The 144,179-nt window shown below is 38.8% G+C and overlaps 4 protein-coding genes and 1 long non-coding RNA gene across 7 annotated transcripts; 3 read left to right on the plus strand and 2 right to left on the minus strand.

The window, feature by feature from the left end:
- Positions 1–4,079: 4,079 nt before the first annotated feature.
- Positions 4,080–22,757, minus strand: C3H18orf63 (chromosome 3 C18orf63 homolog). The gene is given in 15 exon segments (XM_085219928.1): positions 4,080–5,535; positions 8,975–9,061; positions 10,299–10,418; positions 11,597–12,643; positions 14,015–14,192; positions 14,736–14,771; positions 14,773–14,819; positions 14,920–15,016; positions 15,799–15,908; positions 17,316–17,392; positions 18,358–18,399; positions 20,122–20,233; positions 21,334–21,390; positions 21,890–21,968; positions 22,624–22,757. Coding segments are annotated over 14 exon segments (2,193 nt in total). The 3' UTR covers positions 4,080–5,535; positions 8,975–9,004.
- Positions 22,758–25,982: 3,225 nt separating this feature from the next.
- CYB5A (cytochrome b5 type A) lies at positions 25,983–37,758 on the plus strand. Its single transcript, XM_003204918.5, has 5 exons — positions 25,983–26,232; positions 32,159–32,287; positions 34,125–34,154; positions 35,750–35,784; positions 36,631–37,758. The coding sequence occupies exons 1-5, from the start codon at positions 26,089–26,091 to the stop codon at positions 36,707–36,709; spliced, it is 417 nt and encodes a 138-aa protein (XP_003204966.1). The 5' UTR covers positions 25,983–26,088; the 3' UTR covers positions 36,710–37,758.
- Positions 37,759–48,188: 10,430 nt separating this feature from the next.
- On the plus strand, positions 48,189–79,627 carry LOC146544665 (uncharacterized). The gene is made up of 2 exons (XR_014882409.1): positions 48,189–70,478; positions 76,674–79,627. It is a non-coding gene; the product is annotated as an uncharacterized LOC146544665 (long non-coding RNA).
- Positions 73,964–79,709, minus strand: TIMM21 (translocase of inner mitochondrial membrane 21). Its single transcript, XM_085220690.1, has 6 exons — positions 79,448–79,709; positions 78,410–78,472; positions 78,214–78,311; positions 76,921–76,994; positions 75,686–75,791; positions 73,964–75,593 (listed from the first exon to the last, which is right to left on the minus strand). Exons 1-6 carry the CDS (start codon positions 79,707–79,709, stop codon positions 75,501–75,503), a joined length of 696 nt encoding a protein of 231 aa, XP_085076816.1. The 3' UTR covers positions 73,964–75,500.
- Positions 79,710–82,485: 2,776 nt separating this feature from the next.
- FBXO15 (F-box protein 15) lies at positions 82,486–104,255 on the plus strand. 3 transcript variants are annotated; one of them, XM_085220691.1, is made up of 10 exons: positions 82,488–82,669; positions 84,339–84,452; positions 86,340–86,444; positions 90,499–90,741; positions 91,011–91,220; positions 91,361–91,490; positions 93,836–93,918; positions 95,073–95,218; positions 100,658–100,782; positions 103,659–104,255. In XM_085220691.1, exons 1-10 carry the CDS (start codon positions 82,539–82,541, stop codon positions 103,926–103,928), a joined length of 1,557 nt encoding a protein of 518 aa, XP_085076817.1. In that variant the 5' UTR covers positions 82,488–82,538; the 3' UTR covers positions 103,929–104,255. The 3 variants fall into 3 exon arrangements, with proteins under 3 accessions (XP_085076819.1, XP_085076818.1, XP_085076817.1); XM_085220692.1 differs by lacking the exon at positions 84,339–84,452 and having other exon boundaries at positions 82,487–82,669; XM_085220693.1 differs by lacking the exons at positions 84,339–84,452; positions 86,340–86,444 and having other exon boundaries at positions 82,486–82,669.
- The last annotated feature ends 39,924 nt before the right edge of the window (positions 104,256–144,179 follow it).

Below are 144,179 nucleotides of genomic sequence, written 5' to 3' on the forward strand. Positions count from 1 at the left end.
TCAGGTACTGCGTGAAACTGCAAAATAAATGAGCATCACTGTAAGTTAAACAGATACCAGCTCTTCAGAGACATGAAAATAAGAATGTTGTGCTGGTAAAATGTAGCCCTGGCAAGTGTATTACACTCTTCACAAAGTCTAATCGTTTCTTTCTAACAGGAGCTGTCTTAAAAATTAATGATGCATACTTTCAATATTATGCCGTTACTGATGAACAGCTAAGTGAGCTCAGTTGAGACTGCAGCTGGGCGTGTGGGTGGGTACGTCCTTGATGTATGGGGGGATGGGCTTGGCAAAAAGCTTTCCTGCTGCACCTTTGTTTGCCTATTTTGTCTATGGTGATGTTTTATCAGATCTCCCAGTCTGTGTCGTCCTGCTCAGTTGCCAGCAAGGCTGCTTCAGATCTCCATCTTGAGTCAAAAATTGTATATGATAGGACACAAGTGCACCTTCTTGACTGAAGTTCAGGAAAAATGCACAAGTAATTTCAGTTGCAAAGCAGAAAAAAACCTTCCATAGCACCTTCCAAACTTTCCAGTTTGAACACTGAATGCAATACTTAAAAAGATGTAATCAGATGTCAACTTTTCGCTATGAAGATGCAAAGTCATACAGCGTTAAGTATTGAAATTCCCATAGTATTTTCCCTGACTTACAACGCAGAAAGTAAGTAGCTTTTAATTTGGGTTTACTTAAAATTATTGATCTCTGCAGTCACACATCAGACACGTACATCAGTTTTCTAAAGGGCTCTTTGCAATTTAGTACAGCATGTTGCCCACTCCCACTCCTCCAGACCAGCAGCAGTCTGGGAGAGGCAGTGAGAACCATGCTCAGAGCCACAAGTTGCAGGTTTGGCTCTTCAGGACGTGAGGGTCAGTATCCCACACCCTGCTGTGGCCTCAGAACTAACCAGACACTGGCATTACAATGGCCAGAGACTGCAAGCATACCATTGCTAACAGTTAGGCTTAAATCCTGAAACTAGTTTTTCTCCTCTACCTCTGAAGGGTGGCTTACACTATTTGAGTTTACACTGCTAGCATCAATCAATTCCTCTCTAAATGAGAATTAATGAAGATGTATACTTTTACCATGCTGAGCTGGCCCAGTGCCCAGGGAGCCACACATTTTCCATTACTGGATGCATTCAGTTTCACTGATGGGCAGAATCCTGATTTCATTGTTACTCTTTCCAAATTACAAAATCTGCAGAGGCAGAATATCCAATTAGCACTAGAAGACTGAAAAAAATAACGCAGGTTTGGCCACCAGACCAAGTGCTTGGCTTCTCTGGGTGGCATTTTGGTGAGGGCATTCCTACAGGAACTGTGAGGTTTGATATAAGATGAAATGCTTTTCATAGAGTCACTGAATGGCTCGGGATAGAAGGGCCCTCAAAGCCCACCCAGCCCCAACCCCGTGCTGTAGGCAGAGCTGCCCCCCCCACTCAGCTGCCCAGGGCCCCATCCAACCTGGCCTTGAGCACCTCCAGGGATGGGGAATACAGATTTTTGTCAGCCTTTGAAGTCTGATCTTTCAGGAAATAAAACTTCTGGAACTGAGTCTTACTTCAGTCTTTCTTTCAATGAAAAGAGCACTACACAAGGTATATGGTTAACAAATGTTTGAGTTTACACAAATTTCAGCTCTTTACAATGCTGGTCATATATGCTACAAGATGCACAATGAGCTCCAGGAGGATATTTAATTTATAGAATGTCCGTTTTTCTTTTTTCCTTATTATTTTCCACTGAATGAATGGCAGAAAAGGAAATGAAATTCATCTTATAGTATTTTTTTTTCTTTTGAAGATAAAAAGTACACAGTATCAGTTTGAATTATGACATCTCACCCTTTTCTGCTCTTCAGCAAAGGCTGAATTTTGCTTCATGTTTCTCCTCCAAAGTATCCCACAGCTGTGTAGCTCCGCTTACAATAAAAACATAGAATCATAGAATCAGTAAGATTGAAAAAATCCTCTAAGACTGTCCAGTCAAACCATCCACCTTCTACCAATATTTGCCCACTAACCCATATCTCTCAGTAGCATACCTACAAGTTTTTTGAGCACTTCCAGGGACAGTGACTCAACCACCTCTCTAGGCAGCCTGTTCCAGCATTTCCCCACTCCTTAGAATTTTTTCCTAATATCCAACTTGAAATATCAATGCTGCATAGTAGAATCCCAAGTGTAACATAAAAAGTTAAATAGGTATCTTTATCTATTTTGACTGTGAGGGGACAGGTACCTTTGTAACATCTCGCCATGGGATGACTTTCTTTCATTCTGGAAGGTGCTGGAGCATATGAGCGACTTGAGCCAATTCTGCTGGAGCAGGTTGAGACGAGTCAAGTGGGCAGCAGCTCTGTAAGGCCAGTCTTAGCACTTGCTTAAATCTGCTACAACACCTAATTAAGGTAATTAAGGAAAATGCATTTCACTGGGCCAACCTGTGCTGGTTAGTTACAGTAAAGTTCAACTGCAGCACTTCTACCCAGATGGCCACTTCAAATAGTTTAAGAGTATTTAAGTAAATTCATACATTGATATGCAGTTATAGCCAGCTGAGCTGGGCTGCGCTCACACCGTCTGTCTGTCAAAGGTATTATACAACAAGGAGATCCAGAGTAAGCTTAAATCTTTTTTACATAGAGTCTAGAAATAAATTTGTCACTCTTTTGAAAAAAAACAGTAAGATCATTGCAAGAAGCTACGTGTGTTCCTGATAGAATTGGGAACAATTTGCACATATTTTCCAGCAAAGTAAGGCTGTTTTGTCCTGGAATCTAATGCTGCCCTGGGGGGATTAAGCTACTCAGAGTTTGCATCCAGTTCTGTGCAGATCCCAGGGAAAACATTTATGCTCATCCTGGCTGCAAATTTTTAGGTGAGAGGTTGAGCTGCTGCTCAGCATTATGCAGACTAGCAAAACTACAGCATTGCAATGAGATAGAACAGTGAATCTTTTTCACAGCTGCAACACATCGTTTTCCTGAACAAATAGGAGAGATGCCATGAAATTCTTCATGGTTCTCCACAAAGTGAGGACCAGCATGCTGATCAGCACGCGGCCCAAAGTCCTTGAATTACTCCATTCACTCCACTGCTCTGTGATACAGCGAGAGGGGGCTTCAACCTGGCTGTTTTAAAACCAACTATTAACACAAGCTGGTACAAACTCTGCACCAAGGGAATAAATAGCAAGCTTCCCTGCCTAAATAATTTGTAACTTTCTAAGTTTAGATTTGACATGGAGTTTGAGCAGAAGCCAGTTTAAAGAATGTAAGAAGTCCCTTCGGCTTACATCTGTTACATCTGTGGAAGAAAAGAACACTGTCAACTTATAAAAATATGCACCAGACTGCTCTCTGGAAGTGTGTATTTGCTAAATAATGTAAACTCATTACAAATAGTTCAGCTGTAGACCTCTGAATCCTTCTACTGAAGACAGAGAAAGCTTTGTCAAATGGAAGTCTGAATTGACTTAGACATAGAAAAACTGATGAAAGAGCCATACAAAATGATAAAACCCAGCAGCCATCAAAGGGTGGGCAATATTTTCTGCCTTTTGACCTCTGACCATTTTCTGACTCCCAAGGATTTCTTTACCTTTTTACAATTCCACCTGTTACTGATGCACATCAGGATATTTTGGGGCAGGTGAGTGAGTCTGTCTGTTCCTTCCCCCTGAGAAATCCAACCTGCAGACATCATAGACGGAGGCACCAGGTGACCCCAGGCAGTGAAGGACTGCCCAGCTAGTGAGAATTCATTATAGGAGGAACTGAGAGAAGCTTTTAACACTGCTCCACGTATAGCAAAAGGCAGCAGTGAAGATCCCTTCAGCATCAATAAACCCCTGCAAAGGCAGCCCCAGCACTAATCCTTCCTCCCCAGCAGCAGCATTTCCACCACCACTCCTGCACCCGGTGCATTTTCACTCTGTACCAAACATGTTGCTGCATATTTACAAGTGCTGGGAGGGTTAGAATAACAGGTTCCCACCCACAGCACAGGCTAGAAAGGATTTGGCCATTTAGCACATATGAGTTATTCAGTAGTTTATTTGAAGTGGAACAAACTGAATATACAATAATTGTGTTTTCTCTCTTTGGAGTATTATAATAGATAACACAAAGTGATGCAAACATTTTAAAACATGAGAACGATGCAGAATGACTTCTGTTAATAAGGAGATACCAGGCAAATGCTGGAAACAGGCGGCACTTAAATAGCTACTACGACAGACAGACCAGATGAAGCACAAGTTTATATAGCATAGCAGAAAGGCAACTTTTCTATGAGCTTTTCCACATTTTGAGAAACAAAAAGATAGATTACATCTAAACAAACCTATGAAAGAATAACTAATCCATAGCATTTGAAAAGTGGCTATGTATACCAGTTTCCAAACTGGATGTAAATATGGTTTGGTTTCTTGATGAGTTTATTGCTCTTTTTTGTCTTATTTGTGTGATGTAGGTTTGGTGTTTTTTTTTTTTTTATATTGTATGCAATAAATTTACAAGTCACTGAAGTGCTCACTTTCTTTTAAATGCTGGCACCATCAAATTAGAGCTATGCCAACATTTTCCATTTGAAATAAATAACGATAAAAAAAACTTGTTATTGCAGGAGAGAAAAATCCTAACATGAAACATGAGGCAAATAAAAACACAACCATGGCAATATCCAAAGTTCTCATAAAGCACGTGAAGTCTCACTGTACCAAATCCTTTAGAAAAAAAAAAAAAGGTTTTGGTAATGTATTACCAAAGCAAATGCTATACTACAGTTTTATATTGTTTGAGTTTAGAAATTGGTGTTTGCCTCTTAATTTCCACATAACACAATAATATTCGCTTACAAACAACAATAACGGGATCAAAATAATTCATACATAAATTTGTAACTACATTTAATTTGATAAAATTACTTAAATGCCAGCAACATATATTCTGCATAAGTTGCTCAAGAATGGTGTTGTGAATTGGACTTTAAAAATCCTTCATACCCAATGGTTTTATCTGCGGGAATGGAAATTCACTAAAAGACATAAGAGGAGCTAAAGAAGATATAATCAAATCCAGCCTTGAGATTGTTCCCTGACTAAGAAAAACTACAGTGTTTATTTCTGAACTATTTGACAAGAAGAAGTTATTTAGGAATGTCTTACTGGTGAAACAAAGAGATGCAGATAATATAGCAAATAATTGTGTCATAATTATTTGATTATGACATAAAAATTTGAAACTTCAAAATAACTTGGAACAGCAGTCAGGCGTGTAAGCAAGTGCTAGGATAGGCATAATGTGATTAAAGAATTCCAAACAGTTCGCTGAATTTCCAAAACCATTTGAGGATTATTAACCTAAACAGTCTGGGGTAGGTAGTGACATATGGATTCACTCGACTGTATGTATTTAACCTTCAATTTTTCATCCAGAAACAGGTAGCAGTGACATGACATAAACAGAGTAAAGATCACAAAGCTCAGAGATCCTCAAGTACGTTAATGGTCTCTTGGAAGCCTGAATGAGGAAAACAGAAAAAGCTGAGATCACAAAAGAAATCAAAAGGCAACTCAGAACAGTACAGCTAATATGCAAACAAAAGTTGGTGTATCTCTGTATTTGTGTTTTCCTTAAAGAGTTTGTATCTAGAACACTCAAGTTGTTTTTTTTATTTTTTTACTTTTTTTTTTTTTTTAATTTTTACACAGAACAAATGAAAAAGCTGTCCTTCATACATACTCAACCTTGTCTTTCCTCTAACATTTGAGTTTTTAAATTTAAATCCCTCAAAATATTGTTTTTGTGGTTCTGGAGGCAGCAATTTCCATTGCAGAAGTATGTTCACAGCTTTTTAACTAGCTGAGATGAAGTCTTAGCTCTACAGAAATGTAAGAGACAGAATCTGAAGAAACCATTCTCCAGCATTTTAAAATAGTTGACCATGGAGTAAATTGGATTAACCGCAATTTGGAACAAGCCTGCAGCAATGAAAAATAGTCAGGATAACAGCAGTAATGTGATAACATCTACTTTTTGGAGCAAAGCTCTAACAGTTTGCTAATGCATACAGACCAAAGGTTATTTCCAATCTGATTTGGAAATAAGCTTTCCTGCATTATAAAATAAATTGCTTTATCTTTGACTGATTAAAAAATATTCAGAATCTTTTTTTCAATGAAAATACAAATATTTTCACCACGTATAATTTCCATGTAAATGTTTTCAAATTTACGTTGTGTTCCTTCAATAAACAGATCATGCTACGTTTATATAACAAAGTTATTACTTCAACTTTATATTTTACATCAAGAAAGCACTTGAAAGATGGCTTTGTTTAAATTTCATACTGTATCTTTACAATTAGAAGAGAAATTCCTAAATGTTGGCTTGGGGCAATCCATGTTTTAGAAGAAACAATATATGTGATCCAGCTCTCATATACAAAACTGCTGAGAATTTTTACTTAATTCCAGTTGTGTGGATCCCCCACATTCATTGTGTGTACAGTATCCTTACATCAATGGTAGAAATTAATTTCATGTAAAATATTAGTATTATTACTCTCTCAGACGAGTTTTTAGCTTCTCATTTGCTAAATGGAATTTGGCAACCATAACCAAAGGTCAGTATCATACAACAACACAAGAGTAGAGCTACAGGAAGAGTTCTGTAGATGAGTGGCTTGGGAACTTCAGCTCTGCTATTTTGAATATGTTCTTCCCCAGAGAGGGGGAGATTGTCTACATACAAACAGAATGAACGAGAATGGTTTAGTGTTAGAATTAAATGTTAAGGATCTTAAAATATTACGTGCTTCTTTCAGTGACACTTTACATGCTTTATCAACGTATCCCCTTTTTTTGTGCAGTAAAATTGGGAAGAAAATTAGAATCACTCTGAATTCTTCAAGCAGTTAACAGGCTGTGAATGTGGCACATTAGTAACAAACCAACCCTTTTCAGAAGCTAACTGTAAAAAAAAAAAAAATAAAATGTTTTTACTGTCATGAATTATGAGATCCAAGTCATTCTTCTCAACTACATCACTGAATTTCACTCTAGGACCTTCTCACCTACAGCTGTTGCTGCACAGTAAATTTGAAAACTTAAAAGTAATTCTCAAGTGTTGAAGAAAAAACATGTATTCTTAATGCAAGTGCAGTAATACATCATAAAGAAAAATCAAAGCAAAATTTTTCAGAAATGAAATTGTAGGCACTGATCCAACAGCAGAAGTTATTTTAGCTCTAGTTTTGTTTTTAAATCACCAATGCCAATGATAAATCCATACCAATGGTATTCTTAGAAATCATATATTAAATATGTGATAAGACAAAGAGGAATGGTTTCAAACTAAAAGAGGGAGGATTTAGACTGGATATAAGGAAAAAAGTTGTTCTACCATGAGAGTAGTGAGGCACAGACACACGTTGCCCAGAGAGGTGGTGGATGCCCTGTGCCTGGAGACACTCGAGGTCAGGCTTGAGGTTCTGAGCAACATGATGTAGCTGTAGGTGTCCTGGTTCATTGCATGGGACTTGGACTAGGAGACCGTTAAAGGTCCATACCAACTCAAACGATTCTATGATAAACACTTCATGGATGACAATTTGTTATCCAGCATTTATGCTTTACCTACAATAATCAACTTGGCCATTTTGTGTCTAATCCATAAATAAAAGAAAGTTGTAATGTTAAAAAGTTAAAGTTCTGGCCATTCTCAGGAACACTATCTCTGTCAATTCTCAACAAGTTAGATATCTATGCTCAATATGCTGAAAAAGATCACATCTGTAGAAGGGTCATGCCTCAACTGTCTGGCTTCGAAACTAAAGCAGGGCAGATGAAATGCTAGATACAGAAACAGATCTGCTGAATAGCAGAATACAAAGGCCCCATACGAAAATCTTCTATGCATACAACAGACTTCCTTCAGGAAGGAAGACAATTGATAGTAACATCCACCTGAGGGAATTTATCTACACTAAGAATAGAAGGACAAAGTATACCTCGGAGACAACATGCATACTTGGCTACTTGTTAGCATTTATGTTGTAGCCAAAAGCCAGATTAAAAGAGAAACAGTTTGTATTTTGCTTTTTTTTTTAATTTTTGTATTTTCTATTTGATTTGTATAATGCTTATATTTTTGTACTTTTGTGTCTATGTGACCACTGTTCACACACCAATGTTTTTCTCTGAATAAATATACTTCTACTTATCTCTAAAACAGTGAACCAGAAAGGCTTGCTCCTTCCTGCATATTTTTCTCCTAATAATGTGCAATATGCTACTAGAGCAACAAAACTAGTGGTTTTCATACGTTATATGTATCCTTAATATTCATAGAAAAAGTTTATTCTATTATGCAAGACAGTTATCAATAACAATCCATTCTGTGGGTTCAAATATCTGGCCTTAAAACTAATTTTTTTCATTTTGTATGGCAGGCCATTTTGTCCTTGGATTAGATCTTGGCACCACAAAAGCATCTAGTTACCCTATTTCATGTAGTGGTATTAAATAGCATTGATAGTCCCACTGTAATGGTTTATAGTTTTAACTTTAGCTGAGGTTCAAATGAAACTCAGCAGCAAAAAAAAAAAAAAAAAAAAAAAAAAAACAAAGGTTTATTTTAGTTTAAAAGAAAAAGAGTAAAGATACAAATTAAAGCCAAGTACTCAGTACTAGAATATGCTTTTGTCTGTTACAAAAAGAAAAAAAATAAAGCAATGCTTTATTTGGTGGTGTCCAAAGAAACCAAGGGCTTTGGCTTCTTGTTCCAGTTAACCTTGGCTTCTTCTACCTCCGTATTCTGTTCTAGAAGCCAGTTGTTTAGTAAAAGTGATTCCTTTGGAGACAGTTGATATCGTAAGCCATAAAATACAAAGGTTATTATAGACATGTAATATTATTTGAATAATGAGAAAAATCCTTTTACTTCGTAATGAACATACCCTGAATTTTCTTCAGTACTCCATTATATCCTAAATAAAAGGCTTACTTCTTTTGACTTTCTTTAATTTTGAGTAACCTTCTTCTCTCTGTTAACAAAACAAACAAGCAAAAAATCAGGAAAACAAGCAAAGCAGTAATACAGGCTAATAGCTAAACTAAAAAGTTTATTTGAGTGTTCCCAAGCCTCCAGCCGAGGCTCCCCTTCATCTCTGCATCCACTGTGCAATTCACTGGTACCAGTAGTAGTGTTGCTGCAGTGTGGGCACGGCAGGCAGCCAGTATGGACTTACTGCCACCTCCCTAAAGCAGCTTGCAGGGCTCAGGTTGACATGCAAAGTGCAAAGACCCTTCGTACTGTGCATGGATAATGAGACCTCAAATGGTCATTGATTGCTTGAGATAAAACATAAAAGGCAAGGGTGGAAACAGAGAAAAGTATGCAACATATGCGTCTTCTGACTTATTTTATAGAGGGATTGCACAGTATGTTCACAGTATGTTCTGTTGGCTATTAGCACAGATAATACTCACATATCTATGTAAGAAAATACAACTGTACTGAGCTTTAGAGGCTTTAGACCCGCTCCTTACTGATCAGCCTAATTTCTAGACAGTAAAAGCATTGAGAATGTGACTGTAAAGGGAAAGAAATGGAAGATATAACAGAGTTTTGAAGGACTGACATTGAGAAGCAGAAGTATAGCCTAGAGATAAATGCAAGTAATAATTAAGAGTAATGAAAAAATTAAGAGGATTTTAAATTACGCACTATTGTCACTAGAACAGAATTTAGAGAAAAAGGTCAAAAAACACAATTGGTATTAGAAACCTATTTAATTGCTGCTGCCCTTTCTATAATAATACATCTGAAATACATTAAATAATTGAGAAAATACACCTTTTAAAATTCCACACCGATTCATAAATAGCCTTTAGGAGTTCATTTCTACCCAAGTAATGCTGAATTCAAGCATGTAACATGCATATAATATTTACACAGCAATAAGAATACCCATAGTTAAGTAAGACAAGATAGAACTTTTTTCTGTAGAATTCTACTTCAGAAACATATTTACATTATGTGACATCGTTAAAGCTTTCATTCTAGTACTATCTTTTGCAGGAGACAAGAGTGTTAAATGCACATTTGAAGTAATAGCAGCATAACTGATCATTTTTACCAAGAGTGGGCTCAGTAATATTTCTTTATTTCCCTGTTTTAAATGGAACATGATAAAATGATAAAACTTATATTTTCTTTTTTATTTCTTAATTTGAGTTCTTGTAGACTGGACTAAGGGTGTATGTATGTAGGTCCTTTACCTGCCTTTTTCTGGCAGAGCCTTTCTTTACAGAATCTTCCCTGTTGCTCTCCTTCGTTGAACGAGTCAGTTTTGAGGTCACTGTTTCATCACATATCAGATATTTGTTCCCTGCAGACATCTTAAAGTATAAAGTTTATACATTCATTGGAAAAAACAAACACACACAGTATTTTGTCAATCAGATCTCACCAACACAGTGCGTGGTGATTTGTAATGTCTATCACTACCAGTGTGAATTATAATTCTCGCTACTCCGCAAACCAGGTTTCATCTTGATATCCTGACTAATCCTGTTTAGCAATTGCTGCATGTCTTGTCACTCTAGAAGTTAAAATCTGTCTGTTAGATGGCAAAAATCTTACGCCCCTTAATTCCCAGTGGTTTGGTATTTAGGAATTAATAAATCCAAAAAACTGTGCACATGGAACGGCAAAAAATGCCAGGACATAACACATCATATCACACTTTAAAGGTGAAAACAGAAGCACAACACATTTCATCCATGTGTCCTACCTGCAGGATATCATGCCCAAAAAAATTGCACTGAAATCAGCTCAGCTATTTGTACTATCAAAATGCAGTAAGAATCACAGAAAATTCAGATTGTAGAGAATGCCTTGAGGTCATCTAGTTGCAACTTTTACTTAAAGCAGTGATAACTTCAAAGTTAGATCACATTACTTTGGGCCTCACCCAGTTGTGTTTTAAGAAACTGAACAGATAATAGTTCTACTTTTTCATGCAACTTGTTCCAGTGCTTAACTACTCTCACTCTGGAGATTATTTGCTTATACCAAGGAGGAATCTTTTATGTTGTCACTTGCACTTTTATCAAAATTTAGATTAAACTTGTACTCGCAAAACCTTCCATGTTTATCTAACAGAACACTGCTTTATACACTATGCAGTCAGCACCACACAGTCAATGAGATTTGAGATTCCTTCCAGAGACTGCTCATTAATATGGTTTTACAGTGACTGAACACTGAAAAACTCACCCTTAAAGAAATCTTGATAGACTGATAGAACAAACTGTTTTAAAGAAATTAAAACTAGTTATTCCACCTTAAAAGCCTGAAATAAAAAAATCTATCTCAGAGGACAAAGTAATTCCTTCCCCTCCTGAACACTGGTTCAAAACATTAATACATGTGGTAGAAATTTTAGACAATTTTAGACAATTATATTGATAATGATGGTTGAACATGGTAAAAGTCATCCTCTTTATTGCTCATTGTTGTTTCAGAATATGCTGATTTTGTGAGAACCAGTGATAGTGACTGCTCTTTACTGTACCTGTTCACAGACAGAGTTGGAATGAAGACAGGTTGTCTTAACAATACAGTTCTTAGAACAGTAGGATGCTTTGCTTTCATCATTTTTGGCAATGCACACTGTATCATTTAAGATGGATTCATGAATATTTAACCCTTGTCCTTCATTTGGTTTCTTTGTTTGCTTTGTTTGTTGCTGTGATAAACTCGAATTTGTCATTTCATTCTCTAATTTACAAGTCTGCAAATGTGCTTTCTTTGACTGGTGTTGTTTCCTGAGAACTTGTGAGGTATTTTGACTTGCAAAATTTTTTCCCGCTCTTGAACTGGAAGTGGGAGATGTAAATGTATTTAGGTTTGGACTGATGTCAGATTCCTGAAGCACCGGCCTAACATTCTTATGCAGGGAAGGAGAATTTGCCTTATTGTGACTGACTTCACATGAACTCCAACCTGCAGCTGAGTTACTGGAAGAGTCGGAATTAATCATTTGTCCACTAGACTCTGTTTTCCACTGAAGTACATCTTGTTTTATATATGCTTTCTCAGTAATTATCTGAAGTGAGCTAATATGAGTAGCAGGTTTATAAACCTGAGTTAAGCTGGACTTGCAAACAGTCAACATAGAAGATTTAACACGTTTTACCGGTGATTGTCTTTCAACATTTTTTCTTTTCTTCCCATCAGTTTGATTTGTGGCGTTTCCATTCATCTGCATCAACCTTCCTTTGAAAATTGGTATAATTTTGCTGATCTTTTTTGGATAGAGTTCAAAGGCAGAGCTTCCAGGCACGCCTAAGGACTTCCAAAGTGGTAGCTCTGATATTCCTGGTATTTGCCGATTGATTAATTTTTCAGTTGCTTCAACACAAATCTCTTCTGCACTTTTATTGCTACTTGAAAAAGTATGCGGTTTTGGCTCTTTGATCAAATGCTCCATCCAGTGGCTGTTCTCCTTATTGCATGAGGAAGAAACGCTAAACAAAGTCTCTTTCCTTGGAGGTGTCTGGGTCAGGGACACCACACAAACCATCTCACCAGCCAATTTCATAGACTCAGATTGTATTTCCTGCAATATAAGGAGAGCTGCTAAACTCAATTAACTGGGTTTAAAAATCTGACCACTAATGCATCTCAATACAATATATATGAGATACACACCACTATATATATATATATATATATAAACATACAAAATCCTGTTTTGAATTGTAACTGTCTGTATTTTTAAACAATATTTTGTTGTAACCATAACTGAAGATCCATTTTCTCCTTTTTTTTTTTGTTGTTTATAAACTACGCTGGAATATTGCATTTCTCAGAAGACTTAAATTACAGATATTACCATAGAACCACTGACTCAATCACAGAATGGCATGGGTTGGGAAGGGACCTTAAAGTCCACCAGCACCACCCTATGCCGTGGGCAGGGCTGCCCCCCACCAGCTCAGCTCCCCAGGGCCCCATCCAACCTGGCCTTGAGCACCTCCAGGGATGGGGCACCACAGCTTCCCTGGGCAGCTGTGCCAGCACCTGAGTGAAAAACTTCCCCCTCACAGCAAATATAAATCTCTCCTCTTGTAGTTTAAAATAATTCTTCCTTGTCCTGTCACTACCAGACCATGCAAAATATCTGTTATTATTTTGGTTTAGTGATCCACAATTGGGCAATGCCCTTTCAAAGGGGTCTGCAGGGAGTTTGTCTGATAGGCTCTTAGGACTGATAAAGGCATCTGTGTTCTGAACAAAATATGTCTGGATGCCTATAAAACTGTAGATGACAAGGAGGAACCATCCCAGCTTTGATCATTGAAGAGACATAAATAGGAACTGTGGATAGGAAAGAGGATTATAGTATTTTAGAGTCTCTGCAATTTGTCAGCATTCTTTGTTGAGAATTAATTACTTTACTTTTTCACATACTGCTACCCAAGAAATTCATGTCTCAGTCTTTGTTAAAACTCCAATTAAAGGTGTTGTGCCTCCTCTCCATCACCAGCCAGATTAAGTCTAACAGCTGGAGTACTTTTAAATGCCTAAGTTCATACAACTTAATTTTCTCCTTAGTTTGTTTTTTAAAAATAATTTGCAGAATATTTTTAAAACTGTTATTATTCTGGAAAGAGTGTGGGAAAGTTCTGGAAACTTGGCTGTAAAATAAGGACGATAGAACAGCAAATACTGATGGCAACAAATTAATACTATAATGCTAATTCTAATGCTAATTTCCTTTTTAATGTATTTTTCAACTGAACAACAATATAACAATGTAAAATAATGACACATTACACATTTATTAAAAATAACTTGATCATTGTAAAAAGTATGCATTCATGCTGTCACTGAGTTCTGAATATGACAAAGGTTATTTCAAATCAGAAACAGAATACATGCCACTAGTATTTTTATTAAGAAAAAATAACAAAAACCTTACACACGCTGGGGTCCGGGAGAGTTCCTGTGTAGCATAAAGTGCTTTCCTTGACATCCTTACTGGAAATCCACACAGATGTGAAAACTTAGCCTTCACATCAGAAATAAAAGAGTTCAACACACTTCCCGAGTCTGTTCTAGGGAAATACTGCACTGGCTGACTTCGAATGCATCTTAGAGGGTACCTGAATAGTGTTCAGGGATACATAACAAGGGTCTTTGTATTTTCACAATTACTAATCACTTTCCTTTAGAAAAAAACACATTTAAAGATTTTTTTTTTCCCCCCAAAAAGGTGAAGAAAAGTATCTACTTTAAGTGACCAAAGCTTACAAAGTTACAGGACTTCAAACATTCTACCCTACTGCAATAATGGTACATAACCTTCAGTGTAGTCTTCCCTAGCAAGAAAATCTCTTGAAAATAAATATTTGCTCACCACAGTTTTACAGAAACATAGTGTTAATGTAACCGTTCCTTTTAAGTCACCATTTAGATTGGCAGTATCATGTTTACAGAAGCTGAGAAACAACATGATCTGTTTGACTTCCTATTTTTCAATTCTAGCACAAACAGATGTAATGTTTTATTTCAGTTTGACTAACGAAACAATTCCACTGATTTCTATGAAGTTGTAGAAGAAAATGTGGTGCATTCAATAATGAAAATTTAGGTCTCAGCTAGGAGAGTGATAGAGAACATGGAACAAATATATTCTCAAAGGATACGTAAATAGCCTTTCCCCTATTGGCTTGAAGTAAACACAAGTATATTTCTTTCTCATCAATATCCTCAGGAAGAATATATCCATACTAAAAAACAAAAAAAAAAACTCCATAAATGCACATTACAACTATAAGTTTATATTAAACACATGGAAGAGAGGAAAAATACAAAAACAGTGCTTCTTACCAGATTCTTCCAGTGCATCTGAAATTCTTCATATGAGTGGAAAGGAGATTCTGGAGGAATTCTACGGCTGATGTTTATGATCTGACCCATTTTCATGCTGTGCACAGGTGAAAAAAAGATGTTTATAAAGGATGTCATAAAGCTCATTTGAAAATACATTGGACTTTCAAAAAAAGAATCAGGCACTGGAATGGGCCCAGGGAGGTGGTGGAGTCACCAACCCTGGAGGGGATCAAAGAATGTTTGGACTTTGTGTTAGGAACACAGGTTAAGTGGGAACTATTGGTAACAGGAAGATGGTTGGACTAGATGACCTTGTAGGTCTTTTCCAACCTTGGTGATTCTATGATTCTGTGATTATTTGGCATTTAAAGCACGTATGTATTATTCTTAAGTTTTGAGAACATCTTTAGTTCATAAGATTACAACAGAGCAAAAGCAATGTTTGCTGAAATATAGAGAAGAGCTTGGAACCTACAAGGCTGATTGCTCTCATCTGTAATACCCACTACCACTGAGTGTAGAGCAAATGAAAACATATCATTACTTCTGACACTTATGATGAAAATCATAGGTGAGGATCGAGACAGTTTGTGGCAGAGACTGGAAATATTTTTATCTTTAAATTTACACTTTCTTCTACAATTATACTCAAAGAAAAATAACACTACAACAGTAGCAAAGAGCACTAAAGTTGAAATGATGTTTAAACAACTTGTGATTTACTCTTTTTTTCACATTTTCCGTGACACTGAGACCTAGAAGGAAAATTTCCTGAATGTAAAACAGGTGTTCTTATCACTAGCACTGAATTTACAATTTGAATGGCAAATGTTCCAAGAAATATTTGTTTCTGCTGGAATTTAAACAAATGCCTACCTTGGCAAAACATAGCACCAGTTAGTTAATATGGAATGACTGTCAATAACTGTGTTTTCATTGCTCTCAAACAGCTTTAGGATGTTAGCCGAAATATCAAAATCTTCCAGCTTAAAATAGAAAAAAGTTATTTGCAAATATCTGTATAGTAGTACAAAATTTAAATATAAAAACTGTATAAGACAATATAATGTAGTTTATACCTTATTCATTCATCTCAGACTCCTTATGAAATAAGCAAATTGTATGCTATCTTATGTTAGAGCCAACACTTCCCAAAGCATAGGTAAAAGGCTTAAAGGTAAGTAAAATCAGTGAAATTTAAATGTTAATTGTGTTAATAAGAATACAGAACAAATTTCTTAAACTAAGAATTGTCTCACTTTCTTGCAGTTTTTTTAAAGTTATACTCAGAAACTCATGTTTGACAGCCTAGGAACTTCATATGCCACTCTGCATAATCAAGTGATTTGAGGTTGTGGATGCCCCATCCCTGGAGGCATTCAAGGCCAGGCTGGATGTGGCTCTGGGCAGCCTGGTCCATTGGTTGGTGACCTTGCACATAGCAGGGGTGTTGAAACTAGATGATCTTTGTGGTCCTTTTCAAACCAGGCCATTCTATGATTCTATAAAGTGCCAAGATCCCAGCAACAGGATTAGAACACATTCTCACAAAGGAAAAATTTGTCTTTTAAATCTGTTAGGTTGGCCCCAACAGCCATTTTCTCTTTCCATGTTCAACCATGGTTTGCATTTCTTAATTGATAAAAATCAGTCAACTTCTGTTTTAGAAAAATATTCAAATAGTCAAATTGATAATGAAGCCACACCACGATCCCTTCCATTAATCCAATTTCAAAATAACGCAAGGACAGCTTTAATATTTATGCTGTCCAATTAGGTCACAAAAGAAATCTTACTTTTTCTGTTCTTTAAAATATTTTCCAAAATAAGTATTTTGGAACCGAAGTAATCAGAAAACCTAACAAATATGCCTTTGTGTGTGTGGATGTACTGACATGGCCAATTTTTAGCCTCAGTCATTACTTCTTAAGCCATTTATGAAGCTGCATGACACAGGCTGCTCCTGTATTTTGGAAGCTGCATAGAAAACACAGCAAATTCCAGAAAAAAAAACACAAAAAAGCCAACATCCATTTACCTTATACACAGTGCTGACATATTACCTGCAGCTTCACTTCTAATATGTTACTCAAAACTGGTTATTTATTACAGTGAGATTGTGACTGGCTTTTAGAATAGGCTGTTAGAAGGAAATTTAGAAAGTAGTCTAGAATCTGTATGACAAAGATACTTGGTATGCTTGCCTCAATATAAAAAACCACAGGTGTTACACACTTAAAATGATTGTATAGAGTTAATCAATGTGATTACTTCTTAATACATCAGAAATAAGCTGTTCTAAAGCCATTGTGCTAGTTGTAAGTCACCTAGCAGAAATGAAGATAAAGATTAGTAAGGTAAATACAGCCATAGAAAATAGAACTGTGTTATACCTTGGGGGGCGGTAACCGAACTGAGCAGGCCTCCACACTGATGCAAAGCTGTGCCTCTGATACATTGATGTCTAGAACTAAAATAAAGGAAGTCCAAAGTCCTGTTCCAAACTATAACTTAACTGTTAGATTGCTAAACCAAATGATTATTTACAGCCATTGTCGGTTAAAGTACCGAGTTTAAAAAACAGATCTCAGCATGGAAATAAAAGTTGCATTTTAAGAATGAAAATAAACCCAACAACTAACTGCAATCTATACATCTCCCTGTGAACTCAGGGCCATCCATGCAACTGGGAGCTTGAAACCTATACATTTGATACAAAAATACCAATTTGTAAAGCAAACATATTTAACATAAAAATAACCATTGACTGTACTGAGTCATCAAGCTCAGTATTATGCATGCAGACATGGTTAATATCAAAGACTATATGACCAGGGCAAGCACTTATTGACTTTTTTCTGGAACATCGACCCTCCTGTGGTGCAGAGTCTGAATGTATTACACTCCCAAATATATATTCGTGCTGCAAATTGGATGTCAAAATATGTATCTGTTGTAAGTTGGGTTCAATACCCCAAAATGTAATCTTTCATTTTTATACTAGAGTTTTAAAAATAAATTTAGTTTTGTATTTTCTGCAATAATTAAGCAGCACACTTTAATTTTGCAAACTTCAAACCCTATACAGTCACTTTTGTTTCTTTTCTTATCTATTATTATTGGGCTTCCACACTATAATTTTAGGCCAGTGCATTTAATTGTAATAATCATAATGTTTTAATGGTAGGTTTTAATCTATGGCCATAGGTTAATAGTAGAAAAAATACCTTTCTGTGGGTAATTTTTCAAGGGTTCAGACAAATTGACAACAATTACATAGAAAAAATAGTTTGCCATCAAGTCTATTGTGTCTGATATTACTTTAGAATGAAAAAATATTATGCTGCAATAAGATTGAGGCACCATTTCAATCTTAAGTTCACATAATTACACCTTATTCACACAAGCTTATTCCTAACAGAAAGCTGTACTTACCGACTGCATTTTGCCTTCCCATTTGAGACAAAAAATCTCTTCCTTAACAAAACAAAATAGATAAACTTTATTTTCTAAACCATTAGCATCTTAAACAAAAAGCAAGCTAGATGAAAGTATATTAATAGATAAAAATTCACAGATTTCTTTTTCTTCTAGGAAGGAACTTATACAAGGAAATATTTTTAATTGAGTAAAGTGTTAATAAGTTTCTCAAATTCAAAATCGAAGCTGTATAGTGCTACTATATGTTTTAACATATATCATGAACTTTGCCAGATTTAGCAACACATACACGATTAAGCAAGATGCATGCACCAGGAACATGTTGTTGTTTGTTAAAGTTTCACTGAAGTTATGTTTTATGTGAGCTACCATCTGGCCTTCTACCTGTTATTACTCAATAAGCTGATTTCACAGACTTGTACGTTTTGAAAACATTAGAAAGAAAGATACTGCTAATGCTATGGCTGGAAATAAGATAACAGCACATGGTACTTTTCTCAGTGTATATTTTGAATGATCTACACAACAGCTTTGCTTAGTAGGAGCACACCATAGTAACTGAAATGCATCTATTGTTTCACTCTTCTGTAATTTGCAACTTTAGTACACAATATGGATATGCCAGGCAATAGAACTTCTATTTAGAAAGACAAAAATGATTAGAAGATTGCATAATCAATGAATGCACAGATATTAGAGTTATGAAGAACACCAGAGAATTTGGCTATACAGGTTATTATACCCAAAAGAAAAAAAACAAAAAACAAACAACAAACTTACCCTTGACCTGGGCATGCTACAAAACTCCAAAGAAAAGATCTCCAGGAAAAGATCCTGCCCTGCTCACAGTCAGCTCTTAAATGGGTCTAGGAGAGGTGGAGCCAGGCTCCACCCCTTCCAGCAGCACAGGTGAATTGCCTTCACCTGTGCTCCCATACTGACTCATTGCTTGCCTCAGGTGATCAATCAGAGGTTCAGCCTGTGATTCAGCAGCCCCATACAGAGATATATGATAGAAAAATACTTCTATACTAGAAAAACATAATCAAGCACAACAGTTCCATTGATGAAAACACAAATCTGAAAAGCAGACAAAGTTCTTAGAAGACATTTGCTGTTGTAGGGGAACTGTTAGGTCACAGCCTGAATTGGTGATTGAGCACCTGGTGAAGAGGTACGGCTGATCCAGGGAGCACAAACTGTTTGCATCTGTGCTCCCCACATGATCAGAGGGAGTGGACCCAGGATGGAGCCATGCTGGGCTCTTATAAGGGCCAGCCATGGAAGGTAGAGCATCTCTTGGGTTTAGGCTACTTCTTGTGAAGGATTGCTATATAGCTGGAGAGTCTCTTCCCTACCTGGGTGAGTCTGATTTATTTATTTTTTTTTTCTCCTGTACATACTTATTGGTCAACCTGCAAATTCTTTGCTAAGTATAGCTAAGAACTTGGCAGCAATGATCTCATTTCTTTGTGAGCAGAATAGCATGTGACAATATCTGATTTGGAAATGATTAATTTTCTATGTTGCATTCAGTTACAATAACTGTTTAGTCCATTATAAAGAGGAAAAGATAAAAAAAAGTAGATGTTTTTTTTTTAGGTTTGAAACTTGAATAAAGGAGTAAATAAACAATAAAAATGTAAATAAAGAAAAGAGTTATGGAAATAAGATAGAAGTTAAAATAAAGAAAGTAAATGCAATAATAAAAAACTGAAACTCTAAATGCTTGATTCTTAAGCTGAGTGAGTGGAATACCTTGCACTAGGAGATGACCAGCCTTGTTCCACCTAGGTGTAAGTCTGGCTGTAAGTGTGTAGGAGAGACAGGTTTGGAGGATGGCTGGATTAACTTTTTGCGGTGCTTCCAGCTAATAACATCAATGAGAAAAGGAAAAAATATATATATTTAATGTACATTTTGTAAAGACTTAAATCTGAATCTTAGCAGAAATACTGTTACTATTATTTTAAAGTTAAATCTCAGTGTAAATTATGCCTCTTTTCGTCTACAAAGCTACAGTATTTGTAAAAGCTATAGTATTTGATGTAAACATCTAGGTTTTTTTGGCTTGTTGGAGTATGGTGCACTACTATTCATTTAATGTTTTCATTGGAATTATAACTCCATATACTTAGGGGTTTTTTTCCCCCAATGGAGTTATCTATTAAATATTTTCCATACGATAGACACAGCTTCCAAAACTTAGGTATATTAAGTTTGTGTGAAATTGAAGACCTCTTGCAATCACTGAAGCAACATGTGCATAGAGCTTTACTCATCTGCCATACTATTAGTGTGTTTGACCTACTGTATTTCATTCTGGATGAAAACAATACCTACAACTGGCTGTGCAGAGCTACTGGCTTTGACTGCAATTAGTTTTTGTGAGTTAGCAATTTCAGTACCTCCACACATACATTTATAAAACCCACAAACAGTGCATATTAAAAGATAGTAAAACATATGCAGAGTGGCCTGAAACAGGAACTGTTGTTATGCTTCTGGGCTCTGTTTCTTTTCTGTGCTTCAGTTTTGCTTCTGAGACACCCAATCCTGTGTGGGCTGGGGAGAACCAAAACACGAGTGGAGAGATTCAGCTCTCTGAACACCTCATCAACAGAATCAACAGGACATGCAGGTAGCTTCACACCACCAGAAGGACTCTTTGGTCTGTCTTTGCCTCAAGGTCAAATGTTAATGCTTTTGAGCAGGATTAGGACCTCACTATAGCAGAGGAATTTAGCGAAATTTCTTAGGGAGTTTCTTAAAACTTTTGACTGATTGAGTGCAGTTATTGTACTCAGATTAATGAGATACATTCTGACAACAGAATGGGTTTTTCTTTAAAACTTTGAGACTTCTCTTCTGTAGAGCAAATTGCTTGCCCTATGAAAAAGATTTGTCTTTGTCAACAGCAATCACAGACAGATGTAACTGTCTGAAGAAGTGAGATCTTCCAGCACTTACAGTAGCTCCTTGTCTCTCTACATATGCTTCACATAATCCTGATTTGTAGAATGGTATCTAAAAAAGAAAATTCAAGTGTCTGAAATTGAAGAGAATTTTATCAAATCATACATCTTGGCCCAAAGATATCCCTGCCTTAGAAAAGCATACTGAGGAGTACTTAATTAAAAAAAAAAAAAACCACACATATCCTATACTTTCAAGGGGAATAACAGCAAAAATGTATTTAGGTGTTTGCCATACAGCACTCTCATTTCTTGGTGAAGATGCATTGCCAAGTGAGCAAAAAAACTGCCCAAAACAAAGTGGCAGAACATGGCTTTGCTGTTCTCTTTGTGGCATCTTACCAAGTCAATTCTATTCTACAAGAGGTTCACTCCCTAAGAAGATCATGTCATCAAAAGAAAAAATTACTTAAGCAGTCATCTACATTACTAATGCATAGTAGAAGAGTGATTGAATTTATGTAACTTATTCTTGGTGCTCAAACAGAATCCTTTGTGAAGATGTGTGGTTATATGTAACTACATATATTTATTTATCAATGATTACTGACCGCCATGACAACTGAAATTTGATTTAATGTTCCAATAACAGGTGCAGAAAGGATGTCTTGATACAGGAATATTAGCTGTCTGTAGATTTAAAAAATAGGAAAATTTTAAAAATAAACTCCCACTTCTAGTTTATTTTTTTTCTTACTATTAAAAAGAGAATACATTGATTCTGATTTTTTTTATTCAGTTTCCAGTGGTTCAGTGTAATGTGACAAACAAATGCAATTTACTTACTCTTAACCCAACCACAGTGGTCTAAGGCAAAGACTACAGGCCTTTGGGAAATTAATGGATCTGCCTCAAAGCAGTCCATCTGGCAGAATTTCTCATTTCTTCCCTTTACAGGGATTGGGATAACATTTTCTGAGTGCAAGGAATGTGCACATTATTTCTGAGTATTCTGTCTCAACCTATAAAAAGCATTACAATATCTCAAAAGATGCACCTAAAGCATTCCTAGTTTGTAAGTTTACAGAGTAACTTCAAATATTCATCAGTTTCAAGTAGGTTGTTCTGTTAGTTTTAAGTGATGGCATTTAAAAACGTAATAGTATATTTTTCTCCAATAGCCAGCACATCACCCATCAAAAACACAAATTACTTTGAAAAATGTCAGTGTTTACTGCTAATAAGAATTGTGCTGATCTTGTTACAGCTAACTCTAGTTGCACTAATAAAATTGCTGAATAGCAAACACCAGTAGCTTCTGAAAATAACTCTGATAATTCATTACCTGCAGACTTTTATCTGAGTGCTCCTCATCTCGCTTTCTGATAAATGGGGGCTCAGTGTTATTGTAGCAGCACAGAGTTTCTGCAGATCTGGCAGACTGGCAAAGAATAGAGACTGATGCCTTCTGTCATTCATGTTCTACTGCTGATCTCACTGAAACGGAACCGGGATCTTACAGGAATGAAATATGTTCTTTAAAGGTAAGCATTTACAGAACTTTGTAAGGACATGATATCAGGTAAACCACTAATCAGTTAACTACCTTCTGACAAGATTAGATAGGTAATATACGTGTACAGTGAACAGAAGCAGACAACTCAACATACTTTTTTTTATAAATAATGTATTATACTTCATTCTCTTTTAAGAATCAAAATATTAAGACTAAACACAAGGGTGAAAATATCCTTTACACCTTGTGAGTTTGTTTCGGCTGGAATCTATCTGGGATCCAAGTGCTGAGGAATTCTTCGGTGAAGTTTGTCGCCTACTGGCTGGAATGAAAATCAAAGTGCCAGGAGTTCAGCAGAGAGAGACACCCTAGGTGAAAGGCAATATTTTCTTATGCAATACTGCAATCTCTACTGATTGTTGTTTTCCTATTCTCACACTCAAATAAGGTATGCAAAGCAGCATTTTTGTCTCAGTGGGTATCTTAGTTACACACTAACACAGCTACAAAAAGAGAACAGCCTTGTTCTTTGGAGTGGAAGGTGATTTGACATATTGTGGTCCTAATGAAGCTGTATCTCAAACCCTAAGCTTTGCCTTAAAATAGAAACTGACTGTTCTTTGTGTGCAAGAGTATGAGGCAGATTGGGGCTCAGGCTACAGCATTATCTTGAAGTACATGTGACTGGATATTTAGTGAAGAGTTAGAATGCAGAGCATGTGTATGTAGATTGCCGTAACACAGACCAGGCCTGCTGCGACTCCATAATTTTTGGAATTTTTCTAAAAAAAAGCATTGAAAAGAAGAACCAAAATAGCCAGAAGTTCAGACAGAGGACAAGATCCTACTATTCCTTCTTGCTATTTCTCCCACAAACGGGCTGAGAGAGTAGTCAGTGTAAACTGTTATCATTCCACAATGTTTGCACAATTGAAAAAGCAATAACTATTTCAGGATTATACACTGAGCAGGGACAGGAATTTCTTCCTTGCCCCAAACTTGCTTTTCAAAATGTATTGTCTGTGAGAAAGAGCAACACTAAAAAATTTCAAGAGTGTGAATAACAAAGTTACAACAGAAAACCAGGTAACAACTGTATGCCTGCTGTATGAGTCTATGTACTGCAGCACCGTCCAGGTGCAATACAAAGGAAATAGAATGTTTATGACAAAATGTATATGTAAAATTTAATTATTTGAATAAAATACGGTCCTTTACTACAGCAGGGATCTCGAAGTGCTCCACTGAGAAAAAGGCAGGTTGAAAATCTACTTTATATCCAAGGGGAGCCACCAGTGCTACATACCAAAAGCAGCAGTTCTAATGGTTCTTCTACTTACCTCCAAATAAGAAACCCCTTTTTGGAAATGGCCTTATCAAAGTGGTGAAGTTAACAATAAATAGAAAGCAGTTTTGTTGTCTAAGTGTTATACAGTCACAAGATATTGTCTGAAAAGCAGATCGTGTAAATCATGGAATCCTTGAATCCTTAGAGTTGGAAAGGACCTGTAAGGGCCATCTAGTCCAACTCCCCTGCAATGAATATCTGATATTGTATAAATCAGAATAAAAAATGATGGACTGGATAAGCTTTTTGAGGAACTATTTCAACAGTTTTTGCTAGTTCTGATAGTTCTGCTGTTCTGATTTTTTTTTTTTTGCATTACTTACAGCGTAACACTAAAAACCTTTATCTCAAATTGTAGAAAAATCCCAAGATTGCTGTTTTGAGACAATTTTTGAGAAAATGGTGTTTCCTTGTTTCTTATCCTTAAAGTAAAACACATCTCAAGCTTCTCCTTGCAATCATGAAAAGTGATATGAAACTTTATCAGATAATTCCAAAACCTACAGCTTTAAGGCAAAGCACCATTCCAAACAAATGAAGAGAAAAATCATCAGATTGTGAACACAAAAGAAAGGCTGGGTCCTCTGCTTTCACTGAAATTTAAAAGTCTTCTGAATGGACAAACAGGGATTTTTGTGATAAAGATGTTGTAAAGCATGTCACAGTGTTCCTGGGCTTGTCTTTCTGGCAGAGGACAACTCTCCTGTGGGAGCTACTTGCGTGTCTTCTGAGTGATAATGTGATAATAAAAACTAATGGGGCAGAGCACTGGTAGATGGTTTGTTCCTTCAGGGGAAAGGAAAAAGAGAGAAGTACCGGAGACAGAGATTTGCTAATCAGGAATCACATAAAACAAACCCAAGTGCGTTCTTTATCAGTAGATCTTGACTGTGCAGGAGGGATTACACCTGTAGATGCAGTGATTGTAACACACCATCTTAAAACAACACAGCTCATGCTAAGGTGATCTTCAGTCAGAGAATGGCTGTCACTGTTCTTCACTCAAAACAGGCAATCACAGAATTGGTAAGTAGTATTTATTATTTTCATACCAGCCTGGGCAGTGGCACAGAGGGCCTTCCTCATTAGTACTGAAAGCTACACAAAGCTTTGGGGGACTGCAGGGACTTGTGCCCTTGGGTTTGCTGTCATAAACTGGGGGTAGAACCTGAATCGTGCCCTGTAAGCTTTACGTCACTTAAGTTACTTACGTTGGATACAAACAATCTTTCCTCCCCCAAAAATAAGCAAAAACAACAAAAATAAAAGGCAACCTAAAAATCACACTGGAAGCAGTGAAATCAGGACACTGCTGACCTGAAGGAGTTGACACACATAGAGCTGCTCTGGAGCTGGGTTTTACCTCAAATAAAACTGAAGGAAAACAGGGCAACTGTGTGTGGAAGATCGCAGCCGAGAGAAGGCGAGGGAACCACTCCTGGCCCCCTCAGAACGGCGGGGAGGTGCTGAGGAACGCCGTGAGGGCGCACCTGCCGCAGGAGGACGGGGAGGTCCTGTGAGGCGCTTTCCCCTCACGGCCACAGCGCGGCGCCAACAGCGCCTCCCGCCCGAGCAGCCACAGCCGAGCACGGCCTGACGGGAAGATAGCGGGGTAGAGTTCGTGCGCCTCTGGCTGACTGAGGGGAGGCGGCGCACGTGACCGGGTCACGCGGAGAGCGCCGATCGCGCCCGGGGAGGAGGGGACGGGGAGCGCACACCCCTCATCTGTGGCGACATCGTTAGCCCCGCCCTTTACATGGGATCCGCCAATCCTCAGCCGGCAGCATGATGACTTTTTTGAAAGACATACCCTTCCGCCAATGAGAGAGCATGAAGTGGAGGGGGGGCGGGCGGTGATAGGCTGTTGGCAGGGCTGTATTTGGCGTCCGCGCGTGAGAGTGGGGCTGTGGTGAGTCGCGGCGGCGTGCTATCTGTCGAGCGGGGACATGGTGGGCTCTAGCGAAGCCGGCGGTGAGGCGTGGCGGGGTCGCTACTATCGGCTGGAGGAGGTGCAGAAGCATAACAACAGCCAGAGCACCTGGATCATCGTGCACAACCGCATCTACGACATCACCAAGTTCCTGGATGAGGTAGGTGCCCGCGAGCGGGAAGTGTCCGTAGGGGACGGTCGGCGGTGGGCTCCGGGCGGCTGTCGGGGCGGCGGCTGTCCCCGGGCATCGCCTGGGCAGCGACAGGAGCCGGCTGCTGCTTGAGTTAGGCTTGCCTTGTTTGCAGCACAGCCCTCTCGGCGCAGCTGCGTTTCCAAGGGAAATTCTTAAATATTGGGGTGTTCCACATGTTGGCGACTCCGGGGAATGACATCTTTGGGTTAAAATGGTCCGTAGTATGCTTTACTCTTTCCTTCTCTCCATGCTTTCGGTAGCTGGCTGACTTCAGAAGTGAAGCACTGATTTTTGTAGACCATCTAAGGCACTCTGAGGTATTTACACGTGACGGATAAGGAGAAACTCATGCTGGCCTCATGCTGGTGTGTTCTGGATTATGGCAAATGCTTCGCAGCAAAGCAGGAATTACATTAGCTGTTTCTATAGTATTACTGGTCAAACTCTGTTCCTCCTATGGCTTTTTCTTGCATGAGCTGAAAAGCTTAACATATTTCAGTAATTATTTGTAGGCTACTAAAGTAAGGCTACTGGTCCTTCTGAGAGAGTGCTGCTAAAACATCATCTCACTCTTTCCTGATAGGAGATTACACATGACTATCAGTTTATCAGGGAGTGAAGAACTGGGAACAGCAGCAAGCTTCACCAGTCTTATTCCTTAATTCAACAGGAAATCCCTCTAGCTGCCGCCTTAAACTATGGAAATATTCTCTTAATGCTTCTGGAGTTGAACGCTTTCCAATGCTTCACTGTTAAAGACACCCTGGATGTTCTCATGCTTAAGATGTGAATGATGGTGCTGCCTTTCCCTATGTTACTGTAATTAGAGGGTATGTTTTGTCTGTGCAGCTGCTGTCTCTACATAAAGCTTGTAGATGCTTCGTGGAACTTGGGTTTAGGGAACCATCAGTCTTTGTCAATACTGGATTGAGTTTAGTAGGTGGTGTGAGGTATACACAGTGTGACCACATTAGCTTAGTTTCCTAAGGCCAAGGCTTAATAAGATCCTTTGAAACATGGATGAAGTGCTGGAAAAGAAGAGTTACATACTTTGGTATCTTACTGCAGATAAAGACTTCAGCAACTGCTTTTTTTTTTTTTTTCCCTCCGAGTGGAAACTCTCTTAAATTTTATAATTTGAATATATATCTGAGTTTTCTTTGATATCAAGGTGTATCCTCTTAAAATGGGTAATCCAAAGAGCTCAATTTTTGGAGTGTGCTGTCTGAACATGTTTGACATGAAAGATCGTGCTTGAGACTAGGAACTTTGGTATCATCTTCTTCATTTAAAGGCTGTTGGAACCCATATTACTAAAACTTTGGAAACTTTTTCATAGTTTCGGGTCTGACATCCTCTAGGAAAAATTAGCTATTAGAAGTGATTGTGTACTCACAGTAGGATATTATGGCTATATCTGTACTGCAGATAATTAAACACATTTATAACATTAAGTGTAAATTAATGAGTTAAGCATGGTGGTAATGTTGGTCATGTTTTTAGGTAAGTAAATAAAGCAATTGCACAGGCTTTGACAGCAATCTAACAAGCTAAACAAGTAGTTTAGTATGTTTAAAAAAAAATAAAAACCAAAAAAAACCCAAAATAATCAGTGTCCTGATCTCTGCCTTCTCTTGCAGTAAGAGTCCTCCTAATTTCTTTGATGGGATCTTAGTTGAATTGCTTAAGCTTGGCAGAGAAGCCAATGTGAATAAGAACACCTCTACCTCAGAGAAATTATGTATTCTGGAAGCACGCTATGAAATGTGTTGAATATTCACCTATTGTTAATTTCATGTTTAAGTTACTTTAGTCATTTCGAAGATTGCTTTGGAAACACTGTTGAGAGTGAAAATATTATTGGCCAGTGTAGGCTTTCTTCATAAGCTGAGAACTTGTGCTTTCATAGCACTTCCTAAACGGGATGGAATCTCAAAATAGGTTTTGGAATGCTGATTGAATTAAGTGCAGAAAAAAAGAAATACTGTTTTACTGTGCCAGAATGAAAAGTGGTTTCTCTGCCATGTGGCAGTGAATTCACAATTGTGTGATACGGTGATATTCTGGAAGATGGGTATAAGTTAATGAATAGCTTGCATCAAAAGGTGCCAGTAGTAGCACACTGTTAAGTCTGTCAGTGTACCATGTGAATTCTTATTGCAGGACCTCGCAGTCTAGAGATTAAAGCCAGTGTTATGGTGAAACTTGCAGGAGGATTTAAAAATGCTTTGAAATAGAGCAATTCTTAGCATTCTTCCTGTGAAACACTGCAGGCTGTAACTGTTTTGGAGAAGTGGGTGCTCAACCAGCGAGTGTTTTCTTTGCACTGTGTATAAAATCCTAATGATGGCTTTCACAAATACAATTCACAAGGAGGACTACTCTCCTATGCCCCTTAAGTCTTACATGATTGCAGAATTTCTGTTCTGCAACTCTGACAGTTGATGGAAGTGATTTGGAGGACTTCTGTGTGAAAGTGTCCTTAAAAGACTAACAGCTGTTTGCTTTTCTACACAATAGAGATGAAGGTTCTCAGGGCATTTCTGTCTCTGCTTCTGGTGTATTTTGTAGATACAAAACTGGTGGAGACTTTCAGTTATCTCTTCAAAACTTAAATTGGACTGAAAACTCAATTCACCCCTCAGTATGGGGGCGGGATGGGATGATAAGGATTGTGAATTATGGTAGTTAAACTTAATCTTGAACTATGACACTGGGGAAGTTGCGTGACTGTGGCAAGAGGGAGAAGATCTGATAGGTGTTCTGGATGAAGTAACTGCAGACTTTTGACCCACATGACAACAGTGAATTTAACTGCTTAGTTGCTTTATCTAAATCTGAATGTGCTGCTGTAAGGAATTAGTCTATGCTGCCTTCCTACAAACTTCCATTACACGTGTAACATGTGTAACAACTGTTGTTAAATTGGGACAGGCTTTGGAATGAGCTAGAGTAGTTTAACAGAGCAGCAAAAACCTTTTCATTTCGGTTGAATCACAAATTTATCTGCAAAAATACTTAAAAGGATTTTGGTTTGGGGGTCATTAGTGGTATAGTCCATGAGCTTCTACTTCCAGAAAGCTTTTCTTATTGCAGTGGAACTTCTGGCAGCAAGTTTTTTGCTTATCATGTGGAAGTGTGAGCAAAGGTTGTGCACAGACAAACTTTGAGAGGACTCATTGAACCACGGAAAACAGGGAGCTTTTGATAGAGAAGTCATTTCTTGTCATTTGTGAGGCTTTACACTTTCCCTTTTTTGTTAGGGGAAGTCAAGTCTTTTCATTAATTGCTTGTTTGCAGGCGGGTTGTAAATTTTCATTTTTAAGCAGAGTTATTGTCGGAACGAGATGTGTGGAGTATCAAAGTACTTTTGTCTAGTAGCTTACTAGTAATGTCTTCTGCTATTTGGATTAAGTTGGAAACGTGTTTATCTCCAGTGTAGTCCTGCTGATACAAGGGGAAAAGTACCACTGGTCCAGCTTTGGTGGCAGAGGTCAGAGTGAATTTGGCTCCAGCAGCTGATGTGTGGCAGGGCATTGGTCATGGTCACACTTCCTCTCTGATGACACTGACTACAGAACCATGGTATTGGAGGAATCAGTTGCTGATCAAACTGAAAACAAATCCATCCGAGAGAGGCCAGAGTGCCTTTTGGAACTGTTCGTGTAGCTCCATGATTATAGCAGTGCAAGGGAAGGATTTGGGAACACAGTAGTGGATGATTGTACCGCAGGCAGCAGTCTGCAGGTGGTTTGTTAAAGTACCTCGTGGAATGGCTTTAACTTAGATGCAGTTGTACTACTAGGAATCCACTTGTTTGGCAGCTAGCTGAAGTTAATGGTGTTCTGTCTATCTACTTGTGTGACTGAGTAGGGCTTGGATTCACATCAGTGCATGAATTTGAATGTACTTGGTATTAGCGCTTTATAAACTGCATAACTGTGCTTCTTTTTTGCTAGTTGTTGATGACTTTGTTGGCTAGCATGTTTTCCAAGACATTCTGCTACCCTTTTCTGCTGAAGGTGTACATATACTTGACAGTAGTCTTTCCATGTGGTTTTTCATGATCAATACAGCATGACATGCCTCTGTGAATAGTGTATTTCTGAGAGCACAGTTCTTAAACATAGTATAAAAACACTGTTGAATCAATTCTGTGAAGACTCAGTTACAGCAATATCTAGGAGAACCTGTTAGATCCAAGTTCAGCATTTTAGACTTGGATTTGAACGATCTCTAAACTTTTGTTCACTCCTTTCCCTGAATACTTATCAGGCTGCATTCAAGGGCAGGATTGTAGTGAGCATGCCATGTTTGCACGCCTGTTTGCGTAATCTTTACTCTGCATGCACTTTCTTAACCTTTTTTGGCGCAGCTACTATGGCTGATAGCTCTATCAGTTGCTCAATCTTGCTTTTGCTGAGTCATGTTAAAGATCCTTTGCCATTCTAGCTTTTTTCAGGGAAAAAAACCCTGCTTTTGAGCAGCTTTCTCAATCTGTAAAAATAAACATGTGCCTTTGTGTGAAGATGAATTCAAGCTTCGGGGTTCTGGCATAGCTGGAATACTGTCGTCTTAATCTATATGAACAAGTCTTCTTTTGTGAAAGGATTGATAACAAGGTAACATGGAGGATTTGAAGTAAATGCTAACTTCAATTCCTTAGACTAGTAGAAATGTTTGTGTCACTTTAATCTCCTGTAAGAATGGCTTTTCTGTTCAGTTATACACTAGGCAAGATAACTTTAAATAGAAGTTTCGCATACATTCGTCTTCTTAGATTCTGTAGTCAGGAGCCTTAATAATGGAACTAAGGCATCAACACCTTATTTCCTCTGTCCATTCTCAAGTAGTAAAACTTTATGGATGCCTTACTCCAAGGCTAAAACAGTCTCAACTTGTTTACCTAACAACTCCTAGTGTTTATGGAATAGCTCCCTGCTTCCAAGTTGAGCAGTGCATCTTTTTGGCATGTTGCTTATCTGATAACTGATGAACTTGTTTGATGCCGAGAACCCGCTGAACTAGACAATATGTCTTGCTGTATATATGCAGTTGACTAATGGACAAAAATGTAGAACTGCGTGCAATTCCAAAAGTGCATCCTGGGGAAGAATAAAAGTCAGTGGTTAGCAGGGAGTTTGGTTAAGGGAATGGTGATGAGTTGAGGCACTGAGAGGTGTGACTTCTTGCTGTCTCGCTGCTTTACCAGCAGTGGAGTCTTGGGATTCCATCCTCTGCTAGGATGAAACTGTTTGTTTGTTTTGTGTCTTGTATGTGCTTCCAGCACTGCTTAAGCTGCATCAAAGTAGCTGGCTTACTGGATAATTATGGAATAACTTTTGGGAAAGAACGCCTGGAGGTTAGGAGAGGAGGCTCCATCCTCAGGCTGAAGCTGGGATTACGTAGGTCAGGTCAGGTTCCTCAGGCCTTTGGTGAGGCAGGCTTAAAAGGTAGAAATTCTGCATGCTCTCTGGCCAACTTATTCCGCTGTTTGGTTACTCTTTTTATGTGTATCTTCCTTGCTGCAACTTATGTTTGGATAGAAATATTTCTATTCAAATTATGGAATTGTGAACACAGAGTGTAACTTTAGATAACAGTTTGGCTGTGAAAATACTGTTTCTGTTGATGTTTTAAATGCTGCTTTAGCTGCTAGGGTAATGCTTCTTGCTGGTCTGTCACTGATGATGTAGAGACCTTTCTTCTTTGATTTTGGCCTCTGAGAAAGCTAAAACTTCCTGGTTATTTAGAGAGTCTTATATTTGCTCTAAGAAGTCTAGCAAGGACTTCTGTTTATTTTTGGAAATAAATAAATGAAATTTATTTATCTAAAATATTTAGAATGGGGGATGGCTTTCAATAATGAATTCACACTGATTAAAAATTGCAGCACCCAGGTGGAGAAGAAGTCCTCAGGGAGCAAGCTGGGGGAGATGCTACTGAGAACTTTGAAGATGTTGGCCACTCTACAGATGCAAGGGCACTGTCGGAAACATTTATTATTGGGGAGCTTCACCCGGTGAGTATGCAAGAATACCAGTACTTCATGTTTTTGTGTGTAGCTATTTTGCTGATATTTTGCTTCAAAATGTGGAGAGTTCCCAGTTTGGTTGGGTACTACTCTGTAGCTCTGGACAGACCTGGTCTGGAGAGAGCCCTCCCTTGTGAAGTGAGTTGACTAGTGCAGAATCAGGATGGTCACATCTCAAACTTGGCTTCTTTGGAATATTTCATAGCTCTGTTTTTGAATAAGTTGAGTATGGAATCATGCTGTTTCTGGTGCACCCTTTGAGCTTTATAATGAGACTCTATAATTCCTGAAAGTTAAATATCTAACTGTCAAGAACCTTTCTTATGTCAACCTATAAGGGCTTACTCAGCCACTCTCATGCATTCATCATTGTAAATGGTGTGCCAGGCTTCCATCTCGGCCTAGAGCTTTGTATGTACACTTAGAAGACTGCTTCAGCAGAACTGTAGAATCACAGCATAGCTGAGGCTGGATGGAACCTCTGGGTCCATCTGGTCACACCTCTGCTCTAGCAGGTGCCCAGGCCCATGTTTAGGTGGCTTCTGGAGATGTCTGAGGAGGAGACTCCACAGCTTCTTTGGACAAACTGAGCTATTGCTCAGTCATTCGCATGGTTAAAGAAGTGCATCCTGATGTTTAGATGGAAAGATGGAAAAATAAATCTGATTCTTTGTCTATTTTCCCTGTCTCTGGTTCCTTGTATCTTGTGCTGTGCTGATGTTGCCTACTTCTTGTCAGTTCCTGCTAGATCATGTCACTTTTCTTTTTTCTGTACTCTTCATATTTACTGTTCCTACAACAAGTTTGCTGCCTCAAGCTTTGAAGGGTTATTTCTAGCAACAAAGCTGCTGCCATGGCTGCCTTCTCTATGTTGTTTATAAGCTCTCCAATGGCAGTAGTTGAAAACCACTGACAGGAGACCTAGTCAGATAGCATGCAGAGAATTGTACTTTCCATCCCTACCTGTTCTCTTGTCCTCACTGATATTTTTTGTCTTACATTTGAGGTGGATATGTACTACCCAAGACAGTGGTATCACGCTGATCTTGGGATCAGAGTCCTGATTCTGTACCTATCTGAGGTTCTCTCTTGATGAATATTACTAGTGTAAGCCTCTCCTAATAGGAAGTAATTCAGGTCTGGTGCATGTTTGCAGTCCTGCAGATTTGCCATCTGTTTCAGGTGGCAGCTGATACCAGTAAAATTATTTGTATCCTGGCTGCCAGTCCAGTTCATTCTTGTTTGACAGGTGCCTGTTTTTGTTTGGTACACAAAACTATTGAAATGTTTGTTCCATACACTTAACTCAGTCCTTAAGGTGCTGTTTCCTTTGTAATGAATATGACTGTCCCATGTAAAGCTTCAGGAGTTTGTGAAAGATCCATAGAACTTAAGACCTTTGCATTGGAGATTATAGCAAACTTGTAATTGTGCTCAATAATATGAGTAGGTTTGGTAGGAGTAAACTAGTGCTATTGCAATCCATGTGTTAGCTTAAGGAAATGTGTACTATACAGAGACAAAAGAAATGCGAAAACACTGGTAGAAGAAATAATTGAGTGCAGAATCAAGTTTCACTTCTTTACTGTCTCGTAGCAAGTATTATACGAGGAGGTGATTTGTTTATAGTAGCTGAACAAAATATACTGATATCTCTTCTGCAAGTCTCCTTCCTAGCAGAAAAATAGATACACATTAACAGATGAGAATTGTGAATTGAATTGAGTAAATGTATATATATATATTTTTAATTTATTATTTTTATGTCCTGGGTGCTCATCTAGATTTTTTTATTTATTTTTTTTTTTGCTTTATTTTCCTGCAGGATGACAGACCGAAGCTTCAGAAACCAGCAGTAAGTGTGTTGTGTGTTTCTTGCAATGTCACATTATTTCTTTTGGGTGTTAGGTGGTGTCTCTCTGTAAATGGTGTACTCAGCAGCAAAAATAACAAACTTTATTTAAGTGTGGTGTTTCAGATCATAAGCCTCTTAAACCTATTGATCTGGCCTTATAATTTATTTTTCCTGTTAGCTGTTCTTTACTGTAATTTTTGTGGTTTCTGACAAAGAAGTTAAGTCTTGTGACATTATGCTACAACAAAAAGATGAGTTTAGAATCTGCCAGTGGTTATCTTGTATCTAGTTTAAGAAAAACATTTATAGACAGGATAGATTAAGCCTATACTTCCAAACCAAAAAAAAAAAAGCAAATGGGTTTTTAACATAACATATGTTAACAACATATTGGCAACACTGGTACATAAAGAATTCAGACATATTTGATAGCTGTAGTATAGATCAGTTAATTTACAATTGTGAATCCTTTTCAAGATGCTGTTTGCTTCCTGACTACTGCAGCAGACTTTGGTGTCCTGTCAGTGCAGTAGTGTATTTGTTCCAACATATTCTTCTGTTGTCATTAAAGTTGTGTTAGCTTGTGAACTCCTAAAGTTAGTGTCTTTTAAAGAAGCAAGTAAATCAGAAATGAAACTGTACAGTTGTTGCTGCTGAGCAAAAAGAGGCTGGTTGGCTGGGACCATCTTCTGGCCTTGGCACGTCTGTTTATATGAGGTGTTACACTTAATAGGACTATGCTCCACGTGGTTTGACTTTTGGGTTAGTTCTTCATGGAGGTATTCACAAAATCAACAGAGATGTAATTACTGAGCCTTTTTTCTCTAAACTTAGCATTTGTTGTGCATCAACCTGTGACAGGCTTCTGAAAAAGTGGCCTGTTTAGACCGTGGAAAGATGTGAAGAATCTTTTTCACTTTTTGAGAATGTTTATTGTTCAGTCATACTGAAGGAATTCATTTTTCTGTTCAGTTTTAATCTTAGATCTTCAGGGCCATGTGCAATTGCTAATCCAGAAATGAATAAGTAGTCTTAAAAAAACTGTGCAGCCAGCGTTTGGTCTTACAGTGATTCCTTTTCTGTGAAAACTGAATTTTAAAAAAGTGCATGTCTGTATCAAAAGATATAATAACTTGCCTGTAATTCTAGCACAGTCTGAAATGCAACACTAACAGACTGAGCTTCATAAGCCTCATTTGGATGTAAATCAGGACCTTGCTTCTGTGTAAGAGTCTTATGTATTCATTTGGAGTCCGTTCAGTTAGATTTTCAGCAAGCAAGTGATCTTTGTCTTTTAGGCCACTAAAACTTTTCATATGTAACCTGAGGTTGAATTTTCATGGAAAGCTGGCAGCAAAATTTCTTGTGGCAACTTTTTTAATGAATTTTGTTGCAATGTTGACTACAGAAATTGCTGCTATCTAGCTTCTTGTTCAACAGTTCTGTTACAGGAAATCTGAGAAACTTCCAAAGGGAGAGCATTGAGTTGTTCTGAAAATTAGTCTCCCTTGATCAGTTTTGAGAAATTGAGGGGCCAGTTAAGTATGAACAGGAATATGTGCTTGATGTAAATCTCTCTCTGCTTTGCTTTTTAGGAAACTCTTATTACCACTGTGCAGTCTAATTCCAGGTACAGTATGGCATCTGGTACCAAATTTGAAATTCCTCACAATAATGTTTCTGAAGTTCAGAATCTTACAGCATCTCTCTGGAGGAAACACAGATGTGGAAGGATGCTGCATAACAAGTTCCATTCTGTGTGTACTTTAGTTCAGCAGCTGTGTGCCATTTTACATGCATGTTAGTGTAATATCTGGATTTTTTTTTTTTCTCACATTGATGTTTATCAGGCTCTACCAAATTGCTTATGCTTTACAAGCCCTCATTTCTGGATGCTGTTGGCCGAGTAGAAGACATTTGATGCTATTAGTGATGTGTCTTCCATTTTTAAGATTTGCCACAATAGTTGTATCTAAGGGAAAGAAGAGGATTGTCTACAAGAAGGAAATCTGTCAGTGGTGTGGGGGGGTGAGCTTATGTTCAAACATCATTAAATCATTATTTTTAAAGTTATACTTTGCTTACTGTTGCCCATTGCTGAAACCTCAGAGGAACTTTCTATACCCTTTGGAATGAGAAGCTGGGTGTTTGGAAGTTGTCATATGTTGTTAAGTCCTAAATTTCTATGAATGGTTTTGGAGTGAGTGATATTTTTGGGCATGATGCCATGACTTTAAACACATCTGAAGTCTTCCTCTTTTCTAGCAAATGAATTTGTTGTAAGCTTTAGTGCACAGTCTGAAGAGGACAAACTTTTTTTTTCTTGGTGAGAGTGTTACTGGCCTAGGTGTTCTGCTCTTGTCTTAACATTACGTATTTCTTGGGGTGGGAGAGATGGACATTATTGAAAGAATGAGTTTTCGAAACTTGCGGGTTGTCACTTCCTAAATTACTTGTTTCAAAAACTTCTTCCTAGTTCATGGTCCAACTGGGTGATCCCGGCAATAGCGGCAATTATTGTGGCCCTGATGTATCGTTCCTACATGTCGGAGTGAGCATCTTACTGAGAACTAATGCAAGAAGAGACTGATCTGGGAGAGAATAGAAGCAATCCTAACCCAATATATTTCCAGACAAACGCCTGATGTCTGAAGATAAATTCAACTTTTTCAAAAAACTGAACAATTCTTTTCTGCTGCGCACTTTTCTTCATGTTGCCTTCTTATTTGCTGCACAGAAGTAATAAAAAGGCAGCATTTCTTTTCATATAATGACATATTCTCTAATGAATGATTTGATAACTGTATTAGTTTCTGTATTAAAATAGTTTTGCAAGTAGCATTCTGATTCTGGTTATATCTTTTTAATCTGTAATGGGTCTGTACGACTTCCTTTGCATATAAATTTTATAGCTTTAAAGTACTACCAAAATTTGTACATGTATTTGTCCATGTACACAACTTAACTTAAAATCATGTTGTCTTCCTAAATGTAGAATGTTAGAGAAAGAGGCTAATTAAAATAAACATAATGGAAAAAGCTGAGTATAGTAATGAGTACAGGTGCCTGTAAGTGGGTGGGTCCTCCCAGCTGGGCTATAAGAAGGTAACTTTCCTTCCCTCTTGCCATGTGCTCTTAGAGTTGTTACAGGTACTCCTGCTGGCAAGCTGTTCTGTTTGACTGCCGTGGGAAAATTAAAAGTAAGATATGAAATCACTGGCCCAATTACATCTGTCTCTGTATTGTGAACTGTTGAACTGTTCTGCAAAAAAGGCAGAAAGTGCTCTGTAAATTTCACTACAGGTTATATAACTGCTACTGAGTAATACTGTTCTTGCCAAGCACTCAGGTGACTCTGAAACTTGTTCTGAAACTTCTAGACTTGTCTGCAATCTTCGACTTTATCATGGTATGCCGTGAGGGGAAAAAAGTGATGCTCAGAGTCTGTTTTTGACTGTTATGTTATATGCTCCTTGGTGCTTTACTACGGAGAGATGACCATTTTCTGTGCTAAATACAACAAAGTCTGCATTTTGTGGTGAATTTTTTTATTTTTATTTTTTAGTCATATATAAATGATCGTGAATAAAAGTTTAATTGCTTACTTTTTCCTGGCTGAAACACACTCATTTCAATCTTCTGTGAAGTTCTTGGAAGGGATGCTTTTGCCTTTTGGGGCCCTTTTCAGGTGAGCCTGTTCAATAATGCATCCTGCAAGTGAGATCCTTTATCAAGTAGGGAAGTTGCATGTAAAATGTGAGATAGTGTGAATAAATGATTCTAACCCCTCTGAGATAAACAGCATGTCCTCAACACCAGCTAGTGACTGTTAGCAGTGGTTTGCCTTTGTAAACTCTGACAGTCACCAGCACTTGTAGCCCTATTGCAGCAACTGCCCCTGCGAGCACCATGGAAAATGCATTCAGTGTAGGTCTTGTATCAAAATGAGAGATAGGAGTTCTGTGATTTCAGATGATAAACACATCTCTTACATATGCATAAGACAATAATATGCCAAGAATTCCTTATTGGGGGATTCTTTTTATCTTTAAAGCAACTAAGGATCTATTAAAAGCTCTATTCTTGCAGAAGACCTCACAGTTGACTGTGCAAGTGCTTAGTATCTTACTTTGGTATTCTTGAGTTCTTGTCTATGAGACTTGATTTACAACTATTGGCATTTACATTTAAAGTAGATCCCATCACTGTATTTGCCTTGGAGACTTGACTTGCACTATGAACGTCAGTGGTTGGGATTTTGTCTAGTACTAATTTCTTATTCTGTCCTGTTGCCCCAGCTTTTTCTCTCAATGTAAGGTGAAGCTGAGTTGAAAGTTCAGACATTGTTGGCTTGTTATAGATTACCTTTAAAAAGGATATATTAACTCTTAAGTTGATATTTAGACTCATAAACTAAGTTTGAAATACTGAAGCTTCTGTTAGTTTTTAAAGTAATGTTTAAATTCACATCTGAGCAAGAAAAAAAAGTTTCAGAAAGCTTAACCTTTCAAACAATTTTGCAAGAATTTCAGAAGGGGATAATTATGTCCACATCAGCAAATAGGGTAATGCAATCAAAGTGGATCCATACAGCAAAATGCTTGTTGAAAAAGGTGCTTTTTTTTTTTCCTTTTGCTTTAGGAGCTTTACTATGGTATTGTTCTGTTTGCATCCCATATAGCAGATGCTTTCTGGAGGTTGGATTTTACTATGTTATACCATAGAGTATCTTTTCAAGCTCAGCAGTGTAAAAGCAGTCCTGCTGGCACAGAGAATTTCCATAGTGTGAACTAAAAATGCAGTGAGCGCAGATAAGTAGCAGATGCAAGTTAAAGTGCTACTGTAGGTGCACTGAACTTGTTCCTTGTAGTTAGTGTGTTTGTGTCAGTGCTGGTGTAAGTTGTTCCCGAGAGAAGGGCATTATTGTAGTGGGTTTTTAAATGTAAAATGATGAATGTCAAAAATATATTAATAATCCTTTTTAATATAGTAACGTTAGATGTGCATTCCATAGGGGGTCACAAAGGAATTTTGATGTGACTTCAGCTATTAATTATGAATATGAGAGAGAGAAAAAAAATTGGGTGCGGTGAGGAATGAATTACTTTGCTATTGCAAAACTTTTCAGGTGAATTAAGGGTAGTTAATATTCTTATGGTCTGACAGCAAAAAGAAAAGAGTGGGCGAAGATCAATTTATTTTCAGAACGAGAATTCTCATCTTCAAATCCCATCAAAGATGCTCTAATTTGCTCTATTTGTCCGGTCATGTCCTTTAATACTAATTTTTGTTTGGACAAGCTGGTTTTGATGATCAATATTTTAAATCAGATGTCTTCCCATGTTTACTTGTACGGCAGCACTATTTATACTGCTCTTGTGGCCTGAAATCATTCATTTGTGTGCTGCATTTTTGGTCTTAATTTGACTATGTTCTGTTGTTCAAAAGAGTGCATAGTGAGAAGAGAGCTCCTTTCAATGGGGACAGCATTGGCTCCCTCTTGCTTTGTGTGGAATAAAGCCAGCACGCTTGTTTGCTTTCTCCCTGTGCTATGTTGGGAAAATTAAATACTGTCTTTTTCTCTGGCCTACTTGCCTTGGCTCAACAGTCTAATGCCTTTCTCTAGGTTTTGGTGCTATGCTGCATTCAGAATTTTGCAGAATGCTGGAGAGGAACTGGCTAGGGGGTAAAAACTAGGCAGGTGGAATCTAGTCACAAATCTGTAAGTCAGTATGTTGGCAGAGACAACAAGAAAAAAAGTCACTACTGTTTTTGTTTTCTGAATCTTTGATGTTGAGGGTAAATGGGTATTTATGAATTCAGAGTCATGCTGACAAACTTGTTGCAGTGTTTTCTGCAAGGCTGGCAGTGAGGATTACTATTTGAAACTGTCAGAATGAATGAGCTAAACATACAAAAGGATTTTAGAAACCATGCAGAAGAAGGGGGAGGAAGTTCATACTCCTGTATCCTTAGCTCTGATGACTGATCAGATGTAAATTGAAGCTAGTAACCAATAGATCATAAATTTGAGTTTTGCTTTCCTGATTTTACTTTACTTTGATGTTACATTACGTTCCTTCTCCACAGTTAATTCATTATTTGCTGAAATATTTCAAATTGTGGGTGAGCAGACAAACACCTGAATTCATGAGAAATGATGAAATACTACATCTCGTAACGTGACTAATGCTGAATTTTCTGTTCTTTCTGAAAACTAGTTAGGCTTGTTCTTGATCACCTTACAGGTAAGAGTGTGCATAAAGCAGTTCTTGAAATTTTCTTTCCCAGGTTGCTAAAACTGGGATATGCAGTGTAGCTACTGGTCTCTATTGATGGTTGCTAAAACAGAGCTCAGAATGGGCTAGATTGTACTGTGGAGTCTTATATATAAGAAATAGATTTTGACTTCTGTATAGTATAATTTCTGCTCCTGTTTCTTCCAGTCTACTGCGCTTAGGCAGAAAGCATAATACCAGAAAACCTTAGGGAAACAGTTGTGGTATCCCTGGACAGAACACCACAGAAATCATGTGGGCTTCCAGAGCCTACATCCCAGAACAATACCCAGTAGCATATTCTCTGCAGAAATCTATCCTTTTTCTGAAGATCCTGGTCCTTGCCTAATGCTTGATGACCAATTCTATTACAGCACTACACAGTATCTCTGGAGTTCCACCTACTAAGTCCTGGATAAATGCAGCCTTGTATTGTTTGAAATCATGAGGTTGTTAGCCATCAGCTGTGGGAAAAGGACTGCCTTCAAGCAGAATGTCTTTTGGAAACTGCTTCAGGGGCTAGGAGGGAGGTAGACTGGAAAGTAGTAAGCCAAGCAGGTGGAGTATTTTCCAATGACATCTTGAAAATAGGGAAGGTTGGAAAAGACGTCCAAGATCATCCAGTCCAACCATGCACCTAGCACCAATATTTCCCAACTAAACCATGTCCCTCTAGACACTGCTGCTCATGTTCAGCTGAGCGTCAACCAACACCCCCAGGTCTGTTTATTCCATGCAACCTTCCAGCCACTCTGCCCCAAGCCTGTAGCGTTGCCTGGAGTTATTGTGGCCAAAGTGCAGGACCCAGCATTTGGTCTTGTTGAACTTCATCCCATTGGCCTCTGCCCAGCGATCCAGCCCATTCAAATCGCTCTGTAGGGCCTTTCTACTCCCTGGCAAATCGACACTTCTTTCCAGTTTGATGTCATCTGCAAACTTACTGAGGGTACACTCAATCCTCTTGTCCAGGTCATCATTAAAGATACTGAACAGGACAGACTGCAGTAGCAATCCCTGGGGAACAGCACTTGTGTCTGGTTGCCAACTGGATTTAACTCCATTCACCACCACTATGGGCTCGGCTCTGCAGCCAGTTCTTTACCCAGCAAAGAATGTACCTGTCCAAGCCATGGACTGTCAGCTTCTCCAGGAGAATACTGTGGAAGACAGGTGGGGTCTTTGCATGGGTCAAAGGAGTACAAACATTTTACAAATAGTACTGGAAAGTTGGTTTGTCAGAATGAGAACATCTTACGTTAATTTCAGGTGATTCTGTAGAATTATTTTTTTACCCTATTTAAGTAGCAAAGATATGGGAGTAAGGATACAGGTTGTTTTGTATGTATTTTTTGCCTTGGTGAGGACATCAGACCTGAGCATATTGATTAACAAGTTACTAGACTACGAGCTAGAGTGTGTAGATTTAAAGCTAACTAGCTTCATGACAACTTCTGGTGGTGAGTTGCTCCTATTATTGCATGCATATACTTTCACCACCACAAATAACTTTCACCATCTTCCCTGAGAGATTTATGATCATTTGCTTGAGAAGCTTAGCATCTAGTAGATATGAAAGTCTGACTGAAAGAGGCTTACCTGTCTCAAGGCCTGATGAGGCCAGCATGTGTCTCAGAGCACACATTCTCACGATCAACCTCTTCACAACTGTCTGTTTTTTTTCATACAGAAAGTTGATGTCAGGGAAATAAGTGTCAGCAGGTGAGAAAGAAAGGGGATAGTCACTGGAGAAAATGGAAATAGCCTTTGAAGCAAAGAATATCATCCAGGGTTTCCCTTTTGAGTTGTGTAACCTAAGTGCTAAGCTGCATACAGCCTTACTCTCTTCTCTTTGCCATCAATCTGGCATTGTGTTTTCTGTCACTGGAACAGATGAACTACTTGAGCGTTGTTCATGGACAAAGTTTTACAGCTTGAGTGAACTCTGACCCAGTGCAGAGTGAGCTTGGCTTTGGAAGCACCCTTCTCATAGGTGTCACCACATGGGTGCGTTCTGTGCCATGGGTTTGGGCTGTGTGAGGCACAGCAGCACAGCTCCAGACTTGTCACAGGTTTCCAGGAGGACAAGTTTTCGTTTGTTCTTCAAATCAGCACAAGCCCATTAGGAATCCCTTAAAAATAGATGATCTTCCTCCTTGCTCATGTGAATTCAAGAAAACACACTCATAAGGTTAACATCAATAAATCAGCAAACTACGTACTGCTTGTCCTTTAAAAATCTGTGTATTTTAAACTCATCAATGCAAGGACTGTGCTTTTGTGTGTAAAATGCCCAATACAAACAGAATGTGATCCTGTGTGTAGTACTTAACTGCTCTAATAACATACTGGAAAGGGTAAGTGTCAATAGCAGGGCGAGCAGGTAAGCTGATGAACCTAAATTCCCTTATAAATACTAATCTCAACATCTGAGAGTTTTTCATTTTGTAAACTACTAGAACAATAAAAATCTGAAGTACAGAATGGAGACTATAAACATTTTCTTGAAATTGAGAATAAAATGAGCAAATACTTGCAGATGTGCTGTGGAATATTATTTTAAGTAAGCAATGGTGGTATATATGTCTCCAAACACCAGTCATTCTATCCCTGGGGTAAAACTCCTCTTAATAAGCTGATTTTCAATCCACTCATACAATACCACTAGAAGAAAGATAAATTTACTTTCATTTTTCTTTCAGTAACACAACAGAAAAGGACTTCAAAGGTGTTAAAATGTTATAGTAGTTTGATGAGTTTTAGTATTCACTGATCATGGGGCCTGGCTATGGTGTTACCTTTGGAGACCAGCGACCAGGAAATCACAAAGAAAATAGGATTTCCAGAAGAATTTGATTGCTACATAATGAAACTGTGGGGTTTGTTTTCTTTTTAATTAAATAAACTTCAAATTGAAACAACTGCATTTATTTTAGAGGGATCAGCCCAGTCCATGCAACAAAGTACTGCCCAAATGCTCTGGAATAGGCATAACCTTAATCCAGAAACAAGTTTCCTTAGTCAAACATAATTTTTTTAGTGATTTGTTTCATAAATCAGCCATATGTAGATGCCAAATCCATTCAAGCAGCTGCTCAGCACGTGAAAAAATTTCTCTCCTAGGAGTATAAGAAAATAGGCATTATCGTCATCTGTGTGTTGCACTATAAACAATGTAAACAGAAAATACTATCAGAACAAGTTTTTTTTGCTTTTTAGTGGCTAAGGCTTTATTCAAAGATACACCATATACCCAGGCTGCCATCCTCCTCTGGATTTCTCCATTTCGCAAAGTAGTTTGAGTCTTATTTTTACAAAGAATGGCTCCAAGCAGGTCTGCAGGCATTTCATATCTCTGCCCTATTGGTAAAAATGTCACCGGGTACATTCAGAGACTTGACAAGTTCATAACTTGACATGATTTCTACTCTGACTCACAAAGTAGATCAGAAATTACGAGTGTAAAATACAATTTGTATAAGGCACTCATCAGAGGTCTTTAAATTACTAGCAATATACAAGTTTAATGAAATGAAGTGCAAGATAGCATGCCTCTTGCTTCCTTCCTGTTGCAGAAGTAGCTGCACCTCAATGGTACAGCCATGAAGGAGACACAGTCTTTATTAGAAATACTTCAGCAAAGTAAACAGATTTACTGAACTAAGGCATCAAGGTCTTTACGTTTGCTTAATGACAAGAACTAGTTGGACTCTAGTTACTCTGTGCTGCTCAAAAGGACCTACATATCTTCCTAATTGCTTATGTAGCTGCAGATATATAGATGTGTGTTAATTATTGAAACAGGAAAGCTGGTATAGAGAAATCAACTATCAAGCTTATCTGCTCACCCGTGAGAAAGAGGCTCTGGAAAAAACTTTTCTCCTTGAACATTTCTGTTCACATTTTTACCTAAGAGTGAGTAGCTCTCTTCCATCCGTTCTTTCAAGCCCTCAAAGCCTTCTTCTGGGGGGCGAAATTTGTGTCTGCACTTTGTAGCTGTACAAAAACACAGCATTCAACCAGGCCAAGGTCTCAGCCCAAGCAGCGCTGCTTTGCTGTCAAACACAATCAGCAAGGAACAAAAGGTTTTCTAAGAGGTTGAAGTGATCTATTTTTTTTCCTTGTCAAGATAAAATTACAGAAATGTGTGCTGTGCAGCGTTACCTTGCTTTTGTCAGCTCTGCTGTTGCATTCTCTTCCTTCAATGCCAACTCATCCCACTGCATGCACAGCATGCCATAGCCAGGGGCTGCTGGGGATTTGTATGGGTCCTGTTTTCAGGCCCTGGTGTGCACTATACCTTTAATTCAAAGCTAGGCAGAGGCAGATGAAAACTAAGTGCCTTTAAAACATTATGGAGCCAAGTGCTTCTGGAACATGAGTTCAAACTAACACTCTCTAGCCTTCCTGAGATGAAAGGGTTCTGGGTCACACAGGAGCTTGGTCTGCTCCTACGGGAGTTTTTGCATGATTCTCTAGAACTTGGCAGAACTTTTCTTTTTTGTTTTCACTATTCAGGATTCAGTGGAAGAAGAAATACTGCACACCCACATCAGAAAAGGGAATTTTGTATTTGTTTTTAGTGAATACTTGCCAATGCTGCCAGCATGTTGGCTTAAAGCAATTGCTGACTCACTCTGAGGCCAAGTGTTTAATTAACTACAGTTGAATTTTTTAAAACAAATGTCTAGCTGTAGAGGACTTGGGTTGTAAAGGTGAAGTTTCAGGGCTGCTTATTGTGTTTTTTTATTTTCTGTGAAACTATGCATATTTGCAAGACTATGTTCACAGGCACCCTTGAATACCATTAACCTCTCAGCACACGCATTTTCTATGACTTATGAGAGTTGCAACGGAGCTTCTCTTTAAGGTGTGCCAGGATCAGCTGTGTCAAATGAGTGCATGTTTGTGAAATGAAATCTGTGACCTTAGAGGTGTGGCTTTGTGAAGCAAGGATTGTAAGGATCTTCTTAAGTTGAAAAATTGTAAAAAAATAATTAAAGAAATGCCAGGATGTGGGTGGAGAGTCATAACAAAGCTGATGAGTTGAATGAGAAATAATGAGGGGGTTCTTTGTTTGTTTGTTTCCTGTAAAAATTACCATTTACAGAAACATCTAAAGCTGAAAGAAGGTGAGCAGAAAAAATCCTTCAGGTTTGTTTTTCAGGGTGATAGTATGTCAAACTATCTCTTGGTTTTAGTAAGCTATTTGTAAATATGAAGTGGTTAAACAGGAAAGTAAGGTTTTAAATAAACAAGATTTTCAAAACACTTGGGTTTTGATCTCTTCTAAAAGGGAGAGAAGAAAGTTTTTCCACTTACCCATAGAGTATATTTCTCACTGCTGATGTGTAGAATAATTTTGATAGGAATATAAATGAGTATGGCTTTGGGGTTGTTTTGTTGGGGTTTTATTGTTTGTTTTTGGGGGTTTTTTTTGGTCACTTGATTAAATGTTTCAGTCTGTATCATTGCCCTGCAATAGTAACACCAATCAATCTTTGCATGGTTATCCAAGCAATTTACTTTATTGCTCCTCCTCCTTCCAGTTGCCCTAATGGTCCAATAATCTTTTGTTTGCTTGAACTTCGCCTGTCCTTCTGGGTATTGTGGAGGCAACAGTCCTGGGACAAGAGTTCAAGGCAAAAGAGTTAAATCGACTCTGTTGCATGACAGTTCCACTCAGAGGCTGACTGCTTAATTAACTGTTTTTGTTGCCTGAGAGCTATTGCTGTTGTCTCCTATCCAAAGTGTATAGAAAAGCTCTTTGTGCCCGAAGGCCTAAGCCCTGGTCCAGGGAGACACTAGAGAGCAGGAGCAATAGGGAAATATGGGACTTTACAGGGAATAGTGAACTGATCTGGCCTCTTCACACACAGCGTCTCTCCTTTTCCCCTGCTCACTGACAACCTGACCAAGCCTCAGCCCCCTAAATGCAGGCAACTGTAGCAGGGGAGGCTGTTAGAGAACCAACCAGGCTCACCTGTGGCCTGCTCCTTCTGACAAGTGTCTGCAAGCTCAAGCCATCATCCACTGCCAGGATTTGGGAATGCACTGAGGCAACTGGTGGGTTGAGAGAGGCAGTAGCAGGCTGAAGTCCTAGCTGATGTCTGTATGGGTCACTGAGCTCTGCCCTGCACTGGATCAGGGAACAAAGATCAGTGCTTTTGTTGGAATTAGGAAATACAGCTACAGATGCAAAAGGATCACAGTAGATGACCCACTTAGCTCAGCCACAGCTGATGGATCTTCTGGAGGCCAGGCTTTGCATTTTGTTAAAGAGTCCTGCAAACTTGAGCTTTGACCCTAACCTTAAACCAAGCTGACTCCAGCCTTAGCCAGAGTCCACCTATCCTCATTGTTTTTTGTTCAAATACTTCCATGCTTATGCAAGTTCAGTCACAGACAGAATCTTGTTATATGAGGAGAGCAGGGAAAGCTGAGAACATAGCATTAGCATAAGTGATGTCAATCTAAAAAAAAATTAAAGCAATGATATGCAGATAGATTTTCTTTTCTTTTTGAACAGAAAAGAAAGAAGGAAAAAGAAGGAGCTATTTATGGAAATAGATCTCAATAAGCAATACGGTTAAAACTGTTATGCATGCGATGTGTAGTATCTACCCTTTTCCTTTGGTGTCCTTCCACTGCTTGTCTGAGTAGAGTGAGTGTATGGGGCAGCTGAATGGGCCTAAGCCGCTGATTAATCACCTGAGGTGAGCAATGAGTCAGCCACGGGAGCACAGGTGAAGGCAATTCTCCTGTGCTGCAGGAAGGGGTGGAACCTGGCTCCACCTCTCCTAGATCCATTTAAGAGCTGACTGCCAGTGGGGAAGGATCTCTTTTGGAGATCCATTCTGCTGGAATCAATCTTATGAGCCCAGGGTAGGGTGAGCTCAGTTACCTTCCTGCTTTGGGCATGGCAGGTTCTGATCCCTTATCTCAAAACCACAGGCAAGTGTGTGTCTTAAAATTCATCCTCTTCCTTTCTCTTTATATGAGCCCATGCTTCATGGAGTGCTGGTAGAGATGTGAGAAAGCAAGCTTGGGTTTCCATCCACAGCTCTCTCCTTGGCCGAGACCAGCTGTGGTGGTGGGGACTTTGCCTGAAGCTAGGCCTTTACCTCAGCTGAAGGTCCATGGAGGAAGCCCTGAAAACTTGGGCTGTTGCTGGGAGGAACTGCTTCACAGTAGCCTCAAAGAGGGCTGAAGGTTGTTAAAATGCTTGGCTTGGTTGGAGGTAGCAAAGTGAATTTTGACTAGGCCATAACAGAGGAGGCCTTTTTCTTTCCCTCTTGGCCTATAAATTGACCTGGGTCATGCTCTAGACTCCCCTTGCCACATAACCTTTGCAAAGATCCAGCTTTGAGATCCTTAATGGACTTGGTGGCAAAGTTTTGCAGATGTTAATTTTTAATCCTGTTAGGTGAATGCATTTATTTCATAATTGAATTGCAAAGCACTTGGCTGTATTTTCAGTAAAGTACTCCTAACTTTATCCTGAGTCTTGTTCCTTGATCAGCCTCATTTCTAAGTGAGGGATATTTTGGAGGTCGTTTATGTTTTGGAACTAGTTAGAACAAATAGGACTCACTATAGAGCTTGTATGGGAATTATACAATTTTTAAGAAGAGGAAGATAATGCTGGTGGGAGTAGCTTTTATGTTAGAGCTCTGGCTTGAGCTGTAGATTGTATGTTTTAGACTCTGGGTTTTCTGAAATGAGGCTTGATAGAGTGCTTCCAATACATGTCAGCTGCCTTTTTAAAAATGGCTACCTGAACCATGAGTTCATGGTAATTCTTGGAAGATTCCTGTCCTCAGAGTCTCTTCTGGAAATATTACACCTTTCTCCAGGGGAGCTAGTTGCTATAAAGGACAGCTACACCAGGTTGGTGTACATTAGCATGTCCAAAGAGCAATGTTTTTTAAGTCTTCACCTTCAGAAGGCAATTTATTCAGGGCTCAGGTTAACACTTGTGTATTTTGGGTTGCAGTGATGGAACATTAGATCAGAAAAAGGACGAATAGGGAGCTGATTCATATATCAGCACAGGTTGATTTTGTGTGAAAGATGCATGCTTGAGTTTACTGAAGAAAAATAAGGTCTCACTTATCTAATTCCTTAGGGCTTTTTCTAGGACTTCTTGTCATGTTCTGTCCTACAGTTTACTGGGTAAGATTATGGCTGCATTTGTTTTAACTTTTGGAGGCTGGAGAATGAGCACAGGTCAAGTGTTATGGTCAATCATGGTAGCTTTCTGATGTCCAAACATAAAAATTGGCTAGGACTTGGGTTAGTCTCTGAATAAGGGCTGCCCTTGCTGAAGTAATGAAAAACTGGGCTTAGTTAAAGCATGCATTTTAGATTAAAGCATGCATTTTAGATGATGCTTCTCAACTTACTGACACATTGATGTGTCAGTATCTCTGGACAAGAGGAGCTGATGGCAGTCCTAATTAACAAGAAGATAAGGCTAGCAGAAGGAAGTCGGCTGGGGTTGTTAAAACAAGTCCTGGTTTGTGGTCTTTGCATGATCATGTCTCATATACCTGCTGCTCTGTGGTCCCATGTTGGCAAGCAGAGACCAACCTCTTTGGGCATTCTCATCCTCTGCATGGGATCTGCCACCTGCTGTGTGTGATGTACCACCCACAGCCCCTTAGCTGTGGAGGACTACCTGAACTAGGTCTAAGCAGTGGAGATCTGTGCCTTCGTCATGCTTTATTTCCAACTTACTGTAATGTTAATGTCGTTGCAGGAATAATGATGCTGAAAGCTAGATGAAAATATTGCCTTATGTCCAAAACTAAAGATCCTGAAAGTCACTCTTGAGATTTGTTTAACTATTGAGGCTCTTAGTATCCAGAGAAGAACCTTTGTCTGAGTTAAATTTCACAATGAGTAGAATAGCATGATGTTCAGAGATGTCCTGGTGTTAAATAGGCTGAGCAAATTGGTACCTTTGATCACATGAACCATAACATAGATTTCCTTCTGCTTAATGTCCCTGAGGGGCTTGATCTGAGAGGAATGGCTTTGGAATCCTCTGAGTACAAGCAGGCTGAGTGAGGCTCAGCATGCTATGCAGGTGGGGCTAAGCTTTTCTTCTAAGATATGAGGAGAGGGTAAAGGGAGAAGGAGCCTGAAGTCTGTTCCTCATGTGAGGAGAAATGCTTTAATGTTTTGTGATGCTGAGCTCAGTAGCTCTGACAAATTCGTACTGGTGGATGTAGCCCTGTTCAGGTGGAAACTGCTGCTTTGTGCCACTGGTAGCTGGTGTGGTGGCCTAGTCTGTAACTCAGTGTACTAGTGCAGGGCTGTTTTCTTAAGTGGCGGGTTTGCAGTGTCCATGATTGTAATGGAAGAAGAATGGAGATAGGTGAGCTCAGCAAACATCAGCAGCAAAAACAGCCCTTCCATAGGGTCAAGATCATCTGAAATGACTTTTGTTTAAGCAACAGCAACCCTTTTTTTTTTTTCTTGTTGCCAATTCTTTGTTTCGCTTGGGTCCCACCTAGCTGAGAAAATTCATGTTGCTATTCAATGTGTTGAGTATTTAAAGCATTGTGTTAGTGCTTTCTGAAACAAGTGATATTTTTGAGCAATTATATTTTATGATGCAAAACGTTAACATTTTGCACTGCCTTTCAAAGTAAATGTGTAACACTTCAAATACTGCAACATTTTGAAACTTATCTTGAAATGGACATAGATTTTTGCCAATTGATTTTATTCTTTTTCTTACTGTCAAATCTGAGCTGCTGAAAAGGAGCATTTTTCCCTCAGAAAATTTATTAAAACAATAACAACATAACAACAACAAACCAATTACTTTTACAGCTCTTTGAAAAAGTTGTCTGTTGAACAAGTGCAAAAGAGTTCAGTACTTCCAGTCAAACTTTGGACTGTTTGATTACCAAATGTCTATTAATCAGTAAAGGAAGTTTTCAAACTGTGTGGGAGAGAACCTAAAAGGAAACATCTTGATACGATTTTAATGTTAGCCCTTTAATTACATAATATAATGCAATTAATGTTTTTATCCTCAGGAAGAAAATGCACCATTTTGATGATATGAAGGTGAAAGTAAAACATTTGGAATAGAAAATAAATTAATCAGACAATAGTAGATTATAATCCTAGATCTGATTCTGGTGAATAGGATGAAGTTCTTACTTTTACTTAATCCCTTCAGTTTGTTTTCTTATTTCATTTTGTTGATAAACTCTGAAAGTCCTTGATCTGCATGTGCTCTAGACTTATGCCACTTGTTTGTTATGGAAAGAGATGCTTTTCTATCCTTGGAAATATTAAGAGCTTGACTAGACGTGACCCTGAGCATCTGATCTAATTCTGAAGTTGAATCTAATTTCAAGGTTGGTCCTGCTTTGAACAGGGATCAGACTAGATGGGATCAGGAGGATCTTTCCAGCTGAGGTTTTTCTGTGATTGTGTGTGTGTACACAAGCAAGTACTGAAAGAAGGTAACCCCTCAACTCCAAGACATCTTTTTCACTGACAAAATCAGTACGAAGTTTGTTTAGTACTCCTGCTGTATTAGTGAGTAAAAAAAAAAAAAATGATAGTCTGTTATATTGGTCTTCCAAAGCATAGAAGTATAAAAAATGAGCTATATAACAGCCAGGCCATTTGAATAAGGGGCTCCTGCAAGTTAATTTAATTTTCCAATAGATATTGATTTCTTGAAGGAAAAAATTCTGGAAACAAGCTGGAAGCCCTGCCTGTGTGCACAGCAAAAAGTGACCTGCAGTAGCTGGGCAGAGGTAGTGGTCAAATGCAGGGCAGAGGCAGGACGTGGGTGTCTCCACCATCCTGTAATGATCAATCTTTGCCGATAAACATTCTGCTATTTCCACAGTATTTCTTTTCCACTCTCTGTCTCTTTTACTTCATCTTCTCTTTTTCTCTTCTAGTTGCTGTTGTCTAGGAAAGACATTTAAATTCTATCTAAATCCTTTCTCAATGGCCAGAACTTATGTTCTGAAATACATGGTCATCAGAAAAGAAAATATTGTTTGGAGAGAGCCTCCTAGGAGACATGATGTATTACTCTATCTTGGTTTTTCTGCTGTTCAGTATGCAATCACAGCTACTCCAGCTTTTGGAACAGACTTAAGAAGCTTTGAAAGTTAAGTGGATTTTGATAGCAGTTCAAAACTGAAATTATAGTTGGTATTTCTTCAGTGCAGTCTCTGAGGGTTTGATGATTCTTAGATTCAGGCATTCGTCTGTGAAGACTGGAAATGTTGCAATCTAATGCTCACCCACAATGAGAAAAAGTTGTGCAAGTGGATGAAAATGGCTTTGTAATGGGCTAAAGGAACAATGTAATTGGGAAATGTACTATATAGAGATCAGAGTTTAGGCTGTTGCTGGTATAAATGAGCATAACCCTGTGCTAACCTGCAGATTTACTCCATCTTTCAGCATCTGTGCATGGGACATTGGAGCAGTGAGGGAGTTACTAGTTATACTGCTGGAGGTGAAAATAAGTGCAGAAAGCATGGATGGCAAAGTGAGGGTCTGTCTGCCAAGAAACTTAGGTTCTGGCCTACTGACTAAAGTATCTTCGTTTTTCTTTCCTTCGGATCCCAGAGCTCAGGGTTTAAAGTAGCCTGGTATTTAGGTGTAATATTTGAATGGTAAGGAGCATAACACTAAAACAGAAAATAAAAATTCTGGCAACTATATTTCATTACAAAGGAGCTTTCAATTAAAAGGAGCATCATTAATACAGCTATACACAAGATTTCCTCAGTACTTTACCACAGAAGGTTGCTGTAAAGCAGCATGAAATGGTGTTTCTGGAGGTGGTTTTCATTTGAAATGAAAATGAAATGTTTAAACTCGAAATGGACAAACAGTCATACAGAATAATAAAACAGCAGTAGCTCATGCAACCTGCTTCTATTCAGGGGCTTCAGTAACTTCCCCTGACTTTTCTACCAAATGAGGTCAAAGATAAAATATACCATGAAATCCCTAAAAGCCAGGATTGAAAATTGAGTTGGCTCTCTTGTTAGCCAATCTCCTTTATTTCTTCCTTTCTCTTAGCAGTACAGCCAGGTCTGGAGACCATCCCTAATGATATGACTCCAGTGGAGAGGACACATACATACATGATGTATTCATGTAATTTATAAGCATTAACTTGCAAATGGATTTTTTGATCCCAGGGACATATCCTTTAAAACTGGACAGAACAAGGTGTCTTCAGTGTCTTGATTGATGGTCGACAGCCAAGGGAACACCGGTGTAAGATGGAGACCAGCTACGGGAAGAGCAACAGAAAGCAGTTTTTACAAATGTCTCCAAATGCTGTTGTTTCTTCCAAATGCCTATGGTTTGAGGACTGGTGTTACAAATAGGCCTTTTTACCTCCTTTCTTGTACTCCCCTAGCTGAGATAGCTTTCTGTCCCGGTTTTGGTTTGCAGACACCTATAGTGGGATACCAGAGATGATTTATCTGGGCATCCTCAGAAAGGAAAGGAACAGTCTTCTTTCTCTACATGCTACTTAGCTGTTACAACTTCTGCATCCAAACTCAAGTCTGTTGCTCTGGAGAATAGTCTGCTTACCTGTGTTACTGACGAGCGCTGTGATGGATTTCCCTCTAGTGATGAAATATGTCAACTACAGATTATTCCACAAATCTAAGGTTCTGGTACAATAAAAGTACATGTTTCTTCTTTCCTTTCACAGATGTTTTGAGAGGGCAGGAAAAGAGAATCAGATATTTATTGTATCTGGAATACAATGAAATCAAAGCATAAACAACAGGACTCTTTACTATTGGGGGGGGGGGGGGGAACAAAAACACCCAACCCTTTCCAGATTTAACACAGAGTTGTACATTAAATACACATTCTCACTAGGTTTGGTTACTCTGGAGAAAATCAATATTTCTGAAAGGAAAAATGAGTAATATTATGCATCTTCTGGTAGAACAGATAACTCTAGTCCTTTTTTGAGGGTTTAGAAAATACCTTGTCTTCTCCAGTCCTGACCCTATTTTCAGAATTCTCACTTTGCACCAAGATTTTAAAAATGTATCAGAAATAGAACCTCCAAGGCTCAAAACCTGCGTATTATATTTGGTGTGGATTCATCTAATTTTGCTCAGCCAATGAAGGAATTATTTACTTAATCTGAGTGCAAAATATAATAATGTATCTTTTGCTGTTATTACTTTCTATACAACTGTCACTTTTAAAACCTAGAGTGTGTGTTATTGAACAATTTTGAAGTTACTGGTTATTTTCAAATAAGCTCAGCAGTAGAAATAAGTTTTGGAGTTATTAGAATTTGATGCTGCCTGTAAAAACAGGGCCAGCCACTGAACTCAGCTGCTAATGCCTGCTCTGAGGCAGCAGTGTGTGAGCAGCATCTGTAGGGACACAGAGTGCTGTGGGAAGCTGATATTCCTTCTGCCCAGCTATACCTCTGCTCATGCCATATTAGAAAGTGAGCATTCTACACCTTGTTTGAGGTGTCTATTATGTGGATTTTTTTGGATGGAGTAAGGGGAACAGGGTTAGAAGTCATGGTTTTTGAGAAACTGGAGATAGGGATGAGTTTTATCATGGAGACGAAAGAAAAGTGCTGTGGTTGGGCAGCAATCATCGGCTACCATTGCTGCATTGGGCGCAGCCCTTTCTCTACTGCAAGAAGAGATCAAAGGATGTTAGGGAGTGGCAGGCCAAACAGTGCTGCACTAATGTAACTAGGACAGGAAGCAACGGAGGAGGCTGTACGAGTTGTTATGGAGCTGCCATAGCCAAAGCTCTTCAGTTCAGATGAATGCCTATTTTTAGGTGTAATTTTTCCTGATGTTAGAGTGTAGACTAACTGACCTCTTGTGGTCTTTAAGAGTCTTAGGGGCAAATAAATGATGTTTCCTGTGGTTCAATCAGAACGTCTGATCCCTGAGGCAGCAGGCTTGCATTGCAGTCCCAGACTGACTCACGTAAAGAGTCAGTAAAAAATGAAATGTAGGGAAATAGAGCATCTCTAGCCCTGGTTCATGTGATGACTGCAGAGAACAAAGTGATTAGAAAATGGTTTAGAGACCAGAATTTGTAAGGAGATAAGTCACTAAGTTGCTACCCTTTAAAATAATGGATAGTCTGCCTTTGCTTTGACAGCATGTGTGCTTATGAGAAATACTTCCTTGTATATTAATATCCTTAGTACTGTTCTGCAGGAGAGGTTCAATGCAAAGTGTTAAAGAGGGGTCAGCAGTGAACAAGTCTGTGGATGCCCCTGAACATACTGTCACCACTGGGTAAACCCTGCCCCATGCTTGTGTCCACTGGGACAATCCAAGGGAGGCAAAGCAGGGCTGAAGGAACCGCAAGTTTTCAGACTCCTCTCTGAGACATAAGCCTCACAGTTTTGGAGGGTAACATCCAGCTCTGGTAGGGGAGGTCCACATGTGATATGTCATTATATACCTTATCCTCCTTTTTCCTGTTCCTTGATCTTTTCAGCTGCCCTTTTTCCACTCAGATGAACAGTTCTTTGCTCACTGCTCCCGGTTTTGCTGTATTCACCTTCAATTTTGCTATTTCTTATACAGTTACTGAAATTGTTTCAGCTTTATAGGGCGTAGCTGAGGTGTTTTCCTTAGCCCCTGAGTCCCCATTCAGCTGGCTGTTGCATTTGGCCATTTCTCCTGCAAGACTGAACAGATCCAGGTCACCCAGCCTTCCCTCATAAAACATACATTGTATTATAGTATTTTTTTTAAAGATAATTTTAGAGTTCAGATTTGTTGTTCTTGGGAACACATAATGTTCACAGCAAAGCTATTTCCCAAAGCTGGAAAGGGTGCAGAATCTGAGAAATAATCTACATGACTTTAGGAAGACCTAAAAATCATTAAATATTGAAACTAATCTCTCTGAGAATCTTAATTATATTTAAAGAGCAATTTTTCTCTTACGCATGACAACAGAAATGGTTTATTCTGTGTCAATAAATCTGCATGCAGGCTGTATGCGACATCACTTCTGCATATTTTAGAAATTAAAATAAATGATTTCTGTCTTTTGGAGTTGTTAATGTCACAATGCTGATATAAAATGATCCCTCTGTAATTAGATCCTCTTCATTCCCTCTGATGAGATCAAATCCTGAAATGTTAATTTTAGATATATTACCATGCAAACCTTTGGGGCTCCTTGCATTTCTTTTCAGCTGCATGTTAAATGCATGTCTTCCCAGCTTTGTTTCCAGTAACTGGGGATTTTTGTGTAAAAATTCCCTAATGTAGGCAAGACCTGTAATCTAAGAGCCAAACTCAAATAATTTTCTTTCCTGCGGATGTGCTTGGAACAAGAATTGACGTTATTTTGCAATCAGGAAGCCAATCAAAAATCTCTCAAGACACTTCACAGTTTTCAGTATTGTTAAAACAGCTTAATGAAGGACATAGTCAGTGATGTGGGAACATGAAAACTGTCCTGTGAGACTTCAGTTACTGAAGATACAAAAGAGGGAAAAAGAAAATGGACCAAAAATTCAACTTAATTTAGCCATTATCTGGCAGGCTTTGCAGTGCTGACAACAATCTTTATGACCTTGTAAACCAAGCATTTTTAAGATGCACTTGACAAACAGTGTAGATACACATCCTCACTGCCATACCTGCTTAAAGGTGTCTGTTCACAACAGATGTTCAGGCGTATATAATCCTAAACTAAAAACTGCTTCAGAAATTACATTTGAGTAGATCTTTATTTTTCCTTTCTGATTTGTACATACCTGCTTTGTGTCTATAACTTTATTTAATATACCTATTCAATGCTTTGTGGTTTTGGTTTCTTTAAGGCAAGTTCTCTTCTAACTGTTTTGATTTAAGGCACACAGTTGCATTTCTTAAATCAGGAGACCCAGACAAACTCCTGAATGCTTCACAGCTTTCCATTTTAGCAGCAAGGTGCTGAAATAGCCATGCTTGGCACATCGATAACTCCTGCATTAGGGAATGATAAGAGGAACAGACACAAAACCTGAGAAATACAAGAAGCAAGCTGCTAAATGCCTTTTGCTGGACATTTATGTGTGTCAGAGCGCTATAGAACAAATAAAACTGACTGTAAAAATAAGCAGCTCCTGGAGATGAGTTTATCACTACATCTGTTTTGGCAAAGGGTGCAAAACAAAGCAGCACTGAAATGTCCCAAAGGAATTAATCATGACCTGTTCAGCTGGTGGGTAAGATTCCAAATTCTTCTCATCTAAACTCAGTCCCGGTAAGTAAGCTGAGAAATGTGACAGACTTCACTAGGAAAGTAGCTCGTGTAGCAAAGGAAAGGGACTATTCTTTTTCTGATAGTAGCATACAAAAGGATAAAGGATAATTCTTTTTGTGTCCCCCGAAGTACCAAATCAATCCCATACAGAAGCAGGCCATCAATTCTCTCTCTTCAGGATTGATTCCCTTCCATTACTTGCTTGGTGCTGTCTCAGGCCTCAGCTGCAGCTAGGAGTGAGCCCTGGGTTTTATGGCAAAGTCAGTACACAAGTTTCTGTAGTGTGAATGTTTATTAATGCCTAGAATTTTATCTTTTGAACAAAGAATGCATTATTTGATACAGAATAATGTGCAAACTTTCCTGCAGACTTCTTGCCAAGAAGGCCATACCAAAATATGTGTTTTGCCAGACCTGTGTTTTTTTCTATCATGCAATTATTTGGCTGCTGTCATCTGGTCACATTTGACTGCGTCCTTCTTGTCATAAGTCTAAAAGCTCAGACACTAGGTAGTGTTGTCCTATATTTTCATTATTGTATGTATGTTTTAAATTAAACAAAAGGACAAATAGAGGAATCCAAGAAAGTAAGAATTTCTGGATTTGCAGCTCCTCAGAGTTACAGAATTATTGTTTGTAGGAACAGGCTGGAGAGGGATGAGCTGCCCTCTTTGCATTCATCACATCGGGGAAAGATGTGTAGGGCTAAGCACCACTGAAGACAAGATCCTCGTCTAAAGTGTCCCTTTGACCTGAATCAATACAGCTTCTGCTTGAACTTTTCCCTTTGTTCTGAAGGGGGAAAAAAAAAACTCATTGCTGCGAGAAGTGGATGAGGAGGACAAAGCCCTGAGCAACCCACTCTGACCTCAGAGCTGACCCTGCTGTGAGCAAGAGTTGGACAGATGTCCCAGCTCCTTTCCAGCTGACAATATCCTGTGATCCCAAATGGCATTTTCCTTATTAATGTGAAAGTACTCTTCAGGCGTTTATTTGAAGATAAGCTATATGACAAAAGTTATGTGAGGTTAACTTTGGACAAAAGAAAATTCAGTTGTGTATAGTCATTGGTTAAGAACTTTCTCACTCTTTAAGAAAATTAAATTTTCTTTAAATTCCAATTAAATAACTTCTGGTGACCTAATGCATCTTGGGCATAAGAATCCCCTAATTTTTTCCTGCCCTTGTTTAGTGGTTTCTCAAGGAAAAAGATCTTCCTGTTTTAAATTTCTGGAAAGTCCCTTGCTGTTGTTCACAAAGATGCTGCAGATATTTTAATCGTAAATTATTTTTTCCTTAGTTTCTGTTTCATTTGTTTTCTTCTACCAATTGTTTGGCTATTGGTAGTGCTGGCTCTTAGTCTGGGATGTGTTAACTTCAAACTATTCCCATAAAAGTCTGTCTGTCTCTCCAATAACATACTGGACCTAATAGCAGAGTTTGCAGTTTTGTGGTACAACTGAAGCTGAAATCCTGCACATGTGTGCAGCAGCTCTCTTCAACATACAGTTGCCTTTGCAAACAACTGAATTGTATTTGCGCATGTGCAGAGCTAAATAAATGCATGTGGAGAAAAGCTGTGGCGAAGAGACTGAGAAGTCTCATTTATCTGAGAGGAACTGGTGCTTGCAGGGCAGAGGGAAGGTGATACTGCAGGGGAAGAGGATACACGACCTGGGAAGGGCATTGCATATCTTATGATCTTGTCAGTCTTATTTGGAAGCTGTTTTTCCATTTTGTTTTTTGTTTGTATCTAGGAATGTAAAAAGTGATGCATGATGTAGACAAAAGCACTATGAAATGTTATATCTGCTTTCTGTAAAGATCAGCCAAACAAGTTGGGTCATGAACAGAAACAAAATATTGCTGGTTCAGAAAAACAACCAGAGAAATTGCATTTTTGGCTACCTCATCTATTTTTCATTCAGGATAAAGTGCCTGTCACTGCAGTGCTGCCAGGTAGCATGAAACATCAGATAACCAGGAAGTGGTTTCAAAGCACAGACATAATTCACAGGTCTAACATTTTATATGGTGAGGAATCCCAAAGAAAATGGAGCATGAGTGGATCTGAGGCAATGGGCATCAGTGTGCAGCCTGTTGATGTGAACCCTCCTGCTGTGTGTAGACCTCAAGCCGCCTTCTACACATCTTGAATTCTAAGAAACCACAAAAGGAAATAAGATTTTCCATGTCTAGGGAGAAAATGAGCTTAGAAATTTTCTCTATTTCCGCAAGAAAGCAGAAAGCCTAAGCTCTACTTCTTTGGAAACTGCCACATGTTCACCCACACGCTGTGGCCAATTATACTCTCATTGAACCAAAACAATGAAGATTAAGCAACCAAACTTTCAGATAGAAATATCCCTTATATTGGCTACCTGATATAAAAATGAAAATCTGAAAGTATCTAACCTACTTTTCCTACTTTATTTCCTTGTTTACTCTTTGAATTTGGTAAAACTTGGGTAATAATCTCCTCCCTCTGGTTATCAGTGATAGAACCCAAGGGAACGGCATGAAGCTGTGACAGGGGAAGTTCAGGTTGGATATCTGGAAAAGGTTCTTCACCAAGAGGGTTGTTGAGCACTGGAACTGCCTTCCCAGAGAAGTGGTCATGCCACTGATCTTGCAAGTTCAAGCAGTGTATGGACGGTGCTTTTAGCCATACGGTCTGATTGTTGTGTGTTCCTATGTGAAACGAGGAATTTGACCTTATGATCCTTATGGGTCACTTCCAACTTGGTATATTCTATGATTCTGTTTAATAAAAATGAACTTTTATTTCTCTTCTGATTGTAGACTTCCCCTTTACAGTTAATTTTAATTTTTGTGGGTTTAGAGCAGGGATAGTCTTTTTTGAAAACATAAACATAAATCTGTTTCAGTAGTCAAGTAATTTAACTGAGATTCTCAGTTTATTAGTTTGTAGAGTCTGACTGTGATAAAAATCAGAGCATATTGAAGCATAATTCAAAATGTAAGGAGATAAAGTAAATAAAATGCTTTTCAAGAGGCTTGAATCACAATTTATGTATTCAAGGCAGTGTTAACATCGCAGATTGTGATATAACAAAATAACCATTTTTAAAAATCATGTTTTAGAATTACAGAATATCCCGAGTTAGAAAGGACCCACAGGGATCATCAAGGCCAACTCCTGGCTCCATACAGTACAGCAACAAAACATTGAGATTTCTTATGTGCCTTGTGCACGACCCAAAGTGACATCAAGAGACACCATTTCTACAGGGACACAATGATTTTGGGAACAGCTGACACTAGAGCTAAGAATTCTATTAACATACAAAAATATATCACATAATGAGAGATACTGAAACCATTTTCCTTTCAATATAGGCCACGGAATTACTGATATTCTAGAATAGATAAGTTCAGGATTGTTATGTTTACAGATCATGACTAAGCTCTAGAGGTCTAGAAACAATAGTACAATAATTATTAATTATAGTAACTATTAAAATATCATGTAAAAAAAGTCTGAAAACAAGTTACCATAGTAGTCCAGGCAGTCACCCAGAGGCAGCCAGTTCTATTACAGATCATTAAGGAGCACACAGGTGAGTACCTCAAGTGCTGAATATTAACCACACCAGGAAACCTGGCCCCTTGCACTCCTGCAGGAAAGTGTTAACAGGGCAAGTTGGAGCAGCAGAGGGTAAGGAAGCCAATTCTTTGGGAAGTGTGATGGGATATTTTGAATTTACAGTATGTGAATAGATCAGTAATGTGTAAAAATGCAACTGCTGCTGCTAATTAGAGATAAGTACTGAATATGGCTGCTCTTTCTCAAAAGAAAGCAATTCCTGGTATGTTTTGTTCATCATCACTCAGTTGCAAACTGGAATCAGAAGGACTAAAAAGCTGGGAAGGCAACAGAACATCATGCATGGGATAGAAAGTCTCAGTCTTTACTCTAAAGTCACTTCTCTCTAACATCTGTGTTTGTGTATCTCACTTCTACTGGCTGTTTTCTGATGGATGTCATTTCCTGATGTTTGTTTTATAGTTGTTCAGCACTTTTATTACCCTACCATCTGCTCTAAGCAGTTAAAAATGCTTTTATTCTCAATTTTTCTTCAGGGATTTAGAAGAGGCATCTGCCTCCAAACGTTTAAAGTCTCCCAATATCTTTCTACAAATTATTTATGTGAAATAACCCATATATATTCAGTATGATTTACAGATGAGTGAAGAAAAAGTGCATTGCTTATACCTTAAAAAAAAAAAAAACAATGTTGAAAACCGGCATGCATACCAATTGCTCATTTTTTCTAAGAAGTTAATAAAGTTAGGTTTGAAATCAGTGGGGTTCTTAATCTGAAATTCCATTTTAAACATGATCTAAAGTATTTTGCTAAATGAAGATCCTTAAGTAACTTCTTACTGCATTTTTTTTCCAATCTGTAGTCCTAACAGTGCTAAATCTACAGGACACATTATAGCAAAGCCCTATGTAAACACTAATTAATCTAGGTAGTACAATGGGGACAGTGAAACAGAAAAAGAGACTTCTTAAAAGCTTCGGAGCAGAATTAGTGAGTCTAAGCTGAGCTTAAAACTAAGGATTTCTAGTTGTTAGCCCATGGAAATAAATCCCTTCCTGACCCAAGTGTATCAAGTAATGAGGTGATGGTTCTTTCAGTTTTTTTTTCAACTCCCCCAGTGTATGGGGCTTTTCTCATACATTTATTAAGAGCTGTTGCTAAACACGTTGGGAAAAACATGCTTTCCTATAGCTACAGGCCTCTTCTCCAGCCTGTACTTATTAGTGTTTCCCAGGTGTTAGGGAAATCCCGAGTGTGTATGGACGTATCCACATCGGGGCAGCTGAAGGAGCTGCCCATCCCCAGTGTGATGTGAATTGTGGGGATTAAACCAAATCTGCAGTCCAGGTTGCGGCTCTCAAGGTATAGGAGGATACAAAAAGACAACCCCACACTGGAATAAACTTCTGAAAGTCTTTTTACTTACCGATATTCTTCTCTAGTATGACCTCACAGTTCTGTGTTAATCTAGCAGCCATCTCCTGGGTGCCTGCATGGTGGGTCTGAGGCCTGGGTCCAGGCTCGCCATGGCACCTACGTTGGATCTGGCCATGGGACGCTGGCCCCACAGCCACAGTTAGCCCCACAACTGATCTCTGCTTCAGACTGGAGGTTACTTAAACTGCCAGAAGAGTGTCTTTGTATTTCACATTAGGCAGAGGAGAGGTTTTTGTTCAGCCTTGACCCAGAAACAGGCAAACTTTCTTGGCTGAAATTTTCTTGAAAGAATGTGGGGAAAAAACGGCTGAAAGCAGATGCTCATTGTGCAAAAAATAATTCCAAGTTGTTAAACAACTGTAAACTGGTTTTCTATCTTTTAGAGTTGGCGCTGTCACTTTGTATAATCAAACAATAATTGCTAATACATTGAGCCTTCTGCTCTCTCTGGATGCTTTTCATTCTGTTCAAATTTCTAATACCATCAAATTTGAAGTGTAGGAGCTGAAACACAAACAGAACATTGCCAGTGGTACAGTTCTCACACATATGCTTTGTTCAGGGAGCTGGCTTTGTAGTTTGGTTGCCTGAAAGATGGAAAATGCTTGGCAAACAAGGGTGTGTTTGTGGTAGAAATCTCTTACTGCCCAGAATACTTTGACTTAGTTATCAGTTACTCACAAGGGAAGGTGGATTACACTGAAGAAAAACATTGCACTGAAGTGACTGAGACCACAGATCCCATTTTATTACCTTTCTGCTTCAAACTACCACTGATTTCTCCCGAGCAGTCCTCAGACACTACTCCATGCCCCTTTCAAAAGACCCAAAAGTTCATGTTTGCTTTCTGTGGTCAGCAGTGCCGAGGATCATGTATAAACTACCTTTTTAGGATACAGCTCAAGACGGAGGAAGGTGGAGAATCACTGCCTATGCAGGTTAACCGGCCTGATTTGCCTGTGGCTTTTGGCAGGCCGGAGTTGTCAAGGGCATGCTCTTCGGTGATAATACCTCTGAGACAGACACTGTCTTATCTGTAGCTCTAATACTTTACAAAGTGAGGTCAGAGCCTGTCCAAATCAATTTCATGAACCAGGGGTATTAACATTACGACTGGAAATCATCATGATGCTTCTCCATGGCTTTCTAAATGGAGCTGCCTATCCCACATGCGACTGGTTTTGATCTGATGCTAAGGAATCTGAAAGGGGCTTTACAGACAAGAGTTGGTGTCTGAAAAGGTCTGGAGAGCCAATGGAAGTACATTCATCTAAAAATGGTCTGTCTTGCCAGCAGGAATAAATTTGTTTCTGTTTTCATGCAGACACGTTCAGTGTAATTTCTGCGCCTGTGAATATCACATACAGTTAAAAGAACTCTTCTGATATAATACTTTTTCTATGCAAACTCCAGATGACATTAAAATCAAATTCAAATTTTAATAGAAGCATCAAATATATGTGCCAGATCCACTTATGCAGTTTCTCTATTGAGTAGAAATGTCTCTGGCAATATTTCTATGGTCCGTTAATTGGGACAAGAAAATAATATATATCTGTTTAGCACTACATGCTATCTAGATACCCTTCAAACTATAGTGCATTTGGTGTTTGCCTTCTCAGGGGCACAGTGAAAATGCAGTCCACACCAACTAAAATGAGAACTGAAAATACATGAATTAAACTGCATTACACAGAATTATGTGGATGTTGTTTGAATTACAGCATCTTTAATTCTGTCTGCTTTTGTTCTTCTTGGAAAGGAAGTAAATTAAATTAAGATCATTTAAATTTTTGAACTCTTAATGAGAATATCGACACAAAAGTGCAGAGAAATTAAAGTAATTCACCTTAGAAGACTCATTTACATTCATTTTCTTGAGAGTGTCTCCAGAAAGGGTATGCTTATTCACATGTATTTTAAATGACACCTGCCATTGCTTTGCTCTTACTACTGATCAGACATTTTTGACAGATGTAAATGTGCATTCACTTCATAGCTTACTGTCATTACTGAAGCCATTGTCAGTTGGCAATTTAGGAAATGAAGGTATGTGATAGAAGGATGGAGACCTGGCAGGGATGTATGTGATAGTTGCTATGTATGCAGTATCTTTTTCATTCCCAGAAGAGACAAAAATGAAGGGCTGCTTTATATTCAACATCAGCTCATTCTCGAGTAGTCACATAGGCAAAGAAACTAAACCACAAAACACTTAAGAGATTTCCCCCATAGAAAAAGCATTTATTGGGGAGAAAACAATTTCACAACTGGAGAGGGAAGCAAAGGTTTAAGAGGAATGAAGCTTCAGCATCCAGCCTTGCATTAAGTGGCTTAGCCACCGGGCTGTCCTTTGAACTGCAAGCACAACTGCCACAATGTCACCCAGAATTTTGTGACCTCTACCTGGGATAGCACCCCCTGTGAGTATCTGATGCTGCATCAAAGTGAAGGACTCAGCCAAGTAAAGGTCTACTCGCCTCTTGTTTTTGAAGTAACAGCAAATGAGACTTCCATTAAAGCAATCACATCGGAGGGGGGGGGGGTCATGAGATAAGGAGCTCAGCCTAAAAGTAGGTTTTGTACAGGGTGAATGTAAGGTAACTTTGTGATTAAGCATATTCTTGGTTAGCTGATCCTAGACATGCCCCATGCAAGTGAGGGCAAGCTGGGAAACATGCCAAAGAACATGTTTTTTTTTTTTTTTAAATCTTGATGCTTGGCTTGAATTTTCTTTGAGGTGCAGGCTTGTCTCTGAGACTAATGTGGTCAATTGCCCCTGTGTCTGTCACTTTCTGTGGTTTTTATATAATCTCCTTGGATTATGAAAGTACTTCTATTGTAGTACTTGTGCCAATGAAGTAGTTTTCAATCCTGTTTGTTTTTAAAGGAATCACTGAAGCTTTCCATAACAGTTGTTTATGATGAAGTGTAGAAAATGAATTGAAACGTTACCTTGAATGCTGAATAAATGTTCAGATCAGACACTTAAAATTTCCTTTTCTTAATAATAAAATATGCTAAAATCCAGTATAAACTTCACCTACAGATTACATTAGAAGTGTCAGTTTTCATAACTAAGTGACGGGTCCTGAATCCATGACAGCACATATCCGCAGCTTTCAATAGGGCTGTCGTACCTGAAGAGCTACAGGGAGTATTAATGGGACAGTGTCTAAAAATTGCTGGGGACAGGTAGCTCCATCTACTTATTAAACATGTCTGGTACTTAGAGCAGGTCAGGACAAAACCACCTCTTTTTGGGAATTCTGCATATTTTTTTGCCAAAAGATATGGCAGTGCAAAGCTGTCATTCTTTGAAGCCTAGGAAGGTGGTGCTAAACTACAAATGATGGCAAAAGCCGAGGGAGTGTACACTCTATGGATAGAGAGACTTACTGATGTTGATTGCAGTTCCTTGAAATCTGGAGAGACTGTTGAGGGCATGTTGTGGTGGGCCAAAGAGACAAAGAAAAGTGAATGGGTTTAGAAATGGGAAATATTATTTATATTCTTCTAAGAAAGTACTCAATTCAATATTAGGAGATCTCAATCCTTTCCACCACATCTGTTATTTTTCTTCCAAGAACAGGATCAACCTCAGAATTCAGATCTGAGGTCTGTGGCTTTTTTTCATGACCTTTAAGAATATTATAAAATCCCTTTGAGAAGCTTAATGTGCATGGACATGGAATTGTGTAAAACTTTCAAATATGGGCTAAAGTATTCTTTGAAAACATAAGTGTTCCCATTTCCTTCCTCCAGCTTTTAAACAAACATTAAATGAGAGCCAGGTGTGATGTGGCTGGAGTTGCTATTTACAGTGAATAGATTGTCATTGGTTATTGCTGTCCTTTTTGCTTGTGAACTACAGATGGGCAGATTATTACTTAATTGTTCCCACATACTTGTTCATGCTTACATTGCCCACTGCCCTCACGCTTGAGTTTGAGGATAGCTCCCCTGCTGTTTGCTGCAAGGTGCCATTCAATTCAGGTGCACAGACTGCAGGGAGCACCTGTGTAATCCTGGGGCCAAACAAGCTGTAGATTAAAGTCTTGAGATGCATGTTCAAGACACACACCTGCAAATTTCTGTTTGCAAATGCTTCACAGTATCCACTAAATTTAGACAAGGGAACAAATTCCCCACAGTCTACCATTTAAAGCACTTGTGTTGAAGGGTAATATGCTCACATTCAAGTAGATCATGTTTCCAGCTGAACGTTTGTAAGGAGTTCCTGCTCACCAACTCCATGCTGTCCCTGAGTGGAGGTGAGAAGCTGGGTTACTGGAAGAAAACTTTCTGAGCCGTTACACTATAAAGGGGCAAAAAGAAAGCCCTGTGGTTCTGTGTGATGGTTAGGCCTAACACGATCCAGTACCACATTTTGAAAATCACAGTTTTATCATTTGCAGCAGATGGCAATTCCATAACTTTCAATTGTAATTATTTGTGCCGGTCATTATATTCTGGAGTGATGTGTGTGCTCCTACTCACGGTTTGCAATGCTAAGCTTCTTCTTCTCATCAGTAGAAAGCTGCACCCAGCCCAGAGAATGTGTCTTTATATGCATAAAAAATCCCTACTTCCCTAGAGCAGTGGGTTTAGTTTTGTTATGCATAAAACTCTTTGGATTGTTCAGTGTTTTAATCTGAGTTTAAAAGTTTCTGCTTCTTGTCAGTCTTTTCCAGCTCCAAAGAGGATGTTATTAAAACTGGAGATTAACTGCAGTGCAGGAACATGGTATATCCAGGATAAAACAAGACTGGGCCCCTGAACACTTCAGCCCTTCATCATCAGAACTAACACTATCTGTTTTCTGTGAAATTTCCCATATAATCATGCATTTAGTGATGTATGATAAAAGAAAATAGGTTGATACCGTGATTATTTTTTTTACCATGTCAGGACACATATTACTTAATTATTCTATTACTTATCACTTTAATAGCCAGAAGCAATGAAATTTTCTTTCTGGAAAAATGCTCTTGAGTATCTGACTTGAAATGTGTCTAATAAGGATGCTGAAGAGTTTCTGAAAACTGGTCCCTCCGGGCTTCTGAGGAGGCTGTTTTGTCTCAAAGGCCTTGCATACCTGTTCAGGCTTCATGGAGCCTGAATTCATTAACTGACTCTTGCCGAACTCATATGGGGCAGGTGATTATTGTAGCAAAGAAAAAGACAAAATTATTTATTTCAGGCCCACAGAATTGATGACTTACAGAATTTAGCTTAGAATCAGTGTTTCCTGAGTCCCAGCCCTGTGCTCATTACTGATTTTTGGGACGCAGAAAATATCTGTGTCATTACTGACAAGTCCTTATTTCTACTGAGTAAGTTATTTCAGTGTGAAGTGCAGTTCTCATATAAGTCTGTATACTGCAACGCTGATTTATAGACAGTTCCTAAAATTCGTGTGCTATTTCTTGTCTTTAAAATCCCAGTGAGGGCTGCAAAGAGTCGCACAGTGCTTGCCTGCAAAAAGTGTGACCTAAGGAACCTGAACAGCACACAGAGATCTGAAGGAGCAGCCTGCAGCCGGCCTCCAGCAAACTAACTCTTATTCCCAGAAAAGAAATGAATGACCCTTGACTTAGAGTCAGGAAAGCTTCACCAAGGCTCCAAATCTAAATAAAGCATGGATTTCAGAAGCCATCTGTATGGGAACTTTGAGTCACAGCCTGAAACACTGATTGATCACCTGAGGCAAGGACTGAGCCAGCCCTACAGCTGTGTAACCAGAAGGGGTGGAGACTGGCTGCACCTCACCTAGACCCCATTTAGGGACTGACTGCCACTGAGGAAGGATCTCTTTCTGGAGATCCCTCCTTTTATAGTTTTTTACTGTGAGCCTAGGACATGGGTGAGCGTTTTGTTTTTGATTGTCTTTTTCCACCATGATAATCTTTCTAACTATAAACTTGTAAAATACCATCCTAACCATACTACTCTTCTAACTGTACCTTTCTTAATTGTACACCATCTGATGTCTGCCATTTTGAAGGTGGTGATTTTCATGGGTGTTATATCAATAGGTCTGTATAGGCATGAGCCATTTATAACTCATCACAGTGATCTCAGCGTGGGTATATGTGCTGGTTTCTCCTGAAATCTACCTACAGTGCGGCAGTGAAACTGTAAGACTGGGCATACAGTGGAGGTATTTAATGCTCACACAGGAAGATTGTTCACCGATTATAGCACTGCCAGACAGCTTTCAAAGATGTACTCTGCAGAGTACGTATTTGTTTTATTGACGTTGTGGTGACTTCATTTTTAAGAGTACTAGCTTTTCTCTGGGAACTGGGAACTCACTAACACAAGATCATTTCTTTATGAAAATTCACAATGTTACATTACTCTCATGGGTGGCAAGGCATGATGGCTAACCTGTACAAAAACTAGTCTGACTCCTTGAACCTAGTTTAGAACTAATACTTTCCAGATAGGAAGAAAAAAAAAAAAAATAACCCGCGAAACACAAATTCAAATACTTTTCATGTTGGTATTCCATCCTGAAGGCTGGCAAATGCAGCAGTATTTTTCCAGTCTTTATCATTATGATTCAGGATGGAGTGAAGGATTGTCAGTGAGAAACTGCAGTCATAATTTACTTAATGCAGGAGAAAATATTAGCATTGACTGGCTCTGATCTTATGAATCAAATAATGGTAGTGTTTATTTGACTGCTTTTTAATTCTTCTTCAAGCATTTGCCACTGAGGCTCATCTGGAGCTTTTCTAGATGTCAGTGGTTTGAGATTTGGATGGGGTACTGGACATAAGACTTCAGAGTACCTTTAAAATGAATCAACATGATGGAAGAGTTGGAGAAAGCCACAAGAGGAGAGTTGCCAGCTTTGTAAACCTTGGAAATAGAAATTCTATTTCTTCTTCAGCTTTCATTTTGCTAAGTAAAATATAGGTAAAGGAGAGAAACAGACATGGAAGTTAGGCATAATATTGTGAAGAAAAAGAGGAATATATGTAAAAACTGGCAGGACTCTTGAATAAGTGTTTAAATAGAACTTCTGTGAAAAGAAGTTGGAAGAATACAAAAAACCACCAAAGTAGAACATTTTTGATGGATGTTTTCAGGGAAAAATAGTTGTGACTTATTGGCATTTATGCTCAAGTAGTTGATAGAGGACTACTTTCTGGTGCAAGTCCTGAGATGCCTCAAGTGTTTTTCTGACACTTTCATCATTTTCAGTGTAACACAGCTTAATATAGTAACTTTGTGGATGCACAACTTACTAAATATCAGGCCAAAGAGTGACAAGTGACATTCTGACAATCTGTGCTTCTTCACTGGGGTTTGGGTTGGTATTATTAGATGTAGTGAAATGGACAGCCTCAGACAACAGCATAGGAAAGAGCAATTCTTTTCCAGCTCCAATATGCCTCTTTTAATACTACTGAACCAAATCAGATCTCAAGGAATATAGCCGTGTATTGAATATGCGTGTAAAACAGCCATAATAAGACATTGTTATGACATCAGTTTTTTTTATCATTATGTTTTTAGAGGAAAAATGAACTAGGATTGAAATTGCAAAACAATCCTATTACTATATAAAGTGAAATTGCACTTGGATAAATGAATGTTAATAGAGTTTATTATGGTGAGTAATACAAGAAGGCAATTCATGCTAGAGAATCTAATTATGAATCAGAATTGTAATTAAATGGAGGCTGGATGAACATGATAACTCTACAAAGGTTTCCCTGCGCAGTACCAGGAGGTTTTAAGATATGGTGGCAGAGGCATATGTGCTTTGGAGCAGGAGGAGGCATCAAACCGGTCAGATGTTACTGAACTATTGCTGGGAAGGAATAGATAATGATCTGCACTTCCATGTGCATGGCTGCCCTGCAGCAACACCATCTTCAGCACTGTGCAGCAGCCAGGTCTCCAGGGTGTTTGGGGTTTAAGTCCTGTTAAATTTCAGCCAGATATTTGTGTGTGTATCTGGAAAGTAATTTCGGGTTATGTCTCGAGCTTACAGAAGTGAAAACAAGCTCTCATTTGGTAGGGCAGGGTTGCTGTGCAAGGTACATTAGTACATTATTTCCAGCACTGATGCACAACATCTTTGTATCCCAACTAAAATTCTGGTTTCCTTTGTATGAACTTATTTTTACTGAAGCCTAATTTAACAGTGGCCAGGTAGTCATTTTTTCTTAAAGTATTAACAAAATTAATTTCCGGAAAGTGTATTTCTTTTTGTCACAATCCAGCACGTACACAAATGTGAAGCCTAGACTCAGAGGCCATGCAGATAATAGCACAACTTTACTCTTACTGTGAAGGATGTTGGTTGCCCACATTGTATACACAAAGATGAGAGATGAAATGTTAAGACCAAGTCATACACCTGCCTCAAATAAGTTTTGCATAGTATGACATACAATTTCTGAAAAAAAACCACCATATAACTTGTGAGTGACATTTCCATTTCCTTAAGTAGAAAAAGGTTTTGAGCATATCTATTTTTACATACTCTGCAACAATCAAAACTTAATGACATTTTCACAGAAATTAAATATATTGTTTTGGCTCTGACTTCATGGCAGTGATTTTTTTTTTTTTTTTTTTTTTTTCCCCCCACAGTAACATGACAGTTTTGCATCAGAAAATGACTGGCATATGTTATAATTTTATGCTTCCCTAGAGAAGAAGAAGAAGGAGCTTAAAAAAAGAAACACTGAAATATTTATTACTTGTGTAGGTGCAACTCATCATGCCTGGAACAAAAAGTAAGATTGAACCTCCCAGTCAACACTCTCCATTTAGCCAAGCCAAGAAATAACTAGTTCCTAGAAGACTTCTATTTTAACAAGAACCTAACTAATTTTTGCAGCTAAACTAAATTATAAGTTTTTAATTACCTTAATACACTTGAAATCTTATGGAGTTTAAATAATCTCTCAGTGGTGAGATGTAGCTAGCTGGAACGAAAATATCTTAAGCTATAAAGTTCCTTTTCCTTCACTGAAGTGATTTTATTGGAAAAAGGGTATTTCTTCAATGAGATTGGAAACTTTTTTATCCATGTTTGTCCTTTGTCTGAGTTAAGAATTAAGATAATCTGTCTACGGCCTATGTAAAGATGGATTTCTTTTGTTATTTCTTTTATATTGCCTTAATTTTCTCAGACTTTTCACAAAGCAGAAGTGATTTTCTTTAGATGTGCCTTGCCACTATGGAAATAAGTATATCTGCACCTCTGCACCATTATCTGCATCATTTACATGTGATAGTGCAGAGCAAAGTATGTTTTGCTTACTCAGGTGGTACCACCTGCTACACAGTTTGTTCTGGGACACAACCAACTTCACCGATTAGAAATATGCAAATGCCAGAGGCTGATTACAGGTAATAAGGTCTTCCTCTCTTTTCTCTGATAGAGAGATGTTTCTGAGGATGGCATCCAGGAGAAAATATGTCAGGTATATGTTCACAAGTGCTATTACAGGTCTGTGAATAACTATCAGACTTAAGCACGGTAGGGTGTGGAATGCAACCTTAACTTCAGTTGCATGTGACTGAAGGTACCTTGAGAGGGCTGACTTTGAAGAAAAACATTGCCCTGCTTCTCTAGTGTTCTGCTATTTACAAAGCAGGATAATAAACAAAGATGCTTTATATATTCCTCCTCTGCAGTTTCTTTCTGTCCTGTGAGAGGCGTTTTGCTAGTTACTAAATATATGGAGGGTGCCAGCATGGCTGTGTATCCTGCAGCTTTGAGTAAATGTGCTCAGCCACCTGCTTTCCTCTAACTTCACACAAGAACTTTCACGATTTGTGAAAAATGACAACAGTTCCATGTAAATACAGGAGGAAAAAAACATTTTCTTAGTGGTACTGGGGCCATCCTAAACAAAAATTGGCTTGAAAGTAATGACCTGACTTGATTCTCCAGTTTCTTGAAATGCTGTGCATAAAGTAGAGGTTTGCATACTGCATTTAAATGAAGGTCAGCTGCATAGTAAATATCTCTACCTCCACCTGTGTCTCTTAAACAATACTTTTGCCATTCTTTTTAACGTTCTGTCTCCATTTTTCTCATAGGGGTTTGGAATGGTTGCCAAAGTGCCAAACAGCAGCATTATTTTGACTTTGCAAAGACTTCTTCAGAAATCTGTAACTGTAGCATTTATTCCCAGCTAGGAATAGTACAGTGGTACACAGTACTGGTATTTGACACAAATGCTGAAGTATGACAAGTGTATGGAGTACTTTACAAACAACTTTCTTCACTTCTGTTCTGATGTCTCACAGTGACCAGACAAACAGGGATCTCATTCTCAGCTCTTTCACACGACCCTTGAAATACACTGTATTTTTGTGTATGTTAGGAATTCCTTGCTATTGGAAAAAAAAACTATACAGAAATCTGTTTGCAAATAAGTTTGGAGTGCGTTTTCACTGGCTGCAGTCAAATGTGGACATTAGCCCCAGTGGCTCATTTTTGCTGCTTTACCTAAGCCTGGTATTTCATATACCTCCGCTGTTAGAAAAACATTGTTATGTCAGGTCAGCATCTTTTCTTTCCCAGAAAGCTTCTAGTCCTGACAGTTTGTTTATTCAGTGCAAACAAGGCTCTAAAATAAGACAAAAGTAAACCTAACAGCTGGCCTATCCTCAATGTTTTTAATTTTAGTATTTCTTTTGAAGCAGGCCTGATTTTATTATTATTTTTTTTTTTCCCCATGGACTGGATTTAACACATTGTTTTTACCACCGCCTTTACTCTAAAAAGTTTTTCATGTTTCCCCAGAAATGTAAAAAGAAATTGTTGTGAAGAAAACAAGCTATAGTCAGACTAATGAGAGAGCAAAACTGGAACACGTATACAAGAAAATCTAGCTTGTCAATTCCATTGTTGACAAGGAATTTTACAGTGGCTTTCAGACAGCTTGAGAAGGAAGGATTGGCAAAAATATCAAGTTTTCAAGACCAATCTGTGTATTTTTTGACAATCTTGTTTCATAAAAAGTGAAGAATTATTACATTTTTATTGAGGTACAATACAGGTTTAAGGTTACTGAGTTTAGTATTGGATTATAAAATTACACAGCTTTCAGTATTTCTAGTATGTTCTAACTTGCTGTCTTGCACCATTGACAAAGCACCATTGACAAAGCTCTTGCACAGGTAGTTTTCATTAACTGCCGTATATCGCATACACATGCTTATAGCAACTGGATGTAAACATGGCAGTCAGTACTGCAGCAGCTTGCAGTGCAACAATGAGAACCTCTGAGTTTCTTCTTTCTGTATTGGGTTAGAAATCAAGTTGGTTTGAAAATCACAGAATCACAGAATTGTAGGGGTTGGAAGGGACCTCTAGAGGTCATCGAGACCAACCCCTCTGCCAAAGCAGGTTCCCTACACCAGGTCGCACAGGTAGGCGTCCAGGCGAGACTTGAATATCTCCATAGAAGGAGACTCCACAACCTCCCTGGGCAGCCTGTTCCAGTGCTCCCTCACCCTCACCGTGAAGAAGTTCTTACGCACATTCGTGCGAAACTTCCTATGCTGCAGCTTATGTCCGTTTCCCCTCGTCCTGTCTCCACGTACCACTGAAAAGAGACTGGCCTCACCGCTATGGCCGCCACACCTCAGATATTTATAAACCTGGATCAGGTCCCCTCTCAGTCTTCTTTTCTCAAGGCTAAAGTTTTGGTAGAGTGCAATGCTGAGAACTGGGAAGAAGAAGAAACACCAGGTGGTTTTATTAACTATTGCTTTCATGAAAATAATATGGGAGTTGCTTTCATTATTTAGAGATCTTTCCAAATTGACATTAATGTTGCCTGTAACTGTAGATAAGAATAAAGTTTGTTAGAGCTACTTCTTAAAAAGTATCACGATTTCTCATTCTTACAGTTGGGAGCCATGCTGACTTCAATAGCTTTTGACTGTGAGTAAAGTTGTGAACTTGTTAGTCTTGATAAGTATCCATTAATAGATAAAAGAAATCAGAGAAGTTTTTTACTCTACCAAAACTGATAGATATGGAATCACTTTGGCCAGTCTCAACTAATGCTTTAAGTTTTGTAAAAATCCCTTAAGTTGGAATGATAAAAGTCAGTTATATTCTATATAATGCAGCAATTCCAAAATACCTTGCACTTTACTGCAGACTGAGTTGGTAGCTGCTTTGCTATATGTGCTGTTCTGCTTTACTAATCTCAGTTTTGCTTAATAAAAAACAAAACTATCCAGATATAAAGCATTATGTGTTTGGACTGTGCAGACAAGTTTATTGAGAGTTTGGTGAACAGGAGGGCAGTAAAGCATTACATACATTTGTGGTATTGCATAAGGAAACACTGTATGAAATTTAGAACACTCCAAACCCACCATTAAAAGAACCAGTTTTAAGGGCTGATAACTGAACTTCAGCGTATTTACTGACAAATAACTAGTGAACTGAAAAGCTCAGGGCATGTTATAAAAACGCATTAATTGGTGTTCAAAAGTGATTAGTTGTAGGAAGCTAAGGCTTGGATGTTTTTGGATGGCTTTTGGATGGTGCTGCTTGACAGACACAACTGGGTCTGATCATTACTCTACGAAGACAGGCTAAGGGCGCTGGGCTTGTTCAGCCTGGGAAAGACTGTGGCGTGAAGTCATTGCAGGCTTCCAGTACTAAAGGAAGCCTACAAACAGGAGGGGAGTCAACTCTTTACAAGGGTAGATAATGGCAGGACAAGGGGAAATGGTTTTAAGTTGAAGGAGGGAAGATTTAGGTTGGATATCAGGAGGGAAGTTCTTTACTGTGAGAGTGGTGAGGTGCTGGAAGAGGCTGCCCGGAGAGGCTGTGGATGCCCTGTCTCCAGAGATATTCAAGGTCAGGTTGGATGGGGCGCTGGGCAGCCTGGTCTACTATTGCATATGGAGGTTGGGGTTGGGAGTTGGAGCTTGATGATCCTTGAGGTCCCTTCCAACCCAAGCGATTCTATGATTAATACAAAAGATTATGCTTGGTAACTGTCATGTGGCACTAATGAAGAAACACAAGTGATAAATTTAGTCATGATCTGTGTTTTTCATTTGGGATAAAACTACATGAATCAAATTCATGGAAGATGTAGATTAGTGATGTTAATGGAAAAACTGTTGGCAGTGTTGGGCAGCTTCATCACTGCCATTATTACGTAGTAGAGCAGAGTGGCAGACCTTGAAAGGAGCAGATAATACAGATGCTGTTTATTTCGAAGATATCAACTCTGAAGTCTTTGTTCAGTCATTTGCCATGGATGTAGGTCTCCACAATTCATATTCTTAGATGCATTTGAGCTAGATCTCCTTTGCATCACTAACACGCATTCTTATTTTAACTAGTTACCTATAAAGGCATCCAGAATGGAAACAGTGAGTTTCTCTACACTTAAAATATCACTTTCTTTAACAGCTAGTAGAAAATCCAAGCAAAGGAAGACAAGAAACTCCCCACCTAGCCCTCAGTTATTGGATGTAGAAACACTGTCCAGCATTAAACAGTTTATTAAGAGACATTTTCCTATGTCGTAAGTATTTCCCTAAAAAATGGCTGCACTGTTTTTCATTGGTTTCTCCTCAAATGCTGGGTCTGTTGTTATGAACTTTAATAGAGGCCCTGAGAAGTTACTTCCTATAATAAAACCCCAAGCTGCATAGATAGAAAGCCCCAAAGATATAATCGAGAACACTAAACAATTCCTGTGTAGACTGGCTACATCGGTATCATTAAATACTCAGTAAGATGTGGCAGCAACTTTGATCATTGGCTATCTGTTGTCTTCTATGACAATGGTTCTTCTAGGATAGGAATCAACATCCACAAATATGTAACGGACATCAAATCTTCCTCTCTCGGGATTCTGTAATGAGGAAAAAAATTCAAGCAGTTTTTTTTCTTAGATAGTTTAAATCTAAGATTAGCCTTGTCAGCTTATCAAGCAATTGTACATACCTCTTTGACTTCCACATGGACTGTTCCCTGCTTTCCTGGTTCAGAGCCCTCAATATAGAACTTCAAACGCATATGTTTCAGTCCATCCTTTACATATTCAAAGTGACTAAAAATAGCAAAACAAATAAAAAAACACAACCCACCCAGCAAGGATAGGTATTTAAACTTGAAATTTAATCTTCCTATTTAGAGAAGCTGCTTCATTACTTTGTGAGAAAGCGCATTCCAATGCAGCCCTTACGCTACCATGGGTTCTTTCTTGACTTATCTTCCCAAGCTTTACTGTGGGCAATAAAGAGTAGTGGAAAGTCAGAAGAGAAAACTACTTAGCAGTTGATGGTTAAAAGATGAGGTTCTTAAATGTTTTCACTGCAGTCCTCCCCTCAAAATTTTACAGCAATAAAACAGCTGAAGATTCTCAAATTTCTTTGTATTTGTTCTAAAGAACCCTCTGATTCAGAATCTGACATCTAGGAAACAAACGCTCAGATCACCAAGACTGTCAGGGTTGGGTTTTTTTTAGGCACTTTCAGTTTTCCAAGCCAAAGCATGTCATGAATGCTTTGTCAACTTCAGGTTTGTTTAAACCGCACCAAGATAGTTTCCTATGTGCTTTACATTTTTTTGGCAAAAACTGTTCCATATCAGTTGTTAAATACGCAGCAAAGATGTGGCCTCAAGTATTAGAAAGTAATATAAATAGTGGTCACTTAGTGTTGCATGCATGTTGCTCAGGACAATGGTTTCCACAGTGACTACAGCCTCTGCACAGCAAGATGCAGCCTAGCTTTAAACTGCGTAAGTTAGATTCCTGAAAGTCTCTTCTGTGCAGAAATCTCATAAGAAGGAAAACTTTTTCAAAGAACAACCTCACACTATTAGAGGACTTCAGCCTATAGACGTCAGTCTCACCTCTGCTCCCCGGATGCAGGCCTGTGCCTCTACACTACAATCTTGAGCTCATCTTGCTTTTTTTTTTTTTTTGTAGGGAGCTGCTCCATGTTTACCACACTGACCACTGCTTATTCTGAGGAACAAGAATTGGTATTTCATATTCTATGTGCACTGTGTTTAGGGGTGTATGCCACACAAGACATACAGCAAAAAAACTCAAAGTAAAAACAAGGAACGTGTCACACAGTTCAGTAGCCTAGCTGTAGCTTTCTATGATGTGATCCAGAATGTCTTTTGTGTGCAAAAACTATAATCTGTATGGAGCAAACACCAAATGGCACCTGACAAACTGTCGTCTTCCTCTTCGTGTTGCCTCTCCATAACCTTTAATGGGTTCACCAAAAACACCAATTACCTACAAGAGAAAAGAGGTCTGAGTTGTCAGAAGCTATCACATTCAAATGGATACTCTAGCATCAGCTCACATCCCTTCTATGAATACATCTTCTTTCAACAAAATGCCCCTTGTGAGCCTGAAGAATGCAAGCATTTATGAAAGAAAACAGTGCATGGATAAATTATTTCAGTGATTTCTTTACAATTGCTTATAAAATGTCTACAATAAATCCTAGCAAACAGCTATTGACATTAAGACATCTCATTCTCTTTTTTTACTGTGTATTTTATACTTTTCTGACATTTTGTGTGAAAAAGAGAAAAAAGCATGAAATATTTGCTCATGTCTCTTCCAAGAGAATATTTTACTGTTTTAATTTTAAAATGCAAATGAGTTCCCCTTCATCTTATTTAAAAACCACTACTGCTTAAGAAATGCAAGCTTTTTATTTATTTTTTTTTTTTTTCCAGATCTATAAAGCCAGACCAAATTATCCTAGCTTTAAACATAATATTGATTAGAAAGGAAAGGTAGTTTTATAAGCACTGGAGAGAAGTTTAATTCTGCAAACTTGTTCTACAGTAGTTGTTTTTATTTTTCCTAGTAACAGCTTGTCACTTCAACTTTAGTTTAATCCCAATAGCATATGTGGCAATTTCTTTGAAAGCTATTCTGTCTTGTTTGAGGCATATTTTGGAATCTAGTTTTGGACTTTGTTCTATTTTTTTTTATATCTACCTATCTTATGTAATTGATCAGATGCCTATTCCCTTTCTCCTTTCCTCTTAACCACAGCAATGTTAGCCTTGTTTCAAACGAAGAGTTTAAATTTGCGGTTATTAATGCAGTGCTTCATACAACAACAGAATCCTACTGAAGTGTCACAGTAGAATAATCATGTTGAGGGAAAAAGTCATCAATCCAAACCTATAAATTCTGAGTGGAACCAGGTGCCTCCCTGATCAGCAAATCTGCAAATACCTCTGTAAGTACATGCTCTGACGTGGCATCTGTTGTTGTGCTGCTGTACACTCCCTTGACTTTTGGCAGGTTTAATTCATTCAGGCTCGGTGCCTGTATTAACTTCAGTTAGTGCAGGTCTGCATTTGGAGCTGACCCAACTGGCAGATCTTGTTGGCATTTACTAAGAACCAAGGCGATGTTCCTGCAGGTTTGCTTGTGAGATTCCTGGTGCAAATTTGTGATTTGGAGAGAGGCAGTGAGTTCTAAAACCCACCTCAGGATGAGATCTGCATTTCTCTAAGGCATCTCCATAGATCTTACTTGGACTGGAAGAAGAGAATAGCTCTTTAAAAATCACATAGAATAAACCACCTGTAACAGAATCAAATACAAATGGAGTAAGAACTAATCTAACTAGATGGAATTTATGACAAGTATTTTCTGATAAGGAATAAAATTTTTAAAATAACCTGTAACACCAATTCCAACAAGCACCACAATCAAGTAGGTAAAGTCCCTTCCAGCTTCTTTAACTGAAACAGACACAAAACAACGTGGGAGTTAGCAGGATGGAAAGTAGAAGTGTGAATACTTTTATTATATAAAGACCCTTCTGTTAGTCTACAGTTCAAATAGCACATTGGCAGAAATAAACATTCCAACCGTGACTTCCATTATGCCTCAGCACTAAAAGGTCATGGAATGCCCCTGTTCTCCAGAGCATATTTATATCTCTAGATTCAACTTTTTTTTTTTTCCTGAATAATAAAAAGGAGAGTATTAGACCAAAGTGTGTATTTCATTTATTGAGATCATCACCTGCAATTTGTAATGTAATTTGATCTAATGTAGAAGAGTTAGTATATACTGAAAAAAAAAGTCACGAGATGTCAGTTCTTTAAAAACTGAGGAGGAGACTGCTGATGTGACAAAGTGTGCCTTTTAGCAAAGTGCAAATTACCGAGGGAACATTAGAAAACATTTTCCTTGCAATGTTCCTACCAGTTGAGGATATTTTCCACAATTATTTTTCTAATTTAGAATTTCAGAGGCTGCATAGTAACAATTTCCTGCTGAAATGAATGCAAAGAACCAAAATGACAGCCACCTATAAAGATATAAGGGTCAGACAGAGCATGCTGCCAATTTACTGGAAGTAAACTTGGTTTAACAGGACCAAAACGGGCTGCATGTGATGGGTTTTCAGGTTAAAAAGGGATCTGAGAGGTTACTAAAGTGATCCCCTGTGTAGATGTAACCTAAGCAGTAAAATCAGCCAGCTGTTTTGAAGTCACAACATTTCTGTTCTGCTTGCGCAACACATACACTGAAAAGTATGACAGTGTGAAAGAAAGACCTGCTGGTGTTCTGAAAGTTGCGGTTTAACCAGTTTCCAAGTGTTGGGTGCATACTGGGGCTCTAAAACTTCAACCGCAGCACGGATGTCCTCCGTGTCAGGCTCTTTAAACACACTGGCGCGGCACTCCGCCAGTGTTCACAGGCCTTACCTCTCTCAACAGTGGACAGAAGCGTTTCTTCTTTCTGATCTGTCCGCACCGACACGTGCTTGCCGTCCCCGCCGGGTTTCCCGGCGCTCAGTCCCCCCGCCCGCGTGCAGATGGCGGCTCCCGGCCGGAGCCCAGCGGGGCTCACAGCCCGCTCCCCGCCGCGGGGCTGCGGGCGCCACCTGACGCACGGCCCCGCCAGCAGCCACCGCCCCAACGGGGCCCGTAGCCGCCCGCAGCCCCGCACCAGGGAGGCGGGAAGCATGCTGAGCGGGGGTGCTCTGCGGCTGTTGCTTCTGCACCCCTTCTCCTAGGGCTCTGCTCCCCGTTGGGGCTCACGCACAGAGGCGGGGGAGGGAAGCGCTCCCGCCTCTCAAGAGCTCCCACTGCCCTTCGTTAGCCGACAGCTGCACCCCGCCATCATTGTTGCGGAAATCTCTCGGCCTGTGAGGGGAGTCTTCACGGCCCCTGGGAGCTGTAGTTCAACCAACCCCCTCCTACGCCCGCCACAGGAGACGACTGCAGGGAAGGAACTACAGCGCCCGCCATGCCCAGCGTCCTGCCCGCCCCCGGGCGGAGCCCTTCGCTCCGCCGCCGTGGTATGCAGCGTGTTGCTTGTGTGCCCGGCCTCTTGCGCTCTATCTTCCGTGTTAGCGCCAGCGAGACAGGGTGCAGAGGGTCTTGTGTGTGTGGGAGCGATGTATTTGGTATTTCAGCCAGTAAACAGAATCACAGAATGGTTTGGATCGGAAGGGCTCTCAAAGCCCACCAGCCCCACCCCGTGCCGTGGGCAGGGCTGCCCCCCACCAGCTCAGCTGCCCAGGGCCCCATCCAACCTGGCCTTGAGCACCTCCAGGGATGGGGCATCACGGCTTCTCTGAGCAGCTGTGCCAGCACCTCACCGCACTCTGAGTAGAGTTTCTTCCTGACATTTAAGTCTCCACTTATTTATTGTAAAGCTATCCCCCCTTATCCTGTTACTATTAACCCTTGTAAAAAGCCTTTCTGCCTTTAAGCTCCTCTCAAGTATTGGAAAGCCACAATGAGGTCTCCCCAGAGCCTTCTTTTCTCCAAGCTAAACAAGCTGAACTTCCTCAGCTTTTCTTCATAGGAGATGCTCCAGCACTCTGATTGCAGCCCTCCTCTGGACCTGCTCCAACAGCTCTGCATTCTTCCTGCGCTGGAAGCTCCAGGCCTGGACTCAGTACTCCAGATGTACAGGGCCTCATGATGGCAGAACAGAGGGGGATAATTCCCTCCCTCTTCCTGCTGCCAACCCTCTTTTGATGCAGCCCAGGATACAGTTGGTGTTCCAGGCTGCAAGCGCACACTGCTGGCTCATGTTCAGCTTTCTGTCCACTGGGACCACCAAGTCCCTCTCCACAGGACTGCTCTCGCTGTGTTCTTCTCCCCATCTGTACACATATCTGGGATCACTAAATTCCAGAATATCTAGAAAAATCTCTGCTCCTGCTTCCTAGGGAATGTATTGTTGATATGGGGCATGAGAATAATTTCTGATGCAAATAGTAGTTAGTCAAGCTGTTCTGTAAGACTGAGCTGACATAGTGGAAGGAAGGGATGCCATTCAACAGACTTGAAAGGTGGGCCTGAGTGAACCTAATGAGGTTCAAGACAGCAAAGGGCAAGGTTTTGCACTTGGGCCGGAGGAATCCCAGACATTTATACAGACTGGAAGAAGCAGTCCTTGGGAGCAGCCCTGCAGAGAAGGACCTGCAGGGGGTCCTGATGGATGAAAAACTTAACATGAGCCAGCAGTGTGCTCTTGCAGCTCAGAAAGCAAATGGTATCCTGGGCTTCATCAGAAGAGGGGTGGCCAGCAGGGACAGGAAGGTGATTGTCCCCCTCTATTCTGCTCTTGTGAGGCCCCATCTGGAATACTGTGTCCAGGACTGGAGCCCCCTGTACAAGAAAGACAGAGAGCTGTTGGAGAGCGTCCAGACGAGGGCCACAAAGATGATCAGGGGGCTGGAGCACCTCCCCTACAAAGACAGGCTAAGGGAGCTTGTCTTGTTCAGCCTGGGAAAGGCTGTGGTGTGAAGTCATTGCAGCCTTCCAGTACTAAAGAGAGCCTACAAACAGGAGGGGAGTCAACTCTTTACAAGAGTAGATAATGGCAGGACAAGGGGAAATGGTTTTAAGTTGAAGGAGGGAAGATTTAGGTTGGATATCGGGGGGAAGTTCTTTACTGTGAGAGAAGTGAGGTGCTGGAAGAGGCTGCCTGGAGAGGTTGTGGATGCCCCATTCCTGGAGGTGTTCAAGGTCAGGTTGGATGGGGCCATGGACAATCTGGTCTAGTATTAAATGGGGAGGTTGGTGACCCTGCCTGTGGCAGGGGGGTTGAAGCTTGATGATCTTTGAGGTCCCTTCCAACCTGGGCCATTCTGTGACTCTGAGTTCAAATATTTGTTCCATCTGGAGGAGAGGAGGCTCAGAGGAGAACTTATTGCTTTCTGAAACTCTGGGAAAGGAGGCTGTAGTAAGGTGCAGGTTGGCCTCACACATAACAGTGATAGGATAAGAGGAAATGGCTTCAAGTTGTGCCAGGGGAGGTTCAGGTTAGATGTTAGGAAGAAATCCTTCTCATAAGGAGCGGTGCTGCAGTGGCACAGATTGCCAGGGAGGTGGTGGATGCCCTGTCCCTGGAGGTGTTCAGAACCGTGTGGATGTGGCACTGAGGGACATGGTCAGTTGGGATGGGCTGACGCTTGGACTAGATGGTCTTAGAGTATTTTCCAATCTTAATGATTCTGTGATTCTATGACTTCAGAGCCCATTTTCCCTGCTCTGTGAAGCATCTGTAAGAGGCACTGCAACAACAGCGTTTAATAACCTCAGCGCAGTTGCCGTGCCGGTGCATACCGGACCCACGGAGAGCCCGGCATTAGGCTTTCCCACAGACCTCGGTTTGGGCGCTCAGATCGCCGCGGCCGACGCAGCGCGGTACCCCGAACCTGCGAGCTCTCGTTGCCATTCAAAACCAAGTCTGTACGAGGTATAGCCGCTAGCGGCTCCGCCCTACCCCGCCTCGGGGCGCGGCGCTCCCTATCCCTCACCGCGTCAACCCGCTGCCATGGCGGCAGCCCGCGGCTCGGCCCCGCTGCAGTACGGCCGCAAAGCGGTTCCTGCTCCAGCCGGGCTTGGGCGGCTGTGTTCCTTTACCCCGGTTGCTGCCTCTCGGTCCGGCCGGGCCGCCGGGCTCAGGTAATGGTCTCCCTATTCGGTCTGAGGAGAGGCCGCCGAGGGTTGTCTGTTCCCCCAGAGCTGCCCCTGGCACTTCTCGAAGCGTCTGCGGCGGCGTGGGTCGTTGTCCTTTCCGTTGTTTCCCCTTGGAAACGGAGTCTGTGAGGTGCTTAGGGGACCTTGTGCCAAGTGTGCGTGTTGGAGCTTGTGTAATAGATGGGAGGATTTCTCTGTGGAGTTTGTACTGAAGTCTACCTCACCAAGTTCAGAAGCAGGGTTGAGAAGACGAATTTCTACTAACACTGTTGTGTAGTTCATTCCTCCCCTGTAGTTCATGTTGCTGGTTCATTCCTCCCCTTTTTAACCTGTAAACAGAAGGGATAATGCCCGCCTTTCATGAAACCTTTGGAGTCGTTAGCTGAGGAGCAAAACAGAAGTCAAAGTATTGCCGTCATGGGTGTTGATCTACACCTGTACTGCTACATTTGGAGAAGTAGACAGGTGTTGTCACTACTCTCAGCTTCTTCTGTGTTTTCTGAAGTAGGTTTGTTCCCTGGCCAGCTGCAAAACAATAAAGGGCAGTGTTCACATTGCAAGTACTACAGGGTATACAAGTGAAAATACTGACACAGAACTGAGTTCTACAAATTGAAAGCTAACGGAACAGCAGTTGAGGTTGTTGTGCCTCTAGGGTAGAGTGTCTCCATTGGTAGAGAGCGAATTCAGCTGCTGTTGAACAGAATTTGGCTCTAAATCCTTTTAATGGCTCTTGAATAGTGTAGTTTGTTACAAACTGATTCACAGTGGTACTTAATCTCATTTTCTAAATGTACTTGATAATAATAACACACATCCGTGAAACATCTACTTGACCTTCAGGGTATATTTGACATCTGGCTACTTTTTTGTTGCTATTAATGTTGCTAATCTATTAGATTTTGGCGTCCAAACTGAAATATGTATGTTTTTGTGTAATATTTCTAACAATTTCATTCATTCTTCCAGAAAACTAGGAAAAAATGCATTGCCAGTTTGTTTATAAGGTTTTGTATTAGATTTATGCAAAATTGCTTTTTTTTTTTTTTATTAAAAGAAAGTAATTTCTGTCCAAATTATTTTTGTATTACTGAGCAATAAAAACACTGATAACTTCTGTTGAATTATCACCTGCAGTTTTGCTTGTATTTTAGCAGGGGAAAACCTGAAATGAGAGTGTAGCTTTGTTTCAAATATGGTTCTGTTTTACAGTCAAGGGAACTCTTTTTGAGCCTTGACAACTTTTGAGAAAATCTCTAAGTACTGTTCTATTTGATATTTTTTAATAGCTTAGTAAAGCTGTATAGTTCAGAAATGTCTGTAGAATAATGGTGCAAACCAGAAGATTAACAGAGCGAGTTTGACTTAGTGTAGGGATCTGTCTGGAGCTTGATTCTGGTGCCAATAGTGATGTGGCTGTCTAATAGATCTCTACTGACTACTATGAGAGATTAATCAAAGGGAGAGACCTGTGAGTTTAAATCTGCCATCTTCCTGATGTCAGGCATTTTAACTTGGTGATAATTGTTCAGATTATTTGATAATAATGAGTTACCATGTGATGTATTCCATCTTGCCTCAGCTGAGATGTGTGTGCCCAATATGTGTATTTCCTCATTGCATAATGATGTGTCTAAGAGCTTTTACTTTATAGGAATATGTCACAGAGCTTTGCTGCTGGATCTAGGAAATATTCTGAAACTGTAAATGCTGACAGTCTGTGTTGGACACCTTCCATAAATTCAAAACCTAGTGTATGCTTTGAGAAGTAAGTATATCTTCAGTTTAAGAGAGGTAGAGTTCTTGCAGACTATAAATCTTAAATTTATTAAGTTCATACATTGAACATGTCAGATGTTCAGAGTTGAAGAGATTTGCTTTCCTGACCTTCTTTGTGATCCTGTGCTAACATTCTGATATTTTCAGGCATTGTTCTACTTCATATCCCTTTCTAAGTTCCCATGAAATATTTAGGTCTTCCAAATGATATCAAGCCACGTTTTCCAAGTCATTCAAAGCCTTCAGTAAATCCCTTGCAAATCAGGGGATGTGATGATCCTTAAAAATAAGTGTTACTGTGTTACAGTAAAAAAAAAAAGCCAACTTAGTGTAAAACTTCTGATGTTATTAGTTTGATACTTACTGGTTTTTGTAGGGAGCCAAAATGGTGGAGTGAGTGGAAGGAAAATAGCTGCTGCAGTTGTGCTCCAAAGTAAATGTTTCTCTCCTTTCTCGACACTGAAAGAGCACTTATTAATTACTGTTTTTGAAAAATCTTTCAGGTTTCTACAAAAACATCTAAGAACGTTTTTCATAAAGGATTGTTTCTTTGTTCCTTCGTTTCATGTATTTTGCAGCCTTCTGTGTTATTTTTTTTTTCTGTTTTTCATTGTATAACCAGTTCAATCCCTTGAATGCCTTAAGTTATTAGTTTGATATGAAAGGTGAGGAAAAAAGCTTCCTTCAAAGGAAAAATAATGTGGGTGTAGAAACTACTGTTGAGAACTCTAGATCAAACATATTACTTTAAACAATTTGTAGCTTTTCAAGAGATCATTTCTATGTTTTCTCCGGAATAAATGCATTAGCTGTTTTGAATTGACATGGTTTGAATCCTTTCACTTAAGTAACCATGCAAGTTTTGGTGTGCTTGCTTCTCTTTTAGTATAACTAAATTTTTTAGTTTTAATACACACTGTGGAGTACTGGCATTATTATACTTAAATGCTTGAAATCTGCATATAAATGGAATAAAGTGTTATAAATCAGCAAGTGTTTTAAATGATACAACCGGGGAAAAAAAAAAGAAACATGGCTGAGGTGTTTATTTCACAGGATTGTGTATTATTATTATTATTATTATTATTTACTATTTTGATAATATCGTACTGCCATGCTCTAAAAAGTAAGAGTATAAAATACTTTTTAAAACTTATTTAATGAACTCTGTGCTGTTACCAGATACTACTGTAAGGGTTCAGGGTTTCTGTCTGTTAAAGTTCACTTGTACTTAGACTGCAAAAAAACCAGTGCGTGTGGAATTTTGCAGCTGGCACCTGCAGTTCAGCAAGCTGCCTGATGGACAATTAATGTTTATATGGTTTTGCACAACTCTTATTTTGAAGTTCACATCTTTCTATTGGCATAAATTAGAGTTGTGTGAGGCTTCAGAGCACACCTGATTTGAATATTTTGATGAGGCTTAGCATGATTCCACCATTGGACTGGGACATTTCTGTGCAGGTGCATCCTACCAGCACAGTTGGGGTGGGTAGGTATACACAGTTCTGGTGAATGTTCATGGGTTAAATTGTAAAATCATGATACAAGAAGTGAGAGACTGAAGGAGGTAGTTTTGTGTCAAACTGGGTTAAAGTTCAATTAAAATGCAAACCCAAAACTTCATGTAATGTCTGATACCACTTTATTAAGTTGTTAGAAACTGTTGTAAGCAAATATGATAGATCAAGGATGAATTGGAACCCTGCAAAACTCTGAAACTCTGCAAATTAATTCTTGAGGTGAGGCTTGGTCTTGGGACTCAAGCTGGAGTTTTGTTCCCCTTTTACTCCAGTTGAGTGTTAAAGTTCTTTGCTATTTCCATTTCTGGTACTTGCAGACAAATCTAACTGGGTTTGTTTCTTCTGTTTTCCAGCATGCCATCAGAAATGCTGATAAAGGTATTTTCCTATTTGGATGCTGTATCCCTGCTGCACGTTGCTTGTGTGAATAAGCTCTTCTATCAGCTGGCCAGTGATAAGTAAGGAAAGTGTGCTAGTCTTACTTGTACATCAGTTGAGTTTACCTGAGTTACTAGTCTTCCTAATCTAGTTTCATTGATGCCAGAGCACTGATGAATGGTACCCACTGGCAATTACTCTGCTGAAAGTGTACTGCGTAGCTCACAGTACAATGTGTTGCATGGAATTTTAGCTGTGCATGCCCTATTAACTTTAGTGGGAAGTATCAGACAAAACCTAAATACGATGCCTTGAAATGTTGTTGTTAGCATTTATTTTTTTTGTAAAATTTGCATTTATTTCTGTTTGTATTCATAACCACCTGCACTGGATCATTAGCTCAGGCAGTCTTTAGTGGTGCGTAGACAGTAGCTTTGTGGAATTAAGCTTTTATAACTGTAGAAGTCCAACTACTTTAGCTCTTTTTTTGGTCTGTTTGCAGAGGATTTGACTTAGTCAAGTGATTGACTGGTGGCTTTTATCTGTTCTGTCTATCCAATTTTGGTGACTTTTAAATGAAAGGCCAGACGTAAATATTGGCGACTGTCTTGTTATTGTTTATATTGAGCTAATTTCAACATGACTTTATGAAAGGATCAAGAGCTTTCATTTGTACAGGTAACTAGCATACATAGTAATCATTTCTTTCCCCATGATTCTGCTGTATTGGTATTATTTAAATGAGAAAAATCTCTTCCTGTACAGTAAATTGCTGCAACCAGTAGTCATCTGTATTTCAGTTATTTGCTAAAATTTGATCAGTTAAGAACTTACGAATTTCAAGGGAAGGTCATAATCCAGATTTACTTTTTTTTGAGGCTGTCAGCACATGTATACATGTAACCTATGTTAACTATACAATTTTTACGTGTCTTATAGCTTTTTCAACTTCAGAGTAGTAAAACAGGATTAAACTGTTGTAATTTGTTTGTTTCCATCTCAGCATTTCCATTTTCTAATCTCAGCAGTGATTACTATATGGACAAAAATATGATCTGTGGATAAGTTGCTTTTCTTTATTGAGGAGACCGTCTGGTTCAGTAAGATTGGGTCACTTTTTTTTCTGTTGGATTTCTATGGGCCTTCCTGATACCCTAAATCTTTTGGTGCTTTCAGAGAAATTTCAACTGTGACAAATCTGGTCTTTTCTCTGGCAGAGTATCTTCTTGAGAATAGCTTTGCTGTCCTGCATGTACTTATTGTTAAGCAGCTTCAATAGCTCAGCTGAGTCAAGAGCCATCAGTCTTTCTGTACGGTGCATCTGTGATGCCCAGTGCTGTGTTTTGTCTTTGGGCTCTGTATGGGGCTGCTGAATCACAGCCTGAACCTCTGATTAATCACCTGAGGCGAGCAATGAGTCAGCCAGAGGAGCACAGGTGAAGGCAATTCTCCTGTGCTGCAGGAAGGGGGAGCCTGGCTTCACCTCTCCTAGACCCATTTAAGAGCTGACTGCCGGTGGGGAAGGATCCCTCTGGAGATCTGCTCCGCTGGAGTCCATCTTGTGAGCCCAGGATAGGTTGAGTGACTTTCTTTCCTTACTCCAATATAACAACTACATTAGCCAAGCTCCTGGATATACCATACCATCTGTATACCCATTGATTATACAGGGTCTTCACATAATGTCTCCATTCCTTGGTATTGAAGTCTTCAGTATAACTGTTGAAGGCAGGGAAATGTTTCTGTCCCCTCTTTCTGCTCTACCCCCAAGGTCAGCATGTAGTAGTTATTCCTTTCTGTCATGTGATATTTGATTGCTGGTAGAAGGTAACTGTATAACATGATCTAAGAAGATAGAACACCAGAAGATCTTTTAGATTTGCCTACACCATTTTGCTGGTGTGGTCAAATGGTGAATGACAGTGCATATCTGATTCTGGCACTTGAGTTAGCATGAAGAGATTGATTTGGTTTATTGTGATAGTGTCCAGTAAGAGGTCTTGAGGTGAATATTGCACTTAACACCATGAGGCAAAAGCCACATATAATCTGCTGTCAGAGGCAAATTCATGCTTCCTTGTTGGATGTCTTTATGATTTGTGAGACTGATAGGTGGGTAGTTCCTGGGGTTATCCTTTTTGCCCTTCTTAAGAATGGTTATAATGTTGCCTTTTTTTCAGTTGCCAGAGACTTTGTCTAACTACCATGACTTTTTCAAGTACCCTTAAGAGTGTCTTGCTGACTATATCAGCTATTTCCCTCTGGTCTCTGGGATTCATGTCCTCGGGAGCCATAGACATGTGGATGTTAAAGTTCCTCAGGTGATCACGAACCTGATCTTTGCTCACAATAGGAGGGATGTTGCTTCCCCAATCCCCTCCTTCCAAATCTTTCATTTGAGGGCTGTGTGAGCAGTTGTCAGAGAAGATCAAGACAAAAAATTTGATTACCTCAGCCTTCTCCTCGTTTCGTTGTTTTTGGTTTTCAAAACTGAAATCTTTGTGTTGTGTTGTTTTTTAAATGAGATTGTTCTCAGTAGTGCTTTCTCTCTCCCTGACCTGGCTGTTAACCTTCTTTTACCATTCATAGAAGCTTATGTTGAGAAGCTGCAAGGTCTATTCAAAATTCCTGAATATTTCTGCATCAATAACAGAGTCTGGTTAAAGGCATGTTGAGACTTATTCTCAGCTAGGGAAATTGGAAGGGTTTTCTTGGGTTAGAGGTAGAGGAATACATTCAGTCCTTGAATGTTTTAATTCCTGAAGGAGGGGGAAAAAATGCATTGCAAAGCACATTAGTGTAAGTTTGTCCTGGGATTAAGTGAGATCTGGCAAAGGTAATTTCTCTCTTGAGAATTTGATTTCTGTTATTAGTTTTCTTTAGCAGTTATGTAGACTGTGTAAGTTCAGAATTAGCAGTCTAATTGGCAACAGTAACTTGCAGATTATTGTTTGAATTCGTCTAACATCTTGTACTCGGTATCTCTGTACTACCCTAGAGATAATTGAGAGTTGGGAGAGAAATAAATCCTCTTGCCTTTCCTAGCAGAAAAGAGGTGAATCTGTCATTTCTCTTGGGTAGTTCTTTGATCTTGGTATCCAGAGCTCTTGGGGAAAAAAAAAAAAAGTGCAGATGGGTTTGACTTGTCATTGATATTTCCATCATATATACGTAAGTGAAAAGCTTGAGGATTCTGGACTATTTTTCTTAAGTAACTTTTTTCACTGGTTATTTTTGCTTGAGGAGGATGCATCATTGTTTGGGGGTGGAATTTTCAAAAGCAACTACTTAAACTTGTACAGTTTTCATTTAAGTCATGGTATGGCTATGTTATCTCTGGATTCTACCTTTTCAGGAAGACAGACAAGACTTTTCTTTCTTTCCTGTTGGTAACTTTTTCTCAAATTTGTACATATTTTTTTTTTTTAATATCAGTGACTGTAAGGGACAGCCTGTGAAGAAAGTAGCAGAATAAAGCAAAGGAAGACTTAAAAATTGCTTATCTATTGTTTTATTGAAAGGCAAAGCACAGTGGAAAGTTCCCAAGATAAAAAAATTCTACTTTCTAGAGCACTAGCCTAAAACTTTATTTTAATGTATTTGTGATATTTATCAACCTTGCTGGCAAATTTTAAGAATGAATTGGGTAACTTTTTTTTTCTTTTTTTTTTCTGTGATAGAGCAGGAAGTTCTAAGTAGATCTCACTTAGTATGTATACTCTAGAAGAAAAAGTATATCCAAAGAGTCTGTATCCTCTGAGATGGCCTCATAAGCTCATGAGGCATGCTGACTGACATATACCATCTTTTAGATTCAGGTTTACACTTGATATGAGCTATTCAGAGATCATAATATGGAAAACTGTAAAACCTGTGCCTTTGCAATGACCGGTATATGGGAGGCTACGCCTTCATGTCCTCTTTAAACTTAGATTTAGATTAAGCCCTATTTGCTGATACTCTGAGACTTCATATTTTCTACCAACATTATGCTCGGTGATAACCGAGATCTGCCTGTATAAGATGGGCTTTCTATTGTATTGCTGAAGTGATTAGATGGTTAGTGCTTATAATTAAGTAACTTGAAATTTGTGTGATTTTCCTCTGTTTTCTGTTCTTTTTTTTTTTTTTCAGTGGAATCTGGCTGAAAATCTATTTCAGTTGTTTTCCAGCAAAACGGAGAATTTGGAAAAATGAGTTATTACAGATGGAAACTGTTCCTTCGAGCTGTGCTGTTGTAGAGGATAGAAAGCCTGGATACTGGAAGAAAGAATATATCTTGAAACAAATAGCTGCTGTCAAAACTAGAGTAATGCAACTTGTTAAACCTGTAGATCTATGTACAGGTCTTCCATGTAAAAACCAAAAAGCTATAAAGTAAGCAATGCCTTGTCACAAAAGACGTTTACTCAAGAAAAATGTACAGAATATTAATGGCTTTGGAAAGCTGAGGAAATGTGAAAATAGATCTATAAAATGCATGTTGTGTTGTGAAGGTACATTCATAGCCTATGAATGATCTAAACGAATAGCAATTAATTCAAATTTAGAAATATTATTGGAAGCATAGTGACTTTGAGAACCTTTGTGATTGGTTTGTTTGTTTTTCTAAACACTCCCATTCTCTCTCAATTCCTGAATAACAGAACCTCTGGCTTGAGTTGGATAATTGTTCTAAAGGACAAAAATGAAAAGGAACATGTGATGGAGAAGTCACACCTATCATTTAAGCACACATCTGTTAGTATCTTTTGGTATGGTACAGGTTGGCCATGCTTAGACATTTTGTCAACCCTAAAATTATTTGGAGTTATACCACTGCTTCCTGACCAAAGCACAGCTCCCAGCAAGAATGGGTGAGTTTTAAAGTAGGATTTTTGACATTTTTATTGTTGTTACTTGCTGTAGGAGCTATCTGAATTTGTTTCTTTCCTAGAAAGCCTATCTGTATTACGTCTATAATCTTGTTACTATATTCTGTGTGTTCTTATCACAGTCCTCGTCGACGTTCCCTAATTGCTGAGTATTCTCTTTCTCACTTGACTGAAAGCAGTGTAGCAGTTGGGTCTGATAACTTTGTCCAACTCTTCAGTTTGAATCCAGGAGTTGTTGTAGGACTGTGGAAGGTAAGGAAACATTTTGCCTTTTAGTTTTATTGCATCTTTTCTGTTTATTTACTTATTTATTTGTTTACTTTGGATTTTAAAACTCTTGTCTAAACTAAAAGCAGGAAAATACGGATAAAAACAGTTATTTGATAATTTACTGTATTCTAAAGAGCTGTCACAAGTGTATCTGTACTTTCCAAACAAAAAAGCCTCTAAGTTAAGAACTGTTTTATATCAGTGTATTAGATACTGTAAAAACATTATTTCTGTGTTCAGTTGTATTTATTTTGCAGTCATTGTATGTCAAATTTTGATCACTCAAAGACATTTTAAACAGCAGAGTTTGAGGGTGACAGTGTTTCTCAGCCCCACTTCTTGACCTGTTCCTTTCATTTAAAGCAATACATTCCTACAAAGCACCTTGGAAGCCAATTTTGATCTATATCACCAAGTGGTTGTATCCTATTCTTAGCAGTAGTAAGGCTGTAAGTAGCCCCCTTGTGGGGATGCTCTGTGATATTCAGTGTCTAACTGAAGTATCTACATTAAGGGGTTAATCTCTGTGAGCTGTATGTAGAGATGAACATCTTTTAGAGAGCAGGGTAAAACTTCGAAAGCAGATATCTGCTTTAGAAGGAGCCTGCACCTTTGCACTGGATAGATATGCTGGGACCCAGGTGACTTCCTGAAGTGGTTTAAAGCAAGATTCTGTGGAAGTCTGGCTCAGACATTCTGCTCTTGGGTTGAGTTCAGGGGTGGCAGCCATTTCTTGTTCCCCCTGCCATGGCGATGAGGTAGATTTAATTATATTATTTAGTATTGGCAAGGAGGTTTGCTCAGGGAGGCTATGGACAGTAACTCAGAACTAGTTTTATTTTCAGCTGGGAACTCTTGCCATCTCAAATACACACAATTACCAGAGGAACTGTTTAAAACCACATAAAAGAATACATGCTTCACTATTAGTTAAAGGAGTCAGTTTCCTAGAAATCTTTGGACTGGCTGACCTCTGCAAGCCTCATTGACTTTCTTAATCTTTGAAAAGCTCAGATAACTAAACAACAATTTCCTTTGATATTCAGATGTTATTTAGTAGATTGGTGTCCCTGTGTTGTTGTCCCTATGGTTTTGTTGATATGTTACCTCTTCTTGTGCTTGGAAGAACAACTTCAGCACCTGGAAATGGTTTAGATATAAGTTCCACAAATTTGTTAACAGTTGATTGTCACGGTCTAGTACACTTTTCCTGCTTAATCTTCTGAACAGCTGCTCTTGCTTGCTATGTGGGTAGAGTTATGTGGGCAGAGTAACCATAGGCAGTTAGTTGTAGATGAATGTAATAGTCATAGATGCCCGACATCTTGGTTTTTAGACATAGCTTGGCAACAGAACAGAAATGGTTGATGCTAGCTGTCTTGACTACCAGAAACAGATTATGTGGGCTTTCTGGTTTTTGGAAAGAGGAAGATGGGGAGATGCCATGACTAATTAATCTATCTCGTTATATCTTTTATAGTTTTAATTTTACACTACAAAAGTATGAGTATAGCTGAAAAAAAAAAATTGTGGTTGGGGGTGTAATTTTCTATTTGGTGACCCGGAGAGATGAAAACAATAGTTGATTGCTTTTTAGGAGTATAATAGAATATTGACAGTGAACACTTTTACCACTGATGTTTATGCAAATGTAGGACTTAAAAATGCATTTTTTTTTTTTAACAAAGTGAGAGGTAGAATCTCTGTATTCTCTAATTCTGTAGATAAAATATATACCTTTGGCTCTGTTTAGCTCTCAACACGAACTTTAATTTTTCTTTGAGCTATTCAGGCCTATAGAATGTATGTCTTACCATTTTCCCAGGAGTATACAATCTAGTGAAGACATCTAGGGTTTTACTTTGAAATTCAGTTTTTCTGTTGAATAGCTCTGTATTCCTCACTGATGTTTACCTCTTTGCAAATAGTTCCTTATGGATGTAAAGCTTGATGCTTAGGTATTCAGTATTCAGTAGCTGAGTGTAAGGTCTGTTTAATTCTTCTTTGGTATCATCTTTGAAGTGGTAAGTAGGTGCTAGAGAGGTAAGATTCACAAATTGTTGGTGCTAAGTTTTACCTTGGCATAGCTAGTTTCCTTGCTTTTCTCCATGAAACAGGAGTGCAGTGATCTTTTACATACATTCTGTACTCTTATGAAAAGAGTAGCAGTATTTGTTCATGTGTTAAATGGTGCCATTATTGCAATAACAGGCAGGGTAATAAGCTCAGCATTTATCAATGAATTTTAATGCTCAGGAAGACCTTGAGGGGAAAAAAAATAAGAGTATTTCCGGATGAAAATGCACCTACTTTAATTATCTTTGCAGGGAAGTAATGAAATTGCTTTTGTTATGGTGAGTCTTCATTATCATCAACTTCTTGAGAGAAGTGCTTTGGGTTCTGCAACAGTGTAAGTTTTTTTTTTTTTTTTTTTTTTTTCCCCCTTTGTGGGCAATAAAGATAACCTTATGAGTAAAACTTTTAGGTTTCCAATTAGAATTGGTTGCTGATAAGAATTTGTATTTAGGCAGTAATTGACCATTCTAGTTCAATAGAAACAAGTTAGGGTAACTATATACAAAGATGCAGAAGTATTTTGATTCTGAAATGTTGCCATTGTTGTGCTGTTAAGGAGATAATTCAATCATACAAGTACTTGCTATTTTGAGAAAGTTAGAAATATTCTCTTCCTCCAAATACTATCTCGCTTTTCATATGTAGGTCTTTCATTTCCTGCTCTCAGGAGACCTAAAAGAAGACATTTTAGGGTGTGGGAAAATAATTTTAAATTGTGCAAGAGGGGAGGAAAAAAATCCTGTATATTGGTAAGGTGCCTTTCAGCCTGGTTGGAAAGCTGACTGAATTTCCTATCAAGTGTTTTTGTCCTGTGTAAAAAGTGTATAATATCTGTAAATGGAAAAGGTAGGAACGTTTTTAGCTGTAGCAGATTATTTTAGAAATTTATTCTCCCCTGCTCCCACCTGCTCAGCTTGCTGCTCAGACACAGTTGTATATGCTAGTGGTAATCTTGCCTGCCTGCTATAACTTGGTATGACTTTTTTTTTTTTCATTTAAGGTAAGACTTAATATGATCTCACTGAACAGCAAAAGGACACTATGTAGGATTTGCTCTGGAATCTGGGCTCTACTGATCATTTGTATGCAATAGTTTAGTACTCAGACAATAACTGATATTCTAGAGAAGTCTATCTCACTGGCTTTTAGATTTGTAATTAAAATGATGCATTTTCATCTTATATGAACAAGTCTGTACTTAGGAGTGTTACAGATGTCTCTTAAAGTTGACTCTTGTATTTTCTGCTTTTGGCTAGACTGGACAGTTTACTAATAAACTGTTAGAGAAACATGATGAACTGGAGATGTTTGACTTTTGAAAGTATTAGCAAAAAAAAAAAAAAAGCAAATAGGTATGTTCTGAATTTTTTTTCTCATTACTTCTCCACAATTATCCTTTCAGTGTAGGCTGTATATTGTATCTTTTTGTATTAAGTTCTTCCTTGTTGCTTAACTCAATTGCTTTTTTTTTTTTTTTTAATTTAAAAGTCAGTACGTTCTTCCACCTGATAAACCTGTGCTGGATGATATTGACCCAGAATATGGACTGCATGACTATGACCTACATCTTGATATGCACAGTGGAAAGCATACTTACATGTGTGGAACATTCAAGAGTCTCTTCTGCAGAAAAGGTTGTGTTCACAGAACAGTAATGTCTGTTTATAAAATTATCTCTACTGTTATGCTTTCTCTCTTATATTCAGTTTGCCTCTGGTTTTAGAGCAAGCTATAATTTTTTGTTGCATTATTTCTTTATATTTGCATGGTGTTTCATAAGGTTTTGTAAGCTTGCTCTGTGTGAAGTCTGTCTGCTATTACATTAACATAATGTCGGGCCTGAGCTGTACATCCTGTAGATGATCAGGATGCTTTCATTTGGTTCAGTGCAGTGGCACAGCTTTTTGCTCAGGTTGGTGTTCTTGCTTATTCTTACAATATAAGGGACCTACTTGTGCGACCTGTAGGGAACCTGCTTTGTCAGTGGGGTTGGACTTGATCTCTGGAGGTCCCTTCCAACCCCTACGATTCTGTGATTCTGTGACAATGAGGTTTTTCTCAATCTGGAGACACACTTCTGTAGAATTCTTTTCAATCAGACTGTAGGTACATGGAAGGATGCATATGTAAATGTATTTATAAGATATACTTCAGACTTAAAGATTTACAGCTTTTATATAGGTCAGCTTAAGTTTGTCCATTCTGCCATTCTTTTTTTTTTGTGTGTGTGTGTGTATTAAAAAATTTCCTTGATTATTTTTAACTATATTGTATTTCTCAATTCTTTTTTTTTTTTTCTTTTAATAGGGTTGTTTATGTACAACCCAACTTAATAATTCACTGAAGTTTTGCAAAACCACATGGATAATCTTTCTTTTGGCTTGGCTTTAACACTGCCCTGCCTACAGCTACACAACTGTTTGACAGAGCAGCAGGAGTCTCTGGGAACAAGTGGCTCTCTAAGAATCCTCCTGGAATGACTGTTACATTCCTGAGTAGACTTTACCAGCAAAGATCTCTTCTGCTGGCATCTTTCATTCACAATATAAGTTAATATGGTGACAGAGCCCCTTTCTGTTTATTTTTCCATCCTGCATATTATTCAGTTACAACAGTGCCAACAGATTCTGTGAAGCTGGCCAGAGATGTGTTTTTCTTGAAGACAGTTCCTACGAAGTATTTATATATATATAGCATGTTTGTAAGTAAATACTGTAACTTGTTAAAGTTAAGCATTAACGATATAATATGCCCACTGAACTCTCCAGTGATAAATGCATGAACAGTGAAACTGCAGAAAATATAAATACTAGCTCGTTTATTGCATAAAATTATCTTTTTCTGCCATCTTTTTCTTTTTAAATATAAGGTCCTGTCTAATCTCGTCCTTTCCCTAGCCCACAAAGCAAATGTATTGATTTAAAATGCAGAAGATAATTACTTAGTCAAGCTTAAAATCGTTTTTCATAAATCTCAGATCTTAAAGTATGAAACACCATGAATTAATTATTACTTCTTACTGTTTTTCTAATAGGAGTACCAACAAGCCTTCTGTTGATTTCTGAAAATACTGTGTTTAAAGAAGACAGCAGAGGGCACTGTTATCAGGCTTGACTGTTCTACTGTGTTGGAAGAACTCAAATTTAGGCTAAAGGCTTTTATGTAGCATGCAGTGTTGTAGTCCTTTGAATTTGAAACATTTGAAACGTATACATTTTCAGATTCCTTAAAAGGTCTGAGCTTGAAATAAAGAAACATGAGGAAGACTAAACATCAGTGAATTTGTATTCCATGTAGCAGTAGAAATCTCTACTGAGATGCTATTATTACAGGAGTTTCTCTTTATACCTTTAGAAGATTTTTTTTTTTGTGAATTGGCCAGGGAATGTGGGTGGTGGTTTTTCTAAATTTTTGTTTGCTTGTTTCTGAAGTAAATGCCATGCTTTATTGTCTAAAATGAAAACTTGAGGCTCCTGGCTGTCCAGCTGCAAAAGATAAAGCAATATGTGGCACACCTACTTTATTGGTATCACTTTTTTGCTGCTTAGAAGTTATAAGAAGCTATAAAGAAAGGAGTTGAAGTTTTGATCCCATCTAACTTTGATAGTTAGAGGATGTTTTATGATCACCAGTATTTTCTTGTCTATTTTGACTTTGTGTCCTTTAAATGCATGAAGAAGTCACTCCATTCTGCTCTCAGAGGATATCAGCCAGCTGAAGCTGTGGTTCTGCAGGCAAATAAGCTCATCTGTCATCTTCCATGTAGTTGTACAGTAATTCCTTTTGGAAAATGCTTGGTTTCCTCCTTAGTTTCTGTTTGAAAATAATGTAGTGAGGCTGTTTATGGCTCTCTGCTGTAACATAGCTTCACAGTGATTTGTTGTCTTTCTTTTTGCTCTTTCTAGTTAAGGTGGTGCTTCAGAAAATGTAGGTTAGTCCATGTATTTCATGGTTTGAATTTTGTTTTTTAGGTTCTTTTTAACAACAGTCATTTCTACTTCCATGGGATGATTCTGAAGCATGGAGGATTCCAACATAGTGAGAAGTCTTGTGTTGTCTTAAAATTCTCTACCCATCCACTCTTATCTTAAAATTATGAATATGATGTGCTAAAGGCAGTTTTTACGACCTGAAGCACAGAACATTTTTCAGATGTTATACTGAAGTTTGACGTAATTACTTTTTTTACATTGTGAAGCTGTAGACACTGCTGGGTTACCAAGTATGTCCATTTGTTATTCTGCAGAATAACTGTTTTATTTGTTCTAATTGCTTTATTTATCAGTTTTTCATTAGTATCCAATAATGCTGTGTTCATTCTTGCTTCTCTGTGTTCAATTCTTTCTGCAAAATTCATAGCATAATTCATTAAATTAAAAAAAGTTATATTACACTTCACTGAACCATGCGGATGGACTAAGTGTGACTTCAGTTTTTTTTTTTTTTTTTTTTTAATTCATACTTGTGCTGCAGTAGCTAGCTTTTTCAGCACCCTGTTTTGGCTGTTGTTTAGTATTTTATTTTGTTTCCTTATGTTTAAACAGAATCGCTAATACATTACTGTTGACAGATACTGTAGGAGGATATGCTAAAAGATTTCAAATTGAATGTATTAGAAAACTTCCCTTGTTTTCAGAAACCTGTCACAAACTTTTACATCTGACTCATCCAAAAATCATAAATAGTTCATCTAGCTTTTAAATAAACATTCTTGAAATGCATTTACCTAGCTCTTCAACTCTTCAAGGATAGCTTTGTAGCCCTATGGTGGCCTAAGCTTCAGGTTTGTAGTTTATTAATGCTCATTGTCACTTGATGTGTTATGCCTTGAAAATGTAATGAGGTGTTTTTTTTGTGTGTGTTTAGAGTGCTTGTAAGATTTGTTTGTAAAGCATCGCATTGTGTGTTTGGAATTTTTTCTCTTGAGGATTAATTTGCAAATTTAAGTTATTTCAGCTCTGTAAGGCATGTTATGGCCACCAGAATTGGTGAAGCACAGCATTGTCTATGAAAATAACAGTTAAGTCATCACTTACAATTAAGACATGGTTAACAAACTCACTTGGCCAACTACTGAGTTATTTCTTTCTTTCCCTGAGATTTGACTACACGATATATGTTCTCTATGTTGGTATTCTCTTTATTTGGAATTACTTGTGCCCTATAACCTGTACTGACTAAAAGACTGCTCAGCTGCTATACCTGTCTTGCATAAACTGAACTACGATTTTTATGAGAGGGCCAATGAAACAAATGATAGATCAGTTTTAAGAGGGCACTGTCTTACTTGTTTTCTCCATGTTCCCCTGGATATGTTTAATATTCCTTGCTCTGCTTTTTGTTTCCTTTCTTACCTGATTGGGATGAGGAAGGTGATGTACTTAACACTTTGACTACTTGATAGCTTCTAGTAGTACATTTTCTTTCTTATGGCTATGAGCATAGGGATGGAACTTTTATACCTTAAAAAAAAAAAAAAGTTATAAAATTGAATGAAATGACCCATCTGTGTCAACATTCAGATTCCTGTTCTGTGCTGCCTCTTCCCAACTTGGTTTGTAGTTGAGATGTGTCTGCAACAGGGAATTACTAAGTTACACCCTACCCAATTGGCCTATCTAGCAATGCAGTACTCCAGGTTATAAATGTTGTGCAACAGTAGCAATATCCTGGGCTTCATTAATTTATTAGTGGTATATTTTTTTCAGTCTGTCTGTGAGAAGAATGGCTGCTTCTGTTTAAATCTGAATTGTGGATAACTGAGTAGCTCTTTCAAAAAATGCTTGTTGACTGATGTTATTTTACATTTCCTTTATTAAAACTCATCTTTAAGTGCAGGCTTTTAATATTCACTCTGTAGAGCCTGAATATTTATCTTGAATGAAATCTTGTCATTGGATTTGATTTACTGAAGTTGGAAACTGAATCACTTGGGTAGCTACCAGGTATACTTAACGCTTTTTTTTTTTTTTTCGTGTTGAACTGGAACCTGGAAGGGAATTCTGCTTGTTTTTCCTCTTTGAGTTGTCTAATGGGACTTCACTACAAGGATAATGGATGTCTTGTGAGGAGTGATGCATTTGGCCTGGAGACATGCCCTGGCTAAATGGTCAGGCCCACAGGATGGTAGTCCATGGCACAAAGTCTAGCTGGGAGTCAGTAGTGGGACAACACAACACAGTGATCAGTATGGGTTTCAGTCTTATTAAATATCTTTAAAAATGATCTAGCAATGGGTCAGAGTGTTTCCTTAGAAGCTTGCTAATGACAGAAAACTAGGGTGGAGTGACAGATCTTTCTTTGGTCATTGTACTGCCATCCAGAAGAACCTCAACAGGCTGGAGAAATGGGCTGATGGAAACCTCATGAAGTTCAAGAAATGTGAAGCTTTGCACGTGATTCCAGGCATCAGTACTTACTGGATGCCACCAAGCAGCTTTACAGAAAATAACCTGAGGGTCCTCGTGGGCACCAAGCTGAACATAAGGCAGCAATATGCCCTTCTTACTAAGAAGGCTAATGGTATCCTAGGTTGCATTAATCAAAGCATTGCCAGCAGATGGAGGGAGGTGACCCTCTTCTCTGCTCTAATGAGGCCACACATGGAGTGCTGTGTTTGGTAGCTGTGTTTCCTGCTTTTCAGGAAGCAGAGAAATAATAGTAAACAAAAATGAAGGGAAGATATTTAATCATTTATTTCATGTATTACATGTTGACCTTGACTTCTGGGGGCAGGCAGTGATGGAGGCACTTGCTGCACGTGACTGAAATATTAAAGTGTATTCCTTGCATCTTGCATAACTCCTTTAGGTAGCCATCAGATTTGTAAACTCAACATTTTTTTTAGCTGCTGTTTCTACTTTGGATCATGGCATCAAAGCTCTGAATTGTGACTTAAATTCTCTGTGATGTGCTGGGTAGTTAGCTGGTGGTGTATGTCTGAGTTGCTTTACAGGTGAGCATGTGGCAACTAAAGACACAGTGGGAAGTAGGGAGAGAAGAAAAATATTTACAGTGTATTTGATTTGGTTTTATTTGTGGAAGTATAATATTATGTGTGTTAATATTTTCAGGTGACATTGAAAATGGATATTTGAAGCTCACAGTTGTAAGCTTAAAGGATAATACAAAGCACATACCTCTTATTGGGACAGTTGGCTTATCCTGGGAAACAACTGCCTTTAAAGGCATTGTAAAGGTCAGTCAGAAATACTTCTCATTTCTGGAAATGTTCATCTCTAAATAGAATTATGTATATACGTTCTAAGTATGACATTATTAAAAAAATTCTGGTTTAGAGAATAGACTCATTATGCATGTTTGCTGATGACTGCAATGCTTTTGACATAACAAAGATGCAGTGTCTGACTAGCACTGTTTGGAAGCATTGGACCAGCAAGGCACTGCAGATATGCAAATGCCTTTCTTTTTCCTTGTAAGTAATAAATCTTGAACCTTGGGGAAATGCTGGGCAGTTATGTTATAGCATGTATGTGCAATGAAAGTTAGAAACTTTTGAAGAATACTGAAACGCCAGTGGACACGGGCAGAAAATACAGCCTGCGTTCAGTCAGAATTTAGCTCTTGAGTCATGCAAATGGGATCAGCTGGATTAAAAGACTGTATTATAAAGGACTCCTCATTTGTTTTCTTGTATAAAATTCCTAAAAGAATGGTTTTGAAGAAAGATCAAGAGTAGTTCCTGTAGACTTTGCAGTAGTGCAGGCACACATTTCTAAATGTACTTTAGCTGCTTGAAATTTCAGAAGTACCAAAATTCCTGCAAGTCCTACTATAAAAAAATTTTGTTCAACATTTTATTTCAGTTTTGACATTTATTTTGAAAAGAGTAAAACAATTAATAAAACTGCTCTTCTCCTAATCCTGCATAAAGTGGGATGAAGCACAAAGTTTGATAGCATAGTGGTTTGTTCATAGGCATTAACATAAACCACTGTTTATGTCAAGCAGCTTTCTTGTGCAATGAAGAATATAAACTTTATCTTAAAACATAGTAACCAATGTGTATCTGTTGAGAAGATTAACTAGAATTGAGCTTGAATTAGAGTTTCCATCCAGTCTTTTCTTTCTAATTATTTGTAGCAGTTTTTTTCCTTGTTTACATGGTGACTGTGATGTTCAGTTGCATATTTTCCCCTCAGTTTGTACCAAACTGTTTTGAATTAAGTGTTTTCAAAAGAACAAATCCTTCTCCCCTTGATGTTAATAAGAATACTGTATGTTATAGTAGAAGGAATTCTAGCTAAGGAAATATTTCTTAAGACAATTCTGTCCTTTGTGTTTGCAGCATAAGTTATTCTGAATATTTGCTTTTAGGAAAAAAGTATCAGTCTTTTTTTATATGCCTCATTTTATGCTCATGTTGACACATAGCTGTGGGTAGAATTCAATTTGTCTTTTAACATAAATCTCTAAAATTATTAAAACAAGTGAAGGCCAAATAAAATCAGCGACCAGAGCAGAGTATGACACTATTTTGAATTTATTTGAAGTTTAGCTGATATTCAAGAAAAGAAAGCTTTCTTTGGCACTTCTGGATATTTGTTTCAAAAACAAGTTATTGAATTGCTTCAGAATGCATGGAGAAAGAAGAGCTACCAATGGTCAGGATCACTCTGCTTTACTTTTCACATTTGGTCTTTGAAATGTAAAGTGTCAGATTAGAAAATAGTAATTCTTAGAACTGCAGAACCATCCAATTGCAAAAGACCTTTGAGATTATCAAGTCCCAGGACCAACCTGACCTACCATTCCTGTCTCTAAGCCATGCCTTCAGAAGATACTGTATCTTCTGAGCCTCCTCTTTAGCTCAGTAGCAATTGTAAACACAGAGCCACTGTGTGAAATATCCACCAGATTTTATACAGGTAAGAGCAAAAACTCGCTCCGCTAACAGTGACTTGAATGCTGCTGATACCATCTCAGTGGGGAGGTGGGTCTCTTACAGTACGTATTTTTCCCTAGGATTCACTTAAGACTACTGTGTGTCAAGTGCATTTATACCTAATATAAGTTATTAAATGATCATCAAATTTAGTTTGAATTGTATATTTCTCAGTGTAGTCTATATTAACAAGCTTAAGGAAGCTTTATATGTCATTTAAGGTTTTGCCATCTACTCCGTGTTTGTTTGTTTGAATTACAGTAACACTGAAGAAATTGTTAAAGCAACAGAAACACAGCTATATAGTACTGAAAAATAAAGCATTCCAAGTTATTTCTTGACATGGAATGTGCAGTGTTGTGTTGGTTATGCTTTTGGAACAAATGATGCTTCTGGAAGTAATGCATATTTACAATGTAATTAAGACAGGCCGATTCACTTTAATGATTCAGAACTGCTGAGAATAGGTAACAACTGATAGTAACAATGATAAACAACCTGTGTGCTGTGTGCACATATGTAAAACCTTCATTTTTTCAAGTGCCCCAGAATTGGCATCGTGATTTTAGCCTTAGAAAGTGATGTAACTGTGTAGTGTTCTAAGGAAATATTTTCAAAAAATTTTTAGCAGGAAGAATTATTTGGAGGGCAGAACAATGTATTAAAATAATATCTTTTTGGGAATTGATGCTTGCAGCCATTGAGAAAGTGGCCTTTCCTTTATAGCTGGCAAATAGAGTAATTGTGTGTGTTGGCTGCCTGAAGGGTGGTTTCCTTATGTGTTTTTGCAAGGATTGCTTCATTCATGGAAGTTGAGACTTCAGTTTAAACTTAAGTTTATTTCTCACATTGAAAGGACTATCCCTTTTTGAACCTCAGATTTTAAAGGCTTAAAAAGTCTTCAAGAAATAACATCTGATTTAGGGTGGCAGTGCAAGAGTTTTTTTGATGTTTGTATGATGCAAATTTGATTTCTGTAAGAAATCTCTAAGTACGTACCTTGGTTTGTAGTAGTCAATGAAAGATTATCAGTCATATTTTGAATTTTTTTTCCTTCATTCCAAAACTTGCTGTCTGCTGAAACCTTTGTATTTCTCCCTAAAATCAGGGATAGAGCTGTTTACTGTGCCTTGGTGTAGGAAAGTAATCTCTTCTGCTCTTGTTTGTAGGACTCTTACATGATGGATGTTACTGTCTTGGATGAAACTCAAAAACCCTTCTGGTGCTTCAGTGCCCCAGTTTGCATGGAACTCTCTTCCAAAGTGTCCAACCTTTATGATTACATGGGTCATATCTATACCACAGTCTATGCAGATTCAGAAGGCAAAGTCTGTGCTGAGTTGGTGTGGTTGGAAGAAACCAAAGAGTATTTCATAGTCAGTCTCATTCTTTACATAAGCACTGAAAAGGTTAATAATTGGTATGGAACAAAGTACTGATATATTGTTGCTTTCCTTGCTTTAAAATAATAATAATAAAGTGAATCCTATGTATTTCATGTTTAAAATTTAATGTGAATGGGTAATACTATTTGCAAGTTTTGCACTTCTGGCTTTTCATTAACAAGTAAAATTGTGTACGTTTGTTAATTGACATTGGATAAATTGAAAAGGATATTGATAGAAATTGTGGGTTTTTTTTTTCCTGTTCAACATCTCATTGTTAGCCTGTTGCTGGTACTGTACACACTGAAAATATTTTCAGGAATAATTTTTTTTTATAGACACCCTTGAGCATAGTTAATAAATTACTTCTTGTGAGTGCCATACTGTGAAGAAGCTCTGCCTTATTATAAGATGCACTGGATTTGAGAGCATTCACCGTTATGCCTCCGTGGTGGTTTCACACTGATAGGTAGTTAAGGTCTACCAAGCCACTCTCTCACTCCCTCTTTTTTCCCCCGTTCTGTTGAAGAACCTCATGGGTTAAGGACAGAGAGATCTCTCACCAGTTACTATCATGGGCAGAAAGGACTCTGAATAGGGAGATGAGTGTAATTTATTGTCCACTGCTAGCAGACTAAAGCAGCAAGATCTAAAAGCAAACTAAAAATACCTTCTCCCTCCACACCTGCTCCTTCTACCTCTACCCCTTGTGCTACGCAGGACAATAGAGAAGAGGGGCAGTCTGGGGCAGTCAGTCTGTAGTGCTTTCTCTGCCACTCCTCTGTTGTCACTCTCTCTATGCCTGCTCCAACTGTGGTCCATCCCACAGGATGCTATCCTTCCTGAACTGATCCTGTGTGGGCCTCCCCCAGGCTGCAGCTCTCCAAGCACTGCTTCATCTGGGTCTCTGTTGGCAGCAGTTTCCCAGCCCTCCTGTCCCATCCTGGACTCTTCTCCGTGGGCTGCAGCTCTGGCCTGGTACTGTTCCAGTGGAGGCTCTCCGTGGGCTTTATTTCCTTTAGGCCTCGTTCACTGCTACACTGTGGGCTCCTCCATGGGCTACCTGTGGAGATCTACTTTGTGTAGTAGTGCCTGCCTATGGGCTGCAGGAGGACAGCCTGCTCTACTGTGGGCTGCAAGGAGCTTCAGCTATGCACCTGGAACCACAGAACCATGGAACGTCCTCAGTTGGAAGGGTCCCACAAAAGGATCATTGAGTCCTATTCCTGGCTCCACACAGCACCACCCAAAATTCAAACCCTATTCCTGACAGCAATGTCCAAACTCTCCTTGAACACCAGAATGCTTGGTGCTGTGTCCACTGCTTTGGGCAGCCCATTCCATGCTCACGGCCCTGTGGTGCAGACCCTTTCCTTAACCCCCAGCCGTTCCCTCAGGCCCTGTCACTGTCACACAGAGCAGAGCTCAGCGCTGCCCCTCCGCTCTCTGTGAGGAGCTGCAGCCACCATCAGGCCTCCCCTCAGCTCTTCTGCTCTGGGCTGACCCAACACAGGGACGTCAGCTTCTCCTCATACATCTTGTCCTCTAGACCCTTCACCATCTTCATAACCCTTCTCTGGATGCTCTCTGTGACTCCATGGTTTTTGGTATTAGTAAAGGATTTCAGTCAACATTTATATTATAACCCAAAATGAAGAATCCTGTTCTTTTTTGTTTAATTAATTTTGGGTCTGCTGTTGTGACCTCCTGTTCTCTGAACTGAGATTAGTACAAAATACTAAATTTTGAATTGGATGTCCCAGAGGTGTTCTAAGTCAAAAGGGATTAACCAGCTGTTTTACTATGAAAAAGGAATGCTTGCAGTTTTACCTCTGACCCGCTCTATTCTGATGTTTTCCTTTGTTTTTTTCTGTCTCAACAAAGGTAAAAAGAAAGATGGTGAGTAAAACTTATGCAAGAACACATAAAATTGCAAAAGCAAAAAAGAGCTTTGTTGCACAGCACCTCCTCCACTCCTCCTGCACTGACCTTGGTGGTTGCAGGGATGTCTGTCTTGCATTTTCTCTCACACCCTATCTTCTCCTGGCTGGTTTTGCTCAGCAGTTTTCCCCTTCCTTTTATCTGCTCTCCCAGAGCACACCCAGTATTACCCAGCTCAGTTCTGGCAGAGATGGGGCCTTGTTGGAGCAGGCAGGGGCTGGCTTTGATCTGACATGGGGCCACAGCTGGGTTCTGCTCACAGAGCCAGCCCTGCTACCAAAACCTTGACACGTTTGCCTAATACAGCCTACTAGTAAAATAGCATATGTCCTGTTCATTAGAATGTTACTGGTAAATAACGAGTTTTGGCAGATTTTGTTAAATGCAAAAATGTTTTTCAGAAAATAGTTTATGTAAATGTAACAAAAGATGGCAGAAAGATTGCATGCCCCACTCAAGTGCAACATTTTTATCCCATAAAAGAATTATTCGAACAGGAGAAGTAGTGGGCATCAGTTGAAATTGGATCATCTAAATATACAGCTGCTGGTCACACTGTATGAAATGTGACATTTTTGTCTAATACTTCAGGATTTGTTGCAGCTGCTTTTAATGATTTTGTTGATGATTTATACTGAGGACAGGATTTAGCTGTTTTAGCGTCATAAATCCAAATTTGAAGACCATTTCTGTGAATGTATAAGTACTCATAAGTGAGGGGAAAAAAAAAGTTAGAAGATTTTGTTTGTATGTGCTTCTAAGAACAACCTCTTCACATTAAAAAAAAAAAAAAAAAGGCAACCACTATCAACTTCTTAATGTGTGTGTTTAACTACTCCGCAACAGACAAAACTATAATATCTTTAAGAGGGTGATTTACCTGGTAGGGAAGCATAAAAACAGTGCTTGTGTTTATTTTATTGCGCATGTAATAGTGCTCGATTAAGTTAACGAGCTTAAATTGCATTGGAAAGGAATCAGTATGAAAGAGTGATTTAATGAAAGGCTTTTTATGAGATTACTTCAAGAGTTTCTCCCTAATAGAACTACATCACAATGTTATTCCTACTGTTTGTCATTGCTTTTGTCAGATATCTGCCGTATTCTGAAATGCTTCTATGGTCTTGATTTTTTTGTATTTATTTTTGAAAGAGTTACTTGTAATAGAAAATGTTTTTAGTGAACAATTCATTAATACTCCTGGGCACTTTATATGATTTTCCATTAATGTAAGCTGCAACTATGTTGGTTTATATCACCTGAAGAATTGCCCTTAATTATAAGAGTGCCGTTCTGGAGTTGTTGCTCTTTACTGCGGTCATTTTTTTCCAGCAGGGAACTAATAGCAGCTATACGTTTCCAAGGTATTTATGGAGAAGGGGAATTATTATAGTATTTTTCTTCAAACTGGCCTTACAGTTGTTTTGCTTTTTCTTCCTATCTTTTTGCAATCACTATTAGAAAAAACAACTCTGCTTTCATAGTACATGCCTGTTCCTCATTTGGTTTTGTATGCATGGTTTAGCACATAAAACAACTGTATGGTGGATAGTCTCTGGATATGTATTTTTTCCTGTCTGTTCTGTTTCTCTGTTTAGCAGAAAGGTTTTGATTTGCATTCATATAATCACGGAATGGTTTGGGCAGGAGGAGACCCCAAAGCCCACCCAATCCCACCCAGCCCCACCCCGTGCTGTATGCAGGGCTGCCCCCCACCCATTAGCTCGGTTGTCCAGGGCCCCATCCAACCTGGCCTTGAGCACCTCCAGGGATGGGGCACCACAGCTTCTCTGGGCAGCTTGCCAGCGCCTCACTGCCCTCATAATGAAGAATTTCATCCTTATATCTAATCTAAATCTACTCTTTTTTAGTTTAAAACCATTGTGCTTTATCCTGTCACTATATTCCTTGATGGAATGTTCCTCTCCAGCTTTCCTGTAGACTCCTTTTTAGTACTGGAAGGCTGCAATGAGGTTTCCTCCAGAGCCTTCCCTTCTCCAGACTGAACAACACTAACTCTCAGCTTGTCTTCATAGGAGAGGTGCTCCACCCCTCTGATCACCACTCTGGCCTTCCTGTGGACCCACTCCAACAGGTCCATATCCTCCTTTGTGCTGGAGGCCACAGAGCTGAACACTGTGCTCCAGATGGAGTCTCATGAGAATTCATCCATTAGCTATTTATGATACGGTCTTGATTTCATTGAAACTCTGTCCATTATCTTCATATGGTTGCTTTTTGAGACAATGGCTGTTTCTTTGTATTCCATTACATGCCTATCAGATGCTTAACACATACACAAAAATAATAATGAAGAAAGGAGAAAAAGTAAAGTAGAGTTCAGCATGAGCTAAATTGGATGAATATTGGCTCAGATTAGGGATTTAGACAAGTAATCAAGTTACCATATCTTAGTGAGTTACAATCAAGCAAGTTGTGCAATAATTCACCTTGTATGAGCGTAGCAGATAGTTCAGCACATACAAACAGAGTGAGATTTAGGTGAAAAATATTTGATCTTCTGCCTGTCTGACATGTTAGTACTGCTCAGCTAATATGTAATGACGCTCAGAGATGTGGAAACTGAATCTGAGCTCAAATATGCCTGTATTAGAAACTGCACAGATAAATGTTTCTACAAATTATAACGAGAACAGCATGTTTTAATGTCTTCCTGTATGTGGTGGATTAGAAAGGCATTACTATGAAAAGTTAAATTCCATTGTCTCCTGCCTTTTTCATCTACCATGAATCAAAATGCGATGTGATGGCAACAAGGATAACTAGTGAGTTGTATGTGGAGACGATATGTTTATGATACTGCCAGTGCATCACTTATTCTATTCTTACTGTTAAACTTTGTTTAAATGCATAGGCGTCTTTTGCATGCTGTGTCTCTTTTGAATGTCTGTGAAAAAGGAGCAACGTCACTCTGTATTAACGCTACTTAAATTGTAGAAATTTTATAATCTAGAAAACTGGAAGGCTTTAAGACACTCTGAAGAAAACCGAAATGGGAAAGTTATTCTTCCTAGGCTCAAGTTGTTTATTGCTTAAGAGCATGTTCTCTATATCAGTCCTCTGGACCTTTTGAAGGTCTTGTGAGTCAGATATTGACCACACGTTATTAGTAGGTGAGATTACTTTTTTCTACATACAGGTCACTTACAATACAAGTTAATAATTTTTCCTATCCTGTGTTAGTCATGCACAAGGATAGATTCAACTGTCTTGGTGAGATCTTACAAAACAAAACAAATAAACAAGGTGGAGAAGAATGTTCTGTAGTGTGCAGTGTTCCGTTTAGTCACTACCATAAGTTAGTTAAGTCCTCAGAAATTAGGAAGTATTTAACTATTGAACAGAAACCCCATTACCACCAAACCCTTGAAGCTCTGAAGCAAATGCTTACCTTATCAGAGGTGTCAGTATCATCAATATTTCTTCTTAACCAAGATAAAATAAATAAATAGATAAAGCTCTTCAGAAAAATCTAGGAACAATGAGTGAATTTGGTGTGCTGTTTTGTGATTATTCATGGTGGGTGTTTTTGTTCATGATCTCTTTATAACATCTTGAATTACTGCTTCCTTTATTTTAGTTTCTTTTAAAATAAGACATGTTTGTATATACCTAGTGAAAATATTTAATGAAACCTTAAAGGAAAGATCGTAACATACTCCAAAACTAAGTTATTCTTTTCTAAGTTTGCTATTGGTATGATGCAGTAAGTAAAATTATAATGAAGAAGAATAACAATGGCAGTTACGCCACATATCCACCATGTTTCATTCTAGTTTTCTTCAAGTATATAAGGATCCTAAAATTTCATGTTTAGTATCATTGTACTATAGTTTTGTAAGAGTGGTGTGCTCACGTGTGAGGCAAAGTGGAACTTCATATTCTAACACTGATTTTGTGCAATCCTGAAAAGAGATTTCATGAATAAGAAATTCAGTAATACCATTAGTTAAAAATTTTTTATTTCAAACTTTTAATCTGCTTTCACATGCTGTTGGACATGTGATGAACACTGAATTGAAAATACATTATCTTTAGTAAGTTGTAGAAGCGAATGACATACCTTTCTTAATCTCAACGTATCAGTTTGAATTCATGTATACATTTAAAAAAAAAAAAAGGTGGAACCGATGTGCTTACATGGACATATTGTTAAGATGCTGGATATGATCAAGGTTTTGTTTTTGGACCAATACATTTACATCTGAATTTTACCTCCTGTGGATCTTAAACAGATGATACTCCAGTGTTAACAATCCATTTTTTCTTTCATCTCTCTCCGTGTTATCTGGAATAAACCAATTATACACATTATACACACAGTCCTAAGTCCAATAAATGATTTGAAATGCTTTGCAGTGTAAAGATTCATCTGATGTGAAATAGTTGGTTTAGTCAATTGGGAATAATGCATGTTACAAGTCTGAGACCACTGAGAGTGAAGCTTGAGATTAAGGTACTATAAGAAAATGTAAGGGAAAGGATGGGGAATGACATAGCCATAGTTAGTTTCCCACAGATAAATTCATGTAAGCAGACTTTGATATGTACAAAGCATGTGCTGAAGGCAGCTGTTTTGGACTTCATTTTTCACTAACTTTTGTATCTCTCTAGGAATTTGTTACTGTAGGACTTTGGCCCAGTTTACCTGGTATTCCTAAAGGACCAAAGCTTAAGAACTTGGGCTCCATTTTTATGCATTTGGATAAAATTTTTCTTCTGCATAGAAATTGGAGAGTTCGTTAACTTTTCTTCTAAATGCTATGTGATAAAATTTGCAGTGTTCTATGTAGCTCACTCCATTAAAAGTCAGCCTGCAAACATTGGATTCTTTCTCAAAAACACAAATGCAAAAATTTATTGATTCCTGCTGAGTACAGTTGTACCTTGCCTAACTCCTGTTATCCAGCAAATGAAACGTGGAGACAAGGAAACTCAACAGTGCCACAAAGTTGTTTGTTCTCGAGACACGGAGGTTTGTTTTCTGGCATCTCCTCACAGTGATTAGGTAAGTATTATGTAATTATATAATGTGATCTCTCATTTACTAGGTTCAATGTGCTACATTCAAATTATTAATGTGGACAAAATTGTATATGGAATTTTAAATTACTGCCACAGAGCACTCTAAGACTTCTACTGTGCCTTGTACCTGTGGTACAGGTAATTTTGGAGTAAAAGTAATATTTTGGTGAAAAGAGGAAATCATCTACAAATATAAAGTCAAAAGAGACCTATTTGCAAGTCAGGCTTCACACCAAAGATTACGTTACATAGGACATTAATGCAAGTATTTATTAAAATTGGAGTTGGTGCGATAGCTCAGCTCTTTATGCTTTCCTATTAATTCAGAAGTAAGAGTTTCTGGTGTAGATGTCTTTTGTAATCTTGTATCTCTGCTGAAATGAGTTATCTTACAGTGAAACTGCGCAGGATTATATTCAGTAAGAGAAAGAAAAATTTGTTTCCTGATTTGTGTTGATAGCTTTTTTCCTCGACTATTAAAATCTGGTTTAAGCAAATAACCACAGTTTACAACTGATAACTTGAGTATTGGCATAGAAGCAGGCTTGATTCTTGCTCTTTTTAATTTTTCATGTATATTCTCAGGTATTAGCAGGCTGTACCAAATTTGTCTGCTTAATCTGCCTGAAAATAGTGCATACCATTTGGCATTTGTAGCAGCAACTTGTGCCTCTGAAGTTCAGTAATTTCTCCTCTTTCATAGACAGGAATAATGGTTATCAGTTTACTCCTTTTGTCCTTCATTAATGATTTTGCAGGATTTTAATTACATTTATGAGAATGTAATGTGGGCATACTTACCCAGGTAGACAATATGTGTCTATCTGGGTGCGTGAACTTATTTATAGCTCCATCCAGTCATAATACATTTTCTAGCTGTGAATAACCTGCTGCCTCCATTAAATCTGCAACTTATGTCTTATTCAAGGACTCAGGTTTCTGAATAAGATTTAAAGGCAGTGAGTGGTTTTTTTTGTTTTGTTTTGTTTTGTTTTTTTTTTTCCTACTGATTCCTTCTTTTTTTTCCTAGTCCCATGGAAGCACACACCACCTTTTACTACCCTTGTGCATTTGGCATTCCAGACAGCTCGTATGTAGAGATATTTCATTTCAATGTTATGTATACTGATATACATATATACAAAATACCGCACACAACCTTTTGCACAAAATCTTGTTTGTAGTGAATGGCCCATGATAGGTCCCTCTGTTCTTCACAGGGGGAGGAACTGGAGTCTCTGCAAGGTCACCTGCAGTGAAGCATTCATTTTGTTTGCTGTTAGGTTGCTTTTTCTCAAGGCACCAATATAACGGTAGTCTGGTTGTCCTTGTAATCAGTTTTCATGGAATCGATCTGTCTTGCTTCTGCTTATCTGTTCTCTCCTTTCCCTGCTCTATGTATTTCTCATAAAGGTGTTTGTATGAGCCATGGGAAAAACTGAAGGTTGGTAGCACAAATGTAGCCAACGACTGATTCTCTCTGCAGCTAATCCTTGGAAGTGCAGGAGGAGTTTTCCAGAGAATGGCCTCTATACATAATGATGTGAGCAAGGGGAGCAACTGAAGGGGTGGAAAAATATACTGTATCTCTGGCTTCAACCTCTACCTTTTTCCTTTTCCTCGCCTTGCTTTTTATTCTTTACCTGTTTCTTTCTACAGTTCTTACATCAGAGGTTGCCTCTGACTTCTTGCACCCAAAATGTCATCAACTGAGGGGATTGGGGGATGTGTTCTGCTCATTTATCAGTTGGATATTTGGCAAGTTTGCTGCTGGGACCTGCACAAACCTTTCAGAGCTTTCTTAGTGTCAGGTGAATGATCTGGCTGCATAGTGCTTGCAATAAATCTTGTCTGATCTCTTTCCACAAGCATAGAACTGAATAACTTGTAGCAGCGTGAGGCAGTTCCTGATGTCCTTGATACAACAGTAGCTGTCTTGTAATCACTCCAGTGTCTAAAACAACATAGAAGAATCCAGCTGTAATGTAAACTTGTCAAAGAGTGATGTTTATGCAGAATATGTCTCTCAGGAAGCATTTGCTTTCTACTGGTAGAATAGGACAGGATATAGAACAAGTTTTAGCTATTTGCAAGGAAAATGTGAACTGAAGCTTGAATTTAACATATATGTTAGCTGCTAACATGGACTTGGTGAACTTTCCAGCTGTCTTTTCTATAGAGGATGTAAATCACAAGCCAGTCCACTAATGCTTGTTTTCACATCACGCTCTTGCAGCTTTGTGATATGCAGTAAGAAGAAGCCATGCAGAAGTTCGAGATTTGTTTTGGTTAGTACAATTTTCTGGGTGTAAAAGAGAGTAGGGGGAAAAAGAAAAATGCTTTTGTGGAAATATTCTGCTTAACTTTTCTTGCAACTTACAGATTTAACTGAAGAAATTGCTTATTAATCATTTAGCATGGAGAGTGTTAGTATGTAAGGGATTTTAATGAGTTAGTTAAAACTGAAAAGAATTTTGTAATTTGCACTGAAAATGTTTAATCTTACTCATTTAGATTTAGGAAACCTCCTGTTGATATTATAGGCAATGCTTTTCTTAGTTTGCATTTTGAATTAATTTAAGTCTATGGAAAGTGCTTCCTTTAGGGAGAAATGTTCTAAGCAGATCGAGAATGGTGCAGCATCGATGGCATTAAGAATTTGTCAGCAGCTTCCTCCTGGGAAAATAGCCTCAAGACATACACAAGTAGTTCAGCAGTCATGTCCTTTCAGCTTTGCCGCCTTTAGAGGCACTAAAGATGATGCAGCAATTTGGTGTCATCATTGTTCAGAAACTCCTGCAGTTGCATAAACCTGCAGCTTGGTTGCATTCTTCAGTTAACTGTGGGAACAAAATGGGCTTTGACATGCAAACAGTTTGTATTACCTGCTTCTCAGTTATGTGGCTGATAATGAGTATGCTAGCACCTTGAAACATATGTAAGGTAACGTATACTACTTATTAATGAAAGAAGGATGTGTTTAATTTCTTTGACTGGATTTTAACTGGTGGCTTCTGCTACAAAATCCTATTTGAAGTGTCTATGTGTACATCTGGTTTGGTTTTTTGGGAATCAAATCACTGCCTGTTTCTGTTATAGCCCCATTTTATGTCTGGTGAGAATATTGATAAAAACATACCTGTGTGAAAAGGATTGATCCCAACAAACCTTATGTGGGTGATAGTGATTAAATATGGGAGTACATAGTTGTAAGTTCTGAAGTGACAAAATTTAAGACTTCTCATTTTATATTCACATTTTTCTCACTGCCTTTATGAGAAGATTTATTTCTTTCTAGTGTACTCACTGGAGAATCTTTGTCTTTCCTGCATTACTGTTTCTGCATTGAACCACCTGCAGTCATGTAATGTGGTAAAATGCATGTCCACATTGATGTTACTGTGAAAATGATGATTTTGTGATGTCTATCAAAGCAAACAAACAAAAAGCACTGAGAATTGAAGGCTGACAAACCCTAAGGGTGTTGAAAATAATTTTAAAAGTATCTGTACCACTGGGCTTTCTGAGCAGAATAAAGTTCATGTCCTATCCCTTTTTCCCTCTTCCAGCCAACGTATCTTGAAACCGTGACAGTAAGTCTAAGGATGGTCATGCAAATATCCCTTCCTACTAACTGCTCCTGAGGTGTGGTTATGCAGATTAACAATCTTCAGTTGGTAGGTTAAGATTTATTTGATTATATATAATTTTTTTTTATTACTGCCCTAGAGACATGCATTGAAGAGCTTGCTACTGTGTGTGCAGTTCCAGCTTACGCTCATTGGTGACCCTGGGGCTTCTGCACATTCTGTTTTAAATAATACTTTTTCAGTAGCATTCTAGATGCCGTCTACCGGTTCCAGTCTCTGGTGAATTCTGCTCCAGGCTCTATGTTTCATTGTGTCTGAGTCCCTCCCTGCATTTCTGTATTTTTCAGCATTAATTTCTATCATGTATAGAAAGTTACTTACTTTGGATAGAAAAGCCACTGAGGTTCTGCTGTGAAATGTCAAGTGGGGTCAGAGTTGGACTTTGCTGCTAAGGTATGCATTAAAAATGGATTATGGTTCACCTTCTCTTAGTTAATCTATGTGCTTGAAACATAGCAATACATGTAAATTGAAGCAACAGATTACTTCTAAGTGTTTCTTATTCCAGCAGGTCTTTGATTAAAAAGCTGAAACTCAACAGCTTGTACAGATTGGACTTTGACATCATAACAGTTTAGAATCATTCTGTTTTTGTTTGTTGCTCCCATAGAATTGCTCATAATTGTTAGTACAGCACAAAGTTGGATAGATTCAGAAAGTGTTCTATTTTACCAAAAAACTTATCAAAACAAAACCCTTAAGACCCAAAGTTCTTAGGAAGCAATCCTACCTATCTATTTTTTCTAGGGCTTGGAAGTTCAGATAGTTTGTATTAGTCTTTGGTGGGGTAATACCTGGTTGTGTTGTCGTCTGGTGCCTTGCAGCATCTGAAGTTGCTGTTCATGTGTTCGCTTCTGCTCTTCCTCCCTTATCCGTACCACTTCCCCAGGTGCCTGACTTGTGGTGATGGAAGCAGGCTAAAGAGCAGGACATGAATGAGTCTTGAAGACTTTCAAATCAAGGAGATTTAAAAAGTGTCTGAAATACATTATTTAAGACCTGTTATATTGAGTTACAGTTTTGTGCTGAATTACCCACTTATGGGTGGTAAATATATGTTTGAAACTAACTGTCATGTCCTCTGCTGAAATGTGGCCTTGAAGTCACATGAAATGGGTTCGTAGCTAGCATCCTCTCAATGAGCAAAAACTCCATCCACATACAGCATATGCTAAGATCTCATGTGGAAAGAAGTGACTGTGTGTATTAGAGGAGACTTTGGACTGTTTCCTAGTTGCTAAGTGTGAAGAATTGCGGCTTCAAAACTGGCAGCTGCCTTTTCAATCTCAAGAGAATGGGTTTGTCACAGTCATAACAGGAATATTTGGTGGAGGTAAACAAGCTTAAGTACAAAGGCAGAATGTGTGTAAGCTGGTTAGATATGTGCTGTGCTTTGCCTTATGCAGGGCAGTATTCAATATGGATTTTGCTTTATTGTATCTATAAACAAAAAATTGTAACAGCAAAACTAAGTAATAAATCTTTGTAACATTGGTGCTGTTAAAAGAGATCCCAGGTAAAAGCAGCTATTACATTTTTGTTCTGAGTTCATTTTCAAACCCAGTTGCACTTTACTGAAACACTACAATATGTAAAGCTGGAAAAAGCACTGGAGTCTGTTGTATATAAACTGAGTTGTAATTTTCCATTTTCTTTTCTGTTGGTGGCATTTGAAGGCTTTGAATTGATCACAGTAGTAGATATTTATTCGTGGGGAAGTAGAACAACAGTCTTGTAGACTCAGTTGGATATCTTTAGTGCACAGAACTGTTTTGTATATATATAATATATATATAATCAGCTGTTAATCACAATGACTGTTACTAGTACAGTCTTTGTGTTTCTTTAGTATGTGAATGTTCTGTGTAGAGGAAGTGTATCTTCCTCTGTATCCTTCAAAATCTTTTCCCCACCCTATGTAAATATTGTGTTTTTGCTTCTTGGAAAGTTTTAGCTCTGAAGAAGGTGCATTTAGCAATAGTTACCTCCAAGAGAATAGCAGGTATATTGTTGCTTTTTGCACTGAATGTTGATAATATCTCATTTTACTTTTTCTTTGCAATCTATCTGTGTTCTGGGATATACAGGTGCAAAACGTGCCCAGAATGCCTATGTTGCTGGCATCTGAGTATTCTCAAAAGTAGTTATAATTGGTCATTTTGTTGCCTTGTTGCTGGCTTATGACATCCTGATGTAGGAGAATTGATTATTTGGCATTTTAAAGATAAAAATTTCAAAAATCCTTTGTGGTTCTGAATCCTACAGAAGCTTTGATGTGTTTTTTTTTGTCAAACATCTTGCTCTGTATCAGCAGTGAAGGTTTGCTTGAAGATGACTTTTCCCTGTTTAACGAGGCAAAAAACATTGTCAGCTCAAACTCTTTCAATGCAAAGCAGAATTCTAGTCTCAAACTGCTGTTCTAATTCTAGGAGTTACGATTTCTGAGCAGATTTTACTATTTGTGACAAGATTATTTCCGTCTATAATTCTTAATTATGATGATTAACAAAACAGAAAAAGTTGCATATAAAATGAGTAAGGTGGCACTGATACATTGTTAGTTAGGACAATGTAGATTATACTGATTAGTGCAAAAATGATTTCTGTTTCAGTTTATTGAGGAAAATAAAGAAGTGCATAAATGTACTAATGTTATGTATACTAAATTATCCCTCAGATTTTAACTACAGCTATGATTTATTCCATTCATAGAATGAGCACTTCATACAACTGCCTGTGTATGTTCTATCTGTTCTCTTGTACATGTTCTCTTTCCAATGCTTCTGGAAGAATTTGGAGGCATTTAGCTGGACTGAAAGTTCTCTGGACTCCAAGCATGTGAAAAATGGCACCATGTGTTTATTATGAGCCTACAGAAGAAAGAAAAATGCTGTGATAATGCCTGTAGTGGAGCTCTTCTGCTCCTTGCCTTCTTTCCTCAGCCTTCTATGCATTTCTCTTCTAGTAGCACTGAGACTCCCATACTCCCATCTATCTGAGGTAGAACAGCATCTCTCAATTTTTTGCTCTCCTGTTTTATTGGATTGAAGTTTCAGTTAAAAATATGAGAGATAAAGGAATACTGCCTCATTCCTTGTGGTTTGCTATCAAGTTTTCCGTCTCTGGTTTGGTGGTTCTACTATGCTTCTACTATGCTATCTCAATAAAGCCTTTGACACAGTAGTCCACAACATCCTTCTCTCCAAATTGAAAAGGTATGGATTTGATGGGTGGACTGTTCAATGGATGAAGAAATGACTGCAGGATTGAACTTAGAGAGTGGTGGTTGGTGACTCAACGTCTGGATGGAAATCAGCAGCAAGTGGTGTCCCACAGAGGTCACTTCTGGGACTGATACTCTTTAATATCTTCATCAGTAACACTGAGAGTGGGCTCAAGTGGAATGTCAGCAAGTTTGCTGATGACACTAAGCTGTGGGGTACAGTTAACACATCTGAGGTATGGGTTGCCATCCAGAGAGACCTAGACAGGCTTGAGTAGTGGGCCAAGGTGAACCTCATGAGGTCCAACAAAGCCAAATGTAAGATCTTGCACCTGGATTGCAGCAAGCCCCACTAAGCTGGGAGATGAAAGAATTGAGCTCAGTCCTGCTGAAAAAGACCTGGAGGTGATGGTGGATGGGAAGCTGGACATGAGCCAGCAGTGTGCTCTCACAGCCAGCCAACCATATCCTGGGCTGCATCAAAAGAAGCATGGCCAGCAGATGGAGGGAGGTGACATAGACCTGTTGGAGCGCATGCAAAGGAGAGCCACAAACAATCCAAGGCATGGAACATCTTTCCTACAAAGACAGGCTTAGAGAGCTGGGGTAGTTCAGCCTGGAGAACAGAAAGCTCTGAGGTGACCTGAGAGTAGCCTTTCAATATCACAAGGGGAACTGCAGGAAAGAAGAGAACATACTCTTCAGCAGGGTTTCTGGTGACAGAACAATGGAAAATGGTTTCAAGCTCAAAGAGGATAGATTTAGGTTAGATATAAGAAAAGTCTTTTACAGCGATGGTGGTGGAGGCACTGGAACAGGTTTCTTGGAGATGTGGTTGATGCACCATTCCTAGAGACATTCAAGGTGAGGCTGAATCAGATCATGGGGACAATGGGCAATCTGACTAGCTGTTCATTGCAGGGGAGTTGGACTAGATGACTTTTAAAGGTCCTTTCCAACTTTAAGGATTCAATGATTCTTCCCCAGTTTTCTTTTGTTGCCTTACAGATGACTTTTTTGTTTCAGATCTTTTTTTCACAGTCACTTTTCACTGAAATTTGAGTAATTTTTTTTTCCTCCACCATTTCCTCTTATTAAAAAAAAACAAAAACAAAAAACCCTCTTACTCTGAATTTAAATGTGTATAAATAACTGGACAGGTTTTGACAGAATTGGAACATTATTCCAGTTGCGTGTTCTCTGCAGGGTTAAGAAATCAATTATTTTGCTGCTACTTCTTTTGTTGTTTTTCATTTATTTAGAGGCCTATCTGTTTCTGAATTTCCAGATTGTAGCAGAAATGCTAAGTCATGGCCAGAACCAGTGATTGAGCACCTGGTGGGAAGGCAGGGCCAACCCAGGGGAGCTCAGGTGCACGCAATGCAGCTGAGTGATTGGAAGGGGTGGAACCAGGATCTGCCCCTGGCATGAGGAATACTCATTTAAGGGTTGGCAGTGGAGTTGAGGGTATGTTGCTTGAGATCCCTGTGTACTTGAGTCCTTCCAAGGGTAAGTTGATTATTATTATTATTATTTTTTTCCCCATTTGTTTCTGCGTCCACTGCTTCTGTGGGCTTATTCTTGCTTGCTGTAGGCTAGGGCTTTATTACCCTGTTATTATTGCTCCACTTTTTATTGCATTATACTGTTACCCAGATTAAGGTGGATATTTAAGATCTTATGTAAGATACCTCTGTTTGTGAGTAGAATGATGTTGTAGGTAACACCAAAGTTTTATGTTTATTTCTGTCTATTTATAATAGATGCTTCCGTGAGACTTCTGTGTGAGGTAAATGCACGTTCATGCTTTTTCCTAGAAATCCACGCTCTAGTAACTTACCTTAGGTGTATCTTGAGATGCTGCTGGATGTCTATATATTTAGTAGTACAAAATATGTCAATTTTTTTCCTACCTTTATGAGTCTGCTCTCTTTTTGACTACAAACTCTATCTAGGAGCAAGAAGCTTCACAGCTGAACTGCACAATGTGTGGACTCTTCTATTTTTATTTTTGCACTTACCATCTGCTGGTTTCACTTAATTGCCTTTATTTGTTGTGCTGGAGAGACTGCATCCATTGTACTTACAATTTTTTAGACATCTCTAAGACAGTACTCAAGAGACAGCATTTGACTTTATTTATTGTGTGTCAGAAATAGGTTCAAAATTGTACCAAAACTCTAAGTGCAGTATTTTCAGTTGATCAATTGATTCATAACAATATATTATGTTATAATTCATAACTCATAACAATATATTGAAAGTATTTCTCGCTTCACATTAAGTACACCAAGTCAGCAATGTGTTTTTGTGACGGAGCAGGCTGAACCATGTAATGGATTGTACTGGCAATCCACGCCTCACTTTGAGTTCTCCTTGGAACTCCTTCCTATTGATGCTTGTGTTTACTCTCTCAATTCAAGATAATATGGCTAACTTTTTTTACAGCTATTTATACTTTGTTTGAAATTCCTTGTAAATATATGGGGACTGCAAGGTATTTCTTCTGTTTCACTGAATGAAAGAACAAATGACTAATTTTATCTCTTAACATTTAATGATTCTGTAATTATTTACTGTCAACTTTATTTGACCTCTGGGGGCTGCTTCACTTGATTACTTGACTTACAGCTGTTTATGTTCTTCACAAATTCTTCTGAGAAGGCTTCACTGAGAACCTCTTGGAAGACTGGATCAACTGGATCTTCTTTGCCCACCTGCTTCCTGATCCTGTCACTGAATTTGCAAACTGATGCAGTGTGACTTCTCTTGACCAAAGCCGATTCCTCTTTGATGAGTCATGCTGACTAATGAGCCTATGATACTGTTCTGAAGAAATGTGTATGTCAGGTTCTGTTGTCTGTAGTTCCTGAATCTCGTCAGGAAGATTTATAAAATGTAGTGGTATGTTTTCAATCTTCTTCATTTCTGGTAGAGTGGCAGTTTGACATGGATTGAGAGTTTAAGGACTAGATGCTGCAATTATTGCTTCTTATGTCCTTGGGTAGCAAAGGAATGATGGTACACTGTGAGTGGAACAGGGAATTAGTGCTTGTATATTCCTGCTTGCCTGAGGAAAGAAAACTTTCTCTTCTCACGAACAAATAGAAAATTGCTTTTTAACATTTCATTAGGTTAATTCATGATTGCTCAGTGACAATGCAAGATAAAAATACCTCCTGAAGTTTACATAATCCTTTTGAGTATGTGCTCACTTCTGGTGTTTCTCAGCTACAGACTGAATTAGGTCAGGTTACTCAAGCTGTCCCTCTTTCCTGATGTCCCCTATACTGCCTTCCCTCAATAAGAGTAGTTTGCCTTTCCTGATTTTTGTGTTCAAGGAAAAAATCAGATACTGCACTCTCTCAAGAAAACACTAGGCTTTATTCAGGAAACTGGGAAGAGATTTTCTTTTTAAAAGCGGGAAAGTATTAGACTGAGGCCTTCATACAGAATTCCTAGTTTCAATAAATGATTGTTCAAACAACATACTGTAATTGCTTTTTAAGTATTAATTTGCTTGCAATCTTGCACTGCATGGCAAAATGATTTTTCCTTGGTATTTGGGAAGATCCATGTTTATGCATTAAGAAATGGCAAAATTTTCCAGATCTGTTTGAAAAACAGGTGATTGAGCACCTGGTGGGAAGGCAGGATCAACCTGGGGAGCTCAGGTGCATGCAGTGCAGCTGAGTGACTGGAAGGGGTGGATCTTAGATCCACCCCTTCCCAGACCTCATTTAAGGGTTGGCAGTGGAGGTGAAGGTATCTTGCTGGAGATCCATGCTTAACTTAGGCCTTCCAAAGGCAAGTAGACTTTCTTCACTCATTTGTGTCCACAGCTGCTGTGTTTGGGCTTGTCCTCATTTGCTGCAGCCAAAGTCTTTGCCACTCTGCTATTATCGCTGTACTTTCTATTGCATTATAGCACTGCAGGAGGCAAGTATTATACTCCTTTACAAATTAAGGAGGACTTACAGAAATCTGACCTGCCCTTACTAAACTGCAAATAGGAAGTTGGATTTTAGACCTGTAAGTGGAACAGCATTTTTTTTTTTTTTCCAGCACAAAATATTTGTATGGCAAATCCATTTTAATCCTAAGAAACAGGAGAGAGGTGATGAGCTGGAAGGCACCTACAGAGAAGGTGGTAAAAACTACTGGTAATTTAAAACAAGAATGGAAGGAGTACGTAGGACAGCTTGTGTGCTGTGGCAGTACTGGTGAAATTACACTTCCTGTCAAATCATCCCAGCTGGAAACGTCCTGCAGAAAATTGCTGCTGCTTTCAATGGCTATATTCTTTCTTTTAAAAGAAGATTATTAAAATAACAGCCAAGCCTCTTTTTTTTCTTTTTTTTTTTTTTTTTTTTTTTGAAAGTGAATGCTCCTGTATTTTTAAAAGTGTTCGCTTAGGAAGTAACTGCTGTGGCTCAGCAGGCAACTAGGATTGTCTACTGGAGCTAAATGCAAAACAATCAATTAATGGACTCGTGTACACTCAATCATTACCTCCCACAGCCCTCATAAAATACTCACTGATATGGAGTGATTATTTTGAACTCATTTCTGATAGGCTTAGAGTCCTTGATCATTGTGTGAGTGAGAATACGTATGCAGATTGACAGATACAGCTCTGAGGTTGGCTTTGACTTCAGAGGTAGCAGATAACAAACACCACTTATAATGCTGTAGTTAAGGCGCTGTCTACAGCTCTCACTAATAAAGTTCACCTTTAAAAAGGCAGAACTTGGCTTGAGAGCCTTGTTTTGGGCTGAACTGTGCCCCACATACCTGATCATAGAGCTCTTAAGTACATATTTTATGGTGGCATGAATGGTATCAATGCATTGCCATAGCAAACTCTGAGTAACTTTGTCCTCTCTGTTATAATAAACATGCCACAGTGGTTAAAGCACAACTCTAATGTCTTCAGAAATGGCAGCAAATGGCACAGCATGTATTCCAGAGAAAGCAACACTTTCTGGCAATAAGGAAGTGATGATAATTAGATGTGGATTTAAACACAGAAGGGCTTTGAGAAACCTTTGTATTTTTTTTTTCCCCGTCCACTCAACAGCAGTTAAAAGAAGGAGTTCTGGGGGGAACAAAAGGTTGGAGCAAGCTTGTGATGATTATTTTACAGAATATTCTCCCACCTGCTAAGCATTGTTGCTTTAGGACTTCTGAAGCTGAATTTGCTTTCTATTCATTTAATAGAACATCTTAGCAGAAAAGAGTCTGCAGATGATCTACTGTCATTGTGCCTTCTCCTGCTGCAGTGCAGTCTGACAGTAGTTGCTCCAGCAGCACTTCCAATCACCTCTACTTTCAGCGCTGCTAGGACTGAGTAGACTCCTCTCTTGTAAGCTCTCTGGTGTCACTGCATGTAAAATGAAGGGAGATAAATGTGTTGGAAAGCATCTTTCTAGTGAAGCAAAAACATGTGGTATGTGTAGCATGGTATAGTATCCTGCTTATAGTCTGTAATTCTTGATTGGAATGGTGATGCTGTGCGTTTGCAAAGGGGCAAAGCTAAAATGTTAAGTGTACCTTAAGCATGCATTTTCAGAGAGAATAAATTTTGTTTATTTACTGGTCTTAACTCTCTTTTTAGAAGAAAAAGAATTACAAAAACATAGGAAGATGAACAGATACATAAACTTCCATAATTGGTACTCAGGTCTACTATTTTCTAAGCGACATTAATATGTTGAGTACTACAGTTTTTTGCTCTTTGCCTTATGGAGATGTGTAAACTGAAAATAATGGTGATAAACTAACAATCTGATCTTGGAACACTTGCACGCCCATATTTAAGCACTCAGGTTATCTGTTGACATTAATGATGCTGCTCATTTTCTGAAGGTGCGTGTGCATTTGGTGCTGGTGAAAGTCTTCTGAGTGTAACCAGGGAAAGGGTTCCTATGGGACAACGGATGCAGATCCTGTGTTGTTAGGGCTAAAGAGTGAAATGGAAGCTTGCAAAATATACAAGTAGAAGGAGAAAGAACTTGAAAAGTGGTTAGCATTGTCTGAAGGCAGCTATAGGTCACCTCGCTTAAAGTTAGCAATAAATTCCAATTTTCTCTCCTGTCTTTTGAGTATATGATTTTCTGAGTCATAAAAACTAGCTGTCAGAAAGAGAAGAAGGAAGCCTGAAAAATATAGTATGTTGTTTTAAACTCGGATATGGTTCACTTAATTAAATTCAGAATCTCATTTTACTGTTCTGCTAGAAACCATGTTAAAACAACTACTATAAGTTACAGCTGAATAGAATTTCCCTTAAGCAGTCTTCTGTGAGCGCAAGCCAACCGTGCATTTGCTACTAAAGGATTGAACGAATTCTCATTTGCTTGGGTTCTTAGCCCAACTGGCAGTTGACCAAATAGTAAAGAAGATACAAGGCACTGATGTGCTTTCTAAGGGACCAAAAAAGAGCTCTGAGTAATTTACTTTCTCAGATTTTGTTAATTTTATTAGTTATGAATTATACATGCAAATTTTCCTTGAATTTGTTTGGATTCGAATGCTTCAGAACCACTCATCAAAGTGAATTCTGGTCAATCTTTGTTTAGGTCCACCTATGTTCTGGAAGTACTTTAATAAGAGCTAATGTCTATGGGGGGTTTTTTGTGTTTTTTTTTTTTTTAACAAATAAAAGCCCTGCACAGGTTATATAGCTGCCTGTATACTTACTGATTTGCAGAAGCAATAGCAACAGAAGAGATAGTAAAGTATTTCTTGAGACAGTTGTTATTTCTGAAAATATTTTCTAAATTTTTTAATCTTAAGAACATGGTTCAAATATTTCAAAGAAATGTTTTGGTTTGGGTAAGGCTGATATCTATCTTTCTTTCCCTGATCACCACTAACAGGATCAGAGGGACCTGCTTTTTTTTGCTAATTAAGTTTAAATATGAATTAAGATGTGTTAAGAAGTGTACTTATTTTGTTCCCTGAAATGCACTTCAGTGAAGATTAAACTTCTAAATTGTGCCTTCTGTTTTTCTTGCCTTGTAAAGAAAAAAAACAATAGTCCTAGAAACTGAAAACAATTAACAGAGAACAGGTATTGGGAAGGGTGACAGTCATGGAATTGCTCAGGTTGGAAAAGACCTTAGAGATCTCAGTTAAACTGTTTATATATACCTCCAGGGGTAAAAAGAAGACAAGAAACCCTCTCGAAGGAATCAAAAGCAGGTCAAACATCGTGTGTGATTGCATTACCACTTCTGGAATAGCTAGATGTTATAGAACATCTTTCCAATGAACACAGTGTTGGCTGAAATACAGGTTAGGAAGCTGAACTGGCAATTTGCAGTCAATGCAGAGATGAGACAGTAAGTTTCAGAGAACGCTAAGATGATTATGCATCAATTGTGCAGAAAATTTGAGGAAACTTAAAACAGCTTTTAGTACATTGTCTGTTGGTACAGAGTTCAATGTAGTGCATAAACTGTTGACTATTCCTGCAGATGGATTAAGGATTGTATACATCCAAGTCATCTTTGCCTCACCACATGAATCACCACAAAGGTTTTGCCTCTTCTGTGGCATTAATCTTAAGTCTAACTGTGTATGCTTAATAAAGGGATATCATTACTCAGAAGTGTATGCTTCATGAAGAGACATAGACATGGAAGAACTTCTTTATGGTAAGGGTGATGAAGCACTGGAACAGGCTGCCCAGAGAACTTATGGGGTACCTTTCTATGGAGATATTCAAGACTGTCTGCATGCCTACCTGTGACCTATTTTAGGGAATCCGCTTTGACAGGGAGGTGTACTCTGTGATCGCTTGAGGTCCCCTCCAACCCCTGCAATTCTAAGATTCTGTGCAGTAGAGCCATATAAAATATGGCAAGCCTAAACTGGTAGCTTCGGTATGCTGCAACTGGGTGTATTGGAGCAGCACTGTGAACATTTATTCTCTGAGCTCTCCTGGTAGATTCTGGTTCTCTGAGAGATTGAAGGAGCGTTGTGGGTGTGTACTACAGGCCCCCTGATCAGGATGAGGAGGCTGATGCCACCTTCCATAAGCAACTGGATGTAGCGTCATGTTCCCAGGCACTGGTGCTTATGGGGGACTTCAATTATCCAGGTATTTGCTGGACAACCAACATGGCCAGGCACACACAGTCCAGACGGTTCTTGCAGTGCGTTGAAAACAACTTTCTGATGCAGGTGGTGGAGAAATCGACGCGGGGAGGGGTGTTACTGGACCTTATTCTCACCAACAGGGATGGACTTGTTAAGGAAGTAAAGGTTGGGGCCAGCTTGGGTTGTAGTGATCATGAGATGGTGGAGTTCAAGATCCTGAGTGGAAGAAGCAAAGCAATAAGTAGGATTGCTACCCTGGACTTTAGAAGAGCCAACTTCGATCTCTTCCGGGACCTACTTGGAGCTATCCCGTGGGCTCAGGTGTTAGAAGGTAAGGGGGCCTCTGAGAGTTGGTCAGCATTTGAACAGCTCTTCTTCCAAGCTCAGGATCGGTGTGTCCCTATGAGCAAGAAATTGGGAAAAGGTGGCAGGAGACCTGTGTGGATGAGCAAGGAGCTCATGCGCAAGCTCAAAGGAAAGAAGAAGGTCCATGAAATGTGGAAAAAGGTTCTGACCACTTGGGAAGAATATAGGAATGTAGTCAGGGCCTGCAGGGATGCAACGAGGCTAAAGCCCATCTGGAATTGAATCTGGCTAAAGTGATAAAGGATAATAAAAAAGGCTTCTTCAAGTATGTTAACAGCAAAAGGAAAACTAGAGAGAATGTGGGCCCCTTACTAAGTGAGGGGGGGGTCCTCGTAACGGGGGATGCTGAGAAGGCAGAGATACTGAATGCCTTCTTTACTTCTCAGTGAAAAGGCTCTCCCTCAGGATTCCCACACCCTGGAGGTTAGTGAGAGGGTCTGGGGAATGGGAGACTTCCCTTTAGTCAGGAAAGAGGATGTGCGTGAGCGCCTAGGTAGTACTAAGGTCCACAAGTCCATGGGACCTGATGGAGTGCATCCACGTGTGCTGAGGGAGCTGGCGGAGGTCATTGCCGAACCGCTCTTTTGAGAGGTCTTGGATAACAGGGGAGGTCCCTGAAGACTGGAGGATAGCCAGTGTCACTCCGGTCTTCAAAAAGGGCAAGAAGGAAGATCCGGGTAATTATAGGCCTGTCAGCCTCACCTCCGTCCCTGGAAAGGTGATGGAACAGCTTGTGCTGGATACCATCTCCAGACAACTGGGAGAAAAGGAGGTTATCAGGAGTAGTCAGCATGGGTTCACCAAGGGGAGGTTGTGCTCGACCAACTTGGTGGCCTTCTATGATGCTGTCGCATGCTGGGTGGATGGGGGAAGAGTGGTAGATGTAATCTACCTTGATTTTAGAAATGCATTTGATACTGTCTCCCACGACATCCTTATAACAAAGCTGAGGAAGTGTGGGATAGATGAGTGGACAGTGAGGTGGGTTGAGAACTGGCTGACTGGCAGAGCGCAGAGGGTCGTTGTTGGTGGTGCAGAGTCTGGCTGGAGACCTGTAACCAGTGGTGTCCCCCAGGGGTCTGTGCTGGGTCCGGTCTTGTTCAACATCTTCATCAATGACCTTGATGAGGGGATAGTGGCCACCCTCAGCAAGTTTGCTGATGATACAAACTTGGGAGGATTGGCTGACATGCCTGAAGGCTATGCTGCCATTCAGCGAGACCTGGACAGGCTGGAGAGCTGGACAGTAAGAAACTGGATGAGGTTCAACCAAAGGAAATGTAGGGTCTTACACCTAGGGAGAAATAATTGCATGCACCAATACAGGCTGGGGGATGAGCTGCTGGAGAGGAGCTCTGCAGAGAGGGACCTGGGCGTCCTGGTGGACGACAGGTTGGCCATGAGCCAGCAGTGTGCCCTCGTGGCCAAAAAGGCCAATGGCATTCTGGGGTGCATTAAGAAGAGCGTGTCCAGCAGGTCAAGGGAGGTGATCCTCCCCCTCTACTCTGCCCTGGTAAGGCCTCATCTGGAGTACTGTGTCCAGTTCTGGGCTCCCCAGTACAAAAAAGACAGGGATCTCTTGGAAAGAGTCCAGCGGAGGGCCACAAAGATGGTGAAGGGCCTGGAGCATCTCCCCTATGAAGAAAGGCTGAGTGTTTAGCCTTGAAAGGTCTGTTTAGCCTTGAGAAAAGATGACTGAGAGGGGATCTGATCCAGGTTTATAAATATCTGAGGTGTGGCGGCCATAGCGGTGAGGCCAGTCTCTTTTCAGTGGTACGTGGAGACAGGACGAGGGGAAACGGACATAAGCTGCAGCACAGGAAGTTTTGCACGAATGTGCGTAAGAACTTCTTCACGGTGAGGGTGACGGAGCACTGGAACAGGCTGCCCAGGGAGGTTGTGGAGTCTCCTTCTCTGGAGATATTCAAGTCTCGCCTGGACGCCTACCTGTGCGATCTGGTGTAGGGAACCTGCTTTGGCCAGGGGGGTTGGTCTCGATGATCTCTAGAGGTCCCTTCCAACCTCTACAATTCTGTGATTCTGTGTGATTAAATGCTTTTTAGTATTGAATTTTTTTTTTTGTCACTCTTGTTTTTAGGACAGTAGTAACCTGATCTGACACTAGAAATATCTGGTTTATTGCAGTAAAGCTTGTTTCATACCTTACGATATAATTAGTGTGTGATTGTAAACTCATTTAAAATAGAAGTGTTTTTCCTCATGAAATGTATGAGAAACCAGAACTCTTTCCTGAAGTTCTATGGAGGATTAATTTCTTAAGTAGCATAATCTTGTTCATCCTCTTTGGCATAGATCCTCTATTACCAAGAACAATACCAGGTTTCTTGTAAGAGTATGTATCATTTTAAAGGCTGGAAATATGTTCTATTTTGTCTTTTCTTTGTTTTTAAGCAGTTGTAGTAGAGTTATTGGTGGTTTTTTATCTGTGACTGCCACAAGACTATGGAGCTGTGATGTTTGTGGGGTAGTTTTGCTTCAAGAAGTATAATTTTTTGGTCAAAATGTTAACATTCCAGAATACATTTGTAAACTTACAACTGTGTTGTTGTGTTTAAACAAACAAAAAAAACACAAACTGAAAAATGTCCACCAAACACTGTTTGTATTAAGCAGTTTTTTCGTAAGAAACAACACAATGTTTTTTATTGCCTTTCTAATGTAAACCTAGTCTAGGATTTTGGCTGCTTCCACTTGGCTGGACTGTAAATGTCTACAGTTGCATCATCAATTGCGGCATATAGCTTCATGTTGGTGATTGCAACAGTGATGGTTGAGGAAGTTTGTTTCCGAAGAATAATTTAGTCCTGCTGTAGAGACAGTTCCTTACCTATGATATACCAAAGGTTCATGTGTTCACCTGCTGTTTTTCTGGCTGTGCTCAGAACCAGATAATTTTTCCTTTAATTTTCAAGTTCCTGCTACGTGCTGGAGCACAGCCTTTGTGATGTGGAGTAACAAGGATGACCATAAAGAATAACACCATGTATTAATAGTTGGAAGCCATTATTCATTACTGCAGAATATAAATCTATTTCCTCTGTCAAGGACTTTTTCCCTGACAAATTCTGGCTTCTGTCTTGTTTCCATTGAGCAGCAGTTGTCACTGTTCATTGGAGGCCATCTTCATCTGGAGGCTGTCTTGTTTGTGTCTGATCAATTTCTAAGTGCATCTAAAGAACACTTTTGCCTAGTTAACAATAGATGGTAACATGGACAAAATAGATTTGTGTGTATATATGTAATTTGCTCCAAAACTAATGCTTCCTGTTGTTGTTTCCATGGAAATTACAACAGATACAAAGAGCACAATAACACTATTTAATTGAGCAAATTCTCAGCTACAAGACAAAATTTTTCAGTGTAGTCAGCACTATTAGCTACTTATTTTCACCAGTAATGAGCAAGAGCCTGCATGCTCATGCATTCTTAATAATCTGCCTAGCTATCCAGAACATGGCTTGTATTTCACATCACAGTTACCACTACTGAAATGTACCACTCACTGTGCTTGCATCCACTGTTTGGACTCCATAAGGGTTCAGCAAGTGTTGATTAATATCAATGGATGCAGTTTTATCTGTGTGGAGGAATTTGATGGTACACTAGTGCATCATACACACTTCAATGACAGACACCATCTTGTCAGACTGCCCGTCTCCTGCCATCTGTCACATGGCAACAAATGGTTCAATCTCTACTGCTGTACTACTAACATCTGCCTCTGGTGTTGTGGGCCAGCATAATAAAATAGGAGGCATTGCTTTTGGAGCAGCCCTCATATATACATATACAAATTAATTGATACTTTTTATTGGACACTTAAAAATTATCTGTGCTTGGATTATGTTTTAAGATTTTTCTACTTCATGGAAGTTCAGATAGTGCAGCAGGACTGTTTTTCATGTGAAGAAATATCCCATCACAGTCACTTTATTATAAGATACAGAATTTGACTCTTCACTACCTTGCAACTTATGTTATTTTGTACTTCAATAGAATGGATATCAAATGGCGTCAGTGCAAAAAAAAATAATTGTGTAAGAAATACTGGAAAAACTGACAACTGCAATATTAAAGACAGGCATGGCCCTAATTTTGTTTCTAACAATATGTCATGCTCATAAATAAAACTAATGCATCTATTATAGTCTGTTAGACAAAATAGAAGGAATACGTTATTTTTGGAGTGCAGACGTGATAAATCATGCCTTGAGGTTACTGATAATCACAAGTTTGTTGCACTTACAGTTTGTTGTCTATGAGTTCTGAGTAGAGGTGGGAGATGTTAGTCTTACAAAGCACTGTGGTTGTAAAACAATACCTGTACGCAATCTTGATGCAGCTATCTGACTGACATTTGCAGTTGGCACAGATGAGCTGAAATCGAGGATTAAGAAAAATTAAATCAGGCTTTTAATTTATACTAAGCTTCCTTCTTCTGACTACCTTTTAACAGTTTTCAAAATGTTGCTGCCGTAACAAATAAATTTCTCTTTTCTCCCAGAGACTCTGAAGAGATTTCTTGTGGTTGCTACTAACTCCTATTACTACACAGCATAGGAGAGATCAGTTACAACCTCCTGTTAAAGAAGTAAAAGCTCACAGTTTTGTTTTTCTGAAGTGCGGAAGGTAGGATAAGGATGTTGAGTTTACACAGATCATCAAATATAGAAAGGCTTAGTATTACTTATGTTATTTTAAATAAGGCAATGGTGTCAATAAACCAGTAAAACCAGGTTGCATACCCTGAGCCTGTTCTTGCTCTGTATACGGTACAGAGTATGGTCTGTTTTATTATTTTGCTTGCTTGGTTGGCCTGGTTTAGGCTTTAGTGTGAAAATCACACAATTTCAAAATCACAGAATGGCTTAGGTTGGAAAGCATCTTTGGAAGGCACTTAGTTCTCCTGCTTTAGCAGGGCCACCTACAGCAGGCTGTCTGAATCCATGTCTTGATGGCTTTTGAATATCTGTATGGCTTCTCTGGGGCTCTCCACACAGTTTCTTTCTTCCAGTTTCTCCCTTGAGCCTGGCCTTGCGATACAAGGAAGCCAGTGTGTAATTGTACTAATAACACTCACTAAAACAGATTACTGACCACAAATCTATCTCAAACTGAGAAAGGGGAGGAACTGAAAGAACTGATAGCTGACACCCAGATTGACAGCTGAGGGCCAGTTGAGCGTGCACCTAAGAATAAAGTATGACTATGTGTAAATCACCTTATTACATAAAGAATGAGCGGCCCAAGAGAGTCTCAAATTCTCTGGCACAGAAGATGGTGCATGACAGGATCTCTCCTTGAGTAGGGGTGTTTCTTGAGGTTACATCTGTGCAGAGGTCTCTTACACCTTGCTGGTACAGATCCTCAGTATGTGACAATGGTTTAAGTTTTATGACTTTGCTAAAGTTACATCTGAATCACAAATAATTCTGAAGAATTGAGTTTTCTCTTTGAGGACTTCTGAGTTCTGTTTTCATATGAAAACTGTAAAACTCAGTTTTGCTTTGGTGTTTGCAGTCAAGTAAGTTCAAGATGTTGTTAAAGCGTGGTGATTTGCTATGATTGCCCTCACTGGGCTTCAGCCCTGCTCTTTGGCTTCCTAGGGAACACAGCACCTCAGAGCCATTTGAGAGCTACTACTTTTAATTGTGGAGAGATGTGGCAAGATTTATTGATGAAATAACTTATCAGGAAAATAATCTGCAGCTTTACTTCACAGGAGCTTAGGCTCATTTGCATTCAGAACTCCAAAATGCCAACAGTTTTTCCTCTGTGTTCCATGAGTTCTGTGCAGTTAATGGTGCCTGTTGTTTGAATGGTCTCTGGTAGTGTTTGTGAAAGCTGAAGGAGTGAGGATAATCAAAATGCCTACAAATGAGTTGAGCAAAGTCAGGGATCAGAGAACATCACATTTGTTATGGTAGCAATTGAATTCAGAGTTGCCTTTAGAGTCTCAGTAGAGCACTTCTGTGGAGAGCTTATTCAAGTTCAATATGAAGTATTTTTCCAGGAAGCTTGTTCTAAAAAAGCTTTAGGTAGAAAACACTTATGTTATCATTAATATGTAACAATGTGTGCCTAAAATATGTATATGAGATGGTGAATGTCAAATTACAGAATTACAGAATGGCCTGGGTTGGAAGGGACCTCAAGAATTATGAATCTCCAACCCCCCTGCCACAGGCAGGGCCAATTCAATATAGGAAATAGGACTTGGGATGGGGTGAGATGTCAGCATTTTGCAATGATCAAAATTGCATTAATATATAATTTATGGACTTTTGGGGCTTCTAGAACTCTCACAGTGGCACTCTGTCACCAGTGTGGGAGTGAAAAATTTCAACTCTAAGATTTTTTTTTTTCTTCTTAATGCTCTTGAATAAACTTATGTACCAGTTACTCTCAGTGAATGTGACAAGAGCAACTATTATGCCTGTGCCCTATTTGTTTCTCTGCATGTGGTGCCATTTTGATCTTCCTGCAAGTTACTTGGGCTTCCTTGTTGTATCATTCATACTATTAGAATGAAAATCTAGAAAAGAGTAGTGTCTTGCTATGACAGGTGCAGAACACAAACTGGATAGGGACTGTTTCTTTAAGGGTTATCTATATGAAGGGTGAGGACTTCCTTGCTTTACGAGTCTTCCTGCGAACAGGGATTGCCATGAGTAGAATCAGGGAAAATGGCAAATAGATGGATGCATCTTTGTAGACGCTCTGTGGAGATGAGAGCTTCACCTTGCCATTCAAACAAGGTGAAAGAAAGGCAGAGTCTGCATTTGGTTAACCAGAAGATCCTAGTATACAGAAGAGCAGAAGCTCACGATTTCTGACAGCAGAAGGACAGCTTGTTCTCCATCCACTGATGTGCACGTGGCTTGGTGGAACACAAGCAGATAGAAGTCATGTCTGGAGAAGCATTGGAACTGGCTGAGCATGAACCATGCAGTAGCACCAAGAAAAAGGGACAAGTGGCTCTCTACTGCAAGGACAGGGGCCCTGTTTGTCAGTGTGAGTTGCTGTCTAGGGAGGTTTATGGTTGCTGGGGACTCAGGTCTGGTGATACAGACAGTCTAGGTGGCTTGTCCAGCCCCCTGTTGCTCATCAGTATTGCATCAATGATACTGGCAGGAGGGACCTGGAGCACGTTCAGAGTGACTACACAGCTTTGAGATGGATGAGACTCCAGACTGTAGGACCTGATGGCTAGAAGAGAAAGAAACAGATCCTGTAGATCAACAGCTGGCTCTTAGTGCCGGTGTTGTAGTTGGAAAGCTGGATTGCTGGCTGTCAAGACTGTCTTTAAAGGTCGAAGGTTGCACAGGTTTTTTTTTTTTTTCTGACAAAATGAAGTGAGAGCATCTTTGAAAATAGGCTGGAAAACCTGGTGAGGAGAGCTTAAGTAAGGAGAAACATGGGAGGTAAGGATACGTTAGATGAGGATGTGGAGTGATAGAGGCCTCAAGAATGACAAAAAGGGGAAAGGATTCCAATATCAACTGTATGTATGCAAATGCATGTAGCCTGGGAAATGAGCAGGTGGAACAAGAACTCTGTGGTAACAAAGCTTCATTAAGAGCAGATCACAGAGAGTGGCTATCCTCTTTCAGTCATTGCTCATTAGAACACACCTAAACTACCGCATGAACTTAGCAGTTGGACTAGATGATCTTAAGCATCTTTTCCAATCTTAATAATTCTATGATTCCCCATGTGCCACCTCAATACAAGAAAGACACTGACAATCTGGACTGAGTTGAGCAGAGGATCCTGGGATACTGGGGCTGAAGCACTTGTGCTATGGGAAGAGGATGAGGGACCAGGGCTGGTTTCATCTGGAGTGGGGGTGGCTTTGAAGACATCCAGCAGCATCCTCAGTGCATGCAGGGAGGTTATCAAGAAAATATAGGCTCTTACACCCTATCACACATGACAGGAGGAGAAAGGCAATTTGCAAAGATCAAATAAGAGGTTCCCACTGCATGCAGTGAGCGATTTATTTTTATTTTTATTTTTTTTTTCTCTCCCATGAGGACAGCCTGGCTGTGGGACAGGTCGCCCTCATTTTAGTACATTTTTCTCAGCAAAAATTGAAGTAGTCACAATTTATCACATTTCTGCCTTGCAATCTAAAGAGAACTAGGTGTAACTAAAATGTACCTAGTATTGCATTCATGTGCATGTCAAATGTTTAGTGTTATCTCCTCAGCTTTGAGAGATAATGTCTCATACTTTGTCTCCTGTTACTTATTCTTTTACCAAGTTGTCAGGGAATGTAACACTTGTTTTTTGAGGCCACGTTATTTCCATTCACAAATCCAGCACATGTCCTGGCTTCAGTTAATACCTTAGAAATATCCCTATTTCCTTTATTAGAAGAACTGTGGATTTACAGGTGCTAGAAGGGTGGTTCATTATAAGGGCTTTTTTGAATTATAATCTGGCTGGTAAATCATTTTGAGTTTTCAGCCATAAATGAAGAATGTAAGAAGTGTCTTAAATGGTAGCTGACTCTGCATTTACAGAAGTCTTGTCTTTCAAAATGAAATGTTTTATTATTTATTTATTTTTAGTGAGTGGTGCATATTGCTGGTCTGGAAGCAGTGCCTTGATCACTCATTTCACAAACTTAGTGCATTGTAAATTATTTAAGCTATTATATATTCACATAAGAGTTGTGACAGTTCTAACTAAAACAAAGTATCAGTGCAGACTATTTTTACGTTTATTTTTTCTTTGCTGGTGCCTAAAGCTCTCATGTAAAAGCTTATGATGTTTCAGTACAGATTATATAAACGCCAAGAGCATTCAAAATAAGCCTCAGGTCATAGACTTCTCTGACCACATCCAGCCTCTCCACAGTATCTTTGTCTCTTCTCAGGTGTAAATTCCATTTTTTTTTTTTTTTTTTTTTCCCCCCCCCTCATCTTTTCAGAAGAACAGAGACAGCTTCTACCTAGCATTACAGATGCTAATTAAAACTTGCTGATGGTTTGCACACACTGATGAAATAGCCTGGATGTGTTGGGTCACGCCAGGCAGTGATCCAAAGAGTGCAATAAAGGTTCGTCTGCTTCCCAGAAATAAAGTTAGTGCAACAGAACTCCGATTTGTCTCTGAAAGAGGATACTTCATTTCATTTGCAATTAATTTGTTACATATTCTGTTGAATCGATGTGACATCTGTTTTTGCAGACCTATGCCTTGATGTCCCCAGAAATTAGAATCAGTCATTGTAAGAGATGATATTTTTTTACACCTTTGTCTCAGAGCTTGCTGAGGAACACAGATGGACAAATCCAGGCAAGTCCTGGTGAAAGTTGGAGAAATCTTTTGTCTGAAGATTCGCAGGCCAAGGGAATGAGAGATAGGCAGCAGCTTAATGGCTGGAAGGCAGTCTTCTCTGTGGGCTCATCTCAAGGGAGAGAACAATCTCAGGGGTGCTGCACATGGCTCTTAACCAAGCACCCAGCAATTTCACGTTGGCAGAAGGAGGATAAAAAATGGGACCTACAAGCACGAGGGTAGGTGTCTGACATCAGATGCCTCACAACTTGATACCTGCATGATGATGAACTACCATGGGCCTGCTCTGTTGCTGTACCTCCTTGTTGCTTAAGGTTGACCACTCTGCCCTGTGCTTTGGCTCCTGCATCGGCCTTGGACCATCGGAACTGCATGCAATGGGATGCTGCTGGATCTTGGTGGTGACTATCCCCATTTTACATAGTTTTTGCTCCTTTCCTATCACCTGCTTTCCCTTTCCCATCACTCTAATTCATAAGTCACCAACCTCCCATTCTCTTGATTGATCGGGATTTGTTCTAAACTGGTCGAACCAACATCTGAATTGTTGTTTCTTAATCTCCACATCAGGTATACATACATTAAAAGAACCTCCTCATTTATTTATTATGTTAAAAGAACCTGTTCATTTATTTCTTTTATTTGTTTGGGATTTAGAGTGGTTCTATGTTTTTATTTTTTTATGTGAATGTTTCCTATCTATGAAAAAATGAATGAGCAGAATACCAATTTACGTTCATACTGTATAGAGGCACTTTTTTTTCTCCTGTGCATAGCTCAAATAATTTTGCTTCTATTGTTTCTAGTCTTAACAGTCCAGAGGCAGTAGTCAGTAAGAAGTGCAATCAAATACTATGAAAACTGATTGCTGTGGCACAAATTAGTTATTTTTCTTTTGTTATAAGTTTGCTATGCTGTAATGATTACCAAGGATCATAGAAATTGTTGTGTTGGATTCAAGTCTACTGCAAGTAGACAGGCAAGCACTTGGAGCTGCAGCTATTCTTCTAACTTCCTATTTGTGGGTCATTATTTGAGCCCTGCTGTAGAAATAGTTATGGTCATCGATTGAGTGGGATTACAGTTTGCGTGTGTTTTGTTGACAGGGAGAAATGATTCGCTGGATCACAACAATTGTTTTAGTCATCAAAGCTTTGAAGACTTTAAAGCTTCTCTTGACATACTTTTCTAGAGGATCTCTTTGGTCAGACATTAGCTTCAGAGCAACTCCTTAATGCCATGGAAACCCAGAACAGTTGCATGGCCCTGAATTGAGTGACCCATGAGGTCTGATGGACTGGGTATGAATGCAGGATCAATGCGTGATGTCAGGAAGAACTCAGGGAAGTAGAACATTTATTTAGGTCACGTAGGAACCTACCTGGGAGCATTTTGTATGTTCACTTGGTATAGCTAGTTAAGTGAAATCTAGTGGAGAGCTGTGTTTTGAAGGTAAATTTCAGGGGGAAGAGCTCTGAGTCAGGATTTGACGTTCAGTTTTTAATATGCTGTACAGAGGTGTTACTAGGCATATTCCTTGAAACATATGAAATATCTCACACATTGAAGTCACTAGTTTACTTGTGACATGGCCTTTTATGAAGCAGGTGCTAAGGAATTAAGAACCGGATCCTAGAGGAGGCTGAAGGATTGAAGTGCAAGTGAGCACAGTGGGCCGAAGGCTGATCAGCTGTTTCATAACTTTTTCTCCCATCTTGTACAGAGTACTTTGGAGATGAAAGAGATTTTCCAGCTCTTCAATAATTCTGGCTTGAACATTTCAGGCTTTTATCTGGAAAATGTAATATAAGGCTTTGGAGGATAAAAAAGAGCTACAGCGAAAAGTAAACCTAAACTGTCTGAAAATGTTTTTAAAAATACATCCTCATGAAAGAATATGAAATTATACACGCATTATATGTGCCAGGTGTTTAGCTGTGTATACTATCCATGTGTGTGCAATCACCTTAGACTTCTATGGATAAAAGGCTTTCTTTTCTTTGCTAGCTAAAATGATGCAAATGTAGGTCAAATGCTAGAAGCAGTATCTAAAATGAGTATTTTGCAAGAGTTTGCCATCTTATTTTGCTTGTTCAGCTATTTTGATACTTTATTAATGGACTAAAGATGTTTTTGGTCCGAATGTAAGTTTGGGTTTGTACTTCACTGAATTGATTGGGCATGTGAATATCTGAATTTCATTAGATATGCTGAAATTTTAAGCTTGTGCTTGGATTGCTTCTGTAGTTGTAGCAAAATGTAGACCAACTTTTGGTTTTGTTCAAGTATTTTTTCTACCTTCACAGTTGAACAGAGGAAAAATGATTAGAATCACCTTCTAACGTGATACTAGTTCATATCAATAAGATGGTGAGAAAAACTAAATCTTTCTCACTGATGAATAAAAAGATAAAAATGCTGGTAAAAATGCATTATTTCTTATGTCCAAGTGTACTGATGGAGTAGGTCATCTACACTTTGTTTTCCAGATTTGCAAGTGGAATTTTGAGAGCTTGAACGTTGTGTTTTACCACCTGCTCCAAAGATCTGCCATAATGTAAACCTGTTATCATATTTTAAATCATCTGTATGTTTATGGATGAACAAGGACAAATCAATTTTTTTGCATTAATTTGAGAATGATTTTTTTAGTTATTGATTTAATGTTATTGTCAAGTGATGATCTTTGCTTTGCAAAGTCATACAGCTGTTAGTTAGCTGTGTATGTCACTACTGCATGATTCAGTTTTTCTTTCTGATGGGAACTAAATCCCTAGAGGCTGAATAATTCTTTTCATTTCTACATCTAGATTTCATTTAACTCTGATTTGATGCTTGCCATTGATCTGATTCTTGCCATGCAGCTGTATGGCGGGAAGCAGTGTAACCAATGTCAAGAGTGTCACTTATTTGGCAAGTTCTGAAACCTCATAACTTCTTTCTGAATGAAGAGTTGCATTTCTGTCCAGCTGTATACTGCATGACTGTTCTGTCCATGTGTCCCTCATCCAGCAAAGCCTGATGCTTTTGGATGTGGAAGAAGACTGAGTGTGTACATCAGGGCCGCCAGCAGGCTGCCTCTCTGTGGGCAGATGCTTCTGGGACACTCCCTTTGGACCTGTGGTGTTAAGGCGATGCATCTTATTTTCTGATTTGTATGTTGAGTTTTCTCTTCATGAAAAACAAAAGAGATCTATGTTCAGCCTCACTAAAGAGCTGAAATAATATCAGTGTGTGCAGCCACGCCCAGGAGCTAGGAAGTGCTCTACAAGCTGCTGTGTGCTCAGGAGTTATCTGTGCACGGATTTTGCTGTGCCACAATGTGGCACAGGTCTATCTATCACAGGTCTATTAAAGGTCTATCTTTACTAACGTTCGTGCAGGTAAGTAATTTTGCTATTCCTATTAGTTACTCCATTTCAGTGGAGCTAACTATGCTGAGCATTAGTACTGCAAGGAAGTGGAAGTGTTCTCCCTTCCCTTTCTTTAATCTTTACTGATTATCAGTATTTCATTACTGTTGTTATAGGAGGAAAAGAAAAACCAGAGAATTTAAAATATGCAGATTGTTTGTATGAAATAGCTGTTGCCTAAATTGCTGTTGTCATTTTGCTTTCAGTGTTTTGCTATGTGTTAAGAGCCTGGTGCAGCACCCACAAGAGAAGTAATGGGGTCAGGGAACAAATGCAGGTCAGCTTTGAACCCAGTTGTGTTTTCATTGCAGCATTTTTACTGACATGGACGGAACTAGTTGCCTCACAGAAATATGGCAGCAGAATATTCTCCCTAAAGTTACTTGGGGCAAAGAGAATCTGCTTGTGTAACTGACAAGCTGGTGAGTAGGATGTGATTGTAATGGAAAAAATACTTTCAATTTGCACTGGGAGAGATTCTTACAAATATTGATTGCAGAAACTCAAACTGCTTTTGATGAATTTAATCATATAGCTTATGAGAAACCTTGATGTAGTCGTGTGAGATTGAGTTGAGTATAATGAAATTAGACTTGGGAATAGGCAGGGCTGCCTGTTTGTGTATTTGGCTTTCCCACAGGCTTTTTGGTTGTTGAAGCTGCCCTGAAAGATCAGGGCTGTGACTGACCACAGTCTTTTACTACAGGCATTTTTCTGTTCTTTTGAATACCTGAAGGCTGTGGCACGGCTAAAGGCTTTGAGATAAAATCCTCAATTAGAAGTGTGATACTAAGCTTGTCCTTGTTTAGATGTGAATGATTCTGTAATTGTGATTTTTAACAACTGCCCTTTCTTGTTTCAAATTACTGCAAAACTATCTATGGTAGTAACACTGGAATTAAAAAAGAGTATTAGTCCAGTTACCTATTTTTAAGTGAGCTGTCTTTTAGGAAATTGTAGTGTTTGGGAGTAAGGGTGCTTTTGTTCCATTAAAGTTTTCAGAAACACAATCTGTTTTCTCAAAAAAAAAAAAAAAAATTTTGTTAATTTTTTTTTTTTAAGAATCTTGACAGATGTTTTATAACTAAATTTCTCAAAAGAAGAAAAACAATTTTTATTATGGTAAACATAGCTATAAAACTGCAAGGTTTTCGTATTTTGAACATATGTGCAATATAGAATAGATGAAAGTTTTAAAGGAGGAGCTGAGCAGCAATTACTGTGGTTAAGACAAAACTAAATATAGATGACCAGGATGAGTGAAGTGAAAGTTGCCCTTCTCAGTAGTTTTTATCTGGACTTAGAGTTACCTCTCCATTTCTACTACTTCTGTTGAACGTGTTTCGCTATGCAATGCTGGATTTTCATCTGGCTTGCAACAGTAGCCATGAGCTATAGAGACATTGCTCAGTGGTGAGGCATACAGAGCTCACAAATAAATTGACTTGGCTTTTAAGATTGTGCAGTGAACTTTTTTTTTTGGCCTCTGGCAGAGAGGTGAAAGGAATGAGTGCTATTTTCTACTTCTGAAAATAAAACTTGTATAGGTGTTATTTGCCATAATAACAATCTCGGGCAATTGGTTTTATTCCTGTTGATGTATGGAGTTAGGAAGAATGAAATTCTCCAGTGAAAAAACCTGAAACGTTGCCTCTGTTTTGGTGGATGAATACACACAGGTAATTCTCCCCTAGGGAGATGCTTTCTGCTTGTGTATGTGTTGGAAAGTAATGCAGCTCATTTTAAGTAAGTGGCAAAACAATCAGTGCAGAGGAACAAGTCCATATGCTGTATCAGACCAGTCTGACTTTATGGATTCATTGCCCATAAGCAGTTGTTACTTGACTTTGGCTAAAAGGAATCCAGTTTGTGATTTAAGACCATGCTGGGAGTCAAACCAAAGCACAAGGAAGTATGTGATTGGGCAGTGATGCTCAAAAGTGGGTCCATCTGAACTTAATGGTGACATTCACTCAGTGCAGTGAGGTATTTGAATTACTGTCTGTGAGAGAGATGAAAAGATAAGCTGATATTTCTGGGGTTTTCATCATTTGTGTCTTTTGAGTGATTCTACGAGTTTATCCTCTTCTCACCATCTTTATTTTCCTGTTTTTATTTGAGCATCTCTTAAAAACTGAGTTAGTGCTTGTGAAAGATTCGATTATTTCCAGAGTTCATGCAAGCTTTCTTGTGATAGTGGGGGTAACACTTAAGCTCCTAAGCTTCAGTGATCTAGAAAGGTTTGCTTTTAAAAGAAAACCATAGCAGTTCTCTTAAAGTTGGAACAATCTCAACACAATCTGAAATTATTTGATTTGAGTTAATAGCTGGACTAGATGATCTTAGTGGTTCCTTTCCAATCTTCAATTCCATTATTCTATTTGTATTTTAAATCTACTTTTTTTCCATTGTGGTATTTTTGAGTGAGTCATTGTTTTTAAAAGAAGCCAAGTGCTGACTTCAGAGTGAAGCTATAGTAGAAATGACTTGGTGGAATCAATGACTGACAAAATGAAATCTTTGAGAAATGATGTCTAATTTCTCAAAGGATTGGTTGTTTGGATTGAAATTTGTAGGGGAAAAAAACAACAAAAAGCATGGGTGGGGAATGAGAAATGACCAGGAAGACAATTTTCTTCTGCTTTTTGGAAGTCTTGCAACTCTTCTGCAAAGGAAGAAAGATTGCATATTACTGCACTGAATGTCCTAGGGCTGGTCTGACAGGTAGTTAAAAGTAATTTGATTTTGAAGCACAAACACCTGGCTGATTAATAGTTAGGACTACCTCCAGTGACATATAGCTTCAGTGAGGTGTAACAAGGAGGATGTTTCCTAAGTGGATGATGTTTGAGTTCTGTTGGTTTTATGACTACTACTCAATCTGATAAGCAATTATTTAAATCTGTGCTCTGTTCTTAGAATTGCTTGGAGACAAATTTCTGAGCGAGTGTTTGCTTTTAATCTATCTCCCTGAAGCAGCCTGCAGGAAACTGGCAGATGTTAATAGCAGACTGTTCCCCTTTTGTTTTTGCTTGGTACTTCGAGTAGGAGGAGAGTTAGTTTTGATGTGGTGTTTTCTAAATAAAGCAGTTCGTGGAGTGCATGACTGCTCAAAATAGAGATACACAATGAAAAACCTAGGGGAGAACAGGGGCAATGATGATGGTGGGATTAGTAGTTGATTTGTCACTATTACTTATTTTACCTAAATTTAGTACAATAAACTGTAACTGAACCAAGTCCCCGTGCTTCTATAACGTTGTTGCAGAGGGCTGAACACACAAAGCATACAAGTTTAAAACAAATACACTGTGAATATTTTCTAGTTCATAAGGTGCTTTAGTAACAGCAGAGAATTAGAATATCTTCAAATTGATCTTTTAATAATGGCATGTGAACATTTCCATCTTACTTTATGCTTTGCTGCTTTGCCATTTATTAGGTGAAACCAGCTCATCAAATTATTTTGATTATAGATATAGCTTAGTTTATTGATCTTTTAGTGAGTTTGTTAAGAATTTTTGGCTAAGATGTGCCCAGTAGTCTAGAGACTTGCTTGATTGCTTTTTTTTGAGCCAAGTAATTGGGAGTTGTTTCTTTTGTACTCATGAGGAAAGATGTGAGAATGAGCTTGAGTATGAAGTGTGGGTATGGGCACTTAAATGAACAATACTCTTTACTGTGTGCTTAATTGTTACATCCTAGTCAAGTTGATGCACAAAGATCAGAAACATCGACTGTCCCATGCATTAAGTCCTTCAGCTTAAACCCTTCTACCAGGGTTTGTGAATTCATTTTAAAGAGTTTGAATGGTTAACTTTACAATCTTGTTGGACTTTCTTCTTAAAAAAAAAAAAAAAAAAAAAAAAAAAAAAAGCTTTGTTTCCTGTTTTATTTGCATGTTGGGGTTCTTTATCCATTTCACACTGAGGATTTATTTTAAGCTTTATACCCGATATAAAAGGAGGATAAATGTCTTAACATATAATTAGTGAGGAAAAAGATGGAAATTATTGAAGCACAAAGGAGGAAAGATATAAACCAGAGAAATGAAAAATCACTGTTGTACTAGAAGTTTTGAACACAGAACATAGAGAGATACTATTTTGCTTCTGTCTGTATTCCTACAAGAGGCACCACACTCTTCCCGAACAAATATCTGATGGATAAAAACATGTCTGATTAGATAATTCTTTGTTGTTTTTTGTCAAAGGGAAAAAAAAAATGCTCTCATCACACCGTGTGATATCTGGGAGATGCACAAGCAACCATGCAGTTAGGTTAATTCTTTCTGTCTTCAATTGCATCTTTAGAAGCACTTGATAGTTGACAATGTATACTTGTTATTCAGAATAGCTTAGAGAAAAGGAAATGATAAAAGCTACAACTTTCTGGTTAGTAATTAGAATCTATTTAAGATAATGTAGATCTGAGTAAGCCCTGTACTTAAGGAAAGGTACATAAGTTAACAAAATGATCATCACTATCCCACATAACATACTTATTGTTTAAATGTAGAACTGGTAAGAACAGTAATGAAGGGACTCTGTTTTTCCAAAGGTATCACTTTGTTGGTTTTTTTTTTGTGTGTGTGTTTGTATTAAACCATGCAGCAGCATCACTGGCTTAACCATGCTTTTGGTCTAATCAGTAATACCTTTTGTGCATGATTAATGTTAAACATGAATGTGTTTTGTTAACATGCATAGAAGCACTGAAGCTCTGCAGAAAATAAGTGGCGACTACTGAATTTGTGCTACTGTTTCACCAAACTGCAAAACTCCCCTGAGCTGCTTCTGAGGTCTAGTACTTCACTGATGTTGAGACAGTATGAAGTCTATCTTGGGAAATTGTATTATGTCAAATGTAGGGCATTTTGTAGAGGACAGTACTGCAAAATGGCTGCTTAGAATTTATCAGATAAGCATTTCATGACATTTTCCTTAAGAGATGATAGTAATTGTACACCCAAGGAAATGGTCACAGCACGAGGCTTGCCGGAGTTTAGGAAGTGTCTGATTCTTCGGTGGTCCTGTGTTGATAGTCCTTATGGGTCCTTTTCATCTTAGGATATATTCTATGATTCCATGGTTTTCTTTACTCTGGGACTGTTATTTTCTGGGTAACTTGAAGACATTCATACTTAAGGACTACATATGATCTATGCCGGCAATATCAAGCTTGGTCCGCTGACAGAATTGCTCAGGCTATAGAGTTCATGGTCTTCGAT

Source organism: Meleagris gallopavo, chromosome 3 (genome assembly GCF_905368555.1).
Source record: "Meleagris gallopavo chromosome 3, MGAL_WU_HG_1.1, whole genome shotgun sequence".
Taxonomy (NCBI): domain Eukaryota; kingdom Metazoa; phylum Chordata; class Aves; order Galliformes; family Phasianidae; genus Meleagris; species Meleagris gallopavo.

Coding starts and splice junctions, on each gene's coding strand:
- TIMM21 (XM_085220690.1), bottom strand. CDS start 79,709: ATGCTTCCCGCCTCCCTGGTGCGGGGCTGCGGGCGGCTACGGGCCCCG. Junction 76,995..78,213: donor AATGCAGATCTCATCCTGAG/GTGGGTTTTAGA, acceptor TTTCTCTTGTAG/GTAATTGGTGTTTTTGGTGA. Junction 75,792..76,920: donor GGAAGACGACAGTTTGTCAG/GTGCCATTTGGT, acceptor TGCTATTTTTAG/TCACTTTGAATATGTAAAGG.
- FBXO15 (XM_085220691.1), top strand. CDS start 82,539: ATGGCGGCAGCCCGCGGCTCGGCCCCGCTGCAGTACGGCCGCAAAGCG. Junction 82,670..84,338: donor GGCCGGGCCGCCGGGCTCAG/GTAATGGTCTCC, acceptor TTTACTTTATAG/GAATATGTCACAGAGCTTTG. Junction 91,221..91,360: donor ACAGCTCCCAGCAAGAATGG/GTGAGTTTTAAA, acceptor TTCTTATCACAG/TCCTCGTCGACGTTCCCTAA.
- CYB5A (XM_003204918.5), top strand. CDS start 26,089: ATGGTGGGCTCTAGCGAAGCCGGCGGTGAGGCGTGGCGGGGTCGCTAC. Junction 26,233..32,158: donor TCACCAAGTTCCTGGATGAG/GTAGGTGCCCGC, acceptor TAAAAATTGCAG/CACCCAGGTGGAGAAGAAGT. Junction 35,785..36,630: donor ACTGTGCAGTCTAATTCCAG/GTACAGTATGGC, acceptor ACTTCTTCCTAG/TTCATGGTCCAACTGGGTGA.